The 144,179-nt window shown below is 44.8% G+C and overlaps 1 protein-coding gene across 1 annotated transcript; it reads left to right on the top strand.

The window, feature by feature from the left end:
- The first annotated feature begins 23,668 nt into the window (after nt 1-23,668).
- Nucleotides 23,669-93,151, top strand: Kif14 (kinesin family member 14). The gene is made up of 30 exons (XM_036201971.1): nt 23,669-23,716; nt 23,951-25,026; nt 26,900-27,154; nt 29,245-29,332; nt 37,522-37,620; nt 38,899-38,951; nt 39,902-39,932; nt 40,356-40,463; nt 43,388-43,504; nt 44,127-44,242; nt 49,004-49,176; nt 49,828-49,975; nt 50,377-50,440; nt 53,168-53,352; nt 57,096-57,198; nt 58,738-58,898; nt 59,749-59,896; nt 60,876-61,028; nt 63,384-63,510; nt 65,831-65,924; nt 66,648-66,777; nt 73,231-73,331; nt 77,522-77,616; nt 80,697-80,921; nt 81,074-81,258; nt 85,167-85,325; nt 86,561-86,680; nt 89,770-89,844; nt 90,659-90,794; nt 91,119-93,151. The coding sequence occupies exons 1-30, from the start codon at nt 23,669-23,671 to the stop codon at nt 91,481-91,483; spliced, it is 4,938 nt and encodes a 1,645-aa protein (XP_036057864.1). The 3' UTR covers nt 91,484-93,151.
- Nucleotides 93,152-144,179: the final 51,028 nt, after the last annotated feature.

Genomic DNA, 144,179 nt, shown 5'->3' with positions numbered 1-144,179 from the left:
GGATTTCGCTCTGTAGACCAGGCTGGCCTCGAACTCACAGAGATCCCGCCTGCCTCTGCCTGAGTGCTGGGATTAAAGGCGGGTGCCACCACTGCCTGGCTTTTTTGGTTTTGGGGGTTTTTGTTGTTGTTGTTTTTGTCTTTGTCTTGAGGGGCAGCGGTGCTGTGGTTCTTCGTCATATAGACCAGAACATTAAACTTTACAGATAAAACTGGTCAGAGCGTTGCTATTAAAGTTATATTTTTAGTTAAATCTGTTCTGTGACACTTTCATACACACACACACACACACACACACACACACACACACACACCACTTTCTGGTTATTCTCTCCCTCACCCCCTCCTCCCTACAAGTCTCCTTGCCACTAAAGTCTCACCCTTTAGTTAGTTTTGTTTTGTGGCCCACTGAGTTGAACCATGATCTGTGGGATCATGGGTTTGAAACTACCCATTGGAGCTTGGTGAGCTCGGCAGTGGGAGCAGCTGAAGACGATGATCCCCCTTCTTCAGAATCCGTCAGTAGCCAGGGAAGGGTAGGGCAGATATTTTTAGAGTTACCGTCTACTATCATTATTCCATGCAAGAAAGAACATGCCAAGCAAAACAAGAAGGAAGAGTATACAGGGACAGATCTTGCTGAGCAATGGCAAGAAAGTACTGTAGTATAACATTTTAATAGTTTTGTAAAAATTATTGCACAGTTCAAAATATGAATTAGCTGAAATAACTAATAGATAGATTTCTTTTCTAGTAATTATATGGCAAAGGCACTGAATTGATTTCTTGGTTGTTCATAGCAGAATTGGAGCAAACAGCTTTTCCATCATAAACATCGTAGTTGTAAGTGACTTTTAGACTTTGAATTACTCAACACTAGTCTATAAGATACTTTTCCTGTCATTCTTTCAGTGATTCTAATACCAAGTGCATTCTGTAAATCAGAATTTAATCAGAAAGCCAAAGGGTGTTTCTAATGTGTGGTTTCATACCATCGTATAGAAAACATTACCACATGTTTCACCTACAGCCCACACTATCAAAACAGAATGTGATACATTAAGCTAAACTTACTAACTCATGTCCTGAGGAGGCCTTGCTGTTTCTGGTGGTGGCTGAACACTGCCAGGTTGTGCTCTGCTCTGGATTCCTATTAGCATATCTTACACCCCCCTTTCTGTTTCCCACAGACAACACAGAATTTCCTCCGTTTACATAGGTATGCTGCCAGAGGTGACAAGTCATCCAAGGTGACTTTCCTGGCAGCTTGAAGTAAACTGACCCCTCACAGATAGCACTCTTCTCTTGTCTCCCAGCCACCTACAGTGACCCCAGAGGCCCAAAGTCCACAGTGTGAAAACCAGCCAATGATAATGAAATAAACACACTTCTCTTATTCAGTTGTTGGTGCCAGGAGTTCTTTTACAATATGCAGTATTTGTGCTGTTATTGGACCAGATCACAAATAAGACGTGAGACAAAAGCAACCTTTAAAATGAATTTTGAGTTTATGACAACTTCACCTACCTTTATTTTTACCTTTGCGTCTTAGAAAAAGAAACTTGGTCAAAACTGCTTGTGAATACTTAGCTTCCGATTATAGAACTTGGTCGATTTTTTTCAATGAACATAAATTAGTTACTATCCCAATCTTTAGCTTTCCTGGCCTATAAAATGAGGTTTGCTTTATGGCTCTCAGAAGTCTTTTCGGATCTCCATTTTCTGTGGCTCATGCTTCCTTTCCTATTTCCATATCTCAAACTTACTTCAGATTTCTTGGAGTATAAAATAAAGAAGAAACACATTGGTCAAGAAGGGTTGGTTCCTCACTAGTGCTCAGTGATAGGTATAGGTAGAGAAGGCCGTTGGATTTGGGGTGCATTTATTGTGGACATTGGATTTGGGGTGCAGTCAATCAACATGTTTGAAACTTTTATACTGCTTGGGTGGCCCTTACCTGAAGGAGTTCAGATAGTTTTCGATTTTGAATATTGGCACAAACATGCTATCTTGAGAGTGGGACCCAAGCTGAGATACCAATTCATTTATGTTTCATGCATGCCTTGCCCAGCTTGAAGGTGATCTTGTACAATTTCAGAGTGCTTGTGTTTTGACCGAGATTCATGTTGTGAAGTCAGGTATAGAATTTTCAATTTGTGGTATCATGTCAACCTAAAGAAAGTTTCAAAGTACTTCAGGATTTGTGTTTTCAGACAAGGGATGCTCCCTTTTAGACACTATTTCCAATCCCATCCTTTTACTTATGCCCTGACTAAATCTTCAGTTTATCACCTTGGCTTAGGGGCTCACTGTCAGCATGCCTGAAGCCACAGGTAACATCCTCATTCCGTCAAGTCTGATTCCCTTTTTGATCGGTTTCAGACTTCCACATTGCTGGTGGTGTTTCCACTCCCTCAGACCTGCCTAACCCATGATGTCATCACTGACTCACCTTCCCTTTAATCTCATATCAGCTTAGACACTGTTCTGTCTGGTTTGCCTTCAAAATGGCCACTTTCATATTGCCACCGAAGCCCCGGGCCCCACTGCCTCCCAACTCAACGATTCTAGCAGTGTTGAATTGGCCATTCTAATCCCACTATCTTTCTAACCAGAGCAGGACAGCGGGTTTTGAGGGTTGCTCCTACTCCTTCTCTGGTGTCTCCTTGCTCAGAAAGCGTCAGCTTCCCCCTGTTGACAGCATCCAGTCTGAGCTCCGCTGGCTGCTGTCCCAATTCCTCCTTCATCCACGCTCCAGCTTTCTGCCCACTGCTCCCCGGTTCTAACCATCTGCCACGGCTGAGCATGCTCCAACAGTCCCGACTGAGCACCACCGCTCAGGGCTCCCGTTCATCAGAGCTTCCGAGAACCAACAGGACTAATTAACTGCTGGCAGTGAGAACTGATGTGTCATTGATGAAGTGAGGAATCTGCTCACAGAAGGGCAGCTTTAACAGCAGAGGGAATGCTGCACACCCTTCTCCCTTTTCCGATCCGGGGATATTTACCTTGGGATTAGAGGTTCTCCGAAGTGCGGGATGGGAATCAGGAACTGGTAGCAGAGCCAGTTCTCAAACCGGAGAAGCGTGTTACCACTGACAGTACCACCGTGATGGATGAGTTAGGCAACAGGGTAACAGGGAGCACTTGTGTTTCATTAAAGCACTCTGGGGAAAGGAAGCTAGGTGGTGGATAAATGTTACAATTTTTAAGACATTTTACATAATTAGAGTCATTTATCATTTTCATAATGCACAAGTATATTGTATGCAGAAAATTCCTAAGTGGAAATAATGTCTTTCATAAAGTATGCTTGGCTAGGCTCTGGCTTGTGATGCAGGAGGGTTGTAGCATGTTCAAGTTCAAGGTCAGCGTGGTTGCCAAAGCACTTGTAGGCCTGTCAGGGTTACACAGCCACCCACACCTGTCTCAACATCCCTTCTCCCCGAAAGGCAGTCTTCTTAGGAGGCTAGTAAGAAAGGCGAGCTGAAGGGAGGAGGGAGCTGGGAGGCTTTCGAGATGTCGTCTTAAAACACTACAGATTTCTTACTGGCTAATTGATAAATGGTTACTCAATTTTCTTTCAATCCTTTTAGAGTAAAAGCTGTTTCACTTTGGTCTACAGATGCCCAGTGGGTAATTTAAAGCAATATAAAGCTTGGTTTCTCTGCCTTCATTTTCTGCCTCCTGTCCTACCTTAAAACTGGGTCAGATTGTTCCTCAGCTCGGCACGTAGGCACACCAATCACGCCAATCATTTAAGGAGTGTTCATCTGAAGCTGGTAATCCTCACCTTCAGGGATGAAGGTACCAAGATAAGAAGAACCAAGGTACTTTCAAGACTTGCAGGGACATCTTAATTATGGTACTGGCTTTTTCAACATCCTGTTCTAGGCCACTAAATGGCACCATTCCTGTAGTCAGTTTGGGTTCCAGGAATTGTGGAGCCTTGCAGGCAGATTAACCCATGATAAGACTGGCCCCTTAAGCAGGAGCGGTTAGCTCATGAAGAAAACAAGCTATGCGTGCCCAGAGAAGGGAGAAGTCATCTCATGATGGGGACCGAACTGCCTGTTTAGTGATAAGGGTTCCCTGGAGCCTTGCAGACCCAGCCTGAGGGAGAGCTCAAACGCCACACTCAGCCTTTCCCTTCCTGTTCTAGTTCTTCCCTGCCTCACCTGAACGTCATGACTGTACCTCTTAGAGACAGCCCGGGAAGTTGACCCCATGACTTCCACATAGGGCCATAATGAATCAATTTCCCCTTTTCTTTACCAGCTCTATTGCCATTTGTTTTTGGAGTGCAATGGCCAGGTTTGGCTTGTTGGGGGTCCCTGAAGTCAGACCTCCCTGGCCTGAGACTCCCTGTAAGCAGATGGAAGGAAGCATAACACTTTGCATATGACTGCTTCTAAACAATGCATTCTGACTTTAATTTGAGGCCAAGCACTGTGCTTACGAAATCTAATAGCTGGATGAGTGCTGGGGAGCATACCTATCTATAGTCACAGTCTCTGAGGCCCAGGCAGGAGGATCCCTCAAGTTTGAGGTAGCCATGACTTGGACTTTTGCCACCTTGTGGCCTCTCTGAGCCCCTGGGTTATAGTTGTGATACCTTCACCTTTTACATTTGCATCACAGCTTGGCTTGCTGAGCTGGGCACAGAATGCTGGGGAGTCCCTGCAGTTGCCAGCAGGTGTGGATGTGCATGGAAAAGGTGGGCATTTGACAATAGAGGGGGGGCTGGGGATTTAGCTCAGTGGTAGAGTGCTTGCCTAGCAAGCACAATGCCCCAGGTTCGATCCTCAGCTCCACAATATATATATATATATATATATATATATATATATATATATATATATATATATATATACTTATTTGGGTTGGGGATTTAGCTCAGTGGTAGAGCGCTTGCCTAGCAAGCACAAGGCCCTGGGTTTGGTCCTCAGCTTCGGAAAAAAGAAAAAAAAATTGACAATAAGGGACACAAGGAGGTTCATCATGATTTCATGAGTGTCATGGTTTGATCTTGTTTTGATTTTATGAGGGGAAGCAGAAGTCTCATGCACAAATACAAAGACAATGCTTTACAAACCGTTAAAACAATGTCAGAGTAACATTTCACACCGAGGTGGGGAAATACTCTACCATCTCACATCATCAAGTGTAAAATGGTAATTATGAAAACAGAACTGTGGGGTTAATAAAATTCCTAATAATGGCAAATAACCAGCAGTTGTTTTAGATGGGCACTCTCGGAGCTCTTAATAAAATGACAGCGGTGGCGTAATAATTGAAAAGTAGCGTGGTCGGGGAGAGTCGTGAAGAGGTAATCCAGGGCGATGTCAGTGCAAGGATGACTGGGTTGCTTCTGATTGACTCTTCTTAATACTAGCAGGGACAGGGGAGAACAGTGCAATCCAAATGGGGCGGCAGTGGCCCTAAGAGGCTAAGCTAATTGTCTTTTCTTAAATAGACTGGTTATTAGCTGCACAATTTAAAGGCTGATGCAAAGCTAATGGTTAAATTACTTCTAAGATAATAAATTTGGGATTCCTTTCTAAATAGTTAACAGGCACTGTTTCTATTTAGCAAGTTAATAAAACTTTATTTTTGTCTTCTGTGTATGAGGGTTTTGACTGCATTATGAATGTATGTACACATGTGCACACGGGACAGTGCCCATGGAGTCCAGAAGAGGGCATTGGATCCCTAGGACTGGGATTACAGGCTGTTGTGAGCCACCAGGTGAGTGCTTAGAACTGAACCAGATCTCTGCAAGAGCAGCAAGTGCTCTTAACTGCTGAGCCACCTCTCCAGCACCTTTAGTGATTTTTTTTTTTTTTTTTTTTAGGAACAAAACAACAAACCAGACGTCTACACCTAGCAGAAGCAGTGAAAGACCCACTGCCAGCTTTCCCTGCCTGTCCGAGGCATCCTAATCACTTTCCATACTGGCCTCATTTCATCCTTGCAAGAACCATTTAAGAAGGTCATCATCATGACCCAGACCTCAGTGGGGGCCCCTCGGTGCCCGAGGTCAAAGACAGGTCCAGGATTCTGTGGACTTTAACTCCCTCCTTGGACGTACTTCTCTGTGCTCAGTGATGACTTCTATAGGACAGGATCCAAGCTTCTTTCTTACTCGGGGCCTACTACATTGTTCTTTCTTCTCCAAGACAGGACCGTTTACTTTTTAGAAGCAAGACATGTAGACTGGAGGGTTTCTTCCTCCTCTTTTATCTCCCCCGCAAAAAACTGGGAGGATCCAGAGCCTGTAGGAGGACTAAGACCAGAGCCGAGACACTTGGGCTTTGTGACTCATTGTAACCGTACTTTACTTCTGTGTCGGCTCCCAGTGGATACTTCAGAAGCGTTTTCAAAGAACATGGCTTAGAATAAATAAGACACACAAACAAAGCTATGTATTGGACAGATGAAGCCCAGCTGTGGTGGTGCACACCTTGAATTCCAGCAATCAGGAAGCAGAGGCAGTCGGATCTCTGAGTTCAAGGCCAGCCTGGTCTATAGAGTGAGTTCTAGGACAGCCAGGGCTACACAGAGAAAGTCTGTCTTGTAAAAACAAAACCAAAACCAAAACAACAACAACCAAAGAAAGACGTATGAAGTAGCATAATAAACACTATAAATAACATTGTATGTCTTTTTTTTTTCCCAACAAGGTCTCACTCTGTAGCCAGAGAAGGCCTGACTTCACTCTGCAGTCCAAGGAGGCCTTGAATTTGCGGTGGCCCTCCAGCCTCAGTCTCTTGAGTGCTGGCATTACATACCTAGCTTGAATTTCTTTGTGAAAATCATGAATTTATGGTCAGTAAAAGCAAGGCTGGCACTCCTGGGGTCCCAGCCATGCAGGAGGCTGGAGGGAGAGGCCTGCTTGAGGCAAAGCAATGAGCCCTTCCTTAGAAAGAGGGGTTTGGACGAGAAGCTGGGTTTATGACATTTGAACGGAATGTATAAATGCAGAATCCATAATGTTGAATAACTCACGAGATAAAACAGAAAAATACCCCCTTCACATATACAAGGCTTTCTAGATTACAAAAATTCTTCCCTGTGTTCTGAATTGACTTGATGTAGATTTTTTAAAATGCCCCTTGTTTGTTGATAGGTCATTCAGAAATTAGTGCAAATTAAAATTTGGGGTTGTGTTCTATTGAGCAAAGAGCCAATTATTTCGCTCTCCAATTTGATAGGAATGCACCTTCCTGCCCCACTGGTTCGGGTTTGGTCTGCTGGCTTGCACTGACCCATCAAATGAGAGCCCATATGACAGGAGCAGAGGTCAAACCAAGGCAGGATGGGCTTGCGTGCCCTCTCGTTCTCTCCATTCATCACGTAGATGCTCCAGGAGTCAATCCTCTTCAGCCTCATCCCAGAGAAGGAGCCACATTGACAGGTTAGGACCTCATTGGCACCGGACAGAGTCATCCTAGGCAATCCTCAGGCCTGCTGCTGAGTGGGTGGATACAGGAGCAAGCCACTGACATTTCAGAATGGGTTGTCACCAGATGTGGTGCAGAAGAACCCAGCTACTGTACAACTCTTAGAATGCTTAAAAGGAAGTCGTGTTTACTAACACTTACTCTGCGCTCCTTACAACAATCCCTTGATGGGAACTTCTATCCTGTTTCCAGAGGAGGAAATGGAAACAGAGCGGAGTTCCACGTCTTCCTCAAGATCAAAAGCGTGAATGGAAACCCAAGTCTGGCAGGTTGGGGTAGAGTAGGGGCAGGTGTGGCTGAGAGATGGCTCAGTGGCTCAGAGGAAGATGGGAGTCGGGTTTCAAGCATTCTTGTCACGTGGTTCACAGCCCCCTGTAACTCCAGCTTCAGGGGATCTGATGCTCTCTTCTGACCTCCATGGGCACCTGAGCACACAAACACGTAGAAGTCTTGAAAATGTTAAAGAAAATAAACCTTCAGCCAGGAGTGGTGGGGCACACCTTTAATCTCAGCACTGGGGCGGCAGAGACAAGTGGATCTCTGTGAGTTGGAGGCCAGGCTGGTCTACAGAGTGAGTTCCAGGACGGCCAGGGCTCCATAGTGAGACTTTGTCGCAACAAACAATCTAACAAATAATCCAAGTCCTTCTTTCATTGCTACATCACGTTATTGTAAAATCATTTAAACCTGAAGTATTCCAGCAGCTTTGTTGTCGGAAGAATAAAGTTGCTAGTTTTTTTTAAAAAAACTATCTTTTTGACTATTACCATCATGTGTGTACATGATGTATGTGTGAGAGTGCGGTATGTGTATATATGTGTGTAGGGTAAAGTACAAGTCTGTGGAGTCAGTTCTCTGCCTCCACCTCTATATGAGTTCTGGGAATCAAGCTGAGGTTGCCAGGCTCACATGGCAAGGGTCTTTACCCACTGAGCCATCTCAACAGCCTTCAATGTGTAAGGAAGACAATAGGAAATAGGAGATGGAACATTTGATTTTACATATTTAAAATTAGCACCGAACATTAGCTGTACGAGCATGCCCAATGACAGTGAACTACGTCTGAAGAGACAGATTGTCTTTATAGATGCTAGTAAAACAGACAACCCTACCTGGAAGGACCATTGTAGAGTCACTAGGAACAAGAGCAAAAGGTGTATTAGCTCCTGTAACGGTGACAAGATGGATATACTTTTTTTGTTTGTTTGTTTGTTTTGTTTTGTTCTTCAAGACAGGGTTTCTCTGTGTAGCTTTGGAGGCTGTCCTGGAACTCACTCTGTAGCACAGGCTGACCTCGAACTCACAGAGATCCACCTTCCTCTGCCTCCAAGTGCTGGGATTACAGGCGTGCGCCGCCACCACCCGGCACTAAGGTAGATATACTTAAGTGGAGAGGAACTCTCTTCTTTCATCATCCACAGAGGGCTGGGCTCAGCGCTTCTCTGGGAAAGCCCCTTCTGGAAGCATGCAGACCAAAGTCTGGGACAGCCTTGTTCTCAGAAGTTCTTGGGAAGCCCAGCCATTGCTGGGTTGCTTTTCTGCCCCTCAGGGGCCACTGGTGATCTCTCCCACTCTCTGGAGGCCAGTGAGAACAGGAGAGATTGAGCTCCTCCTGCCTGGCCCTGTGGAGTGGGTGGTGAGGGGGTGCTCTGGCTTCCCCGGAACTGTGGCATTTCCCCTCAGAACTCTGGGCACGGGGGCCAGTGCCTGCAGAGCGGGAGAGCCAGGGCACCTTCCTCATCCTGTGTTCCTCCCTGTTAGAGTGCCGCTCGCTCCTCTAGGTTCCTCTCACTGTCCCATTGTCCAAACCCAGACCCCTTTCTCTGTCCATTTCTGCTCATCAGGGCCAAGGCCCATCACGCCAGCTGCTTTGGATCAAACTTGCCCCTCCCCCCTCAGTGAGCATGACTGATGAGCAAATTCATTACGAGCCACGAGCTATTCCGATAAATTGTAAAGGTAGGCTATTAGGAATCAAGAAATAGGATATGTGGATTGCTAAATACTGCTTGTCAGGTAAATGCGCTGTCTCATGTAATCCTAACGACTCACTGGGCTGGGCACTATTATTATCTGCATTTTGTAGGTGGGGAAACTGAGGCACAAAGGACTTACTCAAGCTGCTCAAGGCCGTGCAGCCAAATGCTGCAGCAGTAAAGCAAACCCAGACAATGCTCTCTAGGGTCTCCCTTTTCTTTCTCAGCCAGGAGCTTTGTAGACCAGGTTGACCTTGAACCCTCTGTCCTCAGGCCAATACTAGAAAGAGTTTCACTCTTAACATCTACTGGTAAAAAGACAGAGGCCACCCACTGAGGCCAGAAGAGAGTGCAAGATTCCTGAGCACTGGAGTCACAGTGGTTGGAAATGAAACTCCAGTCCTCTGGAAGAACAGTATGACCCTGGGAGCTCCTGACTTGGGGCCCTCTCTTAAGTGCTGAGCTACCTGTCTGACTCCCTGGTCAGTGGTCTGAGTGTCAGCCAGCCAATCATCTCCCTCTTCTTCAGCCTCAGAGTACCTGTCATGGCATCTGCCTCATTTCTGCCCCTAATGCCAATCAAGTCACTCATCACACGGGGACTCAGGACCTCATCTGGTCCCCTGTCCCGGTGTCTCCATCCACACCTCTCTCTAAGTATTTCTTACGCTTTCACACAATTGTCTGCTGAGTTTCCTCAGAGCCTGGCTTTCTCTGGAATTCCAGTTTGCCATTGCACAGACGCCACCGCTGGGGTCAAACGTAGACACAGTGGCTGAGGCTGAGCATGGGTGAAACGCTCCGGCTTGTGACACCAAGGACAAAGGTATTAGCCCACAGCAATAGGCCACCACCAGCAACGTGGCCAGGTCAAAAATCAGCTGTGATGCAAGCCAGGAGAATTCTGTTTGAGGAGGGGAGAGGAAGGAGGGGTGCATGGGACAGCTCGGAGGGCAAGAGAAGGGAGAGAATCCCTGCATCACCGCCCATTTCATTCAACAGTGAAAACCTTCCTCCTTCCTAGTGCTGGGAACAGAAAAACTCCAGCCAGGGCCGATGCCCATATACAGCGGGGGAGAGGCTGGATTTCGGAGAGAACTATCTATGAATGCGAAAACTGCCTTCCTCCTCACAACTCCAAGAGTAGCCAGAGCCAGGAAGAGCTGGGCCGGGCCGGGCCCCACTCCCCAACCCTCAGGTCATACCCACCCTCAGAGAAGCCCTATGTCCTCGCTGTGCCTCTCTTCTGTCCCATATTAGCACCTTGCACACAAAGAGAGAATCGGCCCATTGTGTCCTCTGGGAGGAAGCTAAGTTTACAGATGGAGCTGGGATGAAAGCGTATCGGTTGCCACATTCCAGGAACAGGCCGGATCACTAAAGATTTAAACGGTTTAGGAAAATGGGAAGAGAGGAGGCTGATGAAATTCAGTCTCACAAAGAGTACGGTCAAGCATTAAGGTAGAACTCAGAGCACGTTCAAGTGGCGCTTTAAGAGGTAGAATTGCAGGAAATAATGAGGAAGGAGCCCTAAGGGCTAGAGGATGATACCTTCCGAGTCTGGCTGCCAACGGGAGCTTTCTATGGAACGAGGGAAGAGATGGCTTCCCTGTAAATGGTTGCATCTCATTTAGCACCTTCGTGCATTCCCAGGCTGGCCACCCAGAAATAGCATCCGGCTTAGGAGAGAACAAGGGAGGGAAGGAGAGGTTGCTGTAGGGTACAGAAACACGATGTGATCCTTTGTTTATTTGTCTGCTTTTTTGAGACAAGGTCTCCCTCTGTAGCCCAGACAAGCTTCTAACCCACTATGTAGCTCCTGTTGACTTCAAACTTCAAACCCTCCTGCCTTGGCCCATCCAGCAGGGATTGGAGCTGTGTGCCCCATGCCTGGCCGCAGAACTTTCCCACCATCTTCCTGATGGCGGTGCAGAAGGATCGTTTTTTTGTGGCTTGAGGCTCGTGAATACCCGATAGCGGTGCTATAATTCTCTTTATGCTTTTGTCTTCACCCTGGTACGGTTTTGACACTTGTCGCTGGTGGATGTTTTAGTACAAAGCTTTTGGATTAATTACAGGGACAGCACGGGATTTAAGCTGAGAGTAAAAGGAAATGCAGAGTCTCAGACATCCCAGGCTGGCTTCAACCTAGAACTCTGATCCTCTTGCCTCAAGGTCCCAACTGTACAGGATGGGTCATCTTGCCTGGTGTGGGTGTGGAAATGATTCTGAACTTAGCATTAACTCGAGCCCAGCCAGGTATCTGAGATCTGGTTCCTATAGAATCACGGTGGGCTCTAACTTATGATATCCCAAGTAGCTTTACATCACAGACAGACCTCCAACAGCCGAGGCCGGCAGAAGTCTGGACAGAGGAATAAGAAAACCAAGACGAATGAGTCAGAGGAAAACTAGGAGCTGGAATTCTGCCCCTGGCCCTGCTGCTGGGCTCCGGTTGTCTTATGGTTGGCTACACACATTCTGAACCCAGGTCATAGATCTGGCTTTTATCACGCCCGCAACAAGAGTGACAGAGGAGAAGAAGAAATGCACGTTGATCATGCATTGAGATGATGTTTCTGATCTACTGGGTTAAATTATGTTTTAGAGTGGAGCGCTCTCTTTCTTTCTTTTTCTTAATACAGATGCTGTGAGCTTATAGCCCAGGTTTTCGTGGACAGCCTGGTTCTACACTTTCAAAGAATGGAGTCGATTTCCAGGGAAATAGTGTGCTCTCCTCTCATGAAAGCTGTGAGGTGCCATGTGCTGGCTCCATTTTCCCCTTTCAGGAACGTGACCCAAGCTCCTCAGGTCAGCCGTTTCTCAGAGGGACAGTTTGAGCTCAGTGAGTACTTGTGACACTTAATTAATAACTCCCAAGAAACACAGCTGGGAGGGCTGCACGCCACAGGGAACAGACGGGTTCCTTGTCTATAATACGTGAATTGAGAGAAAACCACACAGTTCATCTAAACCTCCACCATGGCTTCTGACCACGCTGCTCGCCACCCAAGCCAGAGGCCTCATCCCGCATTCATCCTTGTCTGCGGGAGGAAACTGAGGAGCGAGAGAGAACACTGAGCCCTCTGTGTGCCTCAGACTGTTCCGTGGGGAGAGTCAGAGAACTGACTGACTATGGTCTGGATTTAAAAAAGAAAAAAACCTCTGTAAATGCGTAAAGGCTTATGGACGGCTGTGGAGTTATTCACGAAGCTGGAAGGTTGAGGAGGCATCCAGTTTTCCCCTCTGCAAAGCTGACAGGATGCCCGATTCTTGCAGTGCAGGTGGCTTCTTACTTGGCAGCTGTCCTTTCGTAACTACTAGTGGAGGAGAAACTACTGGACAGAGGCCCTTTCATGCTATTTCTTAAATGAGAAAACGGACATAGGAACGTACCATTCGAACACAATCAAATGTGTGTCGTTGCAAGCTCTTTCAGACATTCTAGACAAGGACTGAATTTTACAAATAAAGAAATTAGATTACACACTATTTAAGGGACAGCTGAATGGTTTCCACACATTTCGTACCTGTATTGAAATCATCTGAAGCTTCCTTTTACATCTGTTGACCAGAAAAGGGACTTGCGGTGTCTCCTTCGCCACCGGAGCGAATGATTGACACTTCTCATTGGAAGAGTCAGCAACATCTTCAACAGGATGTCAGACGTGATCCCGGGCGTGCTTGGAAAGCACAGTAGAAGATGCCTGCTGAAAGTTCACACCTGGTCCTCAGACACACTTGCTCTGGGCCTGGAGAGATGGCTCAGCAGGTAAAGACACTTGTAGCTCATGCAAGGTGTCACTGACGGTGATGCAGGTGAAGGAAGAGAGAGAAGTGAGCCCACACAGTTGTCCTTTGCTACACACACACACACACACACACACACACACACACACACACAGGCACAAGACCCCACCATCATCGCACACATACATGCACAAAGAACAAAAATCTTAAAAATCCAATTATTCTTCCCATAGGAACTCATGGAATACTCAGAGTTTCCTTTACCTAAAAAAGGTGTTGCCCACTAAGTTTTGGGGCTGACCATACTTTTTAAATCTTACTAATTGGCCAGGTGGTGGTGGCGCGGGTCTTTAATTCCAGCACTCGGGAGGCAGAGGGGATCTCTGAGTTCAAGGCTAGCCTGGTCTACAGAGTGAGTTCCATGAAAGAAGCCAGGGCTGCACAGAGAAAATCCTGTCTTAGGAAACAAACGTTCAAACAAACAAACAACAAAATGGTGGTGCAGAACTTGTGGGAGAGGCCAACCTATGACTGGTCCAGCTTGAGGCCCACGCACAAGAAGGAGTCCATGCCTGACACTGCCTGGATAGCTCAGAGACCTAGGATAGAACCAAATATGACTCGCCCCTACCCCCCCCCAAAAAAAAGTCAATGAAATGACTTCTACCAATATTCTGCTGTACTCACAGATCAGAGCCTAATGCAATCATCATCAGAGAGGCTTCATCCAGCAACTGATGGGAGCAGATGCAGAGACCCACAGCCAAACATTAGGCAGAGCTTGGGAACCCCCGGGGAAGAGGCAGGGGAAGGATTGTAGGAATCAGAATGGTCAAGCACATCACGAGAACACGGCTCACAGAATCAACTCACCAGGGCTCGTAGGGGCTTCTGGAGACTGAAGCAACAACCATGGATTGTATGGGTCTGTGCTAGGCCCTCTACATGTATGTTATGGTTGTGTAGCGTAGTCTTCTTGTAGGACTCCTAACAGTGGGAGCGGGGACTGTTTCTGACTTGTGTGCCTGCTCTGGGGACCCTCTTCCTCCTACTGAGTTGCCGTATCCAGCTTTGATATAAGGGTTTGTGCCTAATCTTATTGTAACATGCTATGCCATGTTCAGTCGATATTCCTGGGAGACCTGCTCTTTTCTGAAGGGAAACGGAGGAGGAGTGGATCTGTCCAGGGGTGGGGGGACAGAGGAGGGTAGGGGGACTGGGAGGAATGGAGGGAGAGGAACTGCAGGTGGGCTGTAATATATGAGAAAAGAATAAAAATTTAAATATATATAGATATACATATGCATATATGTTGTTGCAGTTGTAGGGGAGTGAGTGGAGGGGGAATCACGGATCTGTCAGGTTATATTTATATTGTAAATAATGGAATTTGCATTAGTTAGACTGGGAAGCATACACACATGTATGCATGTAAAGAAGATGTACATAAAAGGCCTTTAAAATCAGGCGCTTGCTTTATGTTTGTTTGTTTGTTTGTTTATTTATTTATTTATTGAAACAGGGTTTCTCTGTTAGAGCCTTTCCTGGAACTCACTCTATAGCCCAGGCTGGACTCGAACTCACAGAGACCCACCTACCTCTGCTTCCAGAGTGCTGGGATCAAAGCCCACCGCGGCCAGGCTTGCCTTATGTTTCTAAAGGTCAGAGAATAGATTGTTGAGGTGTTGATACAGATTTTTCCTGTCTTGAAAGATCCGGGTTCCTTCACTGCCCTTTCATCCCTAGGGTGTGGCCATTGTGTCCCCTATCCAAATGGACAGCTACACAGCTTCAACTTAATTCTTCATGAAAATAAAGGAACCCACTTCAGAGCTGTCTTCCTTGTTGGTGTCTGAGACCTCCACTTCATTTGAGGAGAGCAATGCTGTGAGCCCTGGGTGGAGGTGTAGGAGGCCAGGACCTGGGGAGCATACTTCAGAAAACAACAGAGGAAAGCACTAGGTGTGTGTGTGTGTGTGTGTGTGTGTGTGTGTGTGTGTGATCCTTGGAATAAAATCAGCATGATTCAAAGAGCAAAAGAACATTCTGTAACATTTACTAATCCCTGGGCTCTTTTAGTTATGTATTAAAAAGGATTACTGCCTAACATAATTGCTTCTTTAAAATGACTGTCAGTCCTGCTAAATGACTTAGATGGCCTCATTAAGAAATCACAATTGAACTCACAAAGATCTCATTCCAGTGGGTGTGGCGGTGCACGCTTGGAATTCCAAGATTTGGGAAGCTAAAACAGGAGAATTGCCACAAGTTCTGACCAGCTTAAGCTACAGGGCAAGGCCCGGTCTCAGAAAATAAAAACAAAACAAAGCTTTCATCCAGCAGACCAGATCAAAAAGGACAAGCGTGTAATAGCACACAATTGGAAGCTGCCGAACCATTAGAAAACCCAAAATCTAACAGTTATTAACACATCTCCACCTGTGTAGGTTTGACCCTCCAGCCAGTCTGTGAGAACGTCTGTTCCCAGAAGGGATGAGTACAGACCATGCCCCTGTGCATGGTGATATGTGAGGTACAAGGGGAGTTATTGGGGAAACCCAGCCTCTTATCTGTATAATAGTGACCCTATGTACCTACCTCACTGAGCTACAGGGTGACATTTGCTAATGGCAGTGTCTTGTACCAGGGAAGGACTCCATCCAGGCATGTGTTTCATAGGTGAGGGCTCTGTAGTGAGGAGGCTCATATAAGGTCCACCCAGAAGTTGTGGTGACCTTACCACCCCCCAATACCTTCCCTTTGATCTTGGGACCTTAAGATTTTGATTTCCAGTATCCTAGAGCACCTTTTTTAACAGACTCAAAAGGTAAGTGTAAATACCTACAAAGCAGTAAAATACAGCCAGCACTTTAACTATTTAAAAATTGTGCGTGGGCTCGGTGGTCCAATCTGTAGTCCCACTACTCAGAAGGCTGAGACAGAATAGTGAGTTCAAGGACGGCTTAACCAGCACAGTGAGACTCTGGTTCAAAAACTCAGGGGCTATTGATGCAGCTTTGGGGCAGAGCCTGCGATTAGCATGTGCAATGACTTGGGTTTGCTCTGAAACTAAAACTGTGAAATTAGCTCAATTATAGCAGCCTTTCATTTGTTTGCTCTTTTTTTTTTTTATGTTTGTTTTTGTCTCAAAAGACTATTAATGAAGGCGAATTAATCAGGGCTTGTGTGCGGCTTCCCGGCGAGGCTCTGCATGGTTTCTTTCAGTTTGGCGCCATCTAGTGAAGTTTTTTTAAATTACTGCCTTTTATTTTGGGGATTACTGTGCAAATTGTTTTGTCTACTTGCTGAGGCAGGGTAGACCTACACCAGGATGGCCTCCAACTTTAAAGCAACCTCCTACATCTGTTTCTGGAGTGCTGGCATTACAGGAGTGCTCAACCATGCCTGCCTTTGGATAGGTTTGGCTCAAGCTAAGAGCTCATCTGTAGTCAGCCCAGCTCATGTAGCAGAATTTCTAAAACCTGTTTGAGAAATTGCTTGAGTGGGAGTCTCGGCAGGGAGAGCGGAAGCGGGGCAAGTATATCTGCTTCCTGACAGCTACCTGGGCACCAAGGAGCACATGCACATGGCGCACTCGGAACAAATGGTTGAAAACAAAGTAGGAGCTGAGTGGTGGGGGTGTTTGTAGGGGTGTGAATGGAGGGGAATCATGGGCCTGTCAAGTTATGTCTATTTTGCAAATAATGGAATTTGCATTAGTTAGACTGGGAAGCATACACACATGTATGCATGTAAAGAAGATGTACATAAAAGGCTTCTAAAATCAGATGCTTGCTTTATGTCTTTAAAAGGTCAGGGAATAGGTTGTTGAGGAATTGATAGATTTTCCTGTCCTGAAAGATCCGGGTTCCTTCACTGCCCTTTCATCCCTGGGGTGTGGCCACTGTGTCCCCTATCCAAATGGACAGCTACACAGCTTCAGCTTAATTCTTCATGAAAATAAAGGAACCCACTTCAGAGCTGTCTTCCTCGTTGGTCTCTGAGACCTCCACTTCATTTGAGGAGAGCAATGCTGTGAGCCCTGGGTGGAGGTGTAGGAGGCCAGGACCTGGGGAGCGTACTTCAGAAAACAACAGAGGAAAGCGCTGTGTGTCACAGAGGTCAAGTCACAGAGGGCAGCTTTGACAGAGCTGCTGGGGACATTGGTGAAGATGCATCTTCGGTTTTGTAGAGCAGACCTCGATAACGTGGACGCCTTCTTTCCTCTCATGACAGGATCATAGCGGAGTAGACAGGGCAGAAGTTAGCTGGCACTGAACGGATGGGACGTGGATAGAGAAGGCTTTCTGAAACTTGAAGAGAGCAGTGTCTTGTGTTCGTGCCTATCATGACCTTGACCCAAATACATAACTCAAGGTCAGCATCCAGGATGACAGCCGTGGACAGCATCTTGGTGTTCCTGGCAAATGTCCCAGATGTGTACTCATTTTGTACCTCAGATCTTCTCCGTTTGCTCTGTGCTTTTGTTTACTGGGATCTTAGTTGCCTGGGGCCCAGGGTCCACTGCTTGCCTCTTGGTCCTAACGGCAGGCTTCACTTCTCAGTTTAGAACCTTGGCTTGTGTTCTCTGGTCTGGATTGAACCCCTTTCACTTGCCTGGTTTAAGAGCCCTGGCTGAGCCTCTCCCACATGCACCCAAAGTGCCCCCAAAACCTCTAGACCTGGTCCCCCTCCCTGAGGAAAGCCTGGTCACGAGGCGATAAAGTAAGACACAGCTGGAGCAGCTGGAAAGCCTCTTAGATTTTTCGGATGAGAAAGATGTCAGAGATGGAGGAAAGATGGGGAGAACTGATGTGGGAGGTCCCTGGGGAGGGGGAGAAGACACGATATAGGTGCAGGGTGGCCCTAAGTAGCAGGGTTCCTGCTGCTCTGAGGGGAGAACTGGGTAAGGACTTAAATGAAGACTGCTTTGCTGCTGGGATAGGAAGCTAAGGAAAATACATTAGAGTTCCCTTGGTTCCTGGATGTGTGAGTGGTGGATTCAGTTGTCATAGATGCGGTTCTGAGTGCTCCACGCAATGTGTTAAAGTGTACGTACATTATCCACTCTCATATGTATTCTAATTTAATTCTCACAAATATCTGAGAATCAACTGCACACAGCCAAAACATGTAACTACTCATGTTTATATCCATGAAAGCATCATATTTAAAAAAATATTTCATGCATGTCTTGTAATTTGATTTTTTTCTAGCAATAATTGACTTTCACTGATGTATTTATCTACAAATTGGAGATATGATGATGCATACCTAGAATCCCAGAACTCAAGAGGCTGAGACAGAAGTATGAGTTCAAAGGACTGTCATATATGTTATTTGATACATCTACTATTTGAGATACACACACACACACACACACACACACACACACACAGACTATGAACACAGGAAGAATTGGCTTTATATATGCCACTGTTACCTGAAGGTGCATGCCTGCTGCCTACTGTTTGCACACCAACCCACGTAGATCTTAGACACTGACTGTTGACAGCAACTCTTGAGCCGTGTGCTGACAAAGGACCAAAAATAACAGACACTCCCCTGATGAGTGCAGATGAGAGAGAACTAGGTTATAAATATCCCATTTTCACAGGATCATTCCAGGCTATATGTGCGAGGGTGGGGGCTCTGTGAGCCCCAGTAGCTCTGCATCGACAGAGAGAGATCCCGAAGCAGACGGATCCTTACATCTTGTCCAGCACAAATGCTAAACTGAGCATGCTCAGTTCCCAGCGTTTGGATGGCAAGCATGCATGTGGTCAAAAGGGGAAGGAGAAACGGCGCGAACATGTGGCCATGTGACAATTTAGGCCCACCACCGCTGGTGGTGGTGGACAGCTCTAACACACCTACTTTGTGTTTTCCTCGGCTACCAGACCATTCGGTGCAGAAGTACCCCAGGGGAACACCCTCGCCACCTGCTCACCGGACCCTAACCTTTGCGCTCTTCCGGTGGCCCTTGGGGTTCCCTATTTTCTTTATCCGGCCCCCTCCCCCCCCTCTAGCTGGACTTCTGAATTATGAAATAAACACTGAACAGCAACAGGGGCAGCAGCTGCCGCCACCCCTACCATACCAAGAGATGAAATATTGACAGGGTCACCGCTCTTCTGTCCCAAGTTGGAAACATAGAGCTGTGTAAACAGCTGCCATGCTGCTAACAATAAAGCCTTCGCTCTGACCTGCCAGGGGCTTTCAAATGTTGGAGAAGGAGCCATATCCCCAAGTCAGGAGGAGGCTGACCACTGCTCCGGGAACTGAGGCTTGAAATGAGTTGGGAGGTTTCAACTGGTTTACCCTACCCACCTTGTACCGGCCAAATTTTCATTTGCTAGACTCCATCTTGTCCTCTTCAAAGAAAAGTGCAGGCGGCCTGTGCTTCTTAACAATTTAACTACATATGAGCAAAATAGATGGAGCGCCCGGTTCCAAGAGTATTTTCTTGTCCTCTTTTAACAGACCACAGTGAGTCCATTATAAAAACACTGACATTTTCTCATTGTTTATTTCTAAGGCTTAAATATCATAATCCTCATCTTCCATTAAATGTGTCATTATTGTTAGAAAGCCCCAAAATGCACCACTGGCCTGGAATATGGCTGTTCAGCACTTTAGAGAGTTACTTTAAGGCTGTAGAGTTTCAGAGCTGACATTTGGTGAGCATTAATCCTGCACCGGGCTCTATGTAAGCAAACATTAACTAATTTAATCCTCATTCTGACTCTTCAGGGTGGGTAGCTTTCTCATCTGCAATTTTCAGATGAAGAGCCTGAGTCACTAGCTTCCCTGCTAGTCCATTTGAGACAGGATTTGCACCGAAAAGTGCTGTCTCTGTGAAATGACCAAGAGTTCCGAATCTGTCTTGTCTGACCTAGAGGTGACACCAGTTGGCCCTGGGTTCTGTGGGATACCATCTCATGAAATTAAATCATGAATTTCGAAGAGAAAGAGAGTACAGTGGAAATGTGGCTAGTGTTCTGTGACAGTCTTTTTTTCCCCCTTTGGTTTTTCAAGACAGGGTTTCTCTGTGTAGTTTTGGAGCCTGTCCTGGAACTCGCTTTATAGACCAGGCTGGCCTTGAACTCACAGAGATCCGCCCAGCTCTGCCTCCCGAGTGCTGGGATTAAAGGCGTGTGCTGCCGCCGCTGCTGCCACCACCACCTGGCACAAAGACAGCCACAAGGCCCTTTTTCATTTCAAGCTTGCAGTCTGGTGGAGCACACACAGTATAGCTTGGTCTAATTATTGCCCGCCCCTATTTATCTTTTAATTACTGTGCACCTTTTTAGTATTTTCTTTTCTTTTTTGAGACAATGTCTTATTCTAGTCCAGACTGCCCCAAAATTCACTATGTAGCCCATGCTGGCCTCAAAATTGCACCTGCCTCTGTCTCCTAAATCCTGGGATTATAGGTGGGAGCCACCACACCCAGCTCAGTTACTGGTTAGCTTAAATGGACACAATAACTATAATTTAGTTTATTATTTCTTCCCTCATTTTTCAAGTGCTCAAAGTGTTCTCTTGTGATTGGGCATTTAGACTTCCTCAAGTTGGGACCTAATAAAAATAGGAAACATTCTTGTGAACTTTTGTTCAGAATCAATTTCTTTCATATCATTACTAGGTCTGAATGGGTGGATATCTTTATTATTTTTATAGATTTAGAAGCATTTGTTATTTGAAAAATATTTACTGAGCACTTATGATATATCAGGCCCCATAGATACACTGAATAGACATGGCCTATGACCTCAAGAAACACGCCAATGTATATGACTAGAAATTTAGACTTTGAATTTTTGTACAAAGTTACCAGCCCCCAAATTTAAGAAGAGTTTTTTAATATATGCCTATTTTTTAATGTCTGGAATGCTTGCATTTTGTTTGTACATGAATTATTTTTATATATATGTTAATTCTTTTTTGAATGAAGCATCTTTACCCAGGTTATATAAAGTCTATTATAAAGTTATTATCATCATAATTGAAAGAGATTTTTACTTATCTGTCATATTTCCCTAGTTATCTTTCACTTGCTTTTATGTTTTGAGTTACACTTGATTTTTAAATTCTTGTGTGTTGAGTTTATTAGTCTTCTCCCTTGTCACATCCTCTTGCTACTAACTAAATGAACATTTTCTCAATAGATCCAATAAACACTGTTTTGTTTGGCGAGTTTCCCTATAAGTAGATTTTAAGACGTTTAGGAATTTAAGAATAAGGGCTGGAGAGACGACTCAGCGGTGAAGAGCTTTTGTTGCTTGTTCTTCTAGAGGACTTGGGTTCATTCCCAGCACCCACATGCCAGCTCACAACCATCTGTAACTCCAGTTCCAGGGGATCCAAAGCCCTCTTCTGGTCTCTGTGGGCACCAGGAACACATAAGGTGCACAGACATACATACAGGCAGAACACCTGTATACTTAAAACAGAAAGAAATTGTCAAGGAACAAATTAAAAAAATAGAAAAAATATTATAACTTTATAGTGTAACTTTTCATACAGTTGAAACTATTTCTGGCTTCCTTTTCTGTCTTATAAATAAATACATTTCCATTATCTCCATGCTGCTAATTTGGAATACTTATTTGGCTAGAATCATTCTATTGAGATGGGTATTTTAGGGATTACCTTTCTTCAGGTTTAAAAATGTTATTGTTACCTTTGCTGTAACAGCTTTGGCCTTTCAGCCACACCACTAGCTAGTGGTCAGATCATTCACACGTTTATAAACACCAAACCTCATTTCCGTATCAACAGATTGGAATAACCTTAATATTGCATAAAATTTTCAGGATTCAATATTTTTAACTCATCTAAGACACTTAGTCCATGTCATCGCTCAACGACTTGCGTATGAAAATACCAGAAGTGTTATTATAATTAGCGTGGGGGCACGTGGTCATTCATAGTAAGTCTCTGACTTCGGGTGGTACCTCCCTGCTCCAAGCTCTAAGCCCCACTGTCAGGTTGAGCCCGAGGAGGCTCTGGCCGTTGCCTAGGAGACGAGGGCGGGGCGAGTCGTGCGGTAGAAACTGCGCTTCCGGGCGGGAGGAGGAGGAGCGAAGGCGCGGCGCTTGACGCGCGTCCAGCAACCAATCAGGAGGCGAGGCGCGCATTCAAATTGCTGCAGCCGCGGGAGCCTGCTGCGGGAATTGTGAGTGCTGAGCATCTAGGGAGAGGAAGGAGGATCCCGGACGGGCTGAGAGCGCTGCGGTTGCTCACCCAGTAGGCGAGGGGTGCGCGGGTGGGCGCGGCTCGGTCCCCTTCTGTCCGAGGGTCCCGGGCGAGGGGCGCGGGGCACTCCTCTGTCCATCCGGAAGCCGAGGGCAGCGCCGCGGAACGTGCAGCGGCGGGCTCGGTGGGGTCCAGGTACACTGTCACAGCCCGGCGTGACTGCCACTGTCGCCGGGAGCCTCGGCCCGGGGTCGTGACTGACTTTCCTTGTCTTCCTTCTCTTGGAAATCTGATGGCGAAACTCTGCAAACAAAAACCATGTTGATCTGTGCAAGGAGCAAATGGCTTTTACTTGGAGTGGGATTTTTTTAAGACCCGGGGATCTATTGTCCTTAATTTCTCCTCTTACTGGGCGGGTTCTCTATTTTCCGTTGAAAGTTTAGCAGTAGATGCTTATAACTGGACACTTTCTTCTTCTTGTTGTTGTTGTAATGATGCGTCTTACATTATGTCAAACCTTAAAAGGCTCTTTTAAAATGAGCTTCTGGTAGTTTGTTCCTTGGCATGTAATAATGTCTGAAATAGTTTGAAACGGTGTCATTTTGTAAAGTAGACTCAGGAATTCAATTTTAAAGACTTGTTTACATCCATTTAAGGAGAAGGATGAAGAGCCAGCTAATGGCCAGGAGTGTGCTTTCCCACTGCTCTCTTTTAAATAATACCTGATAGATATTGTTGGCCTGTATTTACCAACATGCCTGTCTAGTTTGTTGTATAATGAATAAAAGACAGTAATTTGAGGGGGCAGTGGACATCAATAGCAGAGTCTTGCTTGCATACACATGGTCAGGCCAGCCTTGAAAGTTCCATTTTCTCAACTCAGCCTGATGCTGCAGTTACAGGTCCGGACCATCACACCTGGCTACACACGCATTTTATAGTGTGTAATGTCTGTGGTACTTATTTGAGAAGCCTGGTCTTGTGACATCATGTGATTCTCCTTTGTGGGCATTCCTGTATTTAACATACATGACCAAGTATTCAGAACCTCCCTTGCTGCATACCCTGATTGCTATGAGTCCAAGCTGGGGATCCTTACAGCTTGTTGACATACACATTCAATGTTTCTTAAATCACTTAGCTCATTTGTCTTGAGATAAGTCACCTGTGAGCTCCTTCTAGCTGGTGGAAATAAGGATGGAAGGTCTTGTCTTTGAAGTCTGCAGCATCTGTGGATGCCTGGCACATGGTGGAACCGTCAGTAAATATTTGTTGAGTAATGAGTGAAAGTCCTGTTTGGGCAGAGGTAGTCCGAAGCTGTGTGGAGGTGAAATGGGAAGGAGAGGTTGTAATGTAGCCTAATGCATGCCTCTGAGAATTTACTTTGATTGTGGGAGAACCTATGTATTTGTAAAGTTTGTAGTAACCTTTTTTCTTTTTTCCTTTTTCGTAGTTGATCAGATATTTTTGGAAACTGGAAAGTACAAAATGCCCAGCAATCAAACAAGCGTCTAAAGTGCTTAGACTCTCCACATCCTTTTTGAAATAACTTGCTGCCAAGATATCAGTACACACTTCAAACAATAGACACAACAGTGATAGCCTGGAAGTTTCTTCCTCCCAGACGACCTCCTCATCAAGTGGCCTCACCCACGGCAGCCAACTTCCGCTGCACTTGAAGTCAGATATGTCAGCGTGTGAAAAGCATGATCCATTACTGAGTGCTGGAAGTAAAACCAGAGACATAAATAGCACTTACGTTATCTCTGCCTGTAAAAAGACAAGAGAGACGCCCGTTACCCCCGACCCCAGCAGACTGACCCTTCAGAGAAGGGCTACTTGGAACAAAGAGTCATCTTTACTTGGTAGTGAGTTAGGGGACACGCCTGGAAAAACAGCAGATACAAGTCTTAGGTTACAACGTCGGCATGCCAAAACAGATTCTGTGAGGAAGTTGGAAACAACGTACACCGTGGGAGGGAACACAGAAAATAACTGTGCTTCACAGGACACGAAGACAAAAGCAGAGCTTGTAAAGAACGACCCTTGTGTCGGGTCGCCGGTAGTTTCCATGGAGGACTCAAATGACGTAGGAGTGGTTGGTGAGAAACACGGAGGTGCATTTCCTGCCCGCCCTACAGCCGATGAAAGGGGGACAGTTAAGAACTCAGACAGCAGAGCGCCTGTCAGTGCCCAGTGTCAAACTGGCATCGTGAGATCGGGTTACCTCGCAGTGAAAACGGCTGAGAGCAAGCTGGAGACCCAAGTATCAGGAGCAGGAAACTCACACCATGGAAATACCGGGAAGGACATTGCAAAAAATGTCAGTAAATTTGGAAGCTTAGAAACAAGGACCCCTGTGCAGTGTGTTCCAGAACACAGATGGACACCAAGGCGTGACCTGCCTCCACCTAAAAGCCCGGCAGTAACAACACTGAGGAACAGGATGGTAAGCCCTCAAGTGAAACACAGGCCGAAAAGTTCTCTGCTTGCAAATAAAAGGGAACGATCACAAGAAAGTCCACTCCCTCCAGAAGAAAGAACTGCAGTTCAGAATACTTTTACAGAAGCAGACTCTTTAAAAGTAGAAAACAGTCAAGTGACGGTGGCTGTGCGCGTCCGGCCTTTCAGCAAACGGTATGTATGTGTGTTCAGTCTTCCGCTCCCAGGCCAAGTCGGTTCTGTGTCATGATGTGGCTTTAATTCCTCTCTGCTTTTAGAAAGCCAGTGTAGTAGTCCCGTGTCTTTAAAGTTGTTGGAGTTTTCCCATGGTGCTGGGAGATGAGCCCAAGGCCTCGTGCACACTAGGTAGTGCTCTACCATTGAGCTACATCTCCAGCCCACCAGTGTTTAGGCTTAATTGTAATATATTGATTATGTTTATGATAGACTACAAATATATATATAAATATTTTTTTTTGGAGCTGAGGATCGAACCCAGGGCCTTGTGTGTTTAATCCCAGCATTTGGAAGGTGGGACAGGTAGATCTTTGAATTCAAAGCTAGCCTGGTTTACGTGGCAAGTTCTAGGCTAGCCAAGGCTACAGAGTGAGGCCTGGTCCTAAAGGGTTGTTGCTGAGTGAGTCATTGAATTCGCTAATGCAATCTCCTTTCAAATTCATGACTTGTGGTGGTTGGGAATGTCTACCTTTCCTTTAAAAAGGGCCACACCAGCTCATAGCTTCCCCAAGTAGGTTCCAGAATGGTGACTGTCGCCAGCTTCTCCTGCATTTGATACATAGCAGTGACAAACGCAGAGGCTTATCCCACTTGATTTTGATGGCACATACCCTAAAGGTGATTGTGGTGAGAACAGTCACAGGTTAACAAGAAGATTTTTAAAAAGTCAGCTAGGCCTGGTGGCCATGCCTTTAATCCCAGCACTCACAAGTGGATCCCTAAATTCATGGCCAGCCTGGTACGACCCAGGGCCTTGCCGCTTGCCTCAGGCGAAATGCCTCTACCAGCTGAGGCTAAATCCCCAACCCTGGGTGATCCATTCTATAGAGGTCTTTTTAGCAAAAATGGGGTGAGGAATGCTGGTGAGCTGGTGTGAGAAAGGCAAGCTGCTAGCTAACAAGAGTGTCAGAGCCATGAAAGGAAGGAAGGCAGAGAGAGAGGGAGAGGGAGAGAGAAGGGGAGGGAGAGAGGGAGGGGGGGGCAGGGGGCGAACCCACCACGGATGACTACAGCTGAAAGAATCGGAGACATCATGGACCAAGGCCTGGCTGCAGGCTCCTCAGAGAAGCAGGAGTGGGGGGCGGGGGGCGGGGTGGTGCTCATCAGACTGATAGGACAGATGGTTTGGGGGATAAGTCCGATTTGAAAGCGGATTCTTGGGGAAAGGAGTGGGAAGGGAGACGAGGCTGACATTTGGGCCAGCAATAGTGTTTTTCTACTGAGTAAGTGAAGATTTTGTGAGTCTGGGAGAGGAGGGTGGACAGGAAGACTGGAGATTTTAGTGAGGGACTCTCATGAAGGAGGGACCATTGTATCAACAGTGACAAGCAGGAGCCAGAAGACACTTCAGGTTTAAAATTTCTGTTACTCCGGTTCATTGAAATGGTGTTCATGTTTGTTTGTTTGTTTGTTTGTTTGTTTTGGTTTTTCGAGACAGGGTTTCTCTGTGTAGCTTTGCGCCTTTTGTTTTGTTTTATGCCAGCTCTATATAGCTTTTTATCACCATCCTTTTTAGTAATATAAAAAGACATTTCATGATTTGAATTGAAACATATACATAGAATGGGAACTTTTTAAAATTTTCCATTCAAAACTTTTAAAACTTGGTTTTCTGAACAAGGCCTTTGAAATTCCATTTCCTCTTAGTAGCTGCCCTCAAGAGAAAGGGCATACATTTTGGAGACCCACTCACTGACCTTGGATTCCTGATTTTCCACACCAAGCTGAAGAACTGTCTTTCCTTGAAGGAACGATGAGGTTCCTTTCTTCTGTTCTGCGGAGATGGTGTTCATAGTCGTGATAGGTGTGCTCTGTGTGCTTCTTTTCCAAGAGAGAAGATGGAAAAAGCATCCCAGGTTGTCTTCAGGAACGGGGAGGAAATAATCGTGGAGCATCCCGAGATGAAACAAACTTACACTTTTGTCTACGATGTTTCATTTTGGTCCTTTGGTGATTCTCACCCTGGCTGTGCCGGCCAGGCAGCTGTGTATGAGACGCTGGCCGCACCACTCCTGCAAAGAGCCTTCGAAGGCTACAACACCTGCCTCTTTGCTTACGGCCAGACTGGTTCTGGAAAGTCCTATACGTAAGTGACACTGATCATGCAACCGTCTAAAATGGTTGACAGTTACTTTTTCAGAAGCATCATGGTTGTAGAAAGAAGAGTTTTTTTTTTAATTAAATTTTTAAAAATGTATTGTGTGTGTGTGTGTGTATGTCATGTTTGTACATGGGTGCATGTGCCATGGCATGTCTGCGGAGGTCAGAGGAAGCTTTGTGCAGTTGACTCTTTCCTTCTGCCTTTACATGGGTTCTGGGAATTGGCCTCAGGTCACCGGGCTTGCCTGCCAAGTGTCTTTACCTGCTGAGCCATGTTGCCTGCTGAAGATTATAGTTTTGACATCATATAGATTTGGGCTCAGGTCTCGTCCGTTATTGTAGAAAAGATCTATGTACTTAGGCAGACACTTGAATCTCTAGGCTTTACTTTATATATGAGGTAATTTACCTTATAAATGTAGTTGTCTCTGTTTTACTATAACTTATATACTCTATTTTATTTTTTATGTGTATGGGTATTTTGCCCGCATGTATGTCTGTATACTGTATGCATACTGGGTGCCTGAGGAGGCCAGAAGAGGGTGTTGGATTCCCTGGAACTGGAGTTACAGACAGTTGTGAACCACCATATGAGTGCTGGGAACTGAACTCAGGTCCTCTGGAAGAGCAGCCAGTGCTCTTAACCTCTGGACCATCTCTCCAGCCCTAACTTATATTTCTTTTATAAGCGGCAGTTCAAAGAGGATAGTGTGTGTGTGTGCGCGTGTGCGTGCGCGTGCGTGTGTGTGTGTGTGTGTGTGTGTGTGTGTGTGAGTGTGCGTGCACGTGTGTGTGCACGTGTGTGTATATGTGTGTGTGCGTGTGCCTGTGCGTGTGTGTGTGTGTGTGCATGTGTATATGTGTGTGTGTATATGTGTGTGTGTGTGAGTGTGTGTATATGTGTGTATATGTGTGTATATGTGTGTGTGTATGTGTGTGTGTGAGTGTTACTATGAGAACTGATAGTAAGGTACCTAGTGTGTGTGTGTGTGTGTGTGTGTGTGTGTGTGTGTGTGTTACTATGAGAACTGATTGTAAGGCACCTTAGTCTCTCGTGTTTTTTAGATCAAAAACTTTAATCTTTCTTGCATTAACTTGTTTGAGCAACTGTGAAGTTACTAGATCAAAACCTGACTAGAAATTTTGGACATACACAAGTACCTGGTTTTATTAACGATATTTTAATATAGACTTTAAGTGGGAAGGTTTGGGGAAGGATGCTCAGAAGACACCCAGGAGCATAGGTGCGGACGTAAGACATAATGCAGTAGGGAAACTGGTAATTGTGGTTGATGACAATAAATTGTATATTTCAAAATAGCTCGGAATTTTGAATATTTTCAGTATAATAAAATGATAAATACTGAAGTTGTATGTCTATCAGTTACTCTGCCCTGCCCATTCTACATTGTATTAGGTATTAAAACATACCACTGTATCCCATCAATGTGTACAATTACTCTGTGAACTCAAAAATCTTAAAACAGTGTTAAAAGCAAAGCATCCCGTGAATGGAATTGGAGTATTTCCGGTCGCTGTCGGAGTGTCCCCTGTCCTGAAGGAGACAGTCAGAATTTTAATGGACCTCAGTGACAGTCTTAGCTTGTACCTTCTCACAGTAACCCTTTCCACCCTGACCTTCCCATTTCAAAGACTGAATTGAGGTTTAATGGGGTTATATAAACTGGGTCTGGTGACTCACACATGTAACCTCAGAATGTGGGAGGCAGGACAGTCAGAAGTTCAAGACCTGCCTGGAGCTGGAGCTTAGGTAGAGCCTTTGCCTGGAATATGTGAGAGTCTAGGTTCAATTCCAGGGCCACCCCGACCCCCAACAAAAGAAATTCAAGGTTACATAGTGAGTTTGAGGCCAGCTGGGGTACACGAGACCCTGACTTGAGAATAAGATTTAGATGGGGGGGGGTGCACATTTATCTCCAGAGCTTAAGTTCTTAGGTGTTAGCGATGGAATTTGAGTGTTCTCTGTTCCGGGACCATTTCTCCTAGAAAGAATTTTTTTTAAGATTTCCAGAACTGATCAATGTCACTTCCTTCTTTTTCGTAATATATTTCTAGGATGATGGGACTTAATGAAGAACCAGGAATAATTCCGAGATTTTGTGAAGATCTTTTTGCTCAAGTCGCCAAAAGACAAACCTCAGAGGTATGTTCAAATTCAAATCACGATCGTGCCTGCCCGCCGAGACCCGTGACCAGGTCTGAAAGATGGCGTTCTCATCTCCAGATCACTCTCCTTTGGTGTAGTGTATGGAGAGGGAGGGGGAGGAGGTTCCAAATGCAGAAGCATTTCTTGCTGGTGGGCATGGTAGAGGTGTGACCCTCTCCTCTTTTGCTGTTCTGCTTTGTGCTTTGTATTTTAGCTCATGCTGCCCTTGAACTCTGAGTCATGGGGTGTCCGTCTGTGTCCATGTCCCCGTCCGCCTCCCCAAGTGCCAGGACTCCAGGTGCCAGGTGTGCACCCGGTGCCTGGCTCCTTTCCTTGCTTCTCTCCTTTTGTGCTGGGTAGCGGCTTACAGGGTGGTGGGTACGTGCCCGTCTATGTATCTCTGAGGTCAGGTAGGTGCAGAGACTGAACACAGCGGGCAACTCTTGAAACAGAAAGCGTAGGGAAGCCAGAGTAGGAACCCAGACTCAGCTTTAAAGGCCAGGCCTTTCTAGCCACACGACACCTGAATGAGTCTGCTGGCTTCCTGTTTCACTGCATTGCTTGCCAATCGATCGTGACCGTCATCAGGGATCTGATGGGATCAGGGTGCCTTACTAAACCTCTCCTGGAGATTCCATGTCAGTTGCTCTGGAGTTATAGTTTCTATACTTGCATAAGGGAAACTGTTATGCTAGATTTGGGGGCAAGGGAGAGAAACAGAAGAGATGGACCAATGAGCAGCCAAGTATAATCAATCACATGCTAAATACATTCAAGCAAATACTGTGTTGTTTGTTGCATTGTATTGGTCCTCTTTCTGTTTATTATAACACGTTAGCAAAGGTAAATTTGTAAAAATAAGGTTTCTCCCAGTACCGGCATCTGGAGCCCAATATCAAGATGCTGTCATGTGTAGACCTTCTTACGTCATAACAAGACAGAGGGTGGGTTAAAGCCATTAATCCTATCATAGGGTCTTACCCTGAGGAACTTACCCGTCTCTCACTGCCTCCTAACAGTCTCGCCTCCAGATAGCATGCACATGAGAATCCGGGTTGTTTGGTTATCCCACAGAGTGTGAACTTTTGGGGGATACAGCCAAAGCACAGGAAACAGGAGAGTGAGTGAATTGGAGACACGTTTTCTTAGGAGGAGGAATAACTGTACTTGCTTTTGAAGGACATATATTGGTTATTGGCTGGGGAAAGAAAAGCAGGGAAGCCATTCCCAGCAGAGGAAGAGCTGGCACAAGATGGCAATAAGAAAGTGGGGAGATTTTGGGGATTTGTAAGTTGTTTACCATGGTTGAGGAAGTTGAGGATGGAGGGTGGCTGTTGAAAGTAGAGGGGCAGGCAGAAGTTGGTTCTTGGGAGACTTCTAAACGAAGCTTCCAGACATCCTCAAGCCATGGAAAGATTTTAAACAGGGAATAACAGATTCCTATTTATTCTTTCTAAGGAAAAAAAAAAAAAACTTAGCTGGGTGGTGGTGGCCCACGCCTTTAATCCCAGCACTCGGGAGGCAGAGCCAGGCAGATCTCTATGAGTTCGAGGTCAGCCTAGTCTACAGAGTGAGATCTAGGACAGCCTCTAAAGCTACACAGAGAAACCCTGTCTCAAAAAACAAAACAAAACAAAAAATCTTACTTTTTACTTTTGTTCTTTTGTGGGGGTAGTACGTGTGTGTGTGTGTGTGTGTGTGTGTGTGTGTGTATTTATTTATTTATTTATTTATTTATTTATTTATTTGTTTGTTTGTTTGTTTGTTTGTTTGTTTGTATTTGGGCACACGTGTAAGGGTGCATCATGTATACAGGTGTTTCTGTGTGTGAAGGCCCAAAGCTGGTGTTGGGAATCTTCATTGATGATTCTTCCACATTATCCTTTGATTCAAGGTCTCTCTCTCTCTCTCTCTCTCTCTCTCTCTCTCTCTCTCTCTCTCACACACACACACACACACACACTCTCTCTCTCTCTCCTTTTTTAATGATTTATTTACTTATTTTATGTGCATTGGTGTTTTGCCTGAATGTGTGTCTGTATGCGAGTGTCTGATCCCCTGCAACTGGAGTTAGACAGTTGTGAGCTGCCATGTGGGTGGTGGGAATTGAACCCGGGTCCTCTGAAAGAGCAGCCAGTGCTCTTAACCACTGAGTCATCTCTCAAGCCTGATGTGGGGTGCGGGTGTCTCTTAACCAAACCCAGAGCTCACTGTTACAGCTATTCTTGCTAGCTGGCTTGTTCCAGGGAAGCCCCCGTCTCTACTTTCTAAGGCTAGAATTATAGATGGCCCACCATGACCATGCAGCATTTATATGGGTTTTGGGAATCCAACCTCTGATTCTCTCGCCTGTGCAGCAAACACTTTAACTGCTGAGACAGCTCTTAATTTAGTTAAGTTTTTGAGACAGGGTCTCACTATGAAACCTTGGCTGTCCTGGAACTTGCTATGTAGACCAGGCTGGCTTTGAACTCCTAGAGATCCCCCTGCCTCTGCCACCCTAACTCTGGGATGAAAGGTGTATGCCACCACTTCTGATAATTTTATATTTTAATCAACATTAAAAAGTAACAGATTCCTTTTTTTCTTTCCTCGAGACAATGTTTCTCTGTGTAGTTTTGGTGCCTGTCCTGGATCTCATTCTGCAGACCAGGCTGGCCTTGAACTCACAGAGATCTGCCTGGCTCTGCCCACCGAGTGCTGGGATTAAAGGGAAAAGTAATACATTTCTTTATGGCATTTTATATATATTTAGTTTTGATTGATCCTCATATTTATATATATATATGTTATATATATAAAAATGTTCCTGTCTGCAACATGGAGAATGGGTTGACTAAGACAAGATATAAAAGACTGGCTAGGGACTGGGGACTTGAGCTGGACAAAACATGACAAGGAGCTGAACTGCGGTAGGGACAGCAGCTACTGGCAACAGAGCACACATCTGAGGGACACCATAGTAGATCTGGCAAGCTTGGTGAACATAGGGAATGGAGGGTGCGGAGAGAGCAATCAGTTTCCGGTTGGATAGCCCGGTAGATAGTGATGGCATTTGTGGAGAAGAGCAAAAGGAAAGGCTTAAGCATGTCATGAGTTCTTTCTTCCCGCTGAATGCATGGCTCTCCTGCTTCCTCCCTCCCTCATCCCGTCCTTCATGAGTGGAAAGCATGACAAAGGGCTACACAGGAACTTGGACTTGAATATTTCATCTTTCAGATTCAAGTCCAAGTTGAGCAGGCTTCAGAGAATGTGGAAGCTGTGAGTTTGTGGGGCAGAGTTCTCTATTGGCTGCTTAGGATTTAGGGGGCATCATTTGAAAGTCATAGAAATCAGGGAAAGAAGGATGGAGTGAAAGAGGTTTTGTTTTGCTTTTTTTCTTTTTTAAAGATTTATTTATTTATTATGTATACAGTATTCTGCCTGCATGTGTCCCTGCAGGCCAGAAGAGGGCACCAGATCTCATTACAAGTGGTTGTGAGCCACCATGTGGTTGCTGGGACTTGAACTCAGGACCTGTGGAAGAGCAGTCGGTGCTCTTAACCACTGAGCCATCTCTGTTTTGCTTTTTTTTTTTTATGAGACAAGGTTTCTCTGTGAAGCCCTGACTGTCCTGGAACTAGTTCCCTAGACCAGGCTGGCCTTGAACTCACAGAGATGCACCTGCCTCTGCCTCTGTGTGCTGGGATTAAAGGTGTGCAACACCAGAGCTGGGCAGTGAAAGAGTTTTAATCCAGTGTTCCTCCCTTGAACACTTCACCTGATACTTTCCTTAGAGGTTTGCCACGAGATTAAAGGAGTTGGCCCATAATGTGCCTGACACACAATGAGCCCCACTGAGTGACTCGGGCTGTGTCAGCCTGGAATGAACAGTTCCTGATGGCAGAGGGGAAAGTGTATGGGTCTTAGGAATAGAAGATGGTCCAGCCAGCATGATGACAGAATGCAGGAGCCTGAAAGGAAAAGGAGGGTAGGGTGAGCTCCTTCATAATGTGCCCCAGCTCCTTCCCACCACATCCTCATCTCTGAGTCCCAGATACCATAAGAATACTCTGCTTAGTATAGAATTGACATTAGTCTGTGTTTGTTGGATCCCCCATGCCTGTGCCACAGCATTTGTAAATGACCTTTTGATCCTGTGGTATTTCCCACATACTTGTTCTGTGTCTGAACATGCTGGGCTCTTCTCCGATGACACCACGCGTGCTCTGCTTTGGGTCACTCAGGTGCTGTATTGCATCTTTACCCTGAAAAAAAAACCTCACATCTAATTAGAGGTGCAGGACAGCACATGGGCCTAGTCACATGTAGGTCCCACGCAGGTAACCGCAGCTGTAGTGAGTTCATATTCACTACACTGCCGTAGCAATAGCTTTGTCAAGTTCAGCAGACAGCCTTTTCTTCCTGCGTGTTTTCCACCCTCTGGCTCTTACATTCTCTCCGTGCACCCTTACACTGTGTTCCATATATTCTCCGAGCCTTGGAAGGGATGGTGATGGACCTGGCACATTCAGGACCAAGCCCTCCACCACGGCGTATTCTCAGTGCTTTGGTGAGTTGTGCATTTCTGTATTGATTGCTGTCCACTGCAGTGAGAAGTCTCTTTGGTGAAGTCTGGGCACAGCACTAACCCATGGGTGTAAACCTGAGTATTTAGAAGGTAGTTTGACAGCATGACTGTTAAGAAAGCAACAGTAGTAGGTTCACCCCTAGTACCTATGACCTCCCCAGGCATAGGCCCTTGACTAAGTTTGTAGAACCAGGCATGAGTTCCCTGCTGTGGAGCAGGCCTCAAGTCCTACCATGAAGCGGTTGATGACCGCCATACCAGTCATGTCATTGTTGTGCTAGGGGGTACGGCTTGTCTGGCCGGTCTTTACTGTAGCTCACCAGATTCACACTGAGAAAGACTTGATGAGTTTTCTTCGCCCGCAGCCTACCTAGCTAGCACCTTCTGACACTGAGTGCTCGCTAGTAGTGGGGGAAGCTTCCAACTAGTTCTTGTTGGATTTCTCTGTAGAGCCGTGTGGTGGTCTCCTCAACAATGAGGCTTTCCCATCTAGTTCTGGTGGGCAACTAAGGGCAAGAGCCTGTACCCTTTGGGGACCTTTAATGCTTCCCCATCCAGTAACTCGTAGGGAGGGGTCTCACACCTGGCACCAAGACTTTTGTTTAATAACCCAAGGCTTCTGGGAGGAACATTATTCATCCGTGGAATATACCTCCATTTTTTTATTATAATTTTAATAAGCTCATAAAACAGTGAATTTCCATATGGCCTTCTCATATCTCCATCGTTTAGTCACTCCTCCCTCTTCTCCTCCCTTTTTCTTTCCTCTGATGCCCCTTCTTTCTGCTTAGACCTGTTCATGTTCATAACTGTTTTCTCTGCCCTCCATTTCTCATGTCCAGGGCCCTACCACCCTCCCTCTTTTCATGGATCATCTCATCCATTATAATCTTTTTCAGATTGTCCGTTGTCCTGCAAAGTTCATATTTCATGTTTATAGCTGAATTAAATTCTACCGTGCACATGTACCACATTTTCATTGTCCATTCATGCACTGATGGACGTCTAGGCAGGTTCTAGTTCCTTGTATTGTAAGCGAACACAGAAGTGCAACTCTCTGTAGAGTACAGTCTTTAGGACATGTGCCCAAGCGTGGTACAGCTGGGGCATGTGGCAGTTCTGTTTTTTGCTGCTGCTTCTTTTCTTTTTTTTTTTTGGAGACAGGTTCTCAGTATATAGCCTTTTGTTATCCCGAGCTTTCTCTGCAGTCTGGCTGCCTCAGAGTCATTGAGATCCACTTGCCTCTGCCTCCTGAGTGTTGTCTTTAAAGGCATGTTTCACCACACCCAGATGCATGTCTAGCTTTTTGTTTTGGTTTGGATTTTGGTTTTTTCAAAACAGGGTTTCTCTGTGTTGCCCTGGCTGTCCTGGAACTCACTCGGTAGCCCAGGCTGGCCTCAAACTCAGAGATCTGCCTGGCTGACTTTTCAGCTGTTTGAGAAACTTCCACCCTGATTTCTAAAGTGGCTCTAATCCCTCACCAGCAGTAACGGGTCCTGTTTCTCCACATCCTTGCCAGCATTTGCTGTTTTTGCTTTTTGAGAAATAACCATTCTGACTAGAGTAAGGTGGAATCTCAGGTTAGTTTTTTTCCTTGATGGTTAGTGGTGTGGAACACCTAAGAGAAAGAGCATTTATTTGTGTTCTTTCTCTTGAGAACTGTCTGTTCAGTTCCATAGACTTTTTTTTTTTTTTTTTTTTTTTTTTTTTAAATCAGGTTGGCTACTTTCTTGGTTTAGTTTTTAAAGCTCCACATCTATTTTATACATGAATCCTCTGTCAGATATATGGCTGTCAAAGATTCTCTCCCATTACTTTGACTACTCACTTTCTACTGAAGAACATCTCGATTGCTCTGCAGTGAGACCCTTATGGGAAAGGCCTTGTGCTTCATTTCTTTATATCCTCAGCAACAAGCTAAAGCCATACACATGGTAGGTAGTTACTTAAATGCTTACAGGCTTCAATTGAACTTTAACTAGACATTAACCGGAAGAAATGCAGAAACTTGTTTTAGAGAGATAAAATTCACAGAACAGTAACCATTTTGTGTACAGTTTAGTGGTTTTTTTTTTTTTTTTTTTTTTTTAAACTTTATTGTAAAAGCTAGGGCGGTGGTGGTGCATGCCTTTAATCCCAGCACTCAGAAGGCAGAGCCAGGCAGATCTCTGTGAGTTCGAGGCCAGCCTGGTCTACAGAGCGAGATCCAGGACAGGCACCAAAACTTCACAGAGAAACCCTGTCTTGAAAAAACAAAAACAAAAACAAAAACAAAAACAAAAACAAAAAACAAAACAAAACTTTATTGTGAGAACAGATGTGTCGCAGTGTGCTTGTGGAAGTCAGAAGACAGCTTGTGGGAGTCTGTTCTCTCTTCCACCATGTGAGTCCCAAAGATCAAACTCAGGTCATCAGGCTAGGCAACAAGTGTCCCTTCCCGATCACCTGCCTCCCAGCTTCCAGCAGTGAATTCTTAACGCAGTCTGTCTGGAGTTTCAAAACATTCCCATTGCTCCCAAGGAAGACTTTGAACATATTAAATTGTCATGTCCCTTTATTACAGAAGTAATAAACTGCCAAACTCTGGCAGTTACTAATCTGTTATGTCTCTCTGAATTTGCCTGCCTTGAAAATTTCATAACGTACAACCTTTCTGTCCGGTTTCTTTCTTTCTTTCTTTCTTTTTTTTTTTTTTTGAGCTGAGGATCGAACCCAGGGCCTTGCGTTTGCTAGGCAAGCGCTCTAGCACTGAGCTAAATCCCCAACCCTTCTGTCTGGTGTCTTTCACTTAGCAGTATTTGTTGGCGATACATCCATGTTATAGCAAGTATTAACCAGTACTTCACTGAATAATGCAAAAGCCAGTTTATATCTGTTTATATCTGCTGTAGTGTTGCTATAAACCCTGGATTACAAATTTTTATTTCAGTACTCTATTCTTTTGGATGTGTAAGAGTAGAAATGTGAGCCGTGAGCTCAATGTGTGCTCAACCTTTGAGGAACTGTTTTTCCACAGTGGCGTGGCCATTTTATAGTACCAACAGCAATGGAAGAGATTCCAGTCTCTTTGCATCCCCATCAGTACTGATTGCTTTCCTTTATTTACATTTTATGTCTATAAGTGTTTGCCTACATGTACTGGTAGGTACCCTTAGAGGCAGAAGAGGGCATTGGGTCCGCCATACCTGGAGTGATGGATGGTTGTAAGATCCGGTGTTGGCACTGGGAACAGAATCCAGGTTCTCTGCAAGAGCAGCAAATGCTCTTCCCTGCTGAGCCAATTTATTGTTTACTTATTTATTATTCACTACAGCCCAATTTATTGTTTTTGTTTTTTGCCATCCTTATGAGTATGAAGTGCTTTCTCGATGTGGCTTTGGTTGGCTTTTCCCTGTCGATGTGATAATGATCATTTCTGTATGTACTTGTTCGCCATTTGTGCATGGTTTTTAGAGCAATGTTCGTTCAAGGTCTTTGCCTGATTTTTTATTATATTTTTTATGTTGGTGGTATAAGTCCTTCATATATTCTGGATCTATATCCATATTAGGCATATGATTTGCAGCAATGCAAGGGATTTTAAGGTAAATTGGATGCTTTGTCTCTGTCCGTCTAGGTCAGCTTCCATCTTGAAATGAGCTTCTTTGAAGTTTATAATGAGAAGATTCACGACCTCCTGGTTTGCAAAGGTGAAAATGGGCAGAGGAAACAACCAGTAAGAGTCCAATAATTTTCCCTGCATTTACTTGCTTGTTTACAGGGGAGAGTGGCACATGTGTATGCCACCGCATGCAGGAGGCAGTCTGGATAACCTGCTGGCATCCATTCTCTCCTCCTGCCGTGGGGATCCCAGGGCTGGAACTCAGGTCATTGGGCTTTGGGGCAGGTGCCCTTACCTGCTGAGCCATCTCTCCTCCCCTTAAATGACTTTTTAAAAATTTGTGTGTGTGTGTGTGTGTGTGTGTGTGTGTACATGCATATGTGTCTGCCTTCATGTGGAGGCCAGAGAACAGCCTCAAATATTATCCTAAGAATATTGTCTACCACTTTGAGACAGGCTGCTCATTGGCCTAGAGCTCACCAGTTAGACCAGATTGGCTGCCCAGTGAGCCCCAGTGAGCATCCACTTCCCCAGTGCTGGGATTACAAGCGTGTGTAGACTGTAGACTGTACCAGACATTTTCATTTGGGGCCTAGGGATTGAATCTGGTCATCTTGATTGTGAGGCAAACACTTCACTGAGTTAGTGTCCTAGCCTCTATTTATTTGATCTTTTTGTTTTGTTTTTCGAGACAGAGTTTCTCTGTGTAGCTTTGAAGCCTGTTCTGGAACTAGCTCTGTAGACCAGGCTGGCCTCAGATTTACAGAGATCTGCCTGCTTCTGCCTCCCAAGTGCTGGGAGTGCCACCACTGCCCGGCTTAGTTGATGCTTTGTAGATCATTCGTGAAATAGATTTCAGATAAAAAATAAAACAAAACTGCATTTAAAATTGAAGTTTTAATTTTATGAAGGACCTCTCAGCACAAGAAATGAAAATCTAAAATCACTTTCTTTGCCCATTGTTATGAAGTTTACCATTGATAACATTGAGAAAGTTAAAATAGCACTTTTTTAGATGATTTCTATGCATTTTAAAATTTCTGGATGAAGTTTAAAGTATGGGTGAAAAATTTTATAGGTGAAAAGTATAGGTGTAAATTCTGAAGTTTACAATGAATTTTTTTAGAGAGACTTAGAAGCATGTATAATAGCTACTGCAGGATTTAACTTAAGAATTAAAAGTAAGACCTATACAGACTACATATTATGTGACTATAAGTATTTCTGGTGATGATGTTTCTTAGTGTCTTATAGATTTTGTGAGAACCTTTGTATTTCTTTCTGGATAAAGATAAATCTCTACCTCAAACTTCAATATAAAAAAAAGATTTAGAATTGTATTTCCTACTAAATATCTGTCCCTTCTTAAAGATGTAATGTTTCTTTCTCCAGCTGAGAGTGAGAGAGCATCCTGTTTCTGGACCGTACGTTGAAGCTCTGTCAATGTAAGTGTCTGCTCAGTCAGCGTGAGGGGGAGAGAGCAGATGGCAGAGAGAGCATGCTCGCCCATGGTCCTTACCACACTGCGTTTGCCATCCCAGCTTTGAACCTGTTTCCCAGTTACTTTCCCCTCTCTGTCAGTCAGGCCGTCAGCTCTTTGTCAGTATCTTTTGAAATATCTGTGAGGTGCCTGATGCCTGGTGTTGATATAATCTGAGTATTAAATGTAGATTCCTTTCTTGTTCTCATCCCCCCCCCCCCTTCAACTTAGGATCTTTGCATTTACTTTTTATTCCAATTGCTTTAAGGCTGAGTGAGTGAAGGGTTTTATACTTGCCAACTTCCAGTGTGCTAGTTCTTCTCCTTAAGGAAAAGAAAAGTGGTTCTCAGTACACATTCAGCTCTGTTCAGTGACCAGGTTCTGTTGGACGTGTGTGTGCCACACCCACATATGTGTATTGTGCATGTACATATGAGTTAAAGTATATATTATGGTGTTATGCAGTGGAATATTATAATGTTAAGATTCCAGGGTGCTTTAGTAGGGAAAAATCATAATTCTTGGTAAAATTTAAGGTACTATCATATTTTCTGTCTTTTAAGAAATGGCCTAGAGGGGGCTGGAGAGATGGCTCAGCGGTTAAGAGCACCGACTGCTCTTCCAGAGGTCCTGAGTTCAATTCCCAGAAACCACATGGTGGCTCGCAACCATCTGTAATGAGATCTGGTGCCCTCTTCTGGCCTGCAGGGACACATGCAGACAGAATACTGTGTACATAATAAATAAATAAATCTTAAAAAAAATATTTTAACAACAAAAAAAAAGAAATGACTTAGAGAAAAATTAGTGTATAATGTTTATAAATTAGTTCATTATGATTGTTAAGAGTAATTATTGAAAGATTATTAATTTATCAGTAAAATTATTTTTGTCTTTTTATTTCTTAAAAAATAGGAATGTTGTCAGTTCTTACTCTGATATTCAGGTAAGATTGGTTCTATTTTATCTTATTTTGACTAGATAGAGCACAATAACAAACATTTATGAGACTGTTTCTCCTCAATTGTCACGAGTAAAAGGAAAATTCTGTGAACTGAATCTGCACGTCAAGAGTTAGCTAAACTAGTTGATTTTCTCAATTAAAATACTGAACATCGTGTCACCTTAGAAGATTAGAAGAAGCCTCTTAAGGGCATTATTTCCTGGTGCAGGTTTCTGTGAAAGAAATAAGAAAAAAAGAGGCAATGGTCTTGTAAATTGTTACAAGATGAACAGTCATTTCTTTTTATAAATTAATGAAGATGTGTGGGAGTTGCAAATGTATGTAAGAATCAATTGTACTTTCTTGTTACTTAATTTTTTCGAATAAATCACAGTAGGCTCGCCCGGCCTACGTCTTTCTTACCAGAGTTGGCTGGCACTGGGCAATAAGCAGAGAGCCACCGCGGCTACCGTCATGAACGATAAGAGTTCCCGATCCCACTCGGTTTTCACCCTGGTGATGACGCGGACCAAGGTACTTCTATCATGATTTCACTTCACTTTTTAATTAAAAGATAATTATGTTATTCACTCCCTTCCCTTCCCTTCTTCCAGTCTCTCCCATGTTATCGCCACCTTGCTCTTTCGCAAGTTCATGGCCTTTTTCTTTAATTGTTATTGCACTCGCGCGCGCGCGCGCGCGCGCGCACACACACACACACACACACACACACACACACACACACACACACACACACGGCAGTCACTTGGTTTGTAAGTGTGTGATTTCAGGGACCACTTACGGTCCCTGAAGAAGACTAATTCTCATTCTCCGCTTCTCGGTATTCCTTAGTTGCCTGTGGCTCTTTGTCTGGGGGCAGGGTCTCAGGAGGTTTTTCCTTTGCACATTAGCATGTCTCTAGTATTGGCTCAGGTCTTGTTTAGGCAGCTCTATTATTGAGATATCAGGGATGAAGAGTTCCTGGCATTGTTAAGAGACAAAACCTCACAACAGGTCTCCTGGTCCTCCGATTTAGTCTTTCTGCGCCTCCTCCACAGTGTCCCCGCAGCCTTGAGTGCAGGAGTGTGTTGTACCTGTACCTGTACCCGTTGTGGTAGGCACCACCCTGAGATTGGTTGTTTTCTGCATTTCTGTAAGGGTCTCTCAGCAAAGAGAAGCTTCTTTGATGAAGAGTGAGGGCTACACTTATCAGTGCATATAAGGATAAATATTTATAATGCAATTAAGAATTATGCTGGTTTAGAAAAGTAGAAGTAGTGTATTCTGCTCTAAGATCTGTGACCTCATGAGCCCTGGGTAATTGCCTGGGATTCCGGGCATGACTTCTCTCCTGTTGAGTGGCCTCATTCGACAGCTGTTGCTTACCATCAAAATGCGAGTACCACTGTTGTACCTTTAGGGACGGCTTGCATGCTGGTCGTGGTCCAGGTTTAAAGGTGTCATAGCTGGGTAGGACTGTTTGTTGCTTCCCTCTCTTGGCAGCCTGCTTAGCACCTTTCAAGACTATGAAAATTAGTCAGTCCTCTGGGAGGGGGCCTTCAGGTCATTTCTGGTTAAGATCCCGAGTCCTGTGTCTGAAGTGCATAGTCAGAGCAAAGTATTTTGCTGGTGGTGGTGATTTTCATAGATAAGATAGTGAATGCATGTGTTTTGCGTCTTTCTTATTTCTGTAAATCTAAATGTGGGTATAGTCATATCACTATAAGTGTAAATAGATCTTAGGAAATTTCACAGTAACTTTTAATAACTTGTTATATATAGCAATATAGCACTGACTATTTTTAATCAAAAGCACATGATTAGTAATTTATGATTATCAGTAATCTATATCAATACTAGATGACTAACAATTTATGATATCATTGATAAAAGCTTAGCAATGTATGACAATATATAGTAATTTTAGAATGCCTGGGAAAACATGAGAAAATAAAAGATTGCAGGACTAGGGAGATAAGTCAGTGAGTAACGGGCACAAGTGTGAGGATCTGAGTTCCTGCTCCAGATCCATGTTAAAACTCTGGCACAATAGCACACACAGACTTACAGCCCCAGCCCTGCGAGGCACAGACAGGTAGACCCCTAGCTCGTGGCCCAGCAGCCCTGATCTGTGCAGTAGGCTTCAGGGCAAGGAGAGATGGACAGTTCTGAAGAGAAACACCTGATCTCCAGCTCCATATGCATGTGTGTATACATGCATGAGCATTCACACACATGTACCCATGCACATATACATGTACATGCACAAACACAGAGTAATAGATTTAAAAAAAATAACCCATAGGTTCCACTCCTCAGGTCAATGTAAACATCTTGTTATGTAATCTTTCAGTTAGTTATAATCATAATCAAATTTCAGAAAACTTTTAACAATCATATGCCATAGAAATTCTCTTGGAGGTAATTTATAAAGTTCTTTAATATTCCGCTAGCTATTATGACTGTTTATTTCCTCTGCTGTTAGATATTTATACTGATTTAAAATGTTTTGTTATTATACTGCTGAGATAAGCAAAATTTTTATTTTTGTATTTATTTGTTTTTTTTTCTTTTTTTAAAGATGTATTTAATATGTATATAGTGTTCTACATGCCAGAAGAGGGCACCAGATCTCATTACATATGGTTGTGAGCCACCATGTGGTTGCTGGGAATTGAACTCAAGACCTCTGGAAGAGCAGCCCTTAACCGCTGAGCCATCTCTCCAGCCTTGTTTTTGGTTTTTCAAGACAGGGTTTCTCTGTGTAGCTTTGGAGCCTGTCCTGGATTTTGCTCTGTAAACCAGGCTGGCCTCGAACTCACAGAGATCCGCCTGGCTCTGCCTCCTGAGTACTAGGATTAAAGGCACGTGCAACCCCTGCCTGGCTAAGCAGCATTTTTTTTCTATCCCTAGTTGTTTGCTTAAGATAACTAAGTAGTTAAGACTTTTGCTCTCTTTTAATTAAATTCTTTTATATATTTGTCACAATATAAGCCCCACTTAACGTGCTCTTTTTAATAGACTTCGTGGATATATATGCATTATTACATAGTAAGAGATGAGTTTGCTTTTTAATTCTGTTTATTTATATTCTATATATGAGTGCTCTGCATGTATACCTGCATGCCAGAAGAGGGCATCAAATTCTGTAATAGATAGTTGTGAGTCACCATGTGGTTGCTGGGAATTAAACTCCGGACCTCTGGAAGAACAAACAACCAGTGTTCTTAACCGCTGAGCCATCTCTCCAGCCCAGAGATGGTTTTAAAAATAAAAAAAATTAGGGGTTGGGGATTTAGCTCAGTGGTAGAGTGCTTGCCTAGCAAGTGCAAAGCCCTGGGTTCGATCCTTAGCTTAAAAAAAAAATTATTACTTGAATAACTTTGCCTTTTAAAGGCTTATGTTGATGACAAGTCATTTAAAAACTCTTAAATTATTTTCCTGTGATGATGTTGTAGACAGAATTTGTGGAAGGGGAAGAGCATGACCACAGAATCACAAGCCGCATAAACCTAATAGATTTGGCCGGCAGTGAGCGCTGCTCCACAGCCCGCACTAGTGGGGAGCGACTGAAGGTAAGAGGGGTGATGGCCACTCATTCTCTCTGCCTCTCTCTGTGGTGAGGTGGGTCTGTGTTGCCGAGGCTTACCCGCACAAGTGACCCTCGTGCCTCAGGCCCAGAGTCACTGGACCACAGGTGGGCCCCAGCATATCCCTTACTCTTGTCATGATGGGGAGACTTATTTTGAGGACATTATTTTTGGGAGAGTGCAATTTGAATATGCTTAACAAAAAGCAAAGTATCTTCATCTCTAGTTTATAGATTGCTGTGGTTTGCATACTTCATTGTGATAACTTTTCAAAGAAAATTAATAAATTTTGAGTCATAAAAATGTTGATAGTAAGCCGGGCAGTGGTGGCGCACGCCTTTAATCCCAGCACTCGGGAGGCAGAGCCAGGCGGATCTCTGTGAGTTCGAGGCCAGCCTGGGCTACCAAGTGAGTTCCAGGAAAGGCGCAAAGCTACACAGAGAAACTCTGTCTCGAAAAACCAAAAAAAAAAAAAAAAAAAAAAATGTTGATAGTTTATGGAAGAAAGTATTTACTCAGTAACTATATGAGGAGAGAGGTATATTTTATGGAATAAATATGTTGCTGAGACATTAAGAAAAATGACCGTCTTTCACCTTACATACAGGAAGGTGTGAGCATTAACAAGTCCTTGCTCACCCTGGGGAAGGTCATATCTGCACTCTCTGAGCAAGCAGGAGGAAGGAGGGTTTTTATTCCATACCGTGAATCCGTTCTTACATGGTAAGTATCTTTCTTTCTTTTTCTTTTTTTGTTTGGTTTTTCGAGACAGAGTTTCTCTGTGTAGCTTTGCGCCTTTCCTGGAACTCACTTGGTAGTCCAGGCTGGCCTTGAACTCACAGAGATCCTCCAGCCTCTGCCTCCCGAGTGCTGGGATTAAAGGTGTGCGCCACCAACGCCCAGCTCGGTAAGTATCTTTCAAAGCATAAGTAATGGGGTTTGTTTTGTTTTGGTGTATGTCTATGGTGTGTGCATGTTTGTACACATATGTGTGCCAGGTGTGCTTGCCCGTGTATGTACATGTGGAGGCTAGAGGTTGAAATCAGGAGTCTTCCTCTGTCCTCCCTCCACCTGGTTTTTTGGGACAAGATCTCTCACTGAATCTGGAACTCGATGTTCGGGTGTGAATGGCTGGCTAGCCCCTGGGGTCTACCTGCTTCCCGAGCACTGGGGGTACAGGTCTTATTCACTGTTCTATTGCTGAGACAAAGCACTATGACCAAGGCAGCTTCTAAAAAGGCACTTAATTGCAGACTTGCTTATAGTTTCAGAGAGTGAGTCCATGACCATCATGGTGGGCAGCAAGGAGGCAGGCATGGAGCTGCAGTGGTAGCTGGGAGCTTGCATCTGATCCACAACCATGAGGCAGAAGGATGGAGAGGAGAGAGGAAGAGAGAGCTAACTGGAATGGCTCAAACCACCATGCCCAACATTTTCTTCTTTTTTGTTTTTTTTGGGGTTTTGGGGAATAGGGTTTGTCTGTGTAACAGCCTTGGCTGTCCTAGAACTTGCTCTGTTGACCAGGCTGACCTTAAACAGAGATCCGCCTGCCTCTGCCTCCCAGGTGCTGGGATTAAAGGATGCACCACCATCCCAGCCATACCCAATTTTTATGTGGGTTCTGGGGACCTGAACTCGGGTCCTTATGCTTACACAGCAAGTATTTACCTACTAGCCCATCTCTTCAGCCCCTGAAAAAGAAATAATTGTATAAGATACAGTGGGCTGGGATGGTAGAATGCTTGCCTGGTGCGCATGTGCACGCATATACACACACACACACAGTGTAGACAGACTTTTCTTTTGGGCTGCCAGCTCACAAAAATATGACACTCGAACTTATTAATTATAAAAGCTCGGCCTTAGCTTAGGCTTATTTCTAACCAGCTCTTATAACTTAAATTAACCCATATTTTTAAATCTACATTCTTTCACATGCTCGTTACCTCATCTCCATTATCTCTATTATTTCCATCCTGCTTCTTTGGTTGTCTGGCTGGCAATTCCGTCTGTCTTCTTCCCTGACCCCTCTGCCAGAAGTCCCTGCTATACCTCTTGCCTAGCTATTGGCCATTTAATGTTTTGTTAATCCAGTCACTGACACATCTTCACACAGTGTAAAGGAATATCCCACAACATTTCCCCCTTTTTGTCTAAATAAAAAGGAAAGGGCTGGAGAGATGACTCAGTGGTTAAGAGTACCAACTGTTCTTCTAGAAGTCCTGAGTTCAATTCCCAGCACCCACATGGTGGCTCACAACCATCTGTAATGAGATCTGGCGCCCTCTTCTGTACACATAATAAATAAATAAATCTTTGAAAAAAAGGAAAGATTTTAACCAAAAATACAAAAGAGAGATAGGGAGAGAGAGAAAAGGACTGATTTCATGTCATTTTGGAATAGAGGAGAATTATGAATTCTAGAAACAATCTACCTGGAATGTCTGAAGAGATGAGTGTAAACCACTCTGCTTGTTAGTACTTTACATGTATTACAAAACATTCACTCTGTGTGTAAGTGAAACTGAATAATTTTGTTCTCCTAGCACTTAACAGCCAGCACATGGCTCTGCCATGATTTTATAATGAGTGTGCACTTTCCATCATTGTCCTTATATGCACTTAATGTTCAATTTCTAATAAACATTAATATAGATAGGTAGTCTGCAGCTTATAATGGTTTTCCTTGAAATTTTTCTACTTTATGGTGGTGTGAAAAATGATAACTATTCAGGAGAAATGACTTCTTAAAAATATATTATTTTGTGTATGTGTATGTTACAGTATACATGCAGAGGTCTTACATAGAAGGTTACCTTACTCAGGATGATTTTCTCTGGCTCCATCCATTCCAGGTCTATTTCATAATTTCATTTTTCTCATCAGCTGACTCATATTCCGTTGTGTAAATGCACCACATTTTCATCATCCATTCATCTGTTGATGGACATCTAGACTGTTTCCAATTCCTGACTACTATGAATAAAGCAGCGATGATAATGGGTGTGCAGGCTCCTCTGTGGTGGGACGTAGAGTCCTGTGGTATATGTCCAAGGGTGAGATAGCTGGATCTTGAGGTAAATCTGTTCCAGCTTCCCGAGGAACCTCGACACTGATTCCCACAGTGACTGTACGAGTTTGCTCTCCCACCAGCAGTGAATACGTGTTTCCCTTTCCTTGCCTCCTCGACAGCTGTGCTTTCATCTGTTTTATTGATCCCGGCCATTCTGACTGAAGTAATATGAAATCTCAAAGTAGTTTCCATTTGCCTCGCCCTGATGGCTAAGGGTGTTGAACATTTCTTAGTGTTTCTCAGTCTCAGTGCTTCATCTTTTGAGGACTCTGCTTAGTTCTGTACCCCTTTTTTAAATTGAGTTGTTTGTCTTCTTGATGCTCAGCTTTTTTGAATTCTCATATATTTTGGATATTAGGATATATACCTATAGGGTATAGGCTGCCACTTTGTCGGGATGAGTATCCTTGGCCGAATAGAAGCTTCTCACCTTTGTGAGGTCCCATTTGCATGTTGTTCTTAATGCTGGGCTAATGGTGTCCTGTCCAGAAAGTCCTTTCCTGTGCTGACAAGTCCCAGCCTGTTTGTCTTCTATCATATTCGGGGTGTCTGGTTTTGTATTGAGGTCCTTGAACCATCTGGAGTTGAGTTTTGTGCAGAGTGATAAATACAGATCTGTTTGCATTCTCCTACATACGCACATCCACTTGACCAACATCGTCTGTTGAAGATGTTGTCTTTTCTCCAGTGTGAATATTTGTATTCTTTGTCAAAAATAGGTGTCTGTAGTGTATAGAATTATGGATGGATCTTTATTCTTCTCTCTTGATCAGTGTGTTTCTTTTTATGCTAATACCATGTTGTTTTTATTACTATAGCTCTGTAGTACAACTTGAGATCTGGGATGGTAATACCCCAGAAATTCTTTTATTATTCAGGGTTGTTGTAGCTATTCTGGTTTTTTTTGTATTTGTTTTTTTTTTTTTTATTTTTGTTGTTGTTTTGTGTGTGTGTGTGTGTGTGTGTGTGTGTGTGTGTGTGTGTGTGTTTCCATATGAAGTAGAAGATGGTTTTCTTGATTTCTGTGAAGAAGTGTGTTGAAAGTTTGCTGGGGATTACATTGAATTGATAGGTTGCTCTTGGTGGGATGTCCATTTTCACAATTTATCCCACCAGTCCATGCACATTAGAGATCTTTCTGTCTTCTGTCTTCTTCTATTTATTTCTTTAATGTCTTAAAGTTTTTATTATACAAGTCTTTTACTTGCTTTGTTAAATACATGATATTTTCAATTTACTAATAGATTTATTGGCATGTAATCTTAAGTGAAGGAGCATTGGTGCACAACTGGGTAAGAACCACATCTACAGCAGTAGTATATCTTTATAATTGGTGTATTATTGTTGTTGTTTGTTTATTTAGGTTTTCTTTTTATTAGACAGGCTCTCACTTTGTTCTAGAATATACTATTTAGACCAGAATGGCCTTGAACCCACTCAATCCTTCTGCTTCAGCCTTCCAAGTGGCTAACACCATGCCTAGCGTTTAACTCCTTAATTATAATGTTGTTTCTATCTTGAAACTTAAAATGGAGAATATGATTTTTTTTTAGATTTATTTATTATGTATACAATGTTCTGCCTGCATATATGCATGCAGGCCAGGAGAGGGCACTGGATCTCATTATAGATGGTTGTGAGCCACCATGTGGTTGCTGGGAATTGAACTCAGAACCTCTGGAAGAGCAGCATGAGCTCTTACCCTCTGGGCTATCTCTCCAGCCTGAGAATATGATTGTTTTAATGTCTTGAGAAGCTAAGAATAGTGAAATTCATTCTGTGCTAATAAAGATATATTTGAGTCTTATATTCTCTTTTGTACACAGTACAGTACAGAATGTTTATCTGTTAATTCATCATTTTCAGCATGTATTGGGAACTAACTCCTGCAGGTTATGGTAGCACTGGGGATACAAAGATGACCAAGACATACGGTCTCTTTGCTGTAGTAGCTCATACTCTAAAGGGAAACATCTTACTAAATATTTGATGGCTAATCATGTTTAAAAGCCTATAAACAGCTTATTGCTTTATAAAGCAGTGTAGACAAAAATAAGAGAAGCCAGGAGCATGGGCCAGGCGTAGTAGGGTCCATGCCTTTAATCCCAGCACTTGTGAGACAAAGGCAGGCAGATCTCTGTGTGTTTGAGGCCAGTCTGGTCCACATAGCAAGTTTCAGGCCAGCCAAAGCTATCTAGTGAGACCCTGTCTCAAAATAATAATAATAATGATAATGTAAAAAAAGAAATGAAAATATAAGAGAAAACAAAGTATTTATGAGATGTAAATGGCTTTAATGGTGTCTGAGTAGAGAGTCAGTATTGTGTTGGTTTGGATTTTCTGACGATTACTGCTACTAGGTGGTTATAGAAGAAAAGTCTAATTGTGATTGTCTTCCCTTCTCCTTAAAGGCTATTGAAAGAAAGCCTAGGTGGAAATTCAAAAACAGCAATGATTGCTACCGTCAGTCCTGCGGCCAGCAACATAGAGGAGACACTGAGCACACTTAGATACGCCACCCAAGCCCGCTTGATAGTCAATATCGCCAAAGTCAACGAAGACATGAATGCAAAGTTAATTAGAGGTGAATGTTGTCTCAACTATCACTGTTGATGTTTTGCAGGTATATGCTTGTACACAGTCTACAGGAGCTTGTGTGTGGATGCACATGTGTTTGCTGTGTTGTGGAAGCCCCAGGCTAGTGTTGAGAGTCTCCCTAGATTGCTCTCCATCTTTTTCATTGAGATCATATCTCCCAATTGACCCCAAGCTCCCCAATATGTCTAGGCTAGCTAGACTGCTTGCTTTGGGGGAGTTTCCTGTCTCTGCCTTGCAAGTAATAGAACTACAGACAGGCTGCTACGCCCGCCCAGCACGAACATGGATGCTACTCCCATTCTTAAGAATGCACAACAAGCATTTTACCAAATGAGTCATCTCCTCAGCCCCTTATTTCTCAATTACAAAAAATATCGTTCTGCAGTTTAGATTGATTAATTTATTAATTCCCATCTTAATATAAAATTCTAAGAAAACTGTTGCCCCCATTGCTTGTTTGCTAATACATCCTGTCTATAAACCTGACAGTGATGGAGGGGTGGGTGTACAGTGAGAAAGGGAAGTAGTGAGGGGGATCAGAACAAGGTTAGAGAAGAGAGTGGGTGGAGGGAGCAGCGAGTGGAAACGTCTTTCTCCAGACTTAGCCACTGGTCACGTGTCTTTCATAAATCTTTAGAATTGAAAGCAGAAATTGAAAAGTTAAAAGCTGCTCAGAGGAACACCCGGAATATTGACCCTGAACGGTACAGGCTCTGTCGACAAGAGATAACGTCCTTGAGGATGAAGCTGCATCAGCAGGAAAGAGACATGGCAGAAATGCAGAGGTGACCACACCCAGAACCATGACCCTGACATGTGTCACTGTGGAACTGTGGGACTGCGAGGCAGGCAGAGAACACTGACTCCTTCTCACCCCTCCTTCAGAACAGAACAGCTTGCTTTCATTTCAGTTGTCCCTTTGGGGGGTGGGGTGCGCCAGACAGGGTTTCTCTGTGTAGCCCTAACTGTCCTGGAACTCACTCTGTAGACCAGACTGGTCTAGAACTCACAGAGATCCACCTGCCTCTGCTTTCTGAGTGCTGGGATTAAAGGCGTGCGCCACCACTGCCTGGCTAGTAGTCCTATTTTAAATGGTGGTAGTATTCCACAAGCTTCACAGATGGTCTTTTGATTTCGGTCTTACATAAATGGATGTTTTAACCTCAATATTTTCTTTTTTGGATAGAGTATGGAAAGAAAAGTTTGAACAAGCTGAGAAAAGAAAACTTCAAGAGACAAAGGAGTTACAGGTATCATTTCAATCTCCTAAACTAATTTGAAGTGGAAAAAGCACAGGTGTAAATTTCATTTTTCATCTTTATTGTATAACCACTGTACAAAGAAATACATAAAGACAGTTGACATAAAGAATTGATAGAGACCAAGGGTTAACTGGACATTTGAAAAAAAGACACTGTTGGTTCCTCCAGTTCTGGTCTGCCCCTGTGCCGGGAATCAGGCCTATGTCTGCCCCACCTAAGCGGCTCTCCTGCAGCGGCTCTCCTGCAGAGGCTCTCTCCTGCAGAGACTCTCTCCTGCAGCGGCTCGCCTGCAGAGGCTCTCTCCTGCAGAGGCGCTCTCCTGCAGCGGCTTTCCTGCAGAGGCTCTCTTGCAGTGGCTCTCCTGCAGAGGCTCTCCTGCAGGGGCTCTCTCCTGCAGAGGCTCTCCTGCAGAGGCTCTCCTGCAGAGGCTCTCCTGCAGCGGCTCTCCTGCAGAGACTCTCCTGCAGAGGCTCTCCTGCAGAGACTCTCCTGCAGAGGCTCTCCTGCAGACTCTCTCCTGCAGATGCTCTCCTGCAGACTCTCTCCTGCAGAGGCTCTCCTGCAGACTCTCTCCTGCAGAGGCGCTCTCCTGCAGCGGCTCTCCTGCAGAGGCTCTCCTGCAGAGGCTCTCCTGCAGAGGCTCTCCTGCAGCGGCTCTCCCCTGCAGACTCTCTCCTGCAGAGGCTCTCTCCTGCAGAGACTCTCCTGCAGACTCTCTCCTGCAGAGGCTCTCCTGCAGACTCTCTCCTGCAGACGCTCTCTCCTGCAGCGGCTCTCCTGCCGAGACTCTCTCCTGCAGACTCTCTCCTGCAGAGACTCTCTCCTGCAGACTCTCTCCTGCAGAGACTCTCCCCTGCAGAGGCTCTCCTGCAGAGGCTCTCCTGCAGAGGCTCTCCTGCAGAGACTCTCTCCTGCAGAGTCTCTCCCCTGCAGAGACTCTCTCCTGCAGCGGCTCTCCTGCAGAGACTCTCCCCTGCAGAGGCTCTCCTGCAGAGGCTCTCCTGCAGAGACTCTCTCCTGCAGAGGCTCTCCTGCAGAGGCTCTCTCCTGCAGAGACTCTCTCCTGCAGAGGCTCTCCTGCAGAGACTCTCTCCTGCAGAGACTCTCTCCTGCAGAGGCTCTCCTGCAGAGACTCTCTCCTGCAGAGACTCTCTCCTGCAGAGACTCTCTCCTGCAGAGGCTCTCCTGCAGAGGCTCTCCTGCAGAGGCTCTCTCCTGCAGCGGCTCTCCTGCAGAGGCTCTCCTGCAGAGGCTCTCTCCTGCAGAGGCTCTCCTGCAGAGGCTCTCCTGCAGTGGCTCTCCTGCAGAGACTCTCCTGCAGAGGCTCTCCTGCAGTGGCTCTCCTGCAGCGGCTCTCTCCTGCAGCGGCTCTCCTGCAGAGGCTCTCCTGCAGCGGCTCTCCTGCAGCGGCTCTCCTGCAGAGGCTCTCCTGCAGAGGCTCTCTCCTGCAGAGGCTCTCCTGCAGAGACTCTCCTGCAGACTCTCTCCTGCAGAGACTCTCTCCTGCAGAGGCTCTCCTACAGAGGCTCTCTCCTGCAGAGGCTCTCCTGCAGAGGCTCTCCTGCAGAGGCTCTTCTGTCCGGGTGGCCAGACCAGTGCTGTCTCTGGGACACTGACAAAGCAGCCAAGGTCCCAGGTGCTGAGGCCACCACAGCTGGAGTGGCTGGTTCGGCAGCTTGATCACCTGTTGTATCAGGAACTGGTCCCTCAGGCAGCAGCTCTCTCTTCCATCCTGGGATTTGCCCTGTGTGTGGCCCAGGGGCTCTGCTCTGATGGCTACCTTCCTCATCCTCTCCACCGTGGAGGCTCTGCAGGATCACCAGCTGTCCCTGCTGCTCCTGGTGCTGCTGTGTGCTGAGATTTCCCATTAAAAACAGAGGAAGAAGAATCAGGATGGGAGCGGAAGGGGATTTGGATCCAGACTGTGATTACCTGGAGCCTCGGGGTGCGGGGATTGTTGTCATGTGCACTACACCCGATTCAGCTTTCCCTTTCCATGGGCTCTTCTAGTAACAACACGAGAGGTGGATTAGAAGAGGGAGACGCAGTAGGAGCTGCTGCTGCTGCTGGGGTTAAGGCGGCGTGCGACAGAGCTTGGAGTGAGGGCAGTGGTGGTGGAGGAGGAGGTGGGTTCAGGAGACAAGTGTGGGGAAAGGGTTACGGTCTTCATTATTTTCAGTTTTTCATTATGTGTGTATATTATATATATAGCATATATATGTAGCACTTGGGTCGTCCGGTTTGCGCAGCAGCACCCCACTGAGCCGTTTCACCTGCCCCGGGATAACTGATTTTAGATGCCGATAGCAACAGAAGTGGAAGTCAAGAATGAGTCCCACGTTTTGGAAATGTGGGTGTTACACTGTAAAATTATTAGGCCACCGAAGTGTGGGGAGGGGAGAGGACAGTTGATTGGACAATAACAAGATGAAGAATAGAGCCACACATAGGACTCTTAGGGGTGTGATGTTGACAGTCATAGAGGAACCAACAATGAGCAGAGTGTGCACACGCTCGTGTGTTCAAGTATTGCATGCTTGGGATTAAAACCAGGGCACTTCACATGCATGTACTCTACCGCTGAACTTTAATCTCAGTGAACCTGTTATGCACTAAGACTCTCTAAAGGAACCCCAATATTTAACACAGACCATTCTCTTAGGTGAATTTAATAACTTCGTGCTGTGGTCAAGACTGTCTTTTTACTTCTGCCAGAAAGCAGGAGTTACGTTTCAGATGGACAACCATTTGCCAAACCTTGTTAATCTCAACGAGGATCCACAGCTGTCCGAGATGCTGCTCTACATGGTAAAGGAAGGAATAACCACAGTCGGGAAGTACAAGCCAAGCGCGAGCCACGACATCCAGCTATCTGGAGTGCTGATCGCCGACGATCACTGGTACGTTAGTCTCCTGTACTCTCCTACGAGGCTTTGCCGTTTGTGGTCGGAAGCCTAGAAAGGTCTTGTTGATGGGGTGTTTGTCTAGATAAGGCATTCATACTGATTCTTCTCAATACTTCTTCAACCCTGTCTCTCTTTTCTCTGGTTTTGCTTTTTCTTGGTTTTTTTTTGAAACAGGGTTTCTCTGTGTAGCCTGGCTGTCCTGAAACTCACTCTGTAGACCAGGTTGGCCTTGAGCTCAGAGATTCTCTTGCATCTGCCTTCTGAGTGGGGGGGGGGGGGGCAGACTGAGCCTTCTGTGGTCTTTTGAAACCTCAAAGCCCACTCCCAGTGACACACCTCCTCCAACAAAGTCATGCCTCCTCCTAATTCTTCCTGAACAAAGTCACACCTCCCCCTAATTTCTTCCTAAACAGTCCATCACCTGGGAGCCAAACATTCAAATACATGAGCCTAAAGGGATCATTCTCATTTAGACCACACAAGGAGCTATAGCAGGCAGCGGTAACCATCATGTCGTTTTATCAGAGTGTCTATGGAGCGTCCAAAATGGCCAGTGCTAGCATAAGGATCTAGTCTGGCTGGCTTAGACTGACCGTCCTTTTGCTCAAGGCAGCCAGGGCAGCAGAGGGGAGTCCAGCAGCTGCTAATTAAAGTCAAACTGCCTTTTCTCCTAGCATCCTCCCTTATTACAGGAGGAAAACATCAGGGAAGCTAGGATAAGGAGTTAAAGAACTCGTCATCAACACCAACAGTGATGCTGTCAGTGCCTTGATGCACTTAACCCTTTCCTGGCCCCCAAGGAATGGGGCTTGCCCTTGTTGCCTTCTCTGGTATGTTTGTATGTGTCTCCTGATGCAATGGAAGTTCTTCAGGGCAGGTCCCTGGAAAGCCAACATACTGACCCAAAGGGTCTGCAGGGAAACTGGTAGGAACTAGGGAGTTTTGAGCTGTGGAAACACATGTGCTGTATAAGTAGGGTGACATTTTAATTATGCTATCGTAGAAAGCATATGTAGAGATATTAGGCTCTGAGAAATGTGCATGTTCAATCTTACCGAGTACTTTCAGATTGTTTTCCAAAATGATTATTCATTTTTATTACCATTGTCACTGAAAATACCTGTTACTCCACATCATTGTCAGCACTTAGTACTGTCAGATTTTTGTTTGTGTAAATTTAGTGAACATAAAGTAGCATCTCGTGGATTCATTTTGCATGTCCTTGGTTAATGGTGTTGTGCCTCTTTTACTTGTCTGCCTAAGTATGTCCTTTCCCATTTTTTCTTGATGATTTTCAGGAGTTCTTTACATATTCTGGGTTCTAGTATTTTGTGAGTTTTGTGTGTTGCAAGCATCTTCTTTTGTGTGTGTGTGTGTGTTTTTGAGTCATCTTCACTATCTTTCGTACATTGATTAAAGTTTTTTATTTTAATGCCTAGTACTAATTTTTTCCTTTATATGATTGTTAATTTCGTGGTTTGTTTAAGAAACAATATTTCATGTAGACCTCGTGGCTCAGACCTATATATATTTCTTCTGAAGACTAAGGCAGGAGAATTGCAAGTTCAAGGAAAGGCCAACCTGAGCACTTAGTGAGACCTTATCTCAAAAGGAAAAATAAGAAAGAGGGATGAGGGTATAACTCAGTGGTAGAATTCTTGCACAAGATTCTGGGTTCAGGGCTGGAGAGATGGCTCAGAGGTTAAGAGCACTTCCAGAGGTCCTGAGTTCAATGCCCAGCAACCACATGGGGGCTCACAACCATCTGTAATGAGATCTGGTGCCCTCTTCTGGCATGTAGGCAGAATACTGTATACATAATAAATAAATAAATCTTTAAAAAAACAAAAATAAAAAAAGATCCTGTGTTCCATGCCAAATCTCTATCTCTCTCTCTCTCTCTCTCTCTCTCTCTCTCTCACACACACACACACACACACACACACACACACACACACACACAAAGTGACATCATACAGATGTTTTCCTTTATTTTCCTCTAGATTTTTGAAGTTTTGTATGAACTAGAGATCGAAATTAATTTCTATATGAGTAATCAATTCTCCCTGGACCTTATGCTGAGTATTTTATTGTTTCTCTTGGGACTGTTTATAAAAATATGGGAATCTGATTACTTGAGTTTTGTAATGAGTCTTTTAATTTGGTAGGACACCTAAGTTTTTCAGGCCCTTTTGCTATTCTGTTAATTATATTATACAAGTACAGCATCATTTACATCAGTGGCAAAGCTACAGAACTAACCCATGGATGCAGAGCCTCATGGGGGGCTGGGGTGCCTGTTGCTTGCCTTGAGCTCTCCTGTCCAGTTAGACTCATCGGCGTTTGTCTTGCTCACTGGACGGAGATGCTCGTGAGAGCTGCTTCCACGTCTCTCCTCACCACTGACACGTATCAGGCTCTGGGGTTCAGTGAGTGAAGACGACCACAGTGCTCCTTAATCCCTATGTCAAGGGCCAGATGACCACTGCATGCCTGCTGGGCAGGATTCAGACTTCCCAGAGAAAGTCCTCCTAGAGGGCTGGCCAGCCGTCAAGGTTTGTAGGATGGTGTTGATATGGAAGAGGAGGGCTCTCCCTGAAGAAGGACTCTGTGAAAGGAAGCTGCTGATCTGGTTGCCTATGTGAAATGGGCTCACGTGGAGGGCAGTGGCTTATGAAGGAGACTGGTGGTTGAACTGGGTTGTCCGGGTCTCAGAATGCTGCCTGTGGACCTCTGCTGACGGAGGAGATGGGATAGGAGAGGAGAGAGATTGCTTAAAGCTAGCTGCTTCAGACACCTCCTAATGTGAGAGGCATGCCATCAGCAGTGAGCTGTTGTGCTCAGATCCGTTTGGGGGTGTTTTAATTCAACTATTATTCTCTGATTTCAAATCCTGGAGCCTAATCAATGCCAAAGGTCTCAACTTGCCTTTTGCTGTAGTTTCCTGTTTCTGTCTAGACAGCCTGTAAAATTTCCTATTTTCTGAATAAGAAAGACTCCCCAAATGTGCAAGTGACATTTGTAACCAATTTGTCACATCTCCCCACCAAGGTCTGTTAGTTAGATGGCTAAGAACATGCTTTTGTCTCCCTGCTTTGTAATACCTCATCTTCCATTAGTAAAGCCGTTTATAGGACACGTGATGCAATCAAGTATAAAACCAGAAACCTCAAAAATAAGAACACATTAAAACACTCTTAGAGTAATCCATTACCTATAGTTGATTGTTTTTGTCCTTGAACTTTTTTGTGTACTTTTTCCATTTTCAGGGAAGGTTTGTTTTAGTCCCCACCCCCCAGAAGTAATCAAAATATAATGAAACTTCCTCCGACACTGGCAGATAAAATTGCTGGGGCTGCTGGTGTTTTGATTTTGTTTTTCTTTTGATTTTTTTGTCTGTTTGTTTTTGTTTTCCAAGACAGGGTTTCTCTGTGTAGTTTTGGTGCCTGTCCTGGATCTCGCTCTGTAGACCAGGCTGGCCTTGAACTCACAGAGATCCCCCTGGCTCTGCCTCCCAAGTGCTGGGATTAAAGGTGTGCCCTACCACCTCCCAGCTTGATTTTATTTTTCACCAAATTTCAAAGTCTATCTGGAGGAAAAATAAAATAATTTAAAATTATTTTTGCTATAAATTGGTTGAACTTATTACTCAAGAAATAATCTAAACAGATTTATTCCCTCTTTCTTCTCTTTTTAAAATGTCCTGTAATTATAACAGTGCATTTTCTCTTTAACAGTACTATCAGAAATTTTGAAGGAACAGTGAGTATTATCCCAGCTGGAGAAGCAAAGACATTTGTAAATGGGATGCACATTTCAGAGCCCACAGTACTACATCATGTAAGTCAATGGGGCCTACAGTGGGAGATGCTGTTAGACGTTGGCATTCATGTTTTCTTCAAGTCATGACATTCATCTACATTCATGTTCTCTCCTCTAAGTCATGACATTCCTCTATGTTCATGTTCTCTCCTCTAAGTCATGACATTCCTCTATGTTCATGTTCTCTCCTCTAAGTCATGACATTCATCTACATTCATGTTCTCTCCTCTAAGTCCATTCATGTTCTCTCCTCTAAGTCATGACATTCATCTACATTCATGTTCTCTCCTCTAAGTCATGACATTCCTCTATGTTCATGTTCTCTCCTCTAAGTCATGACATTCATCTACATTCATGTTCTCTCCTCTAAGTCATGACATTCCTCTATGTTCATGTTCTCTCCTCTAAGTCATGACATTCCTCTATGTTCATGTTCTCTCCTCTAAGTCATGACATTCCTCTATGTTCATGTTCTCTCCCCTAAGTCATGACATTCCTCTATGTTCATGTTCTCTCCCCTAAGTCATGACATTCCTCTATGTTCATGTTCTCTCCTCTAAGTCATGACATTCCTCTATGTTCATGTTCTTTCCTCTAAGTCATGACATTCCTCTATGTTCATGTTCTCTCCTCTAAGTCATGACATTCCTCTATGTTCATCTTTTCTCCCCTAAGTCAAGGCATTCATCTACGTTCATGTTTTCTCCCCTGAGTCTCTAATCTGAATTGAGAACTTTTCCACTTCAAAAGTTCTGTTGATTAATACATTAGTAGCCTTCCTTTGTACAAGGAGAAGTTACAGTGATGTGAACTAGGATTCACCACGGACAGCATCATCATGTGTCTTGTAAAGACCTAGGCTTAGGAATCAAGCCATGAGGGGCTGAAATCCTCACTCCATCCTTCCTCATGCTGTGACCTTTGTCAAGTTACTGAACTAGATGACTGAATGACACCGCCTGGTTGGGACACCTGTAGACTGCTGCTAACAGCTCTCTCAGAAGAGCTGGCTTAAAAGTGCTGCAGCAGACCCAGAATAATGCTCATTTTCTTTGACTCCTACTTTTCAGGGGTAGTGGAGGGTTCAATTAAAAATAATTTGTGTATAGTTTATACCGTTGCTTACAAAGAGAAGGCACTCAGTGAGTGTCAGCTGATATTAGTAAAGTCTGTGTGTTCTAATTTCCTCTTTCCCAACATTGACTATGTGGCTCATGAGTTGTTGTGCTATGTAAATGAGATTTTTATTATATATACACAAACACAGATGCAAATGTAAATTACTCAACAGTATTTGGCATATGGAAAATAATGAATAAATGTGACGGCTGCTGTGATTTTAAGGCCTATCCTCAATACTGTGTCATCTTGAATTGTGGAGTTACAGGGATAATGAAAGAATAAAACACTAAAACTATACTAACATAGGAAGCCATTGTCAATATTTTATTGTTTTCTTCTCAAATTTTTTCTTTTTTTCTTTTTCATTTTTAAGAAAAGTTTGTAATTTTTTCGCTTAGACTCACCTTAAATTGTACATTTTTTTCTGTGTTTCAGGGTGATCGGGTGATTCTTGGTGGAGATCATTATTTTAGATTTAATCATCCAGTTGAAGTCAAGAAAGGAATAAGACCGTCCAGTAGACAGACTCTCACAAGCGAAGGTCCAAAAGACTTTGAGTTTGCCAAAAATGAGTTACTTACGGCACAGAGATCACAGTAAGTGTCGTCGCTGATGGGAAGCGTCTGTGTGTGAGGCAAGTGTGCATCGGAGTTCAAGGCTCACAGGGTACAGCCTAGTTCACCCCGAGATACTGTATGACTGAAGCGAAGGGGCGCTTCCTAAGTCACTGGCTCTTCAATGAGGCATGTTGAAGACAGCCTGGGATGCTGTCTCAAAGAGTCTGTTGTATCTTCAAATGGAATCGGAGCTTTGTTAGCTTGAGCTAAAATATCTTACTTCGGTTCACTGTGTTAACCTTAATATTTACTAAAATGTTCACTGTAACATTTCATATGATATTTTCTTTACTCACTGGAAAATATATTAATTTAAATATCAGGCATGTAGGGGACTGGAAAGATGGCTCAGTGGTTAAGATCACTGGTTGCTCTGCCAGAGGACCCAGGTTCAATCCCCAGCACACATATCCAGACGCTTATAACTGTGTGTAACTTCAGTTCCAGAGGATCTCACACTCTCACACAGACACACATGCAGGCAAAATACCAGTGCACATGAAATAAAAGTAAATAAAATTAAAAACAAAATGTGTACCACCAGACCAGGTGGAGCTAATTAAAAAAAAATCAGGCATCTGTAATAATAACTAAGCTGGGAATAATCATATTTTCATCCTGTTCTGTTTTGTTGTTGTTGTTTTTTGTTTTTTTTAGGTAGGGACACAATTCAAAAGCAGTGAAAAATCTGAAAACACTGTAGATAGAATACCAAAAGCTGAACTTTCCGATTTAAACATTATCTTAGTGTAAAACATCTTAATGGAACTGAAGACTGCTTAGGTATGTAAGATATTTACTGTTCTAAAACTGTCTTGCTACTCTGTAGGCTTGAAGCAGAAATAAAAGACGCCCAGTTGAAGGCGAAGGAAGAGATGATGCACGGGATTCAGATCGCGAAAGAAATGGCTCAGCAAGAACTTTCTTCCCAGAGAGCCGCGTTTGAGAGCAGGATCCGAGCCCTGGAAGCAGAGCTGGTAACGAGCGGCGCCTGCCTTCTCTGATGGTTTCCGAGAGTCCATTGCCTCCAGATGGAGCTCAGTGGTGGAGTTCTCTTTCTTGTTTTATTTTGTTTTTGTTATTGTTTGTTTGTTTGTTTGAGACAGGGTTTCTCTGTGTAGCTTTGCACCTTTCCTGGATCTCGCTCTGTAGCCCAGGCTGGCCTCTAACTCACAGAGATCCGCCTGCCTCTGCCTCCCGAGTGCTGGGATTAAAGGCGTGTGGCACCACCGTCCGGCTGTGGTGGAGTTCTTGTCCAGGTGCATTCAGCCCTGTGTCTGATCCACACAATGGCTGTGGTGGTGTGTATCCCAGCACTTGAAGTGGAGGCAGAAGGGTCAGGAGGTCAAGGGCATCTTCTCAGTGCACAGCAAGTCCAGGCTAGCCTGGGAGATATGAAGTGAGACACTCTCCAAAGAGAAAAAAGTCCTTAAAGTGGAGCCAGAGTGGTCTGATACTAGGGTTAGAGCCACACATTTCCCAGAACAACATGGTGCCGGGAGAGGAAAACAGACCCTGCCCACCAACACGGAGTTGTGGCTCCTCACGCTGATTTAGTGGCAGCCTTTCAGCCCCAGGAACCCATTTTAGAGGACATACCCCAAAAGCTGGACTAGTGACCTTCATGTTTGGTGAGATGACTTAACCTGAGTGAGGTAGAGTGCCCCAGAACAAATTTACTGTGAATGAACTCTTGTTCATTAATGACAAGGGGAACCTCTATACCCTAGGACCACTGTTTTTGAAAAATTAATTCTTTCTTTTTTTTTTGTTTTTGGTTTTTTGAGACAGGGTTTCTCTGTGTAGCTTTGCACCTGTCCTGGATCTCGCTCTGTAGACCAGGCTGGTCTCGAACTCACAGAGATCCGCCTGCCTCTGCCTCCCGAGTGCAGGGATTACAGGCGTTGCGCCACCAATGCCCAGTGAAAAATTAATTCTCATTAATGTTGTTTAAAGAGGGAAGAGTCTCAAAGGAAGAAAATGGAGGAAATAAATAACCAAAAAGCTAATGACAAAATCGAGGAGTTGGAAAAGGCAAAGCAGCATCTGGAACAGGAAGTGTACGTGAACAAAAGGCGGCTGGAGATGGAGACTTTGGCTACAAAGCAGGTGACTTCATGTCTTAGCTGACGCTGCTGTTCTGAGGGGGAGCTGCCCTTGAGGAAAGAGCCACCAGGTCCCTGGGTGGGCCCGGCTGCTGCTGACTGCAAGCCTTGGCCCTGGCCCTGGCCCTGGCCCTGGCCCACCCCTAAGCACGCCGGAGGGCACACAGCCCTCTTTTTTAAAGTCCCGTTCTAGTTTTCTCTTTTCATTTGTCTGCAACTGCCTGTCATCTGTCATGCTAAAGAGTATACATGAGGAAATGGCACTAGGGCCCAAAATGTAGTAGGAGGAAAAGGAAACCCTTTATATGGATCACATCCTGATAGAGCGGTGGTTTCTTAGAGCTCAGGGGTGGAACATTTGGTACCTACTTCTGTCTCGATGAGGACAGAGGCGTTTTCTGGGGCCAGTGTGAAACAGCCAAGTTCACAAAACAAAGATAGAACCAGAGCATTAGTATGCTAACGTCGTCGTCATCATCAGCTACTTTGCTAACATTTGTGGCATTTCCTTCTCTATTGGTGGGGTTTTGGTTTTTTTTTTAAGATTTATTTATTTTATGTATATGAATGTTTTGCCTGTGTTTATGTGTGTGTATGTGTGTGTATCACGTGTATGCTTGGTGCCCAAAGAGGACATGAGGGTGTCAGATCCCCTAGAACTGGAGTTACAGATGGTTGCAAGCTGCCGTGTACAGGAAACCAAGCCCAAGTCCTCTGGAAGAGCAGCCAGTGCTCTTAACTGCTGAGATGTCTCTCCAGCCCCACATGGTGGTCCTTGAGTGTGTTCTCTGGATGAGAAGCATCAATTTCTTCTAGGACCTGTTAGAAATGTAAATTGTAGGGCTGGAGAGAGAGCCTGGAATTCACATGTAGACCAGGCTAGTCTCAAACTCGTGGAGATTTGTCTGCCTCTGCCTGCCAAGTGCTGGGTTTAAAGGTGTGTGCCACAGTGCCCATCAGTTCCTTGTTTCCTGGTCTTAAGGTTGGTTGCAAGTAGTAGCCTTGTTTTCTCTTTACTCCAAGTTTGTGATGATGAGGAGGAGCAGAGCTGAGGTTAGGGGTGGGAGAAAATGCTCCCGGTCACTCAAGCACTGACAGTATAGTGTGCTGCGGGCATGCTGCCAGTTAATGTGGGTGGAGACATCAGGGGCGAAACAGCCGTTTACATCCTGGGAAATTTATGGAGTTTGTGTCTGTTAACTTTAGTCAACAAATGTTCTCAGTAATTGTCATTTTGAGCAGTTCTCCCCCATCCCCCACAACCCCTTTTTACCCCTGAAGAGTCTGTACTTACTAGCAATGGGAAGAAAAATACTAACTTATGCCATCAAAAAAGCCTTATGATGGGCCAGTGAAATGGCTCAGCAGGCGAAGAGCTTGCCACACAAGCTGAGTTTGATCCCTGGAACCCACATAAGGTAGAAGGAGAGAACGATACACAGTCGTGTCCCCCCCCCCCCCCCGCCTCCACATTCGCACTTGGCATGTTCACCCCCCCCCAATCATACAGATGTGATAATAAATAAATTCTTAGAATCCTAATGATCTTATGAGGAAAATCATTAAGAAAGCTTGTAAATCAGTTTTTAAAACACTTCTGTTTAATAAAATATGTTAACCACATATTCTTAATGAAATGAGAACAGTAAGATGAACTTCATTGTAGCGTAGCAGTGATCGATCTTTTTGGGGGTGGTACACATGTGTATGTGCTCATGTGCACTTATGGTGTGCCTGCCCTGCCGTATGGGCACATGTAGAGGCCAGAGGCTGACATCAGATGTCCTCCTCAGTCTCTTCTCTCCCTTACTCATTGAGACAGGGTCGTTCACTGAACCTGGAACCTGCCGGGTTTGGCAGGACTGGCTAGCGATCAGCTGTCTCCTCACACAGTGCCAGGGCTACACCTGCCATGACCCCGGATCCCACATTTTATGTGGACGTTAGGGATACTAATGGAACCCTCATACTGTGCCACGGGCGCTTCGCCTGCCGAGCCGCTTCCCCAGCCCCCGTTAATCTGTCTTTTTAACACTTTATTTCTGTGTATATGTCATGGTGCATGTGTGGAGGTCGGAGGACAACTCTTGGGTCTGATTCTCTCTTTCCACCATGTGAGTCCCAGGGACGAACTCAGGTCATCAAGTGTTGATGACAAGTACCATTTTGCTGGCCTGATTAATCTGCTTTTTAAAAACATTTTCTTGTGTATATGTAAGATAAATAACATGATGTTATATGATGCATATAAACAGCAAAGTGGATGGTATGGTGAGACAAATGAACATGTCAGCTTCTCTGATTTTATAAATTCTCTCGTTGCATGTCCTCATATGCTGGTCTATATGATTGCATATAGGCTTTAGAAGACCATAGCATCCGCCATGCAAGAATCCTAGAAGCTTTAGAAATTGAAAAGCAAAAAATCGCTAAAGAAGTACAAATTCTTCAGGAGAACCGGGGAAATAGGAATAAGACTTTTACAGGTGAGTATATACCGATGTTAACATAAACTTTCCTAAAGTTCTATATCTAATTGTAATAGAATTGCTAAAATGTTAGCTGCCTCTACACATTTAAAATGCTTGCCTGAGGAGGTAATTTAGTGGTATGGTGTTTTTCCAGCAGGCAGAAAGCCCTGGTTTAATCCCTAGTACTAAATAAATAAATAAGGCTTTGTTCTAGATGCTAGTGTTTTGTATGTAAATATGTTTGTGTGAATGGTTTTTAAATGCTGGTTTTAGAAGTTGTATTGGCCCTATAGACTGAATGTTTGTGTTCCTCCACTCCAAACTAATTTATTGAAATTGTAGCCCCAAATGAGGTGTTTTTCTGTCTCTGTGAAAGATGCCATTGAAATTTTGATAAGGGTCTCACCAAATCTGTAGATAGCTTTAGGCAGTGTAGTTCTTTACAGTGTTTATTCTTCTAATGCATGAACACTCTCTCTCTATTTATTTATGTCCGGTTTCTGTCATCAAAGTTAGAGAGTTTCTCAGTCCATAGATCTCTTACCTTTGATGAAATTTATTCTTGAGACCACACCGCTTTTCGTGCTGTTATGTGTGTGGGAGCGCTGGCCACTGGACTGAGGGCCGTGTGCGTCCTAGGCGAGCTCCTCAGTACTGAGCTCCCCCAGCTCTGGTGCTGTTCTGAGTGGGCTGTTCTCTCAGTGTCATTTTAGTACAGAAACACAACTGCTCTTTCCTACCCTGCAGCACCTGTTTCGGTGAGCTCTTCAGGTGCCTGTCTCCTCTCCACATAGGCACTTTTCTCCCTGTTCCGCTTGGATTCCCTTTCTTCCTTGTCAGTTTCTCTGGCTAGGACTCCCAGACTGGTTGAACAGACGTGACAAGAGAGGGCCCCTTCGCCTTCCCGACGGGAAGCTCTCACCACCATCTGAAGACCGGTGGTGAAGATCGCCTGTGGGATAAAACATGGCTTTCTGTGTGACGTCGCATAGAGAAGATATGATTTAGGGCAAGGGTCGTACCTCAGTGGTCGGAACGTGCTCGGCGTGGAGAAGCTGAGTTACATCCCCAGCGCTGCAGGGAGAAACCTTAACTTTACGTAAAAGTAGGGAGATGGAGATGTAAGCTAAAGTGCTCTTCTCTGCTCTGATTATTTATTTAGTTAGTTTGTGTGCTTGTGTGCGTGCGTGCGTGCGTGTGTGTGTGTGTGTGTATGTATGTGTGTGTGTGTGTGAGAGAGAGAGAGAGAGAGAGAGAGAGAGAGATCGAGCAAGGCCCCATGCTAAACAGGTTTCTCCGTGGAGCCATAGCTCTAGATACCCTTTTTAATTTTTTTATATTTGTCTAGAAAATTTAAAGGGAGTATAGTTCTTTATAAATTAACCAATGGTATATCTTACTTGATGATTTAGAAAAATTAGATATTAAAGAAATAAGGAAATGTTAGAAAACATAATTTTGGCCTGATGAGGTCATTCAGCAGGTAAGAGTGCTTGCTGCCATGTTTGGTGACCTAACTGGATCCCAGGACCCACATGGTGAACAGCAGAACTGACTCCCACAAATTGTCCTCTGACCCGCACATGCACATCATGGAATTTTAAGCTCCCCCCCATTAATAAAACATAAAAAATTATGTTAAAAAGGAGGAAAACCTCATTAAATGTAAGAGGGAAGGACAATAGGGTGTTCTCTCTTCTAATATCCCTTTTCTCTGCTTTATACATTCCTCCACATATAAGACAACTCTGTTTACGTAAAGACTATCTTGACTTTTAATTGAAGAAAAGCTAAGTGGTGGTGGTGCACGCCTTTAACCCCAGCACTTGGGAAGCAGAGGCAAGGGGATCTCTGAGTTTGAGGCTAGCCTGGTCTACAGACTGAGTTTCAAGACATCCAGAACTGTTGCACAAAGAAACCCTGTCTCAAAAAAAAAAAAAAAAAACAAAAAAAAAAAAAAAAAAAGCAAGCAAGCAAGCAAACAAAAATCTTGTGATACAGGGCTAAAACCATTCACTTAATGTCATTTTAAATTTTATTTTACCTTTTGTATATATGGGTATTTTGCTTACATGTGTATCTGTACACTATGTTTGTGTATGTTGCTCACAGAGGCCAGAAGAGTGTCAGATCCCCTAGAACCAGAGTTACAGATGGCTGTGAACAGCCATGTGGGAACTGAACCCAGGTCCTCTGGAAGAGCAGCCAGTGTTCTTAAACACTGAGCCATCTCTCCAGCCCCTAATGTCAGTATTTTTATGACATTATTCTAACTAGTGATATATCCTAATGATCAGACATGCATTTTGGTTCTAATTTGTGTACTTTGTGTTAGTTCAGCCAAATTGGAGCTCCATGAAACTCTCCATGATGATCCAGGAAGCCAACGCCATCAGTGACAAATTTAAAAAACATTATGTTTTTGGCAGGTGAGTAGTTTTTATACCCATTGATCTGTTTCTACTTGATTTTTTAAAATTAAATTTCTCTGAAGTCTATATAGTAGTCTCTCTAGGAAAGAGCAGATATCAGAATCCCTGACATAGAGGCTTTAATAATTCATTTTCAAGAATTTACTGATTTTTCTTGTAGGTTGAAATTTTGTTTATCTGCATACCATTTTTATTTTATTTTTGTCATACTAGAGATTGAATTTATGTCCTCATGTCTCTTATGCATGTGCTTTATCACTAAGCCACACCACACAGTCTTACATTCCAGTTCTTTTTTAAGATTTATTTATTAGCTGGGCGGTGGTGGCACATGCCCTTAATCCCAGCACTCAGGAGGCAGGTGGATTTCTGTGAGTTTGAGGCCAGCCTTGGCTATGGAGTGAGTTCCAGGAAAGGCACCATAGCTACACAAAGAAACCCTGTCTCAAAAACAACCACAACAGAGATTTATTTATTTATGATGTATATGTGTGTGTGTACCTGTATGAATTTATGTGCACCATGTGCGAACAGTAGCTATTGGAGACCAAAAGAGAGTGTTTTCTGGCCCCTGGAACTAGAGTTACGGGTGGTTGTGAACCAGTCAATGTGGACACTTGAGAACGATCTTGAGCCCTCTGGAAGAGCAGTATGTGTTCTTTGCCACTCAGCCGTGTCTCTGTTTTAGGTTAAGCATTTTTCTTTGGCTTTGTTTTTCAGACATGATGCATCTGACAGAGGTCGCTCTGATACTTGTGTTCGAGTTCGTAACCTGCAGCTTGGGATCTCAACTTTCTGGAGTCTGGAAAAGTTGGAATCTAAACTTGCAGCAATGAAAGACCTTTATGAGGTCTGTTAAAATTTCCGTAAACTTTAAAAAGAAGTTGTGTCTGTGTGTGTGTGTGTGTGTGTGTGTGTGTGTGTGTGTGGTCTTCATGAATGTCTGTGTGCATAACGTGTGTGCCTAGTGCCCTCAGAGGCCAGAAAAGGGTGTTGGATTCCCTGGGATTGGAGTTACAAAGGGTTGTGAGCCTTGAAATCAAATCATGTCCTCTGGAAGGGAGTAGATAATACATTTATTTTAAAATTGTAACAAATGCACCTCTTAGCAGTTTTTTAAAATATTTTCTTAAATTGTGGGTCATGTTGGGAACAGTGTTTTCTCAGTACCTTTTGAAATTATTTTCAGGGATTTTTACTTCACAGACTTTCTGTCTTACCTTAGTGTAAACGGCCACTAGCATCCACATCCCTTCACCGGGTGCTTAACTTTTACAAGTCCTAGGCCTTCCGTGATCATAAGCATCATTATAAAACTTTAAAAAATCAGAACTTTAGAGAAAATACTGAAAACTTTTAATGACAGTAACTTCAATGTTGTTAATAGCACAGTCCCTTTTGCTTGCCTAACTGCAAATAACCCAAACAGTGAAATATAAAGAAAAATATTTACGATTTTTGTTAATAAGGTTCCATTGTACCATATGAATAACTTACTAACTGCCATCTTTGACTAAAATTTCCTAGTGCTTACATTATGGTGAGATCAAATCTTTCTCTAAAAAGCAGCCATTTCTTCAATTCTTCTGTAAGCCTTAAAAATGCAGCTGGGCGCGCTCATGCATGCCTGTGCTCACGGCACTTGAGATGCAGAGGCAGAAAAAGCGGGAGTTCGAGGCCCACCTCAATTACCCAGTGAGTTTGAGGCCAGACTGGTTTACAAGAGACCCTGTCAAACCCTCCGCTCCTCCCCAAATAAAACAAGATGCAGAAGTGGCACACACGTTCTAGTTAAATGAGAGACGGAAATCCCCAGCATGAACAGCTGTAGGGAGTCTGCTTTCCTTGTGTGTGCCCGTGGAGCTTTACTGGCTTGCTTCAGCATAGTTGGAGTGTGACGGCAATGCAGTGCGGGGTCTGCCTTTAAGACTGTGTGCTTTACAGGCTTTGCAGTTCAGCTTCAGCAGGTCACGTGGTCTGACATCCTCTCCCTGGGCCTGACAACATGAGCTCTTACATGTTTTCCCCTTGTTGTCTTCTGGGTGTTTGCAATTGTCGCCTTCACTGATCATAATTCAAAGCATCTTTTTGTTATTTTTAACATCTGTTTTCTTGTCTTATGTGTTCCAAAATGGCAACAAAATTTTATTTTTTTTCTGTTTGCTGTACTTTGATGGCACAAGTATTGCCACGAACTAATGTTAGGAATTTGCTTCGCTTTGTATTTTAGTAATTAGTAAAGTTGAGATTTAGCTTGGTTTCTTTATGGTAAAATATCCTTGGACTTCTTTCAGTTTTCCCAGCCCACAGGGCCTCGTTCGGCCCCTCCAGCTGGCCTGGAATTCACAGTGTAGACCAGGCTAACCTCAGACTCAACTCACCTGCTTCTGCTTCTGCAGAGCTGGGGTTGAAGGCAGATGCCACCAGGCATGGCTGAGTTTTTTGTTAAGTGCTTATGTATTTTGTTAATAAGTGGGTTTTTTTTTTTTTGTTTTTATTCTAATCATTTTTTTTGTCCTGATTATATGATCTTTCTTGTGGTGTGGAGTGTGTGTGTGTGTGTGTGTGTGTCTGTGTGTGTGTGTCTGTCTGCCTGTGTCTGTGTCTGTGTGTAACTGCTTGTACCTGAAGGTATGTGAGTGGAGACCAGACTTTGGCATTGGGCGTCTTCCTTGATCTCTCTCCACCTTATTTTTTGGGGTAGGGTCTGTCACTGAGGCTCATCAATTCAGCTAAGGTGGCTTACTGTTGAGCTCCAGGAATCTGCCTGTCTGCTTCTCCAAACCTGAGATTAGAGACATACACTGAGGCACCAGTACTGAGTATGCACATTCAGGTCCTAATGCCTGGTTAATAAGCATTTAACTGAGCCATTTGCCAAGCTCTGTGTGTGACCTTTTTATTGGTTTTATTTTGTTATATAGGCTTTTCCTTTCTGCTTGTTTTATTTTGTTTTGAGATAGGATCTCATATAGCACAGTTGGGCTTGAATTTGCCATGTAGCTAAAATGCCCTTAAACTTCTGATCTTCCTGCCTGTTGGGATTAAGAGGGTCCACCACCACGTCTGACTATATAAGCCATTTTTAATTTGTGTATGAATGTATGTTTTAATTCAAAGAGTTTACTGAACCCATTGTTCAGTCTTCTACATTTTTATTTAAAAGTTCATATCTTGGAATGAGATAAAATTTGGGGCTGGAGAAATAGCTTAGTGGTTAAGCGCTCATACTGTTCTTGCAGAGGACCCAAGTTCTCTTCCCACCCACATCGGGCAATTTACAGCCACCTGTAACTCCAGCTCCAGAGGATCAGAAGCTCTGGCCTCCACAGGTGGCTGCACTATTTGCCCCCACACATGTGTAGTTAGAGACTGTTTTGGGTTTTTTTTAGACAAAGTCTCTCTAGGTAGCCCTGGCTGTCCTAAAATGCACAGAGGTCCCCTGCTAGGAGTACAGGTGTGAACCACTATGCAGGACTTTTTTCTTAAGAAAAAATAATTATGTTTTTGAGGTATGAACTTGAAGTTATTTTCTATATTTTATTTATCCCTAAGCTAATTGCAATTTATTAAATTGTAGTATGAATATTTCTCAAATATCCCATGTTTAAATTATGTGACTACTAGAATTACATTCTATAGTGCTTAGCTAAAGCTCAAATATCAATGAAACTATTATATGCTAAAGCCTAGAGGTTGTTGTAATAGCTTTAATTTGTGGATTACTTAATCAAAAGTGGAGATAATTAACTCAATCTAGAAGATAATAAGACAAGGGAAAGCAAGTAAAGGAATCCTCATGAGAATAAAAAGGCAGGAACTAATGAATTGGAGCTTTGGAGACTTGCAAAGACATGATTTTAAGAAAGATGGCATTTCTTGTCATCTTAGCAGTCAGGAATCCAAGGGGTTTAAGGTTATTCTTGGCCACACAGAAAGTACAAGGCTGACTCTTCATGTATGAGACCTTTATCTCAAAAAATAAAAGCAAAATTAAGATAACAAGATCAGTTAAAAATTATATCACCAACAAAATTTTATGCTATTTTTAGATTCACTTACTTTTATTTGTTGTGTGTGTGTGTATGTGTGTGTGTGTGTGTGTGTGTGTGTGTGTGTGTGTGTAAGAGAGACAAAGACAGACGGTGGGTATAAAGGTCAGAGGACAACTTCAGAGAGCTGATTCTCGCTTTCCACAGTTTGGGTCCTGGGGCTTAAACTCATGTCAGTAGACTTTGCAGCAAATGTCCTAACCTCTGAGCCACCTCGCTGTCCCTATTGGTTTATTTATCTATTTATATTTTTAGGTTAGCTCGTGAAATCATGCGTTTCCTTACAGTGTTTTCACTATATATATCACTGTACTTTGTTCCCATTGTCTCTGTCTCACAGGCTCCCTGTGGCTGGCCCCTCCCCCAAATGTTTTCCGTCACCTTCTCTTCTTCTCCCCTCGCCGAGATCTCTTCCTTCTCATGATCCCCTGTTAGACTCATGTGAACACACATACACACCACACACACTCACTCACACACACACTCACAACACACACACTTACACACACACTCACACACCACACACACACTCACAACACACTCACACACACACACTCACACATACACACACACACACTCACACACACACACACACACACACACACACACACACACACACCATTTTAAAATCTAAGCTCCACATATAAGAGAAAACAACTAAATACCATTGTCTTTCTGAATCTGGTTTATTTTGCTTAACATAATGATATCCAGTTCCATTCATTTTTCTGCAAATGTTACGATTTCAGTGTTCTTGGCAGTTGTATAAAATTCCATTGTGTATGTATACTGCATTTTCTTTATACTTTTATCTTTTGATGGGCATCTAGACTGGTTTCCACTTCCTGGTTATTGTAATATTGTAAATATCCTAGCAATATGCATGGATGTTGAAGTATCTTTAGGGTATGTTGCCTTAGAATCTTCCTTTGTATTAAACTCCAGTCTTGTTCTTTTTTTTTTAAGACTTGTTCTTTTATCATGTATAGTGTCCTGCCTGCATGTGTGCCTGCAGGCCAGAAGATGGCGCCAGATCTCATTATAGATGGTTGTGAGCCACCATGTGGTTTCTAGGAATTGAACTCAGGTCCTTTCGAGGAGCAGCCAGTACTCTTAACCTCTGAGCCTTATCTCCAACCCCCTGAATTTGAGTCTTCTAGAAAGGAAAAACATTCTAGGAAAAGATAAATTATGAAAGCTGGCTTAATGGAGGGACAGCCAAGTAATAATTTTAAAAGTTTGTCAATGAAGTAGATTAAAAAAACAATACCTGTAATCCAGCACTTAGGAAGCTGAGGGCATCAGATCAGTGGTTCAGGGCTAGCCTGTGCTAAATAGAGAACAGTCTGAAATCCGTGAGAGTGTGGCTCAAAAAAGCTAAAACAAAACTAGAAAGAATGGACTCGGGTTGGAAGGAGGGAAAAGTAGACAGATGGAAAGGTACTGATTCCGGTCAGCTGCATGAGCGCACACTATGAGAGTGCCAGGGGAAGATAAGCCCTTTTCCATGTGCAGTGATGTAGAATCTGCCAGCATTCACCTGCTGATGCTTAGAGTAACTACAGACAAAACGTAAGAGCTATGTGTGGTCACGTACACCCCAGTACTCGGAAGACTAATATGAATGTGACTAGAAAAATCCTGAATGAAACCTACCAAACCAAACCTGAATGACATTTAAAAAAAAATAAGCCAGCCTGGGCTACAGAGTGAGTTCCAGGAAAGGTGCAAAGCTACACAGAGAAACCCTGTCTCGGAAAACAAAAAACAGACAAACAAAAAACAAAAACAAAACAAAATCCCCCCAAAACCAAAAACACTTCTGCCATAAGCAAGGAGAATTGACTTAAGAAAAGCAAGTATATTCTTCCTTTTATTTTTTTAAATGTGTATGTGTTTTGCCTGTGTGTGTGTGTGTGTGTGTGTGTGTGTGTGTGTGTGTGTGTACCACATGCATGCCTGGTGTCCTCCAGATTCAGAAGTGAGTATCAGATCTCCTAGAATCGGAGCTGGAGATGGTTGTGGGCTAGCATGTAGGTGTGGGGATCCAATCCCAGGTCCTCTGCAAGAAGAGCAAGCCCCTTAACCACTGAGCCAAGCTTCCAGCCCTGGCAAAGCCTGAAAGGGCTGTGTCAGAGCAGTGAGAATGTTCCTCTCTACATGGTGGGGCTGTGGGTGGCTTGACTCCGTTTGTGTTTCTATTTGTTAACAACTTCCGATTTTATACAATAATGAGCGTATTTAAAACATCATTGAAGCATTTGATCACTCTTGCGCACACTGAACCCTCGCATGTGGCTCACTGTTGGACTGACTTCCTGCTTTCACATATTCTCCCAAGTTCTTTATTTAGTTCCTACATGTGCTGCACTCCGAATCAAGCTCTATAGTATGTATCTAGTAGAATTTTAATTGAGACTGCTTAAATATCTAATGTATAGATTATTAGTAGTATATTCAACCAAGAAGGGATTTTTATGTGTGTATATGTGTGTATGTGTGTGCATGCATGTATGTGCATGTAGGTGTGTGTGTGTGTGTGTGTGTGTGTGTGTGTGTGTGTGTGTGTGCGCGTGTGTGTGTGCGCGCGCGCATAAGCATGCCATAGGACAGCCTCAGGCACCATCCACTTTCCCCTTGTAGAAATGATCTCTCATTGTCCTAGGGCTCACTGTATAGACTACACTGGCCAGCAGTGGACCCTAAGATCCACCCATCTAGCTCCCAGCACTGGGATCACAAATGTGTGCCATCACACCCTGTATTTTTCACTGGGATCACAAATGTGTGCCATCATACCCTGCGTTTTTTACATGGGTTCTAGGGATCGAATTCAAGTCCTATATGTACAAGGCAACGATTTCTCTTCCTGAGCCATCTCCCAGTCCAGGTTACTGTTTTTGAAGCATTTAATAATTTTGGCTGTTTTTATAATTGGCTTATTTTAATTCCCAGCATCATATGATTGATGTTTTTGTTGTTATGTTTAGTTTTTTTAGGTTAACCTTTCAAAATAATGATTTTTAGGTTAACATAAAAAATAATAGATTTCATAATGGCATCTGCATACATGTTTTTACTATAATTTCTGTTATTAGTTCTTAATTTGATCAGTAATATGCTATTTTTAAGACTAAGCAGATAACCTGGAATTTGCTATTTTTATGTTTTAAAATAATAAAATTAGTTAAGCTTTTTGCTGAATTATAAACATCACAATTATTGGAAAGGCTGTATTTTATTTTTCTTAGCGTGATGGTGGTAACAGGACTGAGGACGTCTTTTGTGATCCTGAAGATGAGTGGGAGCCTGACATCACAAGCACGCCAGTTTCTTCCCTTTCTAGAAGGAGGTAAAGTTGTTTTATTGTTTTCTTGTTCTGTGTATATGTACAAGTATGTTAGTTAGAGTTATATATACATACATATATAAAATTATCTTGAGAGACTTGCTATCGTGATATATCTGTAATGGGGACCCAGAAATATGTCATTAATGTTAGCGATCAAATTACAGTGCTTATAGCATTACATTGTTTATTAGTTTGCTATAAAATGTTCAGTATTTTATCATGCTAGTTTTAAGAGCAGCCTAGGATGGCACAGATCTAATTTTCTGTATAAAAAAGGAATAGCATTATGGGGCTGGAGAGACGGCTTAGCACTGGGTGCTCTTCCAGAGGACTTGAACTCAATTCCTAGCACCCACATGGCAGCTAGCAACTGTCTGGAACTCCAGCTCCAAGAGACCCAGCATCCTCACACAGACATACATGCAGGAAAAACACCAGTTACATAAAAATGAAAATAAAGAAATCACTTGAAAAAGAAAAAGGAATAGCTTTACTTTTAACATCTCAAGAATTTGACATGTTCTGATATTTTATTGTAAGTTACACATTTAAACATAATCAAGTTAGTATGAGCACCACAAGAGAATAAATCAGTGTGATACAGAACATCTGTACACAAAACATGAAAACATCCATAGTGGGTAGATGCTTTTCATGGAAAACCTAGCTCTGCTTAGAACTTAAATGCTCAATGTGTAGAAGCAAATAGGATGGAGAGGCCTTGGCCTGGACCATTTAGCCCTTTAATTTTGTTTGTTGTTTATTGAAAACAAATATTCCTATGATGGCTACCATGCCCTGAGGAACCCCAGTTGTAAGTAAAATCCTCCCTGTCCTCATGAACCCGGCCTTGGAAAGAGGAGAGGCACTAGGTAGACAGAACTGGAGAGAAGAACCCACTTTACGCATGTTTGAGATGCAGAATCAATGGGACCTGGTGACGGGTTTGCAGTTCAGGCAATGAAAAGCCCAGGGTTGCTCCTGGTTTTAAGCTAGGGAAAGCAGTGTTTGAGAAGGATGGTAACTTTCCAGTTGGCTCTGATGACTGAGGTTTCCACAGGACGTTAAGTATATGTTTAGTCAGGAGTGTTGGGTGAGGGAGTTTTCAGAGTGAACATCAGTAGTATCACCCCAACCACAGGAGCACTGCCGTCAAGAATGCTGTGGAGCCTAGTGATGAGGGCAAGCCTGGGATCTCAATATGGGAAAACTGAGCCAAGAAGAGCATGAGTTTGAGGCTACCCTGGGCAACATAGCAAGATCCCATCTTTCTCTTTTGGAGGGTGGCGGGGTGGTTATCAAGACAGAATTTCTCTGTGTAGACCAGGCTGGCCTCAAACTCAGAGATTCCCCTGCCTCTGCCTCCCAATTGCTGGGACTAAAGGTGTGTGCCACCACCACCCGGCAAGATCCCATCTTAAACACCAACAAACAAGCTCAGCATGGTGGCAGCACTCACAAGGCAGAGGCAGGAGGATCTCTGTGAGTTCAAGGCCAGTCTGGTCTCCATAGAAAGTTCCAGGACAACCAGGGCTATATAAAGAGACCCTGTCTCAAAACAAACAAACCGAACATTTCTTGAATACTTGATAAGATGATCTCATTCGGTACTCACCACAGACCTCTGAGTAAGTGTTGTCGTGGCCATCCATTTTACAAATGAAGAAATGGGGCCGTCACCAGAGTTGCTGCGAGGAAGTATGCGGCACAGATTCTCCACACAGACCCCGAGCTCCTTTAATGAATGCAGAGAACGTCTCTGAACCCTCAGCAGTAATGTAGTGAAAAGGTCACGGACCCTAATATCAGAGTGCCGGGCACCATCTCCAAGCATTGGTTCCTCATAGAGCAGCTGCCGTCCTGGCTGCCTGGGGACCTCCATGATTTCAGCCTGGGAATGATGCTACAAGGGTAGGAGATGATGTGTGCATCTTCTTACTGTGGCGTGCGTTCCCTGATGGTGGCTTAGACTGTTACGTCTTCGGTCTGTGGTGTATCTCAGAGGTAAAGCCCTCATCTAGCATTGTGAGGTCCTCCATCAGTCTTCAGCACTGAGAAAAGACTTTTTCTCAATGTTACAATATAGAGAAGGTCGAATTTCGGATCCAGTACTGGTAAACAGATAGTGATGTCTGCAGGTGATTTGACCTAAGGCTGAAAGATACTGCTGGGCTGGGCCACTAAAGTGACCTATGGATGGTCCTTGATAGAACTGGATGTATAGAACTTTTATATATATATATAAGTTCTGTACATCCAGTTCTATCAACCTAGAGTAATAATGACCACCTCCACATTTTAACCAGACCAACACACTGGAGAATTATCATGAAACCCTTTGGGTTTTAGGATTACCAGCTTCTTAACAGTAAGAAAAGAGTTCATTATAAACAAGCTTTATGGAAAGAGCATTGTGGATCACAATATGGTCATTAGTCAGAGAACACTAATGTTTAGCTCACTGAATGTTGGTGATTCTATCTTACATCTGCTGAAGTTGGGGTTAACGAGAAACAAGCATGTTTTAAAATGTGACCACCGCCACCGGGTGGTGGTGATGCACTCCTTTAATCCCAGCACTCGGGTGGCAGAGGCAGGCAGATCTCTGAGTTCGAGACCAGCCTTGGCTACAGAGTGAGTTCCAGGAAAGGTGCCAAAGCTACACAGAGAAACCCTGTCTCAAAAAAAAAAAAAAAAAGTGACATCCAAACCCAAAATTCTTTTTCATGTTTTTCAAGATTTTGAAATTAGGTATTTTTCATTTGGCAAAGACACTTGTGAGAACTTCTGTAATTTAATGGTATCATATTTTTTAAAATGAGTTGCTCTTAGTCTGAGACCTTGTGCATGAAGTTTCAGCCTTGTAGGAATGTTTATGACAGAACTCTGAGAATGGCCGCAGGTAATGGCAACGCTGACAGATTGCTCTGGAGCTGCCTATGGCACTGCTGTGCGCAGCCGCCGTGCAATAAAACAGCCGGGTCCGGCGCCGTAAATCACACGGGTGGCTGACAGTTCAAAGTAAATTCTTCTCTGGGGTGAATGAAAACTCTTGGAAAGGAATGTGACAAGCATTTTCTTAGTTTAAACATTGTTTAACATGACAATGTCGCAAGAGTGATACTTTTCCTAGTTTAACTTACTTTTTCTTTTTCCTCTAGAAAAACAAATACTTGGAAATTGATAGTTCCCCTTTATCTTCTGTCATATTTCTGTAGTTTCACTTATTTTTTATAAGAATTCCCGGGGTGGAGGGGTTATATTTGAAACAGGTAAGCTTATGTGGACGGAATACTTCTGTTTAACAATCCTTTCAACAAATAGTACCTTTTCTTTTGGTGAGTCAGTAGAAGTTTGGTTAGGAAGACGCCAAAGGTCATCTGTATTTAGATGTAGGTCACTGCTCGGGGAGTTTCGTTCTCATAGTGAGCTAGACGGAGTTTAGAAAGGTAAAGGAGCCCCTGTGACCTCTAGGCTGAGGGAACGGGCTGTGCAGGAGCAGTGGAGTGGTCACTTCCTCCTGATGGGTACTGCTCTCTCGGGCATGCTTTGCACAGGGACTGCACACCTCCCTCCTGCACACCTTCCAGCCCTATTCCTGGCTCCCTCCCCACACTGCATAGGCAGCCGTCTTTCTGCACTGTGCTTGGTTCTTGCAAGTCTTCCCAAGTCACGAGCCTGTGGCTCAGATACTGTCCCTGCTTCCCAAGTCTGCCCTCTGCTTGGCTAACCCATGCTTATCCTTCAGGCTCACTGTTCCAAGACGCCTCGCCAACTCCACAGCCAGACTACGGAAGCACTCTCTGCCCTTATGGCACTCACTGAACTGTGTGCCAGGCTTCTCCTTTTGGCCAGATGCCAGGTTTCATGGCCATGTTCAGCGCCTAAGTAATAGTGCACAAGAAATACTTATCCCATTTCATGAACAATGTTAGGGCGAAGCCTGCACATAGGTAAATTCTTGCTCAGAAATAAAAATTAGTTAGTCCTTGTTGGAAAGAACACATATACATGTCTGTGTTAGAATATTCCCCCCTCCCCTGAGACAGGGTCTCATGTAGGCCATGCTGGCCTCAAACTTTTCATCTTATGTCAACCTGAGTGTGGGATTACGTGTTTCCACAAGGCTGACAGCATTCTTAATACTCTGTGCTGTGCAACAATTAATCTTATGCTTATCTTTGGTTTAGGAGCAGAAGTTTGATGAAGAATGGGAGAATTTCTGGTTGTTTGCAAGACATACAGGTCCATCCGATTCAGAATCTGCATTCTTCACACTTGTCAGGTACCACTTCCATCAAATTGTTCATATAGTAACAAAGTTCCGCTCTCCCTTGTTCTGTGGGCTTGTGAAAATCATTTCATTTTGTAGCAGCTGTGTTTCCTTTATAAAATGAAGATGTGAATTGGATAGCTATTCTGTTTCACAAATTCTGTTATCTGATTTGTTTTAAAGGCTTTTCTTTGAGTGGCTAATTCAGATATGGGAAAATATGTTTAGAATGTTATTTTCTTATGTGCAAAATACCAGGGTATGTATCATACACTATGATCTGTGTGAATAGGAAATAAAAGAAGGCATGTATATAGATAATTAAATGAATAAGACCCTCTAAAAAACTAGCTAATAAATATCCCAAGAGTGCTGCTTGTCTGTGAGCATGTGTTGGACAAGGGAAGAATTAGTTTGGTTGTGTGTGTGTGTGTGGGGGGGGGGTGTTGGGGTTTGAACTCAGGCCCTCAAGCATGCTAGACAAACACTGTACCACTGAGCACCTTATAAAAAGTTCCAAGTGATTGGGTTGGTAAGCAGGCTCAGCAGTTAAGATCACTTGCAGCTCTTACAAAGAACTCAGGTTCAATTCCCGGCACCACATGGTAGTTCACAACCATACTCCAGTCCCAGCGGATCTAATGTCTTCTTCCAGGTATGTACATGGTATACATACATGCATACATACATACATACATACATAGCACTTATACATATAAAATAATTAACTAATCTAGATTTTTAAGTTTGTAACTATTTAATGTATTAGTCTATTTGGTAAAGGTCCTAATAGAATACAACTAAGAATAAAAGGAACTGTAGCTCATCTGCTTCAAAGACATTGGGTTTGGTTTTGTTATTTTCTCAAAATTAGCTTGGAGGAAGATAATTGTTACCCTTAGGACTCGTTGATGTTGTTATCCACTGGCTACATGTGTGTTGGTGTGAGCACACACACACACTCACAGAGCAATGTATCTATTCAGTTTTTTTTTTTTCAATTTATTTATTGTATTTACAGTGTTCTGCCTGCCTGCCAGAAAGCGGCACCAGATCTCATTACAGATGGTTGTGAGCCACCACGTGGGTGCTGGGAATTGAACTCAGGACCTCTTGAAGAGCAGCCAGTGCTCTTTTCCTCTGAGCCATCTCTCCAGCCCTTGTAAAGTGTTTTGAAGGGAAAGTCGGATATGAGATCCTTGCTTATTTCAAGTTTTCCCAAGAGATGGGTGTGATGGTAAACAGTGTAATCCTGGCAAACACTCAGAAGGCTGCCACAGAAAGATGGAGTTCAAAGCCATCCTGGGGCTATTTAGTGAGCAGTGGGGAGAAGGAGAGAGAGGAAATGCTCCTTGTACATTCGGTAGGGGCCTACGGGAGGGCTTGCTGTACCTAGGGCCTGACATTTTCTAGCTTTGGGAATCTAAGGAGTGTCTTAACTTCTCACTCAAGGACCATAATATTTTCTAACTAGGTTTCTACGGGTCTAAAACATTCGCGTTGGCTTTTGGAGTGCGTCAACCCTAGAGAACGTGTGCGCTGGCTGTCTTGGGTGGCTAACTCTGGTGTCAGTCACAGTGACACATTTCCTGGAGCTGGAGCTTCAGGTCGGGCTGCCGTGCCTTTCTCTCCAAGCCAACCTCTCGTCTTTGTTCTGGGCATTACTGTTCCCCATCTTCTGCCTTTCTTCTGCTTCTTCTTAGGGTTCTACTTCTAGTCCCCCATGGACTAGACCAGAAAACATTGCATGTAAGTGAGAATCAGGATGCGCAAATGTTCTGTACTCCAGCCTAAGGTTACTTGCTGAAGACTGAAGGAGCTCTTTGGCCGTTCCGTTGACTTCTGCTTCGTCAGTACTTAGAATGTGGTGTTTTCTGCAAGCCCATCTCCCAGAAGTGTACTCTGTTAGCTGCAGAGAATCAGTTAGCTTCAGCCTGTCCTGACTGTAGTGCACTCTGGGAAGAGTGTGGGGTGTTTACCCACCAACCCCACAGCTCCCAGAGTTTTCTTGAGTGTGAGCAGCAGGAAATATTAGATAGAAGGATTTATAGTGCAGAGATAAACAGATAGAAAATAAAGGATAGCCTCAGGAGGGCCTGGAACCTTTTCCAATGGGCCCCAACTGTCTCTGCCCCAGGGTATTTATAGAGCCGCCAAGGGGTGGAGCAAAAGACCTCCCCCAACCCCCAGCACAGCCAAGTGCAGACCATCTCAGACACCCGCACTCAGGCCCGTGGTCCTAATCATCCTCTATGCGGACCTGATGGGTAAAGCCACGAGGAACCCGAAAACGGGCTCCCACAGAAGAACTCTTCTTTATTTCTTTTTCCCAGACAGGGCTTCTCTGTGTAGCCCTGGCTCTCCTGGAACTCACTCTGTAGACCAGGCTGGCTTCAAACTCACAGAGGTCCTCCTGCCTCTGCCTCCCGAGTGCTGGGATTAAAGATGTGCACATCAACCACCCAGCTGGGAAGCGCTCTTCTAAACTAAAGGTCCTGAGGCATTTCTTTTTATCCAGCTTTCTGTTGCCTGGTTTTCTAGTTTATGAGTTAATTTCCCTAGATGTTAGGAAAACTTAATTGCTGTCAAGTATAGAAAGATTAAATGAAGGGCTGGAGAGATGGGTCAGCCAATTAAGGGCACTGGCTGCTCATCCAGAGGACCAGGGTTCAATTCCCAGCACCCACATAGCAGCTCAGAACTGTCTGGAACATCAGTTCCAGGGGACCTGATGACTCTTCTATCTTCCATGAATACTAGGTATGCACATGGTTCACAGACATACGTGTAGGCAAAACACCCAGACACATTTAAAAAAAAAAAGGAAGGTTTAAGTGAGTAGGTACCTGGGACATTTTGATTCTCTAGTTATCATATTAAGAGTAAAGAGCTACACAGCCTGTGGACTCATGCAAGTGCGAGGTTAATTGGTCCCTGCGTGGGACTGTGTTTCCACCTTGGTGTACAGAAATAAGAACAGCCTGCTTTGAACTACTGACCATTGATTCTTCAGTGTACTTGCATTCATGTGTGTGTTTGAAAATATTGTGCTTGAAAACTAGTCTTACACTGGCCGTTTTCTGTTGATGTAGGTTTAATGGAAAAATCAAGCACCATTTACTCAAATTGTTCAGAATCATTTCTTCCTGGAATTTGCAAAGAATCGATTGGTTCGTCGATAGACTTCCTTGGACAGAGTTCTGATGAAGAAAAGACTATGGCAGATAGCCTGATCAGTAGCCTTGTAAAGCTTTACAGGGGGCTGTTTGCCATTTCCAAAGCCCATGAAGAGCAGGATGAAGAAAGTCAAAATAACCGTAAGCCATCCCACTGATTCCCTGCCCTTCCCCCCTGTCTGGGGTCGATGATTTGATGCATCTGGCCCACGTTTAGAGGCTCTAATGGTGACGTACGTGAGTTAATCTATCTGCAGACTATTCCTTGCACTAACCTCCCTTTTTCTTCCCAGTGTTCTCTTCTGACCGGGCAGCACAGGCCTTTACCATCCAGATCGCCTGTGCCTTTGAGCAGCTTGTGCTTCTGTTCAAACACTGGCTGGATGATTCTCCCCCTGGTACCAGCTCAGCGAGGCTCGAAGATGAACTGAGACAAGACATTAAAAAGCTGGGAGGCTATTTACAATTGTTTTTGCAGGTGCGTTGATTTCTAATTTTTGAAGAATTCATTTGTTCTAAAAGTAGTTATTGGTTTTTCTACCACCTGTATCTTCCCTAAAATTACATCTGAGTATTTCCGGGTGCCTCCTGTTTTGGGATCCTAAGATTGGATGCAATTGGTTTATTAAGCAAAGATTTGGTGTCCTCTATGTGCTGAGTGGTTTGAAGCTATTGCTTCATTTCGTCCTCATGACGAGCCCCAGATGGGTGCTGCAGTCAGCATTTATAGATGAGGAAGCAGAGGCCTGGGGAGTGACTGGCTCAGCCAGTGTTAGGGGACTACTGGGTAATAGGGGGTGGACCTGAATCATGCCGTCTTGGTCAGTTTGTACTCTGCTAGCCTCCAGTTAAGGTCACAGGGCAGAGAGGCAGAGTCTTGTTCTGGCTGTGGGCTGGCTTTCAGCTCATGCCGAATTAATAACAAACTTGTCGATATCATGGCGAGAAAACTAATTTCGTTTCCTGCTCACTTTGTATCAAGAAACATTGGGTTTGGCCACCAGGAAGAAGCAAGGTAGAAGTTTGCTTTATGTCCGCTAGAAGGCAGAGGTAGGCATGGAGGGTCTTATGCACAAAGAGGCAGGGTCCCGACACCTTGCTGTCCCCACTTGCTGTGCCTGAAGTGTGGCCTTGACCTGGTCATGTTCCGTCATGACAGAGCACCATCCGAGTTGTATGTGTGCAGCTGGGTGGTGGGTGGGGACAAGGAAAGGACCTTCCTTCAAAGGGAATCTCTGTGAGGCATCAGATGGGACTTATATACGCTCGGCTAGAACTTCACCCGACCACAGCTAGCTTCAGCTCTAATCAAGAAGTGGGCTTTTTATTCTAGGCACCCGTGGACCACGTTAAAAATCAGGGTTCCATCACTGTAGCAGAAGTAGGGAATTGATGCTGAAAAGTATCTCATTGTTACCATACCAGAGATCTCTATGAGAATTTCTCCAATAGATTGGGGGTGTTGGGGAGGGGGAGAAAATACCAAGAGAGGCAAATTTCACTTTTTAAAATGGATATTTAAACTTCCTAGAATATTTGGTTAAGTTTTATGTAATGATACCTACCATATTTTATGTAGTGATTTCCACATTACATTTTTTTTACATTTGAGGGGCCTGTGGGGGTTTATGCACATCATGGTGCATGTGTGGAGGTCCAGGGCAACTTGCAGGAGTCTGCCATGTGGGTTCCAGAGACATAAACTCAGGTCGTAGGGCTTGATGGCAACCTCCTTTACCCACTGAGCCAGCCCCCTTACCAACCTGGACTTTCCACATTTTCCAAGTGGAATTCTTATTGTGACAAGTACTTCCTGACTGGGCTGAGTTAGGGAACTATTTACTCTCCATTGTTTTTTTCCCAACTTTCTTGGTCTCCCCAGCTTGTTTGGGTACCTCTCACTTTGTTTGTTAACCCTGAGTAGCCTATTTATTATACCTTTTTTGTTGTTTGTTTTGTTTGTTTGTTTTTCGAGACAGGGTTTCTCTGTGTAGTTTTGGAGCCTATCCTGGATCTTGCTCTGTAGCCTAGGCTGGCCTCAAACTCAGAGATCCTCCTGCCTCTACCTCCAGAGTGCTGGGATTAAAGGCGTGTGCCACCACCGCCCGGCCCTCATTATGCCTTTTAATATGCCATATTGTTAACAAGCATGTGTACTTCAGTGACTGTAGGCTCTCTGTAGGTGTAGGACTCAGAGCGTCTTTTCACAAGGCCTCGTGATGTGATAACTAGCTAGTTGAGTATTTGTTGTTAATCTTAAATTCACACCAGATGAAAGGTTACTTTGGATACAGATAACAAGGAAAGAGAAGAAAGTAACAGAAGTGGACTAAAGACAGATGTGGGCAAACTTCCGGTGAAGAAGATTTGACAGCATAGAGCCATGAACATGGAAGCATGGGGTTGGCCAGAGAGCAAAGCTCTTGGGCAGGAGTAAGGGTGTGACTTAGGTTCACCCCTAATGAAGGAATATAGCTCAGGGTGGTCTGTGGTAGAAATGAAAGAGGCAGTGTAAGAGGGTGTGTGTGTGTGTGTGTGTGTGTGTGTGTGTGTGTGTGTGTGTGTATGTGGGGTGTGTGTATGCATGTGTGTATGAGTGTGTGCGTGTGTGTGTGTGTGCATGTGTGTATGAGTATGTGGTGTGTGTGTGTATGTGGTGTGTGTGTGTGTGTGTGTGTGCATGTGTGTATGAGGTGTATGTGTATGTGGTGGGTGTGTGTATGTGGGGTGTGTATGTGTAGGTGTGTATAGGATATGTGTGTACACGCGTGTTAGGTTCAACCCTAATGAAGGCATGTAGCTCGAGACTATATTCTGTGGTAGAAATGAAGGAGAGGCAGCTTTAGAGTAGCGTGTGGGGAGGGAGTGGACTACACCCACAAACCAGAGACTCACTGTTGTATCTGAAATCCTGTGTTTTCTTCTATGCGATATTAATTTGTGTCTTTAGGCAATCTGTTTAGCTTCATGAGTCTCTCCATTTTCTTACCTGGAAAATAAAAACAGTAATGTCTACCTGGCAGGGTTGCTGTGATTATCAGATGAAATCATGGTGTAAGAAAGTACCTAAGAGGTAGGTGGATCTCTGAGTTCAAGGCCAGCCCGGTCTACAGAGTAAGTTCCAGGACAGCCAGGGTTACACAGAGAGACCCTGTCTCAGGAAAACAAACACACAAACAAGACGAAAGAAAAAACTGACATTAAAGAGAGAGAGTCCCTGGTAGAGTCTCTGCTGTGAAATCTCTTTCCTTCTCTTCATTTTCTGGGAAGAACGCTTTGAACTTGACTTAAGAGTTTCAACTCTAGGCTTGTGGGATGTGTTCTATCAAGGACTGAAGGATGGAGACCCGGGTGACTGGGAGGACTCCAGTGAGGCCAGTGCTGGCCAGACCCTACTCTAGTAGAGCGTGGGGTGGCAGTCCTTACCGTGAGGTGGTGTCATGAGCGTCTGCCAGACAGCAGGAGGGACAAGCCCTCAGTCACAGAGAGAAGAAGCATGCTGGGCGGAGGTGACGCACGCCTTCAATCCCAGCACTCAGGAGGCAGAGCCAGGCAGATTTCTGAGTTCGAGGCCAGCCTGGTCTGCAGAGTGAGATCCAGGACAGGCACCAAAACTACACAGAGAAACCCTGTCTCGAAAAAACCAAAAGGAAAAAAAAAAGACTTGTGCGCTGAGTGCATGTGGGAAGGCTGTTTAAAGTAGCTGGGTTTTTGTTGTTGTTTTGTTTTGTTTTTCCTGTTAGTTTTCTTTCTCTTCCTCTCCTTTGCCATCTTCCCTGGAAAAAGAGAATGGATTTAGTAACTGTTGGGGTGTTAACCGGACAGTTAAAGTTAAAAGGCTAGAGACACACCATGTTGTTCCAGTTTTTGATACGTACTTACCAGCCCTGTCTCAGTTTAGCTTCATGCTGGCTTTACGTCTCTCTTCACTGCATCAAGTCTATGAGGGAGGCAGAAGCCGGATGTGTCCATGTTACAGCTGCATAGCTTCAGGGCAGCGCGCTTTCAGTGTCCCACAAGCATTTCAGTGGTCATCATGCTGTGGATTTTATTTTCACGTGTATGGTTTTAGCTGCATGCGTGTATGCCCATGCTCCACATATGTGCCTGATGCCCTCAGCGATCAGAACTGAAAGTTCCAGATGATTGTGAGTTACCTACTGTAGGTGCTAGGAATCAACCTTTGGTCCTCTGGAAGAGCAGCCAGTGCCAGTGATCTCCTGAGCCATCTCTCCAGCTCTGTTGTCGTTTTTTTAGTGCTGGGACTGGGGGCTTAAGTCCAACCCCTCACGCCTGCTGACTTCACCCACTGTCCCTTTTTCCCTTATCACCTCTTCAGAAATCTCATGGATGTGATGCACTGACTGACCCATTTTTATTTCACAGGGCTGCTGTTCGGATATCTCCTCCATGGTACGAGAGGCTCAAAACAAAGCCGTCCAGATGATGGAGCAGGCTGTCCAGCGTGTGGGTCAGCTAGCCGTTCTAAAAGGGAGCAAGCTGTGTTTTCTGGAAAACGGCAACAGGATTTCCAGTGCCCAGGTCGTGTGTGATGTTGGCTCTGGAAGACTTGGGAAGGAACACTGGAGACTGCTGATAGCAGTATCACTGCATAGAATACGCTCACTTCTCTTTTCAGAATCACTTGTACTTTTAATGGTTTGGCAATGACTTAAAATTCTTTGGGTCAGAACTGGATAAAATAAGGCTACCTCCGTTGGTAGTCTGCATAGCAGACGGGCGTTTGTGCCATAGCACTGTATAAAAGATGCGGTAGTACACATTGGAGGTCCAGCCTTAGGAGGCAGACAGAAAGATCAGAAGGGCCAGATCATTCTTGGCTGTAAAGCAAATCTGAGGCCAGCCTGGGCTACATGAGGACTTTCCTCAAACAAAAATGATTAAAATATGACTGGGTGATTACAGGTCTTTATAGCCCTTTTGGAGCTAGGCATGGTGGTGAACATCTTTAGTCCCAGCATTCAGGAGACAGAGGCAGGTGGATCTTTGTGAGTTCAAGGCCATCCTGAACTACATAGTGAGTTCCAGGACAGCGAGACCTCATCTCAGAAAACGAACAAAATACCCTTTGGGACCTAGGGCTAGGGTGCTCGCCTAGCACTTAGGGGTTGAAGATCATAAGAACAGGGACAACTTGGGCTACATAGTGAGACCAACCTCACAAACTAAAGGAAGGAAAGGTGCCCTTCGTTCTGTGGTTTTGATTGCTATCAACTGTGGGACCTGGTCTGATACAGTTCACACATGGAAACAACAGCAATTATAGAATATTTGTATTTGCCCATTTCGTTCATGCTATGAACAATACTATATTAAAATGTACTATAGTCTAGCAAATAAGGTCCTACCTAAAATGAACACACTTTTTAGCATAGCACATGGAATACTAATTATAATTTTGCTAATTTTATTTCCCAATAGATTGTTCTCATACTAACTTTAGCTGAATTTAATAAACTGGAAGTGAATTATAGTTTCATTACCTTATAGTTTTGAAAAGTATGTAAAACCAGGCACATGGGATAGCCCAGTGGTGAAGATGCTTGCCACCAAGCCTGATTTCCTTAGTTCCTTCCATCCCTTAGAGCCACGGGGTGGAAGGGGAAAACCAACTCCTCCAAGTTGTCCTGTGACCCTCATATGCATGCTCGCTCTCTCTCTCTCTCTCTCTCTCTCTCTCTCTCTCTCTCTCTCTCTCTCTCACACACACACACACACCATGAGCTTACCAGCTAAATGTGTAAAACTTGTCCTCACAGGCGTTCACAGCTGCCCTCCAGGATGGCGTAGCCGCAGGGATGAGGAGTCTCTTGGACTCTGGGCTGGAGAAAGCACAGGCCCTCAAGCGAGACCTCTCCAGGCAGAGTGCACATGAGGAGGTAAGATGGATCTTAAAAACGGTTTTGTTTCAGGATGTGTGTTGCCCAAAATACTTTAAAATGTACAAATAATAGTGTAGTACAGGAGTTCCGTTTTCCCATATTATGTGTTTGTGTATTTTAGTTTGTACTGAATTATTTTTTTAATGAAGAGGCAGAGACCACGTCTGTGACTCTGGTGAGCCATGTGGAGGGTGACGCCTACTGTTGGCTCTCTGGGTGTCTTCTCCTCTTTCTGTTGGTCTTTACTCCTCTACCTGCAAGCAGAAGCCAGCCAGCACTCGCTGATGCACTCAGCTTGAACTAAGTACTTTTCCAGCGACGTTCACATCAGTGATCTCATACCAAGATGCAGAGCTAGTGAAGGTGTCAGTGACTTCCTACGCCTGCTTCTGCCTCCTTCCAGAGGACACGTACGTGAGCAGTGCTGGGCATGGGGGCTGGAGAGACACCCCTAGTGTTCTTGCAGAGGACCGAGGTTCGGATCCCAGCATCCACATGCTGGCTCACAGCACTCTAACTCTGGTTTCAGGGGATCTGATGTCCTCTTCTGCCCTCTGAGGGCATCAGCCACGTGTGTGGTACACAGATACATGTACAGGCAAAATACCCATACACATAAATAGAAATTTTAGAAATAACAAAAGAGAGAAATACTAGAACCAGCGGCTGGCGAATGCTAACCCGCCCATCTTGCTTGTACAGGTGGCATTCTCGGAATATGTCCGCCCCTCTCGCTTGTGTGTTTTTGTCCATTTGTTTTAAAAGAGGAGAGAACCAAAGGCGTTCTTCTTGCCCCAAAATCAAGGTCTGTGGCCCCGTGCAGTTTCAGTAGACATGAGGCTGATGGGGTTCTGCAGTGGACTCTGAGGAGGGGATGGGTTGGACTGTTAGGTCACAGTTGACCACCGCGCAGCTGTGATGAGCTTTGCCTCCGCCCCGTCCATCACTGATGTGTTTTATCTACGCTGGAGTTGTTGGCAAAACTTCTGCTGGCAGGGAGTGGAGTAAGTGCCAGATGGAGACGGAGGGATGCCCGAGCAGTGCTTCTCCTGCCGTTGAAACAGGCGTGGCGCTAGCTCTAATGTTGTTCTGAGGAAATGAAAGAGGATTCTTCACGCAGAACCCTGTCCCCTCCCTCTTGTCCTCTACAGTCTGCCGCTGTAGTTTGTTATATGGTGGATTTTAATTCATTGTATTCCCCCCCTCCCCCCCCCATGCAGGGGTATGTGTGTGTGTGTGTGTGTGTGTGTGTGTGTGTGTGTGTGTGTGTGTAAAGGTCAGAGGTCAACCTCAGATGTTGTTCCTCGGGATCTGTTCACCTTGGTTTTTGAGGCAGAGCTAGACTGACTGGAGCTGGTCAGTAAGCCCTAGAGATCCTCTGTTTTCCTTCCCCAGCAACTGGTATTGCCAGCCCGTGCCACCCATGCCAAGCTCTTGATGTGGTTGCTGGGGATTGAACTCAGGACCTCATGATTTTATGGCATGCGCTTTACCAATGGAGCCATCTCCCTGCTCCTGATTGTGTTCATCCAAATTAAAAGTCCTAAGAGCCTATGGCAGGGGCTGCAGAGGTGGCTCAGCAGGTGAGCGCACTTACTGCTCTTCCAAAGGACGGGAGCTTGAATCTCTGCACCCCATCAGGCGGCTCACAACCACCTGTAACTCCAGCTCCAGGGATCTCACACTTCTTCTGGACTGTGGGCACTGAATTTGTGTGTTCACACACACACACACACACACACACACACACACATACACACACGCATTCACACACATGCATGCACACACACATGCATACACACACACACACACAAATAAAATAATAATCAGGATTGTATTTTATTTTTTAAAAAAGGACCTGTAGCAGAAAAATAAAATATCCAAGAAGTAGAAAAATAATAGAGAGATAGAAAATGGGCTCAGGTTGGGAATTTAGCTCAGTGGTAGAGCGCTTGCCTAGCAAGTGCAAGGCCCTGGGTTCGATACTCAACTCAAAAAAACCCCAAAAAACAAAAAACAAAAACCGAGAACGGGCTCATAGAGGGCACTGGAATTATGGTTTCAAAGTGGGGTTCACGAAGTAAAGAATTTATGTGTGCCTAAATTCTTTCTTCTTTGGGGAGACAGTCTTATTCTGTAATTCTGGCTGGCCTGGAACTTGCTTTGCTGTCCAGGCTGGCTTGAATGTGACAGTAATCCTCCTGCCTCTCACTCCTGAGTGCGGGGATTATAGGTGCGCGGCCATGGCCTACTTCTGTTCTTACTGTAAGGCAAGTTTGTGCTGACCTAGACAGCTTAGAGAAAGCCAATTAAACACAAGCAGAACCCCCTTGCAGATACTTGGCTCCACCTGCAGGGGGCAGCAGTGAGCAGTGGACAGCAACCTTTTGATTTAGTCCAAGACACCCTGCTTCTGAGAGCTAGAAGATACCATCTGAGATCTGAGTCTCAGTCTGCAAGATGGAAATGCATATGCAGCATACTATTATCATTGAGAATCAGATAAAATGTATAACGTCCTTAGGGCTTTTCATATTTGCCTGATAGCTCAAACCATCTCTTCTGAGGGAAATTTTGGAAATTTCATCCCTAGAAATATTTAAATAAAATACAAGTATCATTTTGATAACAGAAATCAGAGTATATTCTTTTTTATACTTATATTTTATTATTATTGTGTGTGCGTGCGTACGTGTGTGTGTGTGTGTGTGTGTGTGTGTGTGTGTACGTGTGGACCTGCGTGTCCCATCACACGTGGAAGTCAGCAGACAACTTTTATGAAGTCTGTTCACTTTTTCCACCTTTATAGGAGTTCTAGGATCAACCATACGTCCACAGGCCAGAGCAGCAAGTGACTGCACCTGCTGAGCCCAAGTGTGGCTCTTTGGATACGGAAATCAGTGTGTCATTTACTTTGAAGGAAATTCCACTTGTACTCTCAAGATGTTTTCTGCTTAACTCAGAGATGGGACTTCCATCTCTTCTGGATTCCAGACTAGAGCTTCTGCATCTGGTCTCACGTAGGTCTGAAAACTACATGTTTCTTGATGATTATTTGTATAACAGAGTATTTTCATTCTCTATAGGTCACCAAGAGGATGAAGGCTAGCGCCCTGGCACTGGTCAGCTCTCTTGCAGACATCTTTGCTGAATGGAGACTAGTAAGAGGGGCTTTCGTTGTTTTTGTTTTTATCTTTTATTTTTATATCTCTTTCGTTTTAGATCTTTTTATTTCTTTGCATCTTTAGCTGGAGACAGCTACGTTGAGCGTGTTAACGAAGCATACTTGTTTTCTAGTTTTCCTTTTGTGGTCTTAATGCACGAGTGTTACTAACGGGTTCCTGACGGCGCAGGAACTTCCTAATGCACCATCTGTTTCATAGTTACCGGCGTGGGGCTGCCAGCTTTTGCCTGAGTATAGTCATTGTAGGCTAAAAACCACATTTAATGATTAACGTGCCCAAATAGTGTCGAATGGAGTTGAATTAAAGTGGTCTCACGTCACAGCTCTCACTTTATAGAAAAGGGGACTGGAGTATATAGTCAGCGTGCTGACAAGGACAGCCGTGCCCATGACTGAACTAGTTGAGTAACTGTTTAAAGGGAACACTGGGAAACGAAACTCTTTGAAATGAAATGTTAGCCTTTTATGGTGCTGGACACCATGGCACTGATGCTTTATTCTGCTCCTACGTGCTGGGATGTTAGGGCTTGGATTTAAATTAAGTTAAAATTAAATTCTTATTGCTTTTTAAAAGTAATCATTGTTCATTTTGTATTATGATCTTGCTTATAGAAATGAAATATTTGCTCTGGTGAGGAAATTAAACATTTTCAGTATAATTTGTTATTGATATAGTTTCATTGTATATATCATAAACTAATGATAAATTTCTGGGCAATTAAAATAATTTTGACTAAATTTCCAGCCATATAGTCTATTGTATCTATATTTTAAATATTTTGTTTATACAGAAAAGCTTCAGAACTCAAGTACAAGAAGGTTCTAGACAACAAGGTTCCAAGATGCTACTAACTCTTGCATCAGAATTCCTGAAGTTAAAATACTGCTTGGAGAAAACCATTGAGATGATTACATCCGCACTGAGAGGTATGCACCCCGAGTGGGGTCTGGAACTGGGACTGTGTAATCCAAGTCCCAGACGTGTCTCCCCCTCTCTCTAAGCCTGAGCTATGACTAACTCACTGATGACTACTCCAGTGAGATTAGTTACCAGTGTAGGAGCTTGGGCTGTTGGGTTCCATGGAACCCAAGTCCACACTTCTGCCTGCACAGTCAGGGAAGCCAAGTGCTTGTCCACGAGGCACTTTAGCAGAAAAACCTTCAGTGGTTTGGAGTTGTTAAAGGTCAGCTGTGATAATACCAGCTGACGCCTGGAAAGGGTAACCCTCTTTTTCCTTCCCTCTTATGTAGGGTGCCCCAGTGACCTGCATTGTCTCAGAAGCTGTACTGAAACCATCTGCAGCCTGGTGCACAAGCTTCACAGTGACTTCCTCGGGCCTGCTGCTTCTGCTGGCCACGGTGGGAATAAACCCCCTGATCATGGGGAACTAGAGTCTCTAGCTAGGTCGCTCCTCGTCTGTTTTGAACGAGAAGAAAGACCTGGTTTGTTGAAACCCCAGGAATCTTGTCATCAGAATAGCAAGGAAGAGCAGTGTGAGTCCAGCGGGGCTGACTGCAGTGGAGGCGTGCCAACACGTGCTTGTGAACTATACGGAGACACAGCCCCAGCAGTGTCCTCACAGGCCTGCACCCTGAATAGGATCCAGTGGGTGTGAAACCATTGCACAGGCACTTGGTGACCGCCCATGACCAAAAAGAACACTTGGTGACGACGCTCTTCCTCACACAGGAGGACATAAAAGGAAATGTGTGTAAATGTTTAGAGTCCGTGTCTACGCAGAGCCTCATGTCGGGTGTGGATATTACAAACACATGGAGTCCTGGTTTCAGAAAGCCTCACTGTATGCTCAGCTGACTTTTAAACAAGGAGTTTACCATGTTAGAACACTGGCATCAGAATGAAGTTAGGGAGAGTCTCAGGAGCACGTGAGTGACAGTGTCTCCAGTTTCTCGGTGCCTTGAATTTTAAATGCTTGCCTGGAACACTGTCCCTACCTGGTTCATCAGTCTGTGTGTAGATGGGGATTTTCTCATGAATGGAAATCTGGACAGTTGGTTACTGTGGCCTGTGCATTCTCTCCTCCAAATATAGCATATAGGATTAGGTTTATGTCCCAACACAAGTTTAACTGAGGCAGCTTGCTACAACTCTGTGGAATGGTTAACTGTTTGCCATCTTCAGTGATGTGTAACTTGTTTCTCTTCAAACTGCAGCGTCAGAATTTACTGTGTTATCTGTGTTCCATAATGGGCGTTATAGTCAAAAAATTTAAAAGCAGTATGAAATGCGACCAGCATCACTTGAGGATCAGACTGGCCTTTTGATAGGTCTGCTAAAGGGTAATTAGTTTACATCTTGTTTGATGGAGATTAAAGATCCTTATTATATTCCATAGCTTAAAAAAAATAAACCTTCATCTACAATCAAGTAATAAAGATCATATCCTACTTTAGGGTTTAACTTAAGGAAATAGTTTAACATTTTTGACCTCAAGGATATGTGTAATTTAAGAAGATACATAGTATCTTTGCCTGGGTGACCTAAGCAGGTTTAGAGGGAAATCCTCTGGAATAGTAGCCTGACCCTTTGGCTTGTTGATTCACTGTGGCCAGTGCAGGTTGGCTTGAGGATACCTGTCATCTCTAGGGGAGAGACTGTAGAGTAGCCTGGGGAGGTTGGCGGAGCAGTGACACCCCCTCTCCCCCCCCCTCCTGTACTTCTGGGGCTTTGAAGTGGGGCAGTGCAGCCACCAGGCCACCCTGCGTGCACCGCCCCTGTCTCAAGTGTGGCAGCGCAGAGGATTTGTTTCCATTTTCCTTTTTTTATTTTTGCCGTTTGTGTTTTCTTTCTGGGGTTCACGGTGGCTCAGTCGGTGTTCCGGCACGTAGCACTTGTGTGACTAAGTTGGTAGACTGAAGTACAGAGAAGGCTCTTTCCTGAAGGTGGGACTCACCGAAGGACCAGAATTAGCTGGAGCTCCACCCTGCTGCACAGCCATTGGTCCGCAGTCTCTCCGTCCCTCTCCCTCTGTTTTCTGTCTTTGAGACATGGTCCTGCGGGGTAGCCCAGTGTGGCCCAGCCCTGTTACCTTGCTGCCTTCACTTCCTGACTGCTGGGGTCACAGTGCACACCCCAAACCCGGCCAGTGTCTGTTTTCTAAACTCATGCCTGTCCTCAGAAATGTTTCGGGTATGCTTGTAAACTTATTTATAAATTTATGCTAAATAATTTGTTATACTGTATTTGCGTGGATGGTGTAAAATACGTTGCTATTAGAATCATGTGCGCTGAAAAGTTTTATAAAGAGAGTGCCTTTAATAAATCTTGTGAGCTTCAGAAGTGCCTCCTAGTCCGAGTTGTTTGTTCGTTTGTTTGTTTTGAGCTGAGGATGGAACCCAGGGCCTTGCACTTGCTAGGCAAGTGCTCTACCACTGAGCTAAGTCCCCAACCCACCAAGACTTTTTTATTGAATTGTTTTCATTCACTTTACTCCCCATTCAAAAATGTCACAATAGCTCTGCCTGGCTAGTACCTGTCCTGTTTTGCAAATCAGGTAAATAGGAAACAGTAGACAAACGCAAACATTATGTGGTCACTGTGCATTCTTCTTGCTTCACTCCTGGAGCTGGGGACTGAATCCTGGGGACTGAATCCGGGTGCCCTGTCACTGAGCTACAACCTAGCCCCTCCTTTCTCTCCCCTCAAACACTGATCCGTCCTCTCATTGGCTGAGCCTCAAACAGCTTTACTTCCCCGCTGAGCAGGTGCTCTGAAGCTGTGCATGCTTCTTGCACATTTGGAGACTGTAGTGCAGGCTGCTAAGTAATTACACAACCTTCAGGAGCCAGCTGCCTCACCCCTGGTTCCTCATCTGCAGAAGGACAAGCCCCTCTGCTTCATGGACTGTGTCTGGGGTCACTAAGTGAGAGAGAGGAAGAATGAATGGCTTCTGGCCAGCCGTAGATGATGAGCAAACGTTAGGCTGCCCTCCCGTAACTGGCTGCAAAACCTTGTTATATAAACAAGGTCACGGCAGGCGTGGTGGCACACGCCTTCAGTCCAGCCAGCGTTTGGGAGGCAGAGGCAGGGGGAATCTCTGAGCTCGAGGCCAGCCTGGTCTACAGAGGGAGTTCCAGGACAGCCAGGGCAACACAGAGAGACCCTGTCTCAAAAAACAAATAAGCTCACACTTGGTCCAAACATCTGCCAGTGTACAAGAATCACAGCCCTTGAAACAGGTTGGCCTGTGGACGTGACCATGTAGGGTTGTCTTGACTACGTTTAGTTGAGGTGGCACTATTCCCTGAGCAGAGGATTCTGAACTGTGTAAGATGAAGAAAGTTTACTGAGGACTAACGTGTGTGCATTAATTCATTGTTCTCTGCTCTTGACTGGGAATGAACAGCTGCTTCCGGTTCCTACAGCTTTGACTTAGCCACAGGGACGGACCGTAGCCTCAAGTTCGCCAAATAAGCTGTCTCCTTTAAGTTGCTTTTGTTAGGGTGTTTCGTCACAGAAATCAGGAACAGTTAACATTTTCCAAAATGACATCCTTGTGCAATTCCCTTTTGTAATTTTATTATAAAATGTATCACATGTCCACAAAGTAAAAGCATCCATGTGCCTGCTTTGATTCACGCTCCAGGACATTTCATGTAGTTCATTCAGTAGTCATGAACGCTCATGCCTCAGGCAGAGGTGTCCGAGTGCAGGCCTTTGTGTGTACAACCTTCTTGCCTGTAAACACGGGGCTTGGTGGGTCCCGGTGGGACCTAGGTTGCTTCTCTTTGTCTCTACAAGCTAAACTGAACCCACTTTGAACTTGTTCTTTCCTGGTTGGTGCCCTTATGGGCCATACATCACCAGCACACTTTGCCCGGAGGACCAGTGCCATGATCCATCATCCAGGTGAGTGGGGGCTTGCCTAACATATTGCTCTTATACATCAGTGTGGTGGACAGCAGCTCCAGTAATCTATTAGCGTGATATCCCGTTGGGTGAGGCATATTGATAGAGCAAAGCTGGTCGATCTGTGAATTGTGGATATCTAGGAGTCCGGGTCGAGAGAGCAATGCAGATCTCAGGCTGGATTGATGTGGCTATGAATGGTATTTTATGATGTAAAGTTTACCTCTGATTTAGAAAGTAATTTAACGCTGGTGACAGCTTGGGTTCAGGCTAGGAAAGGTCAACGTGGCAGATATCTGGAGCTCTTGGAAGATGTATTCCAGGAACAAAGTACCGTTGTTGATACTTCTATTTCATTTTGTAATATGTCATTGGGGGCACCAGAAAATTGGCCCGAGAGTAAAGTTTTGCACATAAAGCAAAACAGGCTCATTCTGCTGCCTGCCAGGTGAATAAATATGCAGGAGTATGGCCTCTGGAAGCCTGTGGCCATCAGCTTTTGCTGCTCGGACCTGCGTTCTCAGGGTCTCGTTCTTGACCCTGATGTTTATGAAACAAAGCAACGGTCAGTGTATCACCTGTTCATGGCTCATGCAAGGCTCTGGGGAGCAACCAGAGCAGTGTCTGGGCAGAAGAACGGGGGCACAGAAGTGGGAACCTGAATGGGGACACATGATGACTTTGTTTAATATGTATGGACAATTGGCTTGCATATATGTCTATGTACCACATGCATGCCTGGTCCCTTGAAGACCAGAAGAGGGCATCAGATCCCTTAAAGCTGAAGTCACAGATAGTTGTGAGCTGCCATGTGGGTGCTAGGAATCAAACCCAGGTTCTCTGGAAGAGCAGCCAGTGTTTTTAACCATTAAGCCATCTCTCCAACCTTCTGACATTTTTTTTTCTTTTCCCTTTGGGGAAAAAAGAGCCTCTGTTCCACATGGCAAGATTACGTGGCAGCTTCTGACTAGGCAGAGTGAGAATGTTCTATAACTCTTGAGTGGCCCACAACTTTATTACATATTAATCCCCCTCTTCAATCCCAACTGCAGGTGGCCAACCTCCCCCTGACAGGGTTAGTATTGGTCTTGACTCTTGTAGGGTATATGGTTAACACTGTCACATTTCGTTATTAGTTACATGCTCTTCATTTAGTTGGGGTTTGCTTACAGTTACAGAGCATTAGTCTGTTGTCATCATGGCAGGAAGCAGACAGGCATGGAGCTGGAGCAGTAGCTGAGAGCTCTACATCCTGATTCATAGGCAGAGATACTTGTTTTTGTTTTGTTTTGTTTTGTTAAGATTTATTTATTATGTACACAGTGTTCCGTCTGCGTGTATGTCTGCAGGTCAGAAGAGGGCACCAGATCTCATTATAGATGGTTGTGACCCACCATGTGGATATTGGGAATTGAACTCAGGACCTCTGGAAGAACAGCCAGTGCTCTTCACCACTGAGCCATCTCTCCAGCCTGAGGATACTTGTTTTAATGTGTGTTCTGCTCTCATCAAGTAGAACACCTTTGTGTGTTACTTTCCTGTTGCTGTGGTGAATGAAAGACCGCAGTCAAAGACAACTTAAGGAAATAGTTTATTTGGACTTAATGATTTCGGAGGGAGAGTTGATAATGGGGGAGGTGTGGCAGGCAGCCAGGGCAGGAAGCTGAGAGATCACATCTTCAAACACAAACACAAAGCAGAGATGGCGAACTGTAATCAAGGCAATGCTATCCTCTCAAAGTCAGCCCCCCAGGGATATACTTCCTCCAGCAAGGCCCCACCTCCCAAAGGCTCCTTAACCTCCCCAAATAGTGCCACCCACTGGGGACTGGGTGTTCAAATGCCTGAGCTTAAGGGGGACATTTCTCATTTACACCACAAGTCTTTGAAAGAATGACCACGTTCCCTGATGCCTGCTGCACATGCCAAATATGTGGTTTGTGAATGAGTTGGTTGGGGGCCATTTTCCATTCATCCTGCTGTCTAGATTTATGTGCTAAGTGGCGAGAACTAGAACAAAGTAGCATTAAGGCTCTCTTTGTAGGGCAGCTTGTGAAGGAGGCATTCACACAGACACACAGCTCTGGTTCTGTTCAGCTGCAGAGGACACGTCACACAGCCCTGTCTGTCCCTACATCATGGCAACCAAAGACATGTCTGTTGGGACAAAATACTACCTTAGTGATAAGTAACATTTAAAAAACCCTTTCATAAGGGTTATACAGATGGCTCAGCAGTTAAGAGCACATACTGCTCTTCCAGAGGACCTGAAGTCAATTCTCAGATCCTCATAACCACCTGTAACTTCAGCTCCATAGCAATCTGATACCTCTGGCGTCTGTGGGTACCTGCACTTGTGTACACACACAAATAAAAATTATATATTTATAAATTAAAACACTTTTTGCCATATATGGTCATGGCACGTGCCTGCAATTTCAGCACTTGGGAGCAGAGACCAGAGCATCATGATTCAAGACCAGCTTGGGCTAGTGAAATCCTATGTCAATATCTTTTGCAACACCACTGTGATGGCTAATCTTGGTTGTCAACTTGACTACATCTAGAATCAACTAAAACTCAAGCAGCTGAATGTTGGGATTCTGCCATGCTCCAGCTGCATGACCACACATGTGCAGTTCAGGAGCTAGACAAAAGGTCTTGTGTCATCAGTGTGTGCTGGTGATTATGCAATCTGCGCATGTGTGGCATAGCTCTGTAAGCCCACCTGTGCTTTAAAGAGCCGTGACTCAGACCCCCACCCCCACGCCATCTTTTTCTCTCTCTCTGCACATGCTCCTTCCCCAGGCCTGGTTCTCTTGTTCCCCTGCCTGCCCCGCTTCTTCCTAATAAAGCTCTGATGCTGATACTGGGTTTTGTCATGGCCTGTAACCAGCACCACTTGCTTACTGGGCTCACATGTGAGAGATTTTTTTTTCTTCAGTGAATCATCTAAGGCAGGAAGTCCCATCCTAAATCTAGATCATTTGAGGTCAGAAGACCCACCATAAACCTTCTGGTGGCAGCCTACCTACATAGCATCTGGAAGAAGGAAGCCTTTGCCTTTTGCCTTCTTGTCCTGCTCTTGCTGGTAAGTTCATCTACCCTGCTGCTGAAGCATCCCCTTCCCTGGTGTTAGTGCCTACTTCAAGATTCCTACGTAGACTGAAGACCAGCTGAGACACCCAGCCTGGTAGACTGGCCTTTCTGTCAGAAAGCAGCCATTGTTGGACTAGCCCGAATCTGGCCTGTAAGCCACTCTGCAAAATCCCCTTTATAATACATACGTAATACCGCTATCTACTTTATTGGAATAATACATATGCAATACCGCTATCTACTTTATTGGACTGGGTGTGGCAGCTGGCCCAAGGGGAGTTCGATGACATCTCTGGATGCAGAGGGCTCTCACAGGAGCTTCTGCATTTGTCTTTTTGCCTGCAGGGTCGCCACTGGACCATGAGTGACCCTCTGCTGGGTTGGTGTCACTATTGCCTAGGGCTTTCTCAGTTCCCTGCTTCTGTTTTGTGTATGTTTTCGTTTCTGTCTTTGTTTGGTTTTTCAAGACAGGGTTTCTATGTAACAGCCCTGGCTGTCCTGGAACTGCTCTGTAAACCAGGCTGGCTTTGAACTCACAGAGATCTGCCAGCCTCTGCCTCCCGAGTGCTGGGATTAAAGGCATATGCCACCACTTCCTGGCTCCTATTTTTAAATGTTTATATACAATTATGATATGCCAATTAAAAGTACAAAAATGTTAAAAGGGTAAAAATAAGAGGTATGATGATGTAGTGGAATACATTCGCCTTGACTGGATCCTTGACTAAAAATTAAAAATAAAGACAAGGCTCATTATAGAGATAAATGTTGGTCACTTTCCTAGTTAGGTTTTCTATTGCTGTGATGAAACACCATGAACAAAGCAAGTTGGGGAGGCAAGGGTTCATTTGGCTTATATTTCTGCATTGTAGTCCGTTATTGAGGGAAGTCAGGGCAGGAACTCAAACAGAGCAGGATCTTGTAGTGAAGAGCTGATGAAGAGGCCATGGAGGGGTGCTGCCTACTGACTTGCTCCCCTGGGCTTGCTCAGCCTGCTTTCTTATAGGACCCAGGACCACCAGCCCAGGGATGGTACCACCCACAGTGGGCTGGGGGCTGGGCACTCCCCATCAATCAATGATTAAGAAAATACCTAACAGCCAGATCTTATGGAGGCATTTTCTCCGTGGAGGCTCCCTCCTCTCAGATGACTTTAGCTTGGGTCAAGTTAACATCAAACTATGCAGCACAGTTTTGGAGTTAAACACTAGGAAGTCTTGCTTTGTTTTACCTGCATGCGTGTCCATACACTACATGTGTGCATTGCCCATGGAGCCCAGAAGAGAGCACTGGGTCTCCTGGGACAGGAGTTGCAGACAACGTGTGGGTGCTGGGAATTGAACCTAGGTCCTGTGCAAGAGCAGCCAGGCCTCCTAACCACCGAGCCATCTCTGTCCCCTCCTGGCTTCACTGTGAGTGGTACTCCCCAGCAGTCATGGGCAAAGGGTGCAACAGGGACACTCCTGAGCCAGGACGACCATTTGTAGCCATGTGACTCATGTGTTTACTCCCCACTTCACACAGTCCAGGGCTGCCTTCTTCATCTGAGCCAGCCCAGCTAAGGGCAGGGCTTTCGTAGAGGGTCCTTTTAGCCCCAGTCCTTATTGGAGAACTAAAAGCTAAGTCAGCTGATCCCATGCTGCAGAAGTCCTGTACAACACAGCACACTGACCAATGCATTTCAATGACATCACCTTCCCAGGTCCTGTGGCAAAGACTTCTGCCAGGCAGGTTTGGCTAAGCCAACCACAGAGCTGTAAAGGCTAGACTGGCATGCAGACCATGGAGCTGTAAAGGTTGAATGACATGCCCTTCACATCTCTTTTAACTTACCTTGATGGTCCAACATGGTAGAATTCTTATGTGACAGGCTACCACTGTAACTCCAAAAGTCAACATAAAAACAAAACAAAACAAAACAAAACAAAACACAGGAATGCCTTAGAGGCATGAACATCATGCAAAACAATTGATCCAGAGGAGGGTGGGCTTATAAGTGATGGTCAGCGGCCTGCCAATGTCTTTGGGATCCTAATGAAGTAAATGGTGGGGTCCTAATGAAGTAAATGGTGAATGTCTATTCCAATGAGCCCAATTCTGCATAGTACTACATTTCTCCCTTGAGATTGGTGTAGTTAGAGTTTTCCTGCCTGGCCCACAGTCAGGACAAATCTCTCTCACCCGCCAGGCCCACAGTCGCTCAGAACCAACCAAGTAAACACATAGAAACTTATACTACTTATAAACTGTATGGCCGTGGCAGGCTTCTTGTTATCTACTTCTTCTATCTTAAATTAACCCATTTCTATTAATCTATACTTTGCCATGTGGCTCGCGGCTTACCATTACCTTATATCTTCCTTGTCATGGCCACAGTTGGCAGTCTCTCTCCGCCCCAGCCTTCCACCTCCCAGAATTCTCTTCTCTCTTGTCCCGCCTATACTTCCTGCCTGGCCACTGGCCAAACAGCATTTTATTTATACAGAGCGATATTCACAGCAGATTGGGAATGTGTGGACAGGTTGGCTGAGAGAGGAGAATCCCCCACCTCAAACATTTTCTAACTTTTTTTTCATCTAAGATTTATTCATCTATTTATTTTATGTATATGGGTGCTCTATCTGCATGTATGCCTTTATGCCACAAGAAGACATCAGATCCTAGGTGGTTGTGAGCCACCATGTGGTTGCTGGGAATTGAACTCAGGACCTCTGGAAGAGCAGCCAGTGCTCTTAACGGCTGAGCCATCTCTCCAGCCCTGTAGCTCTTCTTTTAAAGCTCAGTTTCTATAGTTAATATCTTTTCCTTTCCTGCCATCTCCCCTTTTATTGGTCTGTCCACTCTCTTCCTTCTTTTCAGTGATGTGAGTCTGCTGGTAGCCCATTCCAGATCTGCATCCTTAACTTCTAGATGGTCATGTGACCAAGAAGAGCAGGGGGGGGGCGCGCCCTGGGGCCAGTGAACTTCAGTTACATTTCTGAGCCCAACTGTGTCTTGCAGTGAGGGTTTGCTGATCTGGACTTTTTCAGTTACGTGAAGCAATTAAACATCTATGACTAATAACCAAAATCACTACCAAGCATTTGGGCAGGGGTGGGCAGGATGCCAACGGCAGTTGCCTAAGCGACGTGTGTGATCAGCAGATTGGGCAAAAGATAAGCACTTACGAAACAGAACAGAGTCCACCCAGCCCCAGTCCTGTGTAGTAGGACACGGCTACCCACAGCAGGGCCTGGAATCCCCCATGGCGGGGAGCTGGCAAGTAGGGAAGCTGTTCTCTGACCTTTGCCACCTACTGCTTGAGTGAGACACCTGAGGAAGGAGAAGGAATCGGACAGGAGGGGGCTGAGGGGAAGCCTGGTGGCCGGAGATCAGGCCAGAAGGCATCTAACTCGGCCGCTTATCCAAGAAAAGGAGTGAGGCGAAGAAAGGGGACATACTCTGTGGGGAAATGCAGGCTGCTGATTATCTCTATAGGTTTCCGAATTCTTCAGGGAGCCCCAGAGAATGTATAGCCTCCGTTTCTCTAGCTTTGCTTTCAGATTAGAGTCGTGGTGTTGGTCCGGTACGAGGATCTAAGACTGCCAGGCCAATTCACACCTGCATTTCCACCAGTTTCCAGTGGATAGCCAGCTGATGGTACAAACCCAGCCAGCCTTTGCCAGGCTCTTGGATAAGAAAGAGCAATGTTCCCAGTGTCCTGTTCATTGCAAAATTCACAGCCTGTCAGCTGTTCCCTTTGCGTCTTCTGTGGGTGAGAGCATGCTCTCCACCCTCCTTGCTGTCTGTCCTGCAGAGGGGCTGGGTACTCTGTGGCCCACTGTCAGGAGGGATGACTTCTTCACTTATTTGCTTGAGGTCATTGTAAGGATGATCTGACCTTTAGAAAAGGGAAATCCATCCAAGTCTCACACTTTGACTAGATGGCTTTTGACAATACATTGCTGTGGTGGCGTTGAAAAATTATTGAGGTTCCAAAGGCTTCATGCTTATGGCCCAGGACTCAGAAACCACTACTGGAAAATTCATATAAAGTGTTATTACATTCGATTGAAGTTCACGCTGGTGCTTCCAGGAAGCCTCCCCCCCCCACACCCCGAGCAAGTGAAGCTACTATGTTTCTGGCAATTCCTAGGTAAACATAGCCCTTGTTGGTCACCTGATCAGTCTACAGGGACAGTCGTAAGTCCGTAAACTTTCCCAAAGGTTCATGGCCTGTTACACATGCTTAGGATCTTGCAGTTTTCCCTCATTGCCTCTGAAGTAGACGTGCAATTACCAGAAAGTTCACCGGCTCCCAGCACCGTGCCCCTGAGGGCCTTTTATTTTATTTGGAGCTTTGCACCGAGCCTCAGAAGGACTTGAACACCTGCAGGGATGTGGACACAGTTGACTCAGCAGTTGGGAAGCTGACTCCTCCATGACAGCTCTCCCAGCTTTATTCTGCTGTGGCTGAAGTATTGAGGGAGACACTCTCTAATCTAGCAGTTCCCCAACCCTAATCCTGGCTGTAACTGTTGGAAAATGCACAGATGTGACATCATAGGCTCCTTACTCCCTGGGTATTTTCTAAATCCTCAGCGCAGGACGGGACCCCGCTTTAAAGTGCGCAGTGATTTATGCAAAGAGACTTGGTTCCTGGAAGTCCCTAGCGTGCATATCACAAAGCATTAAACAGGCATTCGGGGAGCAGTCTGGGGAAGTCATCATTGCAGGGTTTTTGGCAAGGCAGAGAAGGGCTTTTCTTAAAAGAGCACATGGGGACTGGAATGCTCCCAAGGCTTTCCTCTCCTTTTTTGTCCATGAAGTTAACTTCAGAGCAGATTTGTGAAGAGAAAAGGCAGGGCTCTGGTTAGAGGCATCCGTCAGAGGTACGGCATCCGCTCTCGGCCAAGCCTGGGCCGTTCACTGTGTCTCCTCTGCAGTCCGTTCCTGCTCCTGAAGGTGCTCTTCAAACATTGCCACCTCTGCCTTAAAACGGATGGCTTCTTGGCTGGGATTAGCCTGTGACCCCTGCACGCTTACAGAGAGAGGTTTCCCACAGGGACAACCCTCCTCCCCAACTATCTCTCCAAGTGACCTCCCCTAGTGCTAGGATTTGTACTGTTGATCATGATTTGGGCTCAAAGTTTAGGGCCCTGGTAAAGGATGTGGCCAGGTGAAGTTTTATAGTATTTCAATTTTATTTGAGGAGACCAAAGATTTTTCTAAATTGTGGGGTTTTGCCCAAGATTAAAAGGTGTACAGTAGATGTCAAGGTCTAGAGAAAGCCTTCCTATTCTTTCCCCATCCTCCACCCTTCCAAGGGTCTTTGCTTCTTAGAGGCAATCCCTCTTCCCCCAGCACCCAGAGGTTCCGGCCTGACCAACACAAGCAGCTCCCACAAGTCCTTGATCTCCGATGTCTGCTGTCCTTCCTAGGCAGGGGTGGGTGGGGGGGGGTCTGTGGGCTGCTTAGAATGATCCCGGGACAGACAGAAGGCTGCACGGAGCTGCTGTTTACTCAGTGGCAGGGCTGTGATCTGAGTTGAGGAAAGGGTAGAAGCCCAGGAAGCAGTGACTCGGGCTTCTTCCAAACCCTTCCAGCAGACAAGGGAGCTGGCTGCTGGGCATACTGGGTTACCTGAGGTCTCCATCTTATGCCTATTTTCCTCCTCATGTGTGCTTCCCTGGCAGGGGCAAAGGAAATCCAAGCCAGGAAAACCCAAGTCTGAACTTGCATAACAACAGGAGTCCATGACCTGTGCTTTACTCCTGCCCATGGTCTTGCTGTGTGACCTCAGGCAAACAGGCCTTCTTGGTTGCTCAGAACTCCACAGTGTGGGGTCACTGAAGGGCCCCCAGAGAGGACATGGCGGAAGTGCTTTGGGAGTACTATCTCAGATCGTCCCATCTATGTAGGCTGTAGTGTGGGTGCTGGTGATGGGAGAGAAACTAAGTTAAGATTCTGATTTGTTGTCCTGTGCTAGGCCTGACTGTGAGGTGGGCTCATGGCTCACACGAGAAGCCAAGAATCGCACCAAGGTTTACCGAAGCCTAGGAGGAAGGTTTATGCTCCAGGGATGGCTGCTGCCATCAGTAATAGTCCCAGTGGCTCTGCCAGGACCGCGCTCACATGAACTTCCGCTGCCACCGCAGATCTTGGCGTCTGTACATTTTGCGTCCTGATGAAAGCTGATAGCATGCCTTTCCCCCTGCAGTGAACTCCCTCTGGACGTCCCTTGAAAGCCAGAACTTCCATGTTTACATTTCTACAGAGGTTTTCTGTATCCCTTGTTACTTCTGCTCTTTGACTAAGTTAAGTCATATGCTATCTAGTTTTAAGTTCTCAGAGCTTGCTGACAAAGCTTATACCTCATCTGAGGAGGCAAGAGTTTACAGTATTACAGCAGTGTGTGTGCACTGGCTGTGTGTGTGTGTGTGTGTGTGTGTGTGTGTGTACTGCCAGTGTGTACATGTGTGTGTGTGTATACTGCCAGTGTGTGCATGTGTGTGTGTGTGCATGTGTGTACTGCCAGTGTGTGCATGTGTGTGTGTGTGTGTACACTGCCAGTGTGTGCATGTGTGTGTGTATGTGTGTGTACTGCCAGTGTGTACATGTGTGTGTGTGTATACTGCCAGTGTGTGCATGTGTGTGTGTGTGTGTGTGTGTGTGTGTGTACTACCAGTGTGTACATGTGTGTGTGTATACTGCCAGTGTGTGTATGTGTGTGCATGTGTGTACTGCCAGTGTGTGCATGTGTACACTGCCAGTGTGTGCATGTGTGTGTATGTGTGTATACTGCCACTGTGTGCATGTGTGTGTGTGTGTGCATGTGTGTGTGTGTGTACTGCCAGTGTGTGCATGTGTGTGGGTAACTTGAAATAGAAAAAAAATGTTAATTTTCTACACCATCCTCTCCAGATTTCCACAGTGCAGCCAAGATTGTTCTAAAAGATGTGGCTTCTAGAGGCAGAGGCAGGTGAGTTCAAGGTCAGCCTGGTCAACAGAGGAAGTTCCAGGTCAACCAGGGCAGCGTAACTAGTTCCTCACTTAAAAAAAAAAAAAAAGTGGTCTCTGTTAGTGCAACAGAATAATAAATAAATCAGAGTCCAGTTCTCTTTTTCATTTGCCTTGAACAGCTTTTGTTTTTTAAGAAAATGTAACATTTACGCTGCAAGCATTTGTTATGGGTGGAGGGAAACGCCTAGGCCACCTCTCTCAGACAATCGTTGCTTCCATTCTGTCTTTTCTAGTCTTTATGTCATACCCAAGTGTTTGACTGTTAAATCTTTATTTTACAGATGAGAAACTGGCAAGTCTGGTGGACGCCTCACAACTCTCGGTGCCCAGAAGCTGAGCAGGAAGACACGTTTGTCTTCGTTTCTTTTTGTCTTGTGTACAGGAAGTGAATCTGGGGCCCTGTGCACGCCATGCTGGTCAAGAGCTCTGCCAGTGAGCTCCAAGCCCATCTCTGGGACACCTGTTCTACCGCAGGTGTCTCAGAAGTGGCCGAGGAGTGGAGTGGGAACCCTGGTCTATTCTAGAGGCTTCCTTCCATCCTTTCTTCTCAGACTAGCTCCTCTTCATCTGCATTCCTCTGGTGAGTTTGATTTAAAAGGCAGCTCGGGGTAGCTATTCCCTTTTCCCCTCAGAGGAGGCTGCATTTCTGTGGTGGAGGATGTGTCCCCAGTATGTAATTTATCTGTTTGTTTATAAAGCACTTAAAGGTCTTTGGGGACAGCAGGGCCTGTGTACATGTGCTATTTATTATTCATCAGCTTTATCCTCTTAATGGTCCCTCCAACAGGTCTGAATCAATTGAGGGCCATCAGGTCACAGAAGCAGTACTGACTTCCTGCCCAGTGTGAGTTGCCCCCCAACATTCCCCATACCATCCCCAACAATTCCCTCACCCCTACCCCAGCATTCCCCACCCCACCCCAACACCCCCCACCCCACCCCAACACCCCCAACACCCCAACACCCCCACCATACCCCAACATCCCCTACCTCACCCCAACATCCTCACCACCCACATATCCCCCACCCCAATATCTCCCACACCCACACCCCAACGTCCCTAACACCCACATATCCCCCACCCCAATATCCTCCTCCCCAACATCTCTCCACCCACACCAACACCCCAATATCCCCCCACACCCTCACCAGGCCCCATGCTTGCACTGGCAGGTTGTGTTCAAGTGAAGGCTCACCTAAGGTGCTGAGGAATCCCCACAGCTGGCTCTGCACATTACAGAAAACGCTCCCACAGCACAGGGTCTCTGGAGTCTCTGAGCAAGCAGGGCAGAGCAGCCAAGTGTAGCAAACTGAGTGCTTTGTTCTAATCCTGTCCAGCTTACGCAGATCTTGCTACAATTTATTGATCCTACTCCTTGCTTTACTGGGTGCACCATAAATCTTCCAAAAATGAGAACTTGTGTCTGATTATACAAACATTAGAAAGCGATCCTGGGCCTGCCGTTGAGTTGCCTCGTAGGCACAAACCTCTGCGTTCAATTTCCAATACAGCATAAACCGAGTGTGGTGGTCCCAACACCTAGGAGGTGGAGGCATAAAGCCCTTAGCCACATAGCAAGTTCAAAGGTAGCCTGGCTCACATGAGCCCTTGTCTTCAGAAGAAAAAAAAATTGAAAAGGAGCTTTCATTTTATTTTTACATTCCTCAAAAAATATAAAATCAAAACAACAAAACCAGAAAATGTACTTCGTTAGCCCTCGTGAGAATGGCTTTCCTGGTGGTTTCTTGTCTTAGCTTTGCACACTCGCTCACACAAACAGCTACATTTGACATCTGGCTGAAGCTGGCTTTGCTCATCCCACATTATTTTAGCACAATTCCTCAGTGTTTCCTTGAGGACTGAAATGCTTCTGTGGAGATGAACACTACAGTCTGTCTTGGGAAGTGTGGGTCTTGCAATGTCCTGGAGTCAGCATTCAGAATATTAATTTTCACTGGTCGTGTGGAAGGGGTAGGTGACCTGCTGAAAAGGAAGCCTCAGCAGAACTCAGGCTTTGGGATGACTATATTTTAATATACTGGTTAGAAGACCATTCCTCATACTAATGGGGCTCTTTGTCCCCTGTCACTGGAAGAGAGAGAGGAAAAAAAAATCTTACTTAATTCACATTTTCCTCCCCTTCCTTTCCACAAGGTCTCCCTGGCCTTAGGTAGCTCAGGTTGGCCTGAAACTCACAATCCTCCCACTTCCACCTATCAAGGCCTGGGATTACAGATGTGTGCTTCCATGCCCAGCTCAGAGTCTTCCTCAGGTTGGAAAATAGTTAAGAGCAAATTGGATAATAGGCACCCCACAGAACCTTCTAGCTGATTTCTTGGCTGGTACCCTCTCTATTCTAATGACAAATTATGAAGTCACAAGCCAGGGTTCTGCTGGCCACGGTCCTGTTCTCACCTCTGCTGAGACATAGTAGGTCTCTTCTCACAGACCTATGCACTAAAGACAGACCAGTGTGTAATGAAAGGAAAGTATTCCCAACACACAAATACCCAAGAAACCAGGGGAAAAGCAAACCAGAGTCCAGCTTACTAGGTAGCAAAGATCAAATGTTTGAAGCCGACACTTGCCTTGGGGCAGACCTTCATAGGCTTTTCCTAATGGGATTTAGGTCTGGTCTCTTCTCTTGCTAACATCCAGAGGAGTATTTGTATAAATTTCTTTATACAGTGCCCAGGCAAAACCCACTTACAAATGTTACTTAATAAGAAGTTTCATGTTGCCAGGTGGTGGTGGCACACACCTAAATCCAGCACTTGGGAGGCAGAGGAAGGGGGATTTCAGTGAGTTCAAGGCCAGCCTGGTCTACAAAGTGAGTTCCAGGACTGATCCCTCCAAAAATCTGTAAATGTTAACACTGTTTCCCTGGAAAACAGGATTGTGAACAATTATTGTTTTTACTTTTCTACATCTTCAACTTTTTTCTTCTTTTTAAAAATATATTTGAGTGTTAAATATCTGTCCTCCTTTGCTTCAGATGTTAACTTGACACAGTCCAGAATCTCCTGAGGGAATCTCAATTGGAGGATTGCCCAGATCAGAATAGCCTGTGGCCAGGTCTGTGAGACATTGTCTTGATTGATGTAGGAGGGCCCAGCCCACTGTGGGCGGCACCATCCCTTAGTAGGTGGGTCTGAGCTGTGTAAGAAAGCTAGCTGAGCAACCCAGCAAGCAAATGTTCAACATGCATGCACTCACACTTCCAGTTTTTCCGTAACCCCAATGTTTTCAGTTTCTTCCTCCCTCCCTCCCTCCTCCCCCTCCCTCCCTCCCTCCTCCCCTCCCTCCCTCCCTCCTCCCCCTCCCTCCCTCCCTCCGTCCTCCCCGACTTCCCTCCCTCCTCCCTCCCTCCCTCCTCCCCTCCCTCCGTCCTCCCCGACTTCCCTCCCCTCCTCCCCTCCCTCCGTCCTCCCCGACTTCCCTCCCTCCTTCCCTCCCTCCCTCCTCCCCTCCCTTCCCGACCTCCCTCTCTCCTCCCTGACCTCCCTCCCTCCTCCCCGACCTCCCTCCCTCCCTCCCTCCTCTCCTCCCTTCCCGACCTCCCTCTCTCCTCCCCGACCTCCCTCTCTCCTCCCCGACCTCCCTCCGTCCTCCCCGACCTCCCTCCCTCCTCCCTCCCTCCCTCCTCCCTCCTTTCTTTTCTTCCTATATGTTTTAGGTAGGGAGGGGGACAGCTTTTTTTGAGGCAGACTCTCATGTAGCCCAGATTGTCCTTCAAGTCCTAAAGAAGCCTAGGATGACCTTGTCCTGACTCTCCTGCTTCCACCTCACAAGAACTGGGATCACAGGCATGGGCCACTATGCCCAGTGTCTTCTACCAAATACTGCTTTAAAACTTCTCCTAAATATTATTTCCATTGATGGCATAAAGCACCCTCCGGGAACACACCATTACTTACCTAGCGGCTCTTCCAGGGTCAGAAATTCTCAGGACCCTGAACAATGCGGCACCCATCATTTGGTTGTAAAGTTCACAGCTCTGATTGGCCCCTCATTGCACACTGACGGATGTGAGAGTGCAATGTCCCTGAGTGTGCAATGTATAAAGTGCTTGAGCCGCACTGACCGCTCTTCCGGCGCTCACCCCTGAAAAGGAACACAGTCCTAACAGCTTTCACTAACTGAGAACTAGCACTTTTTCAACAGTCTAGGTCACGTGACCGACGGAAATGGCGTCTTGCTTTCAGTTTCATTCTGTGTTTCAATGACTACTGAAGTCATATTGTTCCATGCGTCAACTGTTTGTAATTTGTTTGTTTGCTTTTGCCACAGTTTCAACACCATGTTTCTGAGGCTGGTCTAAAACTCACTATTCAGCCCAGGCTAGCTTTGCACTTCCTGTAATCCTCCTGCCTCAGTTTCCTTCCTGCTGAGAGTAGAAGCATGTACCAACATGCTCTGCTTTATTTATTTTTTCCTTTGTGAAGATAGTGTGCTTTTTGCACATTTTTCTGTCTAGGTATTAGTTTGGCTATTTCGTTTGGCTTTTATTTTAGGTCGTGGTGTGGATTTTAATTTTTTTTTTACACATTTTAATTTTTGTAATCTGTGTGTGTGTGTGTGTGTGTGTGTGTACATGCAAGTGCTGCACAAGCCATGTTGTCTATAAAGTCAAAGGACAATTTTGAGAAGTAGATTCTCTTCTACCTCATGGGTCCCAGGGATCAAGCTCAGGCCTCCAGACTTACATGGTAAGCTTCTTTACCCAGAGAGCCATCTTACCAGCCTATGTTTTGTAGGTTTGTGAGGATATTAAATGTTTGTTATTTGTATCCCAAATATGCTTCTTATTTTCTGGTTCACATTTTGATTTTGTCATTTTTGTTGTTGTTGTTGTTGTTGTTTTTGTTTTTTTTCCAAGACAGGGTTTCTCTATGTAGCTTTGCACCTTTCCTGGATCTCACGCTGCAGACCAGCCTGGCCTCGAACTCACAAAGAACCGCCTGCCTCTGCCTCCTAAGTGCTGAGATTAAAGGCGTGTGCCACCACTGCCCGGCTGATTTTGTCATTTTTGAAACACAGGAATTTAAATTTTTATGGAGTCAAAATTAATTGATACCTTATTCTGTTGGTTTTTTGCATTTGGGGCGTGGGGATGGGAAGCCTGGAACTTGATCTGTAGACTAGGCTGGCCTTGAACTCACTGAGATCTGCCAGCCTCTGCCTCCTGAGTGCGGAGGTTAAAGGCGTGCACCACCACAGCCCAGCTCCTGCCTCAATTTTATGGCTAGAAAAATCTTTCCCCTCACTCAGAACATGTAACCAACATTGTATATTATTTTCCTGTCCTTTCCTTTCTTTCTGTTTCGTTTTTTCCTGGACAGGGTCTCACGTCGCTCAGGCTGGTTTGAATGTGCCATGGAGCCAAATGTCTTCCAACTCCTGACTCTCCTGCCTCTACCCACCAAGTGCTGGGATCACAGGTGTGTATCACCACTTGTGACTTGGATTTTTCCACTCTTTTTCATTTTTTAAACCCAGGGGTTCCCACACGCTAGGCAAGTGCCCTACTTCTGAGCTATATTTAGCCCATTTTCTACTCTCTAGAGCTAGCCTCCTTCCTCGGTGGGGTCCAGGGATTGGACTCAGGTGGTCCAGCCTGTACGTACAGGCAAGAGCCTTTACCTGCTGAATCATCCTGCCTGGCCCAATGCTTCTCCTTCAACCTCTCCACATGGTTAGGGAATTACCTTGTTAAATGATAGAAATAAGGAAGCCTTTCCCCAATGCAGTGAACCATCTTTAAAAGTAACATTGGTCTCACACTTCGAGATCCCTCCACTGGTTCTTATTTCCTTATGTTTTTTCTTTGTTTTGAGACATATAGCCCAGACTAGCCTTATTTACTGTGCAGCCGCAGCCAGCCTCAAAATCCTGATCCTCCTGCCTCAGCCTCCAAAGTAGCTGGTATTCCATAACTCTACCACTACACCTGGCTTTTATAGCAGGTCTCACGTAGCCCAGGATGGCCTTGTACTCTGTCTAGCTAAGGATGACCTTAAACTCATGATCTTCACGCCTCTACTCTGAGATACTGGGATTATAGGCATGTACACCATCCTCAGTTTTATGAGGTGATGGGATAACACCTAGAGCTTTCTGAAGCGCTGGGCAAGCACTCCGCCAACTGAACAACATCGCCAGCCCCTGATTCGATTTTTGGGTTTTGTGTGTTTGTTTTTAATAAATATATGTTTTAGGCCAGACAAATGGCTCAGCCATTAAAGGCTGAGGCTCACCCCCAAAAGGATACATATATGTCCCCAGTGTTTTAAGTATTTTATAAATATATCTTATATTCCATTGGTATACTTACTTTCAGATATCACCACATTATTTTAATCTATGTGCCTTTAAATATGTTTTATTAATGTATGTAATAAGGAAAAGCCTTTTTCACTGTTCTTTCTTATCAAAATTCCTTAACTATTCTCTACTATTAGTTCAGATAAATGTGAAAATAATGTTGCTGAATATATGTATGCATCTATGTTATATGTGTGTGTGTATGTGTGTACATATTTGAGACAAGATCTCATGTAACCCAGGCTAGCCACAAACTTACTGTGCAGCTGGGGTGACCTTGAACTTCTGATCCTTCTGCCTCCAAGAGCACCAATACCCAGTTTTTGCTGAATTTTTAAAAATGTTATTGCATTTGAATTTCATTGACCTGTGTACTAACGGGAATGAGGCATCTTTTTGTGAGTTCATCTGGCTTTCTCAGGTGTGTTGGTGATTCTAATCCAACGTGAGAATCCTAAAAGTCCCTACCAGAGGACAGAGGGAAGTTAGAAGCAGACGCTCAGTCTCTTGGGTGACTGGTCCTACGTAATATGTATCTTGCTGTCAGAACAACTAGAAAATGAGTAAACAATAAAGCCTTTAAGACTGGAGAGTTAGGCAGGCGGTTTAAAATATAGGAGTTAGGTGCGAGCCCATGTGTGTGGACAGGGTGGAAGGAAATGTGTTACATACACTCAGGAGAATGACCAGGAGGCGTTTCCTTAGTAACCTCGCCTGCTCTCTGTGTCAGGGAGTGGAAAGCTCACTGCTGTCTAGGCTCAGCTGCCCCAACCCCTCAGTGTGTGGGTGTATCACCATCAGCAGTGGAGTCAACCATCACTTGCTTAGCTGAGTCAGGATCAGATGCTAGGGATCTTAAAAATAGATTTTGGAGACTAGATCCAGCGTTATTTCACGGAACACGCTTTTTTAGGCTTCTGTAGGGACCTAACAAAGAACCTCCTGCTTTCTCTCTGATTTTTCACAAAGACTGTCCAGTAGGGACTGTGAGATGACTCAGCTGGTGTAGGTGTGTGTGATCGAGCCTGATGGACAGCCTGAGTTCAATCCCCGAGACCCACGAGGTGGAAGGAGAGAACCAACTTCCAAAAGTTGTCTCCTGACCTTCACAAGAGCACTCTGGCGTGTGCACCCTCACTAAATAAATAAATGTAAATAAAATATCGTCCAGCACAGCATGAACCAATTGTAAAGGTGAGTCTGGCATTCTTCATCCTCCTGTCATTTCTCTTTACAGAGAAAGTGATATTTATTATCTCAAAAAGACTATTTCGGAAGGTGGTTAGACGGAGGGGGCTGACTACTGCCACAAATGACCTTTGTGTCCAGCAGCTCAATACAATAAAACCTCATTTCCCATGTGTGTCACAGCCAAATGTGGGTCAATGATGCAGGGTGACTCGGCTCCACATGGTCATGTGGGGACACAAACTGTAACCGTGCCCCCCCCCCCACCCGTGACTCCACATTCCTTTAGGTCCTCGTACCTTGTAGTTCTCAGGACAGACAAGAGAAGGAAACCCTCTTCACAACAGAAACATTTTTGTGCAACCCTCACAATATGGGTATATAAAATAGTATTTGTTGATAATAAATCATGAATTTATTTAAAGCAATTCTTTGGTATATATATTTTTACCACTTACTTAAGAAGAGTGAATTTACATGTTAATGAGATGGATGTGCTTGCTTCTTCTTATGTAAGACTTGAGTATGGCTGCGAATTTGATGCTGCAGGACACAGAGCATCTCCAATGTTTTCAGAGTTGAGGGTTACTTTCATTTTATAATTGTAGTGCTGAGAACACTGTTTTGCATAAACAAAGCACAAAAATGGCAGAAATATGTTCTGGGACATTTCAAAAACTGTTGGAAATTCTGTCCCCAATCCAAGTCACTAACATTTTATGAAACCCAAATAAAAACTTCTAACAACCAAATGTGGTGTCATAGGCCTTTAATCTGCCCTCGGGAGACACAGGCAAGGGGATCTCTGAGTTCCAATCCAGCCAAGGCTACATAGTCTCAAAACACACACACACACACACACACACACACACACACACACACACACAAACAAACAAAAAACAAAAACAAAAACAAAAAAAACCAACCTAACATGAAATTAAAAAAAAAAAAAGAATTAACCTAAAAATTTGGCACTTACCTGATAAAGAATAAATACTGATATAAATGTAAATAGAAAATATTAAGTGTTTATTTTTATCATTGAGCCATCATGTTACTATAAGAACACAAAGATATATATAGTTTGTTTGTTTGATTTTTGTTTTTTGAGACAGGGTTTCTCTGTTCTAGGTACAAAAGTTTTGCACCTTTCCTAGAACTCACTTTGGAGACCAGGCTGGCCTCAAACTCACAGAGATCCGCCTGGCTCTGCCTCCCAAGGGCTGGGATTAAAGGCATGAGCCACCACTGCTTGGCATATATATATAAAGAAATTTTCTATTCATTTTACATACCAACCACAGATCCCCTCCCCCCTCTCCTCCCACTTCCCAGTCTCCCCCCCCCCCATTCTACCCCCCATTCCCATCTCTTCCAGGGCAGGGCCTCCCGTGGGGAGTCAGCAGAGCCTGACACACTCAGTTGAGGCGGGTCCAAGCACCTTCCCCTGCACCAAAGCTGTGTGAGGTGTCCCACTATAGTCAGTGGGCTCCAAAAAGCCCACTCATGCCCTAGGCGTGGGTCCTGATCCCACTGCCAGGGGGCTCCTTAAGCAGATCAAGCTACACAACTGTCTCGCTTATGCAGAGGGCCTAGTCCAGTCCCATGGAGGCCCCACAGCTGTTGGTCTGAAGTTCATGAGTTCCCACTAGTTTGGTTTGGTTGTCTCTGTAGGTCTCCCCATCATGGTCTTGATGCCCTTTGCTCATAGAATCCCTCTTCTCTCTCTTCGATTGGACTCCTGGCACTTGGCCTGGTAAGAGCACAAAGCTTTTATGTAGAGGAAAAACACTGAAGAGTTCATAACGTTTAACAGTCTGGAGTCTGAGCCAATGGTGTTTGAAGCTGTGGGAGTGGTCGCTGTGACTCAAGGCATGCACTTGTGCACACACACGTGCTCAGAGACTCGGCTGCAGTGAAGTTGACCAATGCAGCTTGAATGAGCACCCGAGACACCTCGGGCTCATTATGCACTTGGCTTTGGGTTCAGTTCTGGTTACTGGCACCAGCAGAAGCGCTTTACTGCTGCCAAATTGCTCCCTCCCCCACTCAGAGTTAAGTAAACCTTAGTTTCAGAAGCCCAATAGTATGTGGCCTGTTGGGTGGGTAACACATAGTATGTCTGCAGTATTGCTGGTTGTTACTATGGAACACAGTGTGTGCTTTCCTCTCAAATCACGGCATCACCTTCTGCTGTTAACCAATTAAATGGCTGGAGTTTTCTCTACCTATCATTCATCCTAATACTAAAAATACTTCATCAGTCCAGATATTTTACAGTTTTGTTATGATCCGCTTGTATTTTCCATTCCTAAGGAAGAGCAACACCCACTTGTGGGTCTGGAAGAGACTGTTGGTTTCATGAACACCCGTGAAAGGTTTGCCAAATGAAACCTGCCTTTGAGAAGGGAAAATCTGTGTATCCGCTGTAAGGTTCACATGGGACACTAGATGGCACTGTCTCACAGGCAGATGGCCCACTCGGCCTCCCTGAAGACTTCAGGACTAAGTGTAGATCCAAAATAAGATGGAAGGACCAGTAGATTAAAAAAAAAAAAAAAAAAAAAATTCTTTTCTGTCCTGAATATTGTAGACAGAAAATATCTCTAAACATTCTTAAAATGTTCTCCATTAAAACAAACAACAAACCCGGTGGCCAACAGACTAGTTAGGGTTTCTGAGATGGGCATCTCTTCCCTGCTTGCGTGTTCAGTTTCGGTGCAGGGCACGGGGGCTGTGATAGTTCTCATTTTCCCTGTATGTGCTTGTGGGGAGATTGAGCGGACATCCATTCAGAGACACTGAAAGCCAACGTTCGTCTCTGGCAGCTGTCCACCGGGAGCCATCCCACTGTCCAGCCTGGAGAGGAAGTTTGTAGATTGCTTAGATTTAGCTCACATCTGTATGTTTTGTTGTTGTTTTCCAGAGAACCAAGTACTGAGTATCAGTTCAGCGCATGTGCGTGGTAATGAGTCTTCAGAGGGAAACTCACCAGTAAGAAGACCTCACCGCGGCTGCCCCGCCCTGAGATGCCCTGAGATGCGGGTGTGGGCCAGGCGCATGTGGAGGGCTGCTATGTGTCATTTCATGGGTCCTCAGCCAGCCAGACTCAGAGTCCTGCTGTTATTTACTGTTAGTTTGTAGGTGAGGAGGCAGAGGAGAAGAGAGTTTCAGTACTTTGCACAAAGTCTTGGCATAAATAGTAGATTTGGGATTTTAAGGCAGGTTTATCCATTCATTCAGTGTTTCCCGTGATTCTCCAAGTGTCAGAAGCTCTTAAGATCTCAAAAGGCCTTAAACTTGCTATGTCTCACTGGCCTTATAGTCTTAAAAAAAAAAAAAAAACTCACAGTTTTTAAACGTCCAACCTCCTTTGTACTGGCATTAAGTTGCCCCTAAAGTCAAGTTTTTAAAATGGCTTTAAAAACACATCCTAAGCCAGCTGTAGGGACAGTTCAACTGCACGGTGTCTTCTGAACTTCATGAATGTGCTGAGCTTGGAACGGCATGCTTGCACCATTAGTTGATTGCCACACTGCCTAGGGGCAGTGTGAACTCCGTTAGATCGGTGATGATGACGCATCTATCGCTCATCACTCCTGACAGTTATCTGAATGTGTGCTCAAGACCATTTGTCAGATAAAGAATCCGAGTGATCCCGGTTTCAAGATAAAAATATACACGATCTATTTCCCTCTGATTCGTCCTTGTATTTGTATGAAGTCAAGACGGGGACGTTTTTCATTGCATTTTTATTATGTTAAGCAATTAAAACAATTCAGAAAGTGTACATTTGAAATCAGGACTGCTGCAGGACAGGGCTGTAAGAGCTGTTGTCCCCTGGGCTCGGCACACAGTGGCTTAGAGATGGCCACCCCAGGCCCCAAGAAGGTGAAATAAAACCCTGCTTCAAGTATAGAGGGGAGAGTGGCCTTGAGGTTACCCCAGCAGGTTACCAGCAGGTGCCTGGGAGGCAGGGGTGTTGGAGGAGGACAGGCAGGTGTGGGTGGTGATGGATGGTGCTTCTGCTCACTGCCACCCCCGGAGGCCTGCCCCCCCCCCCCCCCCCCCCGCCTTTGTCTCTGTGGAAGCAAGCGTGATGCTTCCAGCACCTAACCTCTCCACAAAGTCCCCGCTTCTAACTTTTGCACTAAATCTCACCTTTAATGAGAAGCAGCTCTTGGTATCAGCAATAGTTCTGGAGCCTCCTCTGCCCGCTGTCAGGTCTGTGGGTTTTATTTTTATGTGTGTAATTGGAAAATTCCCTGGTGGGACTTGGGGAGAAACATTAATGTCACTCCAGGAATGGGCTCTTGGTCCAACCTATGGGATCGGGCAAGCTTCTGAAAGTGAATCCCATCAAAGAGGTGAGGGTCAGCTGGGCAATTTCGAGCATCATTCTGGTGGGACTCTGGTCTTTGTTCTGTGCTATTAGGGAGGGTAACGGCCTGGGCACGATAAGGCCTCAGCCAGCAGCGGCAAGCATAAAACACGTTTACGACCCCTGCAGTGGCAGAGCCGGTGGCTGCTTGTGAGACCCAGGACCAGGACCTGCTATGACTTTACCTGAGCACCCACCCCGGCCACTTCCTAAAGTCCTGACAAAGCAATGTACACACACACACACACACACACACACACACACACACACACACACAGAGTCTTGTCTGTGTGAGCCTCAATCATTATTTTGTTGGAAAATGTAATGGAAGGTTTTATTTCTCACTTAAATAATCCTGTAATCGAATGTTGGTGTGGTGGACGAGCAGGGTCGCGTGTGTGGACACAAGAGCAAAAGTAGGAAAGATTTGCACATGAGGCAGGGAAGCATCTCAGCTCATCCCCTGGCACTCCCCTCTTCCACATCCTGGTATTTTAGGGAATGTGGCCCTCAGTGGTGAAGACTTGCAGTCTCACCTGTGGAGAGAACCCCCTGGCCTCTCAGTGGGAACTCACTCCACATCCCTCCCCACTTTCCTGTCTAAATTTCCCAAATGTTTGGGCTCATATTTAATAGAGCTGTGTTTGTGTAAATCAACGCCTATAAACCGTTCGCTTGAGACCAGGGAGCTGCTCATTTTTATGACTCAGAGGACAGTAAAAGCAGCCTGGTGTAGGGCAGCCTCAAGTTCTGTGATTGGGCTGTTAAGTTCTTGGTAGCCCGGTCTTGTGCTGACCCTACCGCACATCTCTTGGAGCTTGTAATTGCTGTAGTAAGAATTGAGCTAAAAGACAAGCCAGCTCCATCTCACACAACTAAACAACAACAACTACAAACAAAAGCCTCAGTATGCTGTGGGTTGTGAAACCACAAATCCGCTGTGACGTCCCACAAGGGCAAGAGTGGGATACGGGATATGAACTAGATTAAATCTGTTGTACCCCAAATTGCCTTTTGCTACCTCAATTTATCTATAAGCAGGTCTGTTGGTTGTTGTTGTTGTTGTTTGTGTTTTCGAGGCAGGGTTTCTCTGTGTAGCCTGCCTCTGCCTCCCAAGTGCTGGGATTAAAGGTATGCACCACCCACCACTGCCTGGCTAGTGGCCATGCCTTTCATCCCAGCACAGGGGGTTAAAAGTAGGCAGATCTCTGTGAACTCAAGGCCAGGCTAGTCTACATAATGAGTTCCAAGCCAGCCAGGGCTACATCAGTGAGACTGTCCCAAGAAAGAAAGAAAGAAAGAAAAATTAATAAGAGAGTATTGCATGATATGAGATTCAACATTGAACATCCATGAATAAAGCTTTATTGGAACACAGCTGTGCTCATTCACTTTTGTCTCCACTATGACTGCACCTAGCAGAGAGCTTTGCACAGCCTGAAATCATCACTTCCTGGCCCTTTAAGAACAAGCTGGTAGATCTTGCTTCAGAAAAGCAAAACTGCCTCTTTATTTACAGATAAATTCTCAGAAGCAAGTCCCCAAATGGCTTGGCAACCCTTTCATCTTCTGCAAGTGGTCCTTTCCGGTTGTATTCCCAGGGCTGCTTCAAAAGTGTTGGCCCTTGAAAGAACGCTATTCAGGGAACATTAAAACAAAACAAAACAAAACAAAACAAAAAACAAAAAAAACTGAATGTTACTTTTCAATAGAGGCATAAACTATTCACTTAAAAAAAAAAAAAAAAAAAAAAGCTGGGCAGTGGTGGCACACACCTTTAATCCCAATACTCAGAAGGCAGAGGGAGGCAGATCTCTGTGAGTTTGAGGCCAGCCTGATCTACACAGTGAGTTCCAAAACAGCCAGGGCTGCTACACAGAGAAACCCTGTCTTGAAAAAAACAAACAAACAATAAAATAAATTACAGGTGGAGTTTGTAAAACTCCCAATGGTTAAGTCTCACCCCAGATCTACTCCACCAGGGTTTCTGGGTGTGAGGTCAGGACATGGCTACTTCTTGACATTCCCAGGAGGTTGCGATGTGCCGATGTGCCGTCAGGGTTGACTACCACTGTGAAACATTCGCTTACGCAGCGGGTGCTCCCTCTGCTGTTTAGAATTACTGTTTTAATCACAGTAGCCATTTCCAGTGGCAATTCCCTTCCCTTCCCCAGTGTTTTTGGATGCTTATAAAATACTAATTGTTCTGGAAGCTATGTGTCAAGAGAAAGGAATGCGCTGTAGCCTGAGTTCAACAAGGCAGCTCACCAACCATGGACTGGGTGCCTGCCTTCTCCCAGACAGACAAGCATCTACAGCTTCATTTTGTAGACACTGTGTAAGAGGCAGGGTTTGTGTGTAGATACACGGAATACAAAAGGTATTAATAAAATAGTACTGGCCTTTGTGCTGTCTCATAGGTGTTTAGGAAATGGCTGCATTTCTACATGCTGAAAATTAGTTTGGAGGGAGTCTGTAAGCTTATTATTAGAAGCAGTACTGTGGAAGGACAGAGCCTTAGACCCTCAGCTAAGCATCCTTGAGCATGCTCCTTCAGTACTTTTGGATTCTGTCCTGCTTCCACAGAATGAAGTCACTATAATACCATGCACCATAAGGGGTTTTAGAAAGACAATAAAAGATTCTCTCTCCCTCTCCCTCTCTGCCATGCTGGGCCAGATGAAGCACCTGCTTGTCTAAATAAAAAAGGGAAGGTTTTAACTCTAACATGCTAAAACTATACAATAAGAACAATTATCAGGTAAGAACTACATTCACAACGTCCAGTCATTTGCAGTTGGCAAATTCAGAGAAAATACTCCATTATCTATCCTATCTTGGTGAGTCCAAAGTTTTGTATCTAATTCACTTTCTATCCTAATTTGTATTACCAACCCAAAACTATCTTTTTAGTTCTCAAAACATTTTCTTAAACAATTTAAGCTTTTATGTCTCTCAACCTTATGCACTTTATATCTCTTTTGTGAGTTTCTTTTCTGAATTTAGTAACAAGGAAAATTGTAACTATAACTATCTCATCTTCAGCTCCATCAGAGATCTGAGGAAACAGGAAGTGTAGAGCAAACAACTTCCAAAATTATAGAAACAACAGAAACAGCTGGCTGCCTGGACAGTCCCCAAGGTTCATCTGCAATGTTGGGGCATCCCTCTTTGGCCTACAGGCTCAGAATATCTTACAGACTATTTGTGAAGCAGGACTGTCCTACCTTGTCTTGGCAAAGTTCAGCAATCACCTTCTTTTGTGTCCTGCTCATCCAATTTAGACACCATACTGTCAGCATTTGAGGCAAGGATAGTTTCTTGTCTAAATGGCTAGTTTTCTTGTCTAAATGGCTGGTTTTTCCACATAGGAAGAAAACTCCATATGGAGGTTCTTCGATGGCCGTCATCCTTTTTTGAAGTAAATTGGTGCTGCCTAGAGCAGATGTGTCTCATTGTCATGAAAAGCATTATTAAAACATCTTAAATGCCATATTCTGTAGGTCTCTGAAGTGTTTGTAGACCATCTGTGTATCTAAAATATATGTTTGACCTTGAAAATATACCTAACATGTCTACAAATTTGATTGTTATAGATGACTAAGTACTAACCTACATTTCTTAATTACCTTAAACAGTTTGTAATATTGCAGGAATCCTAAATGGTCTTATAATAAAAACCTGGAGCCAAATATGAGGGTAAAAGCTGAAAGATCAGAGAAGCAGAGCAAGACACAGTTACCACCTCTTACTCACCAACTCCTCAGCCTGACAGAGCCTCTGCAGGAGAGTGTGAATTCCTGTCTCCTCCCACCTTATTTTCCTTTCTCTGCCCAGCCATATCACTTCCTGTCTCAACCTTCCTAGTGTTGGGATTAAAGGTGTGTGATCCCAAGTGTTGGAATTGAAGGTGTGTGCCACCACTGCCTGGCTGTTTGTCTTTTAGACTGGGTTAATCCAATGTAGTCCAGTGTGGCCTTGAACTCAACAGAAATCCAGCCGGATCTCTGCCTCTGCCTCTCAAGTGCTAGGATTAAAGGTGTGTACCACCACTGCCTGACCTCTATGGCTAACTCTGTGGCTGGCTCTGTTCTCTGATCTTTAGGTAAGCTTTATTTCTTAGATTACAAATATATCACCACATTTTAATAATAGGCTTTAAGAACTAGTACTTTACATTACATTTTAAAATGAGTTGCATAGGTACAATACCTTAAACAAGATTAGGAACATATATACAGAATAACAAAAATAACCTTAAGTTTGTATCAATATACAAAAATCCGTACCAATGTAAACTTTTTAAGACTAGTAGTTACTTTTTTATTTTAAAAGTAGATTCAATAATCTACCCTTTTATCCTATCATTCCTATATCTCCTTTTTTTCTTTTCAGAATGAGATCCCTGAATCTAATCTCCTTTACTTAGTTTCCTCCCTGACTATGACCAATAACAACTTGTAACCAACCCCCTAAATGATGATAAATAGCCAGAATCCACAAAAATGACCAAAAATCTCCCATCCCACCTCTTGGGAATGTGGACACTGTGTTCTTAAAATTACTTCCCATTGTCTGGGGGTGATGACATCTTTAGGGGACCCTGGAGAAAACTGAGATGGTAATCAAGTCCTGGGAGAGCTAGCTGTTGTCCAGTCTGGGTGTGATGGGAAAGTGCAGGGCTTATCTGAAGTCCTGGCTAGAGTAGTCTACGAGGCTGGGCCATTTTAGCTAACTGCCTTGAAATTGTCCTGAACAGCTTATAGTCCGAAACTGATCTTTTGGGTAGTTTTTGTCAGCTTAATGGCATTACCACGGTTCAGATGGAATCGGCATTATAGGGCCCCATCATCTTTTTGGAGACTTAATAGCTCTTAGATCTGTTATCATTCTGCATTTTCCAGATTTTTTTTCTTGAGATTTATTTATTTATTATGTATACAACGTTCTGCCTCCATATATGCCTGCATGCTAGGAGAGGGCACCAGATCTCATTATAGATGGCTGTGAGCCATTATGTGGTTGCTGGAAATTGAACTCAGGATCTCTGGAAGAACAGCCAGTGCTCTTAACCTCTGAGCCATCTCTCCAGCCCTCCAGATTTCTTTTTAATAACAAATATAGAAGAATTCCAAGGACTGGTCAATTCTTCCACATGTTGAGCTTTTAGCTGCCCTGTATCAGCTGTTCTAAGGCCTGCAATTTTTCTCATGCCAAAGGCCATTGTTCTACCCGGGCAGGTTTATCAGTTAACCATTTTAAAAGTAGGGCTGTTGGTACCTTTGAGAGATCAGCAGCTGTTGTGCCCTGCTTATGTACAACCTGAACAGTTGGTGACTGTTTTTGCAAATACCTTTTAATATTATTCTCAGAAGCATACATTAGCTTATGGTTTATTTCTGAGATTGGAGAAATATTAATCTGGGTTTTCCACTGTTGTAATAAATCACATCCCCATAAATTCATTGCTGTATTAGCCACATATGACTTTAATTTTTCTATCTGTCCTTCTGGCCCTATACACTCGACCCATCTTACACTTTGTTTTACCTGCGAGCCAATCCCTTGAAGCTGAATATTTGCCCACTACTGAAGAGGCCAATTCGGATGCCAAGATTTTGGTGAAATTATCATTACATCTGCACCTATGTCCAGTAAACCTTTAATCACAGTGCCATTTATTTGTATTTTTAGCTTTGGTATTTGATCATTCATAGAAGTTTGCCAAAATATTTGTTTTATGGTCTCTCCTGAAAATGTTATTTTATCTGCTGAAGTTGTTCTGCTATTGAGAGCAGTGTGGTTTTTTCATAACAGGCATTGGGTCTTTTAATTGCTCTGTGATGTAGTTTCCCCAGTGCTGACAGGAAGTGATTGAACAAAATTTGACATGGGGGCTATAAGCAGGCCCCTAAGGTGTTTCCTGATGGCAAAGTGTTATCTTGCCTGTCCCATGTTAATCTGCATCCATTAGTCTAGTGCTGGCCTTTGCTGCACTTTCTGCATATTCCAAAAGGCTGGGCCTTCTGTTTGGGTTATCTCTAGAAAAAACATTGTTTCTAGGAATGCTTTGCCTATAATCCTTTTTTGGATGACCTGGTTTACCACAATTAAAATATCTAACTTTGCCAGGCAGTGGTGGCACATGCCTTTAATCCCAGCACTCTGGAGGCAGAGGCAGGAGGATCTCTAAGTTTGAGGTCAGCCTGGTCTACAAAGTGAGTTCCAGGACAGCAAGGACTAAACAGAGGAACCCTGTCTTTAAAAATAACAACAAAACAAAATATAACCTTTTGGGTTTTCTTAAAATTTTTAGAAATCACTTCTCCTACTAAAGTGTCATCGTAAGCATGAGATCCAAAATCAGCTGTATTTTGGATCTATTCAACTATTGGTGCTGATCTTGCCTTTAAAGGCCCAATCACCCTTTTGCATTCTGCATTAGCATTTTCAAAAGCCAAATATTCAATTAATATTTGTCTAACTTCTGGATCTGCTATCATTCTATTTACAGCTGAGGTCAATCTTTGTTAAAAAAAAAAAAAATCAGTGAAGGCTTCTTTGGGGCCTTGTAAATTTTAGTAAATGACTCAGTCCTCTTTGGTGATTCTTCAACCTTGTCCCAAATATTCAAAGCTGCTGTACAGCATAGAGCTAAGGAGTGATCACCAAATGTGATCTTTCTTTGCAAATCAGCATATTGGCCTTTACCAAAAAGCTGTTCTTGGGAAATTTCAATACCTCTAGCCCTACTACATTGTTCTCTGATCCTAACTTCCTCTCCCCACCATGTTTTCCATTGCAACTGAGGACCAGCTTCCAATATTGCTGTAGCTAAATCTTTCCAGTCTTGTGGAATAATTCTGTTCTGACTAGCCCATGAATTTAACATCTGCTTTACAAAAGGTGAATGTATATTACATGAAACCATTGCTTTCTTAAATCTCTTCAAATCTAATATTTCTCTAGGATATCAGTTAACTTCTGAATAGCCTTGGGTATGCCCATCATCTGGTGGTCATTCTTTTATGCTAACTGGATAAATTTAGGTTGGTTTTCTAATAATCTTGGGCTCCTCCTCTTCAGTTTCATAATGCAATGGTGAGGTAGGTCTGCTCTAAACTCCTTTGTCTGTGTATGAATATTTTCTTAGTTTCATTAGTAGATCTTTATAAGAATTGAATCTTATCAGTCAATTTTTCATATTTGGCACTGGTATCAAACAACTTTTTTAAGGATAAAACACAAATTACCAAACTGATAATGATTATAATCAACATTATGTCAATCCCAGCTAAATTGATTATCCCTTCATTTGATTTGTTTCCATTTTCAAAACATCCACTGTGGAGCCATACAGCCACCTAACCCCCTGCATCATATCATAATATTGTTCCCTGTTCTTAACATGGGGGAAAACTCTGTTTTTTGTTGTTGTTGTTGTTGTTGTTTTTGTTTTTTTGTTTTGTTTTGTTTTGTTTTTTTGAGACAGGGTTTCTCTGTGTAGCTTTGAAGCCTGTCCTGCAACTCCCTCTGTGGCCCAGGCTGGCCTCAAACTCACAGAGATCCGCCTGCTTCTGCCTCCTGAATGCTGGGATTAAAGGCGTGTGCCATCACTGCCCGGTGAAAAACTCTTTTTTTTTTTAAAAAAAAAAAAAGTGATTCCCCCTTTAAGAATTCCCCGGGTGTTGGGATGGGAGAGATGGCTCAGAGGTTAAGAGCACTGAGTTCAATTCCCAGCAACCACATGGTGGCTCACAACCATCTATAATTTGATCTGGTGCCCTCTTCTGGCATGTGGGCAAAATGCTGTATACCTAATAAATAAATAAGTCTTCGAGAAAAAAAAAAAAACAACCTCCCAGGTGTCTCCCCAGATCTGCTGATGATGACAGTGAAGTGTGAGGCTGGCCGTCACTGTGCCACACGGCTGGACAGAGAACACAAAGGTGCACAGCCTGACTGATGGCAGCTGAAACTGCCTGCTGGGGGCTGAAAGAGTGTGTGGTAGTGGTGGTGGTGGTGGTGGTGGTAAAAGCCCAAGAAAGTGTCAAGGCAGCAGAATGGTGAGGCAGCGGCCCATGGAGGGGGGCCAGAGGAAGCCTACAGCTTATGGACTTACAGAGAGAGGAAGCCAGCCACCTGAAAAGCCGACACAGGGGGACATGCAGAAGAAGTGGCTAACTCCGGGGGCATTTAGCGCCCAGCAGCATGTGGCATTTGGGGCTGGAGATAGAGGGCAGCTGGAGGCAGGTGTAGAGAGGCTGCAATGGGAACACCCCAGACTTCCATGGAGGGGCTAGGGGGAGGGAGGGGAAGCCAGCTACAGCGGCGACTCTGGAGGCTGCAAAGCTGGTGGCCAGTGGCTGCCTCGTCATCTTGTGCCCCATGTTGGAAGCCAGATGAAGTGTTTATCCAATTACTCCTTCATCAATAAAAACTTGGGAGTCAGATCTTGGGGTAAGAACCTGAATAATCAGAGAAGCGGGAGAGAAGTGACCAGTGACCTCCTCTTTCTTTCTCCATCTTCTCTCCAAATGGGCCGAGAATCTTTCTAAACCCCTCCCCACTACTTCCTGTGTCTCTCTATATGCCCTCGGTCCTCCAAAATGTCTATGGCTAATTTTGGTCAGCTAGCAGCTAGCTCTACCCTCTGGTTCAAAGTAAACTTTATTTCCAGTCTCGGGAGTGTCAGAGTGTGGTCAAAATTTCCCACCACAGTAAGTAAACTTTTTCAGAACATTTTTTAAAAAAGAGAATAGCAGCCGAAGAGAGGGCTCAGCAGTTACGTACGAGTGCTCACTGTTCCTGCAGAGGACCCAAGTTTGGTTCCCAGCACCCACGTCAGGTGGCTCACAACTACCCATAACTCCAGTTCCTAGGGATCTGATGCCCTCTTCTGGCCTCCAGGAGCACCTCTATGCATGCGGTGCGCATTAACTCTGGCAGGTATACATAAACAAACGAACATTTTTTAAAAAGAAGGTAGAGATGAAAAATGTGGCTTTGTAGCTCACAGAGGAACCCTGAAGCCAGAGCAGGTATCGTTCCAATCACACAGAGTAGGAAAGCAAGAGCCCTGGAATGATTCCTTCTGGCTGGTTTGTTTTGTTTTTCATGGTGCTGGAAATCAAACCCAGCGCATCACGCATAGTAGGCAAAGCACTCAAGCGCTAAGCTCACTCCTAACCCTTGGCTGTTCAAAACAAGTCCTTATTTCATAGCCCTCACTGGCACAGAACATCTGATTCAGCCTCCTGAATGCTGGGACTACACCACCGGGCCCAGATAAACTATGAGATTTCTTTGAATTGTTTTAGCTTTAAAATGAACTCAATTGATCATCCTACTCCATACTGGTTATTGAATAAAAACCACACACATCAGAAATCGCTTAGATTGCACAAAATTAACTCTTTGGGGTACTGTGCTCTATTCATCCATGGTTTTGAAGACCCCCCTCTTCCACTTCAGGGGACTTCTTACCTTAGCTGGAGAGAAATGACTGTCGTCGAGGAAAAGGATTCAGACTAAAAGGCGAAAGCTCTTTACAAATCACTCAGGTGACTGGGTGATACTCAGGGGAACTCGAAGTGGGGGCCTGGGAGGCGATAGGAACGCTGCCTTCCTAGCGAGAAATCAGGAGAATCTGCCTTTGCAGAACTAAGAAGTCTAACAGATGCATGCACTCAAAGGAGCTCGGGTTGATGGGAAACAGTTGGGTGCATAGGTCCCATCTTCACATTTCAGTGAAGATGGAAAGCTGATCATTCTCAGTCTCCTGAGTCCCCAGATGCATCTTCCTGTGAAGACCAGGCTCTTGAATCATAGACTTGTACCACATTTATCCCAAGTCTTTCTTGGTGACACACAAATTCTGAGGTTTCTGACAATGGCGTCTTAGATTTAATGAGGTACAGCATGTTGTAAGATTTTAAGTTACTAGTTTAAAACCTTCTCCAGGAACCAGACGTGATGGTGCATGCATTTAGTCAGGAGGCAGAGGCAGAGAGATCTCTGAGTTTGAGACCAGCCTGGTCTACACAACTATGTCCAGGACAGCCAGGGCTACCCAGAGAAACCCTGTCTTAAAAACAAACAAACAAACAAACAAACAAACAAACAAAAAATCTGCCCCAGGACCACTGACATGGCTAAAAGTGAAGGTGCAAGATGAGGTCAGAAGGTGTTTAAGTCCGTCGTGGGGGGTTTTTATTCCTATGCTTGCCTAATAATCAAGGGATGGTTTCCCTTGCTATCAAAATGCAGGAGAGCAGAGCAAGGTCCTTGGCGGATCTTCCTCTTCTTCCTGTAACTGCTCAGAACAATGCAGGTGTGTGATCACTTGATTTTTTTTTTCACTTCCTACCCAGCAGGCTGCACTTGTGCAAAATGTACATAAACCAAGTAATCCTCATCCGCCAGCTTGGAGGTGAGGATTTTGTCAAAACGTGTGGATTTTCCTCAGACTGTCTCCCTCTGTGTTTACGGTGTAGGTTCCTTAGTGTCACCATTTCCTGGACAGGGCCGCAGAAATGGTGCAGCGGGCAAGATGAAGGCCTGAGTGTGGGTTCCTAGCATCCGTGGGAATGCTGTGCAAATGTGGCAGCTTGTGCAAAGGCGAGACCGGAAGATGTTGGCTGGGGGCTCACTGGCCAGATAGTCTAGCCAATCAGTGAGCTCCAGGTTTAGCAATAAACCCTGTCTCAAAAACAAGGTGTGGCTGCACAGATGGCTTACCAGTTAAGAGCACATTCTGCTCATCTAGAGGACCGAGTTCTGCTCTCAGCACCCATGTAAGGCTGCTCACACTGCCTGCAACTCCAGCTCCAGGGGATCTGATGCCCCTGGACTTCCTGGGTACCCACATTCATGTGCACACACCCACACAGTTAAAATGTTAAAAAAAAAAAAAGGTGTGATAGATGAAGACATTCTGTATTGACCTCTGACCTCTGTGTATACATGCATGCATGAGCCTACACTATTACACACACACACACACACACACACACACACCCCTTTGCAGCAACATACTCCTCATCTCAGTTTCCTGAGCAGAATGTTAAATGCTTGGCAATATCCTGCAGTTTTGGAAAGTGTCCGTCCACAGGGAGACGAATCTTTAAGTGGAGTTGCTGCTGTCATTGGCCTCTGTGGTACAAGTGGACCCAAGTGCTAGGCTAGAAGGGGGCACAGGACAAGAGGCATGGAGCTGCTGGCTACATCCCATCCTGGAGCCCATCGAGAACATTCCCTCGGTTCCTTCTGGGCAGCTGGGACTCATGCATGTGCCTATTTTTTAACTTGGTAAAGAGTAGAGCGTGGGTAGCTCGTTTACATGTGAATTAGTCAGGTGAGATTACTCACCAGAGACTTCCACATTTTCCAGCAAACGAGCACAGGCCTTTACTCAAAGTGTCTAAGTGTAGGCACTTGAACTTACATTCTAAAATACACTACAAAATGTCATCTATACATAGAAATAATCACGGCAATAAAAACGACTTTGAAATGACAGTGTTCCATAGGGTGGCGGTAAGGGTGGACTAGCCGATTCCTCTTCTCCATGGTTTTCAGTGGGGCGCACAGCACACACACCACGGACTTGGCGGCCATCATCTTACTGGTGTGCTATCTATCGCCCAGTGAGTCTTGTACCAGATGCCGTCTTGATGGCAGCCTCAGAGTCAGCTCATTCCTTTGCCAGCTGTATGATGTAAGTGTGGTCTGATGTTGCCGGCAATGAGCTTCATAGCACAGATCTTATAATGTTTTTCTGATGAGCCATTAAGAAAAAATTAGGCACGGAAAATACACGGATTTCCCCCACTTTGTTCAAGTTTGGCTCGCCAGAAAGTAAGGAACAAACAGCAGCATCAGACCTCATCCAGATGCCTAGTGAAACAGCAGAGGATTTCTACGTGACGAGGGTCTAGGGAAGGTTTGCGAACATGGTCTCCTTTCCTTAAATTTCCCCTCTCCTCACTTAAATATATTTAGTAAAGTGAGTTCTGCAAGCTATGAGATACCCTTCCCTGGACACCGTTTTCAAGGAAGAGTCCGAACTGGCAGTTGAGTGAGGCTGGCTGGGTCCTGCTGGGATGCTGGGGGAGCAGATCAGTGGCAACCCAGCTGTCACAGCTGTGCTTTTTCACGCTCAGCCCCATCAAGCTCCCAGGCAGCCTTCAAAGCACCTCCTGGCCTGTGGAATTTCAGCAAGTTATTCACTTAGAAGCTGAGATGCCATAGAAGTAACTGGCTCTGCTGCACACATTTGTGATTCGGTGTGTTACCTTAGCAATCCCGTTCTTCTGGAGTGGAGGGGGCCGTGTGCTCTTAAGGGAAGAGCCAGCAAGCTGGCTGAGGTGCAGCGCCAGTGTTTTCTTTGTATGGGAATGTTGTTCATGCTTTCTATTTAAAAAGCAGGTGCCCAGCGGGCAAGACGTCCTGTGAACTGCTAAATGTGACTCTGTATCTACATCTACTGCCGCCACACGTCGCCGTTCCCACGAGAAGCCAGTCGCTCCAATCTCCTTCCACGCCAGCAAGCATGGGGCTTCAGTGGCATTAACTCTCCTTCGAGACAATATCAGAACCTCCTTGTTCCCTCCTAAGAAGGAATGTTGATTGACTCAGGGAGAAGCTGAGGCATGGCATTGAACAGAGAGCTTCAAGCTTTCCTCCTGGTAAAGCTCGTGGTGGGTTCAAGGGCACAAAAAATGCCAGAGGTTCATGGCTTGTTTGTCCTACTGGCTGAGTGCCATGACTAAGCTGTTTCGTAGGTAGCAAACTGAGGTTCATAGATGCAGAAACAATCCTTTCTAGTCCCCACGATGTTTCTCCTGCATCAGTTCAACATGCTTTTAAGATGTATTTATTTGTATTTGTATTTGTATTTTATTTTATTTTATTTTTTTGGTTTTTCGAGATAGGGTTTCTCTGTAGCTTTGTGCCTTTCCTGGATCTCGCTCTGTAGACCAGGCTGGCCTTGAACTCACAGAGATCCACCTGCCTCTGCCTCCCAAGTGCTGGGATTAAAGGCGTGCACCACCACCGACCGGCTATTTTATGTGTACTGGTGTGGCCTTCCGTCTTGTCCCTGTGCCATGTTCATGCAGTGCCCATGAAGTCCAGAAGAGGGCATCAGATTCCCCGGAACTGGAGATGTAGATGGTTGTGAGCCACCATGTGGTTGCTGGGAATGGAACCCAGGTCCTCTGAAAGAGCAGCCAGTGCTCTTAACCACTGAGCCATCTCTCCAGTCCTTTAATACAATACTTTAAAATTTATTTGTGTGCCTGTGTATGGAGGGAAAGAGGGAGGGAGGGGGGGGGAGGGGAGGGAGGGGGGGAGGGAGAAGGGTACTGTTTGTGTGTTTGAGTGCAGGACTCACAAACGCCAGAGTGCAAATGTGGAGGTCAAAGCATAACTTTGGGTGTCAGGCTTCACCTTCCGTCTCTCTGCTGTTGTTTGCCACTGACTCCGCCTCTCACTACAAAAGGACTGCAGATGCCATGCCTGGCTTTATGTGGGTACTGGGGATTTGAACCCTGGTCCTTCCACTTAGACAACCAGTGCTTTACCCATGGCCATCTTCCCAGACCTACAGTGCACTTTACATTAAAAAGGGGTATGTGTGACGATAACCCCTAGGTCTCTTCTGGCTCTTGTGCTCTGAATCTGTGATTCCAAACATAACAACTGATTTTTTTTTCATTTGCAAAGGGTGTCTCAGAGAGTTTCCAAGACTGTGTCCTGAGCAGAATCATCCTGAAAAACAACAAAACAAAGCTATGAAATAAAAAAGAAACGGAAAGAATTTTTGAAGAAACTTATCAGTTCGGTGGCCTGATGCAGAAAAATCTCCACAGTCCCTCCGAAACTCCCTGAGCCTTTTCTACACAAAGATAGCAGTTTTATTCATTTATTTATTTATTTCTGAGTGGCATTAGGAGACCCACAAACCTACTCCCTCATGAAAACAAGATTTTAGAAACATAGATTTGTATGGGAGAAAGTTAACTTTTAAATATATGCCGCCCCCCACCCCCCCACTTCTAAACACGGCATGGAAGCATTTCTCTTTGTTTTTATAAACGTGGAGTGCATATTTCTGAAAGCCACAGAAGAGCTTTGGTCTTCAGCTCCCACTATTTATTTATTTTGCTGTTATCCGACATGTCAGCAGTGTTTCCTAATGCCTCGTGTCACACAAAAGCAAGGGTGGTCACATTACATTAATGACTGGGCTGGGATCTGTAACTGACGGACTAGAATCCTATGCCCCTGTTGCTACAGAAAACATGACCCTAAATCCAGCCAGCTTTGGAAGAAAAGGCCCCACAATTATGATACAGCAACAAAGCTCGTGTTATATACAATTTGATTGTTTTAATGCTCTCTGCCCATCCAGTCTCATTTTCCCTACTGTTTATACATGGTGGGAAGAAGTCCAGAAGGAACTCTACCTTTCGGTATTTTAGACAAAATGCTCATTTGCCAAGCGTGTTCCTCGGGATAAACTAAATACAGTGGGATCCTCTTATAACCCAGCTATTTGAAGTGGGGACTAACCCACCTGTAACTGTAATCACAAACCTTTCCCATATGTCTCTGTGGTCCCCAAATGAGGTGAGTGTCAATGTCATTTAAACAAGTGTCCAGTCACTCCAATGCCACATGATTTATATATATTATATGGGACAAGCACTAACTGTGGACACGAAGCCACCCTCGCCTTGGTCCGTCACTCAGAGGACTGGACAAAGGTTTTCAGTGGAAGCAGGACACCTGCCCATCCCATTAGACAGCAGCACAGTCAGAGCCGATCTGTCTGCTGGCCTCCTCACAGGGGCGGCCTCTGAGGTGTACTCTTGTCCTCCCTTCTAGGCTGTCCGGGTTGTGTTTGGGAAGCTAGAGAAGGTTCCCACCCTTGCCCCGTTCCCGAGGTGCCAGCAGCCTTGATTCTTTTCAGCAAGTGTTGACTCTTATTAATCTGTTTCTTGTCTTGCAAATGAACTTCTGCGGGATGGGGTTCGTGGTAAAACTGCTCTGACAGCTCTCCATGAAGGCTCTGAGGCAGGATGAGATCTTAACACTGAGCAGGGCTGCTTGGACTTGTTATTCTTTGTAATTACCTTCATTAAGTGAAAGCATGTGCCAATCAACTTGGAACTTTAAATGTATGGGCAATTTGCAAGAAAAGTGCATTTCTATTTCCTACAGGCCCGTGTGTGCCTGCAGATGAGTGTATATGAGGTATACGTGTATATGTTATGTTAGAAATATGCTACTGTGTTTTACTTTCTATCTATAGCATGTTCCCTGGTACCTCTTTTTCTTTTCTTTCTTTTATTTTATTTTTTCTTTTTCAAGACAGAGTTTCTCTGTGTAGCTTTGCGCCTTTCCTGGAACTCACTCTATAGCCCAGGCTGGCCTGGAACTCACAGAGATCCGCCTGGCTCTGCCTCCCAGTGCTGGGATTAAAGGCGCGCGCCACCACCGCCTGGCTGGTACCTCTTTTTCTTCAGTGTTGCTGATCAAATCCACGACCTCTCACATACTAAACTACAGCCCAGGCTACATCTCGTAACCTTAGGAACAGAGTACACAACTCTGGAGAAGGATACTGGTGGAGGATGGTTAATAAACAGACAATTCATGCATGAGTATGAGGAGATGTACTTTTTAAAATTTACTCATTTTTTAATTTTATGTGTATTGGTGTTTTGCCTGCAAGTATTTAAGTATACCCTGTGCTTGCCCGGTGCCCATGGAGGCCAGAAGAGGGCATCAGATCCCTTGGAACTGGAGTTACAGACAGTGGTGAGCTGACATGTGGGGGCTGCGATTGGAATCTGGTTCCTTTAGTAGAACAGCCAGTGATCTGAGCCATCTCTCTGACTCCTGAGTACATAGTTTTAAAAATAAGAGTACTCTTGAGGCTGGAGAGCCTTAGGAACAGAGTAGCAACATGGGACCCCATTTGGTTTGGGTCATGCAACCATCACCCCGATTCTAATAATGTACTTAGCAGACAGCTTCCTTTTTCTACCTGTACTATACACACACAACCCTTGGAATTATTCACCTAGCAGCCTTGGGCACTACACACACAAACACACATACACACACACACACACACACACACACACACACACACACACACACACCTGCAATGGCCTATATCATACACTTCTCTCTGGACAATGGCATCAGTTTCTCCTCCCCTACAAGAATCAAGTTTATACAGTTTCTATTCAAATATATTCCCCATGTGCCCAGGCATGAAACATAGAAAAGCTGATTTGGCCTGAACAGGTTTGGGGTGCTTGAGAAATAAGGCAAAGCTGTGTCTTCAAGTGAACTTTGAGGGAGAATCTCTGTTTACCATCTTATGCCTATGTATAATTGGGCAGGCATATGATGAAAACAAGGGCATTATGGGAGCCGGGCAGCAGTGGCACATGCCTTTAATCCCAGTACTTGGGAGGCAGAAGCAGGTGGATCTCTTGTGAGTTCGAGGCCAGCCTGGTCTACAGAGTGAGATCCAGGGCAGGCTCAAAGCTACAGAGAAACCCTGTCGCAAATAACCATAAAGAAAATTAAAAAATAAATTTAAAATTAAAATAAAAAGAGGCATTATGGGAAGGGACATGCTCAACAACAACAACAACAACAAAATATTGCTTGACCTACTCTGTCAATCAAAACAGCAAACTACCCTCACCATGGCCCTTCTCTGAACCCTATGAAAGAAAGCCACAGCAATAATTGAGGCCCATGAGCATCTTCACTCAGGGCCTGCTGCGCACTTGCGGGGTGTTCTCATCTTCCTGTAGTGCTGCTTAAAGCAGTTAGTTTCCTTGCTGCTTTTCTACATTGCTGTGGGCTTTGATGTCAACTTCTTGAGTAAGAGGCTAAGAACCTGGAAACCCCAACCGACCCCACCATGGGTGGTACTCCTCGATCTGTCATAGAAACACATTCATGAAAGCCAGGCCTTTGATTCCAGCACTGGGGAGGCAGAGGAAGGTGGGTCTCTGAGTTCTAGGCCAGCCTGGTCTACAGAGTGAGTTCTAGGACAGCCTGGACTACACAGAGAAACCCTGTCTCTAACCACCACCACCCACCACCACCACCCCAAAAAAAAGAAAAGAAAGAAAGAAAAGAAAAGAAATACATTCATGCTCATTTCAGCTGCACCTTCTTAGCAGGGTTAGAGATCAGGAACCACATTCCGCGTGGAGCTCTGTCCATACTGCATACCAACAACAGCATTACAACTCTACAGATTGGTCCAGGCTTCACCTGGGCCAGGAATCCGCCATTGACGTGTTCCATGGAAGCATCCTGAACTTCAAAGCTGTGTTGCTCGAGGTAGATTTCAGTGAACAATGTAAACCCATGCCCTAGTCAGGGTGATGGCATGCCTGTCTGCTCAGTGGCTGGGAGGCTAAGGCAGGTGGATTACAAATTTAAAGCCAGTCTGGGTTTCATAATAGATGAGATCCTATCTAAGAAAGAAAGAAAAAAAGAAAGGAAGGAAGGACGGAAGAAAAGAAAAAAAGAAAGAGGAGGTGAGAGGAGACAGGAGAAAAATGATAGTTTAGAAAATTATTAGTAAGATGACTTCGCTTTAAAAATGTAAGGAAAGGGGCTGGAGAGATGGCTCAGGGGGTGAGAGCGCTGGCTGTTCTTCCAGAGGACCTGGGTTCAATTCCCAGCACCCACATGGCAGCTCACAACTGTGACTCCTGTTCCAGGGGATCTAACACCCTCACACAGACATGTGGACAAAACACCGATGTACACAAAATGCAAATAAATAAATTGTATTTTAGTGGAAGGAAAATAAATACATAAAAGAAAGTAAAAATAACAACACAGTGGTGCCCTTCTCTCCCCTGGAGTTAGCGGACGCCCCACGCATGTTTCACCCTTTCAACCAGCCCACCTTTAAGACAAACTGCAGTGTGCCCAGTCCTACTGGAGATTACAAACAGAAACCCTAACGTGATGCTCAAGTGATGTGGGAAAGAAAGCGGAAAGCCGCAGGATTGATTTGACTTCAGCGTCCTGCCTGGCCCGTGTAGACAGACTCCTTTTCTACCGTTCATGGCCAGTTACCTCCACCAGGGGCTTTTCAGGGATAGGCCTAGACAAATGAATGAAGTTCTGGAGGGGCCACTGCGGCCTCCCAGACTTGCCAGCCTTCCCAGGGCTTCTGCAGGACCCTTTCTCAAACCTGTACCCCCTTGTCCTTCTCAGCCATTCATCCATCTCCAAGGCTCCTCTTGGCCTTGGTCAGGCACCCTCTTCTGGCCTTTGCAGGCACTCACATACACCCACACAGCTCATAAACAAAAATAAAATAATGTTCTGTCTAACTTAATTTCTGTACAGTTGGTCTCAGATCGTAAGTGGTGTTTCTGTGAGCATTGATTTTTGTCTTATTGGCGAATCTAGTCCCTGGTTCTAAAGCAATAGCCATGTGTAGAAATCTAACAAATGTCTATTAGGTTGGTTTTTTGCTTTGTTTTATTTTGTTGTTGTTTTAACACACAGGTATTTCTTGAAAATACTTATGAGTCCCTGGTAATGGGGCTGCTTTTGTGGGAATGTCTGTTGTTTGAACTTGGCAGTCTCTAAGAGGCACAGCTGGGGTGGGTGCCGTGCAGGAATGACTAGAAAGAACTCTGGACACCCAGCAAGCGCAGAAGGGCAGTGCGGGTGGCGGCGGTGGCAGCGGCGGTGGGAGGTGGCCGTGGGAGGCCGGCACTAGCAGGTAAGGTCACACCTTGCCTGACTGTGTGGCCTGGGGAAAGTCTCTGAATCCAGGTGTTCTCACTCTGTATAAAGGAGCCATGTGCCTGGAAGGCTGTGTGAAGCTTCGGCCGCCGCTGCATCTTTGCTAGATGCTCAGAAAAGGAACGTGTGGCTTTTAGTCTTTCAGAAGTTGGGGAGGGCCATGGAGAGTGGGACAATAAAAAGTCTGAAACAGCCACAACAAAGGCCACACGCCTTCCGAGGGCTTGGTTTTAGGAAAACGCAGCAGTCACTGACACAGGCACGGAGCTTCTGAACAGTTTGAGAAAACTCGGGGAGCTCCCTTGGAAAAGAGGTGAATTTGTGGCAGTGGTAGGGGCCAGGTGTGAGCTGAAGGTGGGTCATTTAGAAGGAAAATCCTACAAAGCTGTGGGTTTCGTCTGGAATAGCGGGGAACCCCCACAAAGTCCCCTGTGGTCTTGGAGTATGGCTGAAGTAGGGGTCTGTGTATTGGAGGGGACTGGGATTGACTCTGTGCCTCAGAGGAGGATCTTAAATACACAAAGCCCTGGGTTGGGGATGCAGCTCGGTTGGAAGACTGCTCGTCTGCATCAAGTCCTTATTCCACCCCTGCACTACATAAGCAGAGCAGTAGTGCATGGCTGTGCAAGTTAGTTCTCCCAAACACACACACTTGACACCATGCTAGGGGCATCTGGGAAGAAGGAACTTCAGCTGACAAAATGCCTCCATCAGCTGGCCTGTAGGCAAGCCTGTGGGGTGTTTTATTGCTGGACGGTCCAGCCCACTGTGGGCAGTAGCATCCCAGGTCTTAGGCTGTATGAGCAAAGGCTGGCTGAGCAAACCACGGAGTAAGCCAGGAAGCAGCACACTTCTATGATCTCTGCTGTAGCTCTGCCTTGACTTCCCTTTATGATACACCGTGATGTGGGAGCGTGAGCCAAATAAACCCTTTTCTCCTCAGGCTGCTCTGGGTCGCCACCGTGTTTACCACAGCAGTAGAAAGCCATGCAAATAGAAAGAAAGTAGAACAATGGTGTCTGCCTATAATCCTATCTCTCGACCCAGGGAGTGGAGGCAGGAGATCGGAAGTTCAAGATCCTCAGCTACATAGTGAGTTTGAGGCCACATGAGACCCATCTGAAAAACAACAACAAAAGCAAGCCTAACCAACCAACCAACCAAAAAAAAAACAAAAAACAAAAACCAAAAAACCAACCCAACAACAACAGCAAAAAACCCCAACAAACCACGAACTCTTGATTTCCTCCATGAAAAGTTCTAGAAGTTCCTCAGGAACCTGGAAGTGGGGAGAACTACTGAGATCCGTTCAGATAACGCATTTAAATTAAATTAAATGAGAGGAGAAAGATGTGAAACAATGTACAATGCTCCCAAGCAGTGCACACAGAAGTTACCGCCCACTCCAAAGAGAAAGAAAATAGCTCATATCCCTCTGTTTCTGGCTAACTGTAATGACTGTAAATATCCCACCCAACCCACGATTGTAGGGACTACATGGTTCTTCCCATGAGCCTTTTGTGGTGGTTTGAATAGGAATGGCCCCCATAGACTCCTGTGTTTGAATGCTTGGCCCGTAGGGAGTGACAGTATTTGGAGGTGTGGCCTTGTTGGAGGAGTGTGTCCCTGTGGGGGTGGGCTTTGAGGTCTCAGGTGCTCAACACAGGCCTAGTGTCTCAGTCACATCCTCCTGCCTCTGGATTCAGACCTAGAACGCTCAGCTCCTTCTCCAGAACCACATCTTCCTGTATGTAATGATGCTTCCCACCATGACAATAATGGACTAAACCTCTGAAACTGTAAGTCACTCCCAATTAAATATTTTCCTTTACAAAGGTTGTTGTGAGTCAGGTGTGGTGGTGCATACCTTTAATCTCAGCACTCAGGAGGCAGAAGTAGGCAGATCTCTATGAGTCTGAGGCCAGCCTGGTCTACAAACTGAGTTCCAGGACAGCCAGGGCTACATAGAGAATCCCCGTTTTGAAAAACAAACAAAAAAAGAGTTGTTGTGATCATGATGTCTTTTCACAATTGGAACCCTAACTAAGATACTTTCTAATAGAAATTAGTGTGTTTTTAGTAGAAGTTTTCAGACTGTTTTTCTCAAGTACTTTAAAGGCAATGGGGTAGAGTGCATCCAATCTCTACTTAGAAAGTGGGGCATTGTGTCATCTGCTGTAGCCCATGCTGGAATTACATCCCACGGGCAAAGCAGCTAAGAAAACAATTCATGTGCAGTGGAGTGTCTGGTGAAAGTGTGGTGTCACCTAGGAGCTTGCAGGGATGGGAGTGAGGAGTGAGCCCACAATCCTCACTGTGCTAGGCAAGTATCCGGGAGTTGGAGAAATTATCAATGAGATTTTGATGATCTCCTGAAAGCAGGTTTTAGAAGTGCTTCAGAAAGCTTTGAGTATGGAGCTTGGGTGAACACCACTTGTGTAGACTTCTGGTTCCTCTGCCATTCTTGAGACAAGGAGACATTGTGGTGACCTTCAGGTGTGTCTTAGTGCCTTTTCAGGAGCATCTGAGAGGCTCAAAGATTGCTGCTTCTAACCGGAGCCAGAGTCAGTGCGCTGGCCTATACTTGTGGTTCTAGCACTCAGGAGGCTGAGGCAGGGGATGGCGAATTTGGAGCTATCCTAGGCTACATAGTGGGACAAAACAAACAAACAAGGCTATTGCCAAATGGCTGCTCAGATCAAAGCACTGGCCATGCAACATGAGTCTGATCCCTAGAAATCACATAGAAAGCCAAATGCAGTGGCCCACATCTGCAATCCAGCACTATGATGTGATGGAAGGTGAAGATAGTGTAATTACTTGGAAGCCTGAAGTCCACAGCACAGTAGAAACAAGAGACATCCTGCCTAATGAAGTGCAAGGGGAGAACCAGCTTACACACACACACACACACACACACACACACACACACACACACACACCTGCTCAAATAAATAAATAAATAACAAAACAAAAAGTGTTCTAGTGAATAAGAGATTCCCGTATGTCTCCTTGGAGTTCTCAGCCAGAAGCCACACTGTTTAGGCCATGGATCCCAGCTGCTGGGTTCTGTGAAAATTTCCAGGTTGAAGGGAACACTCAGGAGATGCTGAGTCATGTCTAAAAGCAATACTGCCTCTGGGGACCCTAGAACTCACAGTGAGTTCCCTGGTCTCGATTTGAGGGTGACTCTAGAGGTGAATATTCTGGCCACAAGTCATCAGACAGCTTATCCATCTTCTCCATGCTTGCTAATGATCTGGACCAGATCATGGGGCTCTGGGACTCCCAACTTCCGTGTACCTCAGTGACCTTCATGTGCCCTAGTGACTAGGTTAGCCTGCTAACTGCCCTCCATGTTTCTCTGAGCCTACGCTCACCAATAAGAGCTATGAACAAAAAATAAATAAATAAAAATAAAAACAAGCCCAGCGGTGGGCGCACACCTTTAATCCCAGCACTCAGGAGGCAGAGCCAGGTGGATCTCTGTGAGTTCGAGGCCAGCCTGGGCTACAGAGAGAGTTCCAGGACAACCAAGGCTACACAAAGAAAACCCGTCTTGAAAAACCCAAATTAATAAATTAATTAAATAAATAAAATAAAAATAAGAACAAGCCAGGCATGTTGGTGCACATATTTAAATCCAACAAAAGCAGGCCAGCCTAGTACAGAGTGAGACACTATCACAACAAAACAAAACAAAACTAACAAAAAGCTCCCCAATCCATCCTTCCCTTGCTCACAGATTTGAATGGCTTCTGGACACACTGGGTACAATTCAAGTTCTTCCAGCCCCGCAGACTTTGCCCTCCCTGGCTCTCCAGCCCCTTCTGGCTTTGTTGATCTTTTTGCCCTTTGCCTCCTTCGGGCCTTTGCAGTTGCTCTTTTCTCCATTTGGAGTGTTCCTCTCTCCCAAATAACCAGATGATATTTTCCTGTGCTGTGCCCTGCATGAGACTGTAAGCCTTTCAAATGCAAAGACCCTTTACCAGCCTCCTCCTCATCCTTCGTCCTCTGTGGCGCCTAGTAAAGTCCAGTGCATTTAGGGACTCCTCAGTAACACACTTAATGATATGAATGAGCAAAAATATGAGGAACATGACATGCTAGAAAAAAAATGCCCGCCCAAGTTCTCAGAGCAGGTAACTCAAAAGAGCCGAATCAGCATACAGAGTCTGATGGGTTTCTCTCCATGTTCAGAGAGGCACACACAGTTTACGCTGTGCAAGCAGATCCCACAGAAGTAATTTTCTCGTTAGAAAGGCTCAGCAGTAAATCCGAAGCACTTTTCTTTTCGGTTTCTCGAGACGGGGTTTCTCTGTGTAGCCTTGGCTGTCCTGGAACTCACTCTGTAGACCTGGCTGGCCTCGAACTCACAGTACTTTTTATAAGAAAATAAAAAAAAGTGGGAATCCTATGAAAAGTGGCAGCCACCCACTGGCAGCCGCAGCGCCCTGTGCATTAACTGGAAGGTGCCATGGTATCCGCCGCTCCAAATGCTCAGGGGCAGGTCTACCCAGCGTGATCCGAAACAGTGGTGGGGGACGGGAGTTCTGACCTAAAACAGCCTTTGTTTTGTTCCTCTCTCCCTTTACATGATAGAAGGCTTTGCATTTATAACGCACAAAAGCAGCATGGGATAGTGAAAAAAAAAACAGTCTTGGTGTGTTGGGTGGGTCACAAACTCAGGTGAAGACAGAGTCGGCTGGAGGAGGCGGCGTGGCTTCAGTCTGTCTCCTCCACCTGCGCTTCCCTTTCCAAGAGCTCTCTCTTCCCGCTTTCCTTCTGCTTGGTGCTTTGAAATTGCTCCTCATCACTCAAAAACCATTTCTGCTTCTCCTCCGTGGTTTCATCTTGTTTCCTTTAAAAATAAATCCTCACACTACATTCCTTGGACATACATAAAATCAGGAAGAAACTGCCACTCCTAGCTCCTCCTCCATAAGAAGTCACAATGATTTCTAGTTTCCTAGGCTGGAAAACATTAATATTTTACCACTTTTTCCCTTGTGATTATGAAAACAGTGTTTCTTTATTGTTGAAGTTTTAGACAATGGAAACTTCCAAAACGCAGCTCATACTGGAGAATGACTTTTTGCTTTGTGTGTGTGTGTGTGTGTGTGTGTGTGTGTGTGTGTGTGTGTACTGAGGGCATGGGAGGCAAGCATGGGACAATTGTGCAGATACTCAGGATGGAGAAGGTGAGAGAGAGTGGGGGTGGGGTGCATAGTTGGCCATGTGCAAGGTGTCCAGCTGTGGAGAGTCCGCTTGCCGGCAGCCCGCCCCAGATGCTTGTTAGACCCTAGTTCGGTCTCAAGGACCCTCTAGTGCAGTTGCTTTCTCTGTGTTCCACAAAACTATGTTGGCTGTCAATCAGTTCCTTCGCACCAGCGAGGACTCTGCCTCTCCAAGCAGATGAAGATGGGCAAGGTCTCTAGAGGGGGGATGGGATGGGTAAGCGAGTCCTGGCCACTGCACGGACAGGAGGCACCTGCTGTGCAGGGGCTGAGAATGTGTGCTTCTGTGAAAGACCTCTCCACGGGAGTCTACATGAGCTCTACCCCAGCTGTAATACTGGCCATACTGAAGCCTGTTTCTGTCATGCATCTCATAAAGACACTTTTGCTCAACAGAGACCACATAAGAAGATAGTACCCCAGGAGCTGGAGGGATGGCTCAGAGGTTAAGAGCACTGCTTGCTCTTCCAAAGGTCCTGAGTTCAATTCCCAGCAACCACATGGTGGCTCACAACCATCTGTAATGAGATCTGGTGCCCTCTTCTGCAGGGATATGTGCAGACAGAACACTGTATATATAATAAATAGGTAAATAAACAAATAAATAATGAAAAAGAAAGAAGATAGTACCCCAAGATTATATTCTTAGTGATATAGCAGCCATCCTAGTTTACATAGACTTTGTACATTTGCATAATAATGAAATTGCCCAACAGGATAATTCTTAGTATTTATCCCGTGTTAAATTGCAGGACTCTTGTTTATCCTGTTTAAAAAAAAAAAAAAAAGCTACTTAGTGAGACCATCTCGGGAACCCAAACCACTCCCCACTCTCAAAACAGAGAAAGTTATAGGAATCGAACCCAGGTCCTCTGTAAAAGAAGCAAGTGCTTTTAACCACTAAGCCATCTCACCAGCCCTTAATTTTCTAATTGTGATAGAGAATATGTTTTGAAGTAAAAATGGTTGTGAAATGACACTCTTCTCATTGATTGTTTTTGCAGTGAAAACTATATTGCGAATTAAGAAAAACGTTCAAAAGTAGCCAATGAGAGGCTAGCTGTGATTTCCTAATAGTTTCCCCCTTGGCCAGCCTTGCACTCTGCAGCGCGCGCGCGCGCGCGCGCGCGCACACACACACACACACACACACACACACACACACACACACACACACGCATGCTTTCCTTGAGTTCATTTATTGTGAAGATGATGTAAATAAACTACTGATCCAGCCTTTGGGTTGGTCCTGTGCCCATGTACTTAGTGTACACACCTGGATATGTGCAGATTGTGTCTTTTTACGTCCTTAGTTCAGCGGATTCATTCTTGTCAGGCATTGTGACGAAATGGATATGTGGTGCCCACGCTCAGCCACCCCCACGCCTGTGCTTCCGGCCTCTCCCGTCTTTATATTTCAGGTCAATAGAATCAAAGGGTACCAGAGGCAGCACTGACTCTTGCAGACAGGTGGGCAGAGCTGCAGGGCAGGGACCTGTGGCCAGTGAGCCAGCTGGTGGTGGGGTTGGGCTCCAGGCTTGGTAGTCTCCATATCCTGTCACCTCTGGTCTCACGGAGCTGGCCTAAGATGGAGCTAGGGCGAGTTTTGCTGCTGTTGTTGTTGTTGTTGTTGTTTGTTTTGTTTTGTTTTATTTGTTAGTTTTTGAGACAGGGTTTCTTTGTGTAACAGCCCAGGCTGTCCTGGAACTCACTCTGTGAGCCAGGCTTGGCTGCCAACTCATAGATATCCTCCTGTCTCTCAAGAGAGGGGATTAAAGGTGTGCACCACAATACCCAGCTAGTTGTTTTTATCTTATTTATTTATTTACTTATTTTTGGGTTTTCAAGACAAGATTTCACTGTGTAGCCTTGGTTATCTTGGAACTTGCTCTGTAGGACAAGCTGGCTTTGAACTCACAGATATCTGCTTGCTTCTGCCTTCTGAGAGCTAAGATTAATGTCTGGTTTGTTGTTGTATTTAAATTGCCAGTTGCTAGTTCTCTGCCCTCAGCTCTGCCCACCTGTCTGCAATGCCTGGCTTGTTGTTGTTGTTTGTAAATTGCATCATTTATTTGTTGTGTGTGTGTATGTATGTACTGTGTGTGAGTGTGCATGTGGAGATCAGGCTTTCTTCATGTGGGTCCTGGGGACTGAACTCAGGTCATCAGGCTTGGCAGCAAGTGCCTTTACCCAATGAGCCGTCTCATCAGGCCCAGATAGTGAGTTTTAGTAGCCATGGCTACTCCATTGGCCCCACATTGTGATAATGTTTCATCTGTGTCCCCCGATAAAATTTATCTGAAGGTCAGAGGAAAAAGCCAGCCACTCTATTAAACATAGAAGTCAGGCAATGGTAGTACATGCCTTTAATCCTATCACTTGGGAAGCAGGGATCTGTCTGGATCTCTGTGTTCAAGGCCATACTGGGAACAGAGCCAGGTGTGGTGGCACACACCTTAAATTCCAACACTAGTTAACCATAGAGGTCTACAGACAGACAGGAAGTGACAGAGCTGGGCAGGAAAAGGAAGTGATATAGCTGGAAGGAGAGAGAATGATATAGCAGAACAGAAAGGCATATAGGCATGGGTAGACAGGAAGTAGTCTCTATTTGGAAGCTGACATGTCAGTGAGGTGAGGTTGGCTTATGGCTTTTCCTGTTCCTCTGATCTCTCAGGTTTTCACCCCGATAGCTGGCTCCGGGTTTTTTTATTTAATAAGACATTTGAGATCCGTGTTACACCACATCCCTACCCAGATGAACCCCTAGCGATGCTGTTCTGCCGTGGAAGCCAATAAGTCCACAATGGGAATGAGCCAAAGCAGCGGATGATGTCTTCTGAGATTTACCTGTGCTCTGTGTCTCTCGATCCCCTCCCACCCCGCCCGTTTACCGCCTTATTTTATTTTCATGATAATTCTCCCAAGAAGTGGGCAGGATAGGCACTGACTATATGTTTTCTTTTTTCTTTTCTTTCTTTTTTTTTTTTTTTTCCAGACAGGGTTTCTCTGTGTAGCTCTGGCTGTCCTGGAACTCACTATGTAGCCCAGGCTGTCTTGGAACTCACAGAGATCCTCCTGCCTCTGCCTCCCGAGGGCAGGGATTGAAAGCAGGCAAAATGCGCTACTATGCTGGGCTTGTGTTTGATTCCCACTCGACGGCTCACAATCTCTAACTCCAGTTCCAGAGATTCAGTGCTCTCTTCTGTCCTTCACAGGCACAGGCACACGTGTGGTACACAGACATATGTAGACAAAACATAAAATAAATATTTTTAGGTTTAAAACACTCATACATAAAGTTAAAAAATTAACTTAAAGACATGTTTTAAAATTGTAAAAGCATCCCTAACCACATTATGCTAGGTTGTAGCTGAGCTCTGGGCCTTCTGTTAGT

Source organism: Onychomys torridus, chromosome 11 (assembly GCF_903995425.1).
Source record: "Onychomys torridus chromosome 11, mOncTor1.1, whole genome shotgun sequence".
In the NCBI taxonomy this organism is placed as follows: Eukaryota; Metazoa; Chordata; class Mammalia; order Rodentia; family Cricetidae; genus Onychomys; species Onychomys torridus.
This window is presented reverse-complemented; position numbering and strand designations above follow the sequence as displayed.

Coding starts and splice junctions, on each gene's coding strand:
- Kif14 (XM_036201971.1), top strand. CDS start 23,669: ATGAGTGAAAGTCCTGTTTGGGCAGAGGTAGTCCGAAGCTGTGTGGAG. Junction 57,199..58,737: donor AGCCCACAGTACTACATCAT/GTAAGTCAATGG, acceptor TCTGTGTTTCAG/GGTGATCGGGTGATTCTTGG. Junction 90,795..91,118: donor GATTACATCCGCACTGAGAG/GTATGCACCCCG, acceptor CCTCTTATGTAG/GGTGCCCCAGTGACCTGCAT.